The sequence below is a fragment of the Bos javanicus genome, chromosome 13 (assembly GCF_032452875.1).
Source record: "Bos javanicus breed banteng chromosome 13, ARS-OSU_banteng_1.0, whole genome shotgun sequence".
Lineage (NCBI taxonomy): Eukaryota > Metazoa > Chordata > Mammalia > Artiodactyla > Bovidae > Bos > Bos javanicus.
In genome coordinates this window covers 37,816,735-37,938,049 of record NC_083880.1, presented here as the reverse complement: position 1 = coordinate 37,938,049, position 121,315 = coordinate 37,816,735, and the positions used below count along the sequence as shown (strand labels likewise).

At 48.1% G+C, this 121,315-nt stretch overlaps 1 protein-coding gene and 1 long non-coding RNA gene across 17 annotated transcripts; one reads left to right on the top strand and one right to left on the bottom strand.

Moving 5' to 3' along the window:
• Positions 1-19,836: 19,836 nt before the first annotated feature.
• LOC133259159 (sodium- and chloride-dependent glycine transporter 1-like) lies at positions 19,837-120,485 on the top strand. Of its 16 annotated transcripts, XM_061436303.1 has the most exons (20): positions 88,102-88,190; positions 89,242-89,347; positions 90,150-90,335; positions 94,859-94,973; positions 99,868-100,045; positions 100,444-100,590; positions 102,594-102,746; positions 106,117-106,261; positions 106,840-106,971; positions 107,344-107,614; positions 114,059-114,191; positions 114,387-114,521; positions 114,603-114,706; positions 115,110-115,347; positions 115,437-115,571; positions 115,691-115,790; positions 115,879-115,979; positions 118,931-119,101; positions 119,230-119,420; positions 120,018-120,485. In XM_061436303.1, the coding sequence occupies exons 6-20, from the start codon at positions 100,447-100,449 to the stop codon at positions 120,103-120,105; spliced, it is 2,241 nt and encodes a 746-aa protein (XP_061292287.1). In that variant the 5' UTR covers positions 88,102-88,190; positions 89,242-89,347; positions 90,150-90,335; positions 94,859-94,973; positions 99,868-100,045; positions 100,444-100,446; the 3' UTR covers positions 120,106-120,485. The 16 variants fall into 16 exon arrangements, with proteins under 16 accessions (XP_061292282.1, XP_061292288.1, XP_061292274.1 ...); XM_061436291.1 differs by lacking the exon at positions 99,868-100,045 and having other exon boundaries at positions 100,441-100,590; XM_061436292.1 differs by lacking the exon at positions 99,868-100,045 and having other exon boundaries at positions 88,132-88,220; positions 100,441-100,590.
• On the bottom strand, positions 85,891-87,817 carry LOC133259163 (uncharacterized). Its single transcript, XR_009740297.1, has 2 exons — positions 86,862-87,817; positions 85,891-86,138 (listed from the first exon to the last, which is right to left on the bottom strand). It is a non-coding gene; the product is annotated as an uncharacterized LOC133259163 (long non-coding RNA).
• Positions 120,486-121,315: the final 830 nt, after the last annotated feature.

Sequence of the window (121,315 nt, the reverse complement as noted above, 5' to 3'; positions counted from 1 at the left end):
ATCAGAGAGGAGAGGCGCTACCAGGTGGGTTGGCACTGTGGGCTGCTGGCGCTCAGCCCCCATACCTGGGGGCTCTAGGAGACGGGGCGGAACTCGGTCTTCAGTTACACTGCCCGAGGGTGTGGGAGCTGGGTGTTGACCCACCAACCCCTGTTGGCCAGAAGGGAGGGCCCAGGACAGCCCTCAACCGAGAATCACAGGTGCAGGTGGGCTTTTGGACGCCAGGCGTGGAGACGCATGGAAGCAATAGGGGTCACGGGCAAGAAGCAGGGTGCCAGGGCCGCCTGCATAGCACACGTGCCTTGTGTCCTGGCTGAGTCACTTAAGAGTTTCTCACTCAGAGATTGCACTCCTGGGTTGGGCTGCAAAAGCAGAATCAAATGTCACCACACAGTTCCTTGTTCAGCAGTTAATTAATGAACTCGCCTAACATTTACTGAGGGGCTTTCCTGATGGCTCAAGCGGTAAAGAATCTGCCTGCAATTCAGGAGACATAGGGGAGGCGGGTTTGATCCTGGGGTTGGGAAGATCACATGGAGATGCAATGGTAACCCACTCCAGTATTCTTGCCTGGGAAGTTCCATGGACAGAGGAGGCTGGAGGGCTACGTCCATGGGGTTGCAAAGAGTCAGACATGACTGAGCGACTGAGCACAGATGCACATTTACTGAACATACTCTGTGTGTGTGCCAGGCAGAGTGCAGTGCTGATAAGGGAGAGTTTACAAGTTTATTAATGATCTCAATTATCATAATATAATGTCCCATAATACACATATGTGTATTCTCCTGTGCATAAATGTGCACTCGGGTATCTGCAGTGTCACATCCTAGGAAACAGAAATTACTTGAAACCAGAATCTTTACAAACATTTTTATGTTGCTTATAGGCATCTCTTTTTTTCTGCTAATAGTCCAAAGGTATTTTTTTGCTTAGCCAAATAAGAAATTACTCCTTCTCCATGTAGATGCTCCAAAATACATTGTAGACAGTGAATAAATGTGCTGAAATGGATTATTGCATCTCCAATCTGGCAAGACAACCACACATCATTACAGAAGATTAATAGTGTCATAAATTACACCCTCTCCCTCAGCACCTTCAAGACAGGACTAAGTGCAGGAGGGACCACCAACTTGGGGGGGATCCTGCTGAGCCTTGTCTGGTCAAGGCCCCTCCTAGAAAGCTCCTACCCCATGCTCAGGCCCCCCATCCCACACTGCCGAGATGCCGCCATCCGCCAGCCACCCGGAAGGATGGGAGAACTGGAATGTTGAAATAGCTCCTACCCAGGCCTGTCTCAGCCTCTGAACTTCCAGCACCAGCTTGTGCTGGCTTTGGCTTCCTGTGTGAGTATTCAGAAAGGTATAAATCTCTGCTGAAGGTGGGGGCTGACCCCCGGGAGCAGATGGCAGGGGAAAGTGTGCAGAAGGCACAGGTGGCTCTAGAAAGTATAGACATAAGGTGGCAATTGTGTTCAAAAAGGGGCGGGCCAGGGGACACTGCTTTTATTCAGATTAAGTATTTCCAGGATGGCCTGGGTGAGAATGAGGAAGTATATGGAGTGGCCAAAGCCCTCCACAAGGCTCCCTTTGGTGCCACCTTGGAGAGAAAAATTTCCAGAATCCTGGGTTCTGGTCCTAGAGAGACATGCTGGCAGAGCAGGGGTTAATGCCTCCTGGTCTGCCCTCCTATGAGGCCAGAATGATCCACTCCAGACTGAGGCAGGCAGCTTGGGGGAAAACTGCCTATCACCCAATGAATCAGCCATCACGTTGAATCCAGCACCTTCAAAGCCTGAGATCAAGGCCAAGGCTGGGGCTGCAGAGAGTAGTGAGGAGGGAGGGGGAAGCAGGTTGCTAAGAGAGAAGCCTAGTTCACTCTGCCTGAGTAACAGGAAGGGTGATACTGATGACTGGGGTGGGTTCATGTGCTTGGCACTCTCTGGAATGAGAAGCTAAGGGGAGGGCTTGGCCTGTCCTTCTGCATACCCATGGGGATGAGGGGTCACTGCTTCGCAAGGCCAAGCCCCCAGGTCTCAGGCTGCACTTCCAGGGTGCACAGACAGTCCCCTCTTCTGCTCTCCCCACCTCTGCCCTCCTCCACCCCTGACCTCCCCCACCCTTCCCAGTGAGGTCAGGTTGGTGCTGAGTCACTTACAGGGCTCTGCCCTGCTCAGTGCACCCAACTCCAATCTCTGTCAGAGCCGGTGGCCCCTTCCCAGCCAAATGGAAATCAATTCTTCTGGAAGCTAGGTACCCTCTCTCAGGTACAAAGGGCTAGCCTATCCCACTTGCCTGAAGCAGGAGCCAGTTCTGTGGTACCATTATGCTCTGATGCTCCCCTGAGATCCAGGCTGAGGACAGTCTCCAGATGAGAACACTTCCAAATTCATGTTTAACTTTCTTCCTCTTGTCCTGTCTCATTTCCCTCACTCATCAACTCCCAAGAGCACTCCTTAAATAAATATAATAAACAAATAAATAATCTCTTAATTAAGATTGATTCATTAATCTTAACTAAATTAATATCGATGAATTTAAATTAAGATGTAAAATAAATCTCTTAAATAAGAATCTTAAGTAAGAACCTCTAGAGCTTCCCTGGTGGTCCAGTGGCTAAGAATCCATCTTGCAAAGCAAGGAACACCTCTTCAGTCCCTGGTCCAGTAAGATTCCAAATGCCTCAGGGCCACAACTATTGAGCCTATTCTCTGAAGCCTGCAAGCTGAGCCAATTACTGAGCCCACGCGCAGCAACAACTGATGCCCACGCACCCTAGAGCCCGTTCTCCACGACAAGAGAAGCCACTGCAATGATAAGCCTGCACACCGCAACTAGGGAGCAGCCCCCACTCTCTGCGAATACAGAAAGCCCACGCATAGCAGCAAAGGCCCAGCACAGCAACACATAGTAATAAAAATATAAATATTAAAAAAAATCTCCATTGCAGACTCTGTTCTAGGGACCCCACCCTATGAGAGCCTCTTGTTATTCATAATTAGCATCAGTCTCAATTTATTGCCCAAAAATTCAGCTTTACCCAGTACCTGAGTGAGTGAGTGAGTGAAAGTCACTCAGTTGGGTCCGACTCTTTGCGACCCCATGGACTGTATAGTCCATGGAATTCTCTAGGCCAGAATACTGGACTGGGTAGCCTTTCCCTTCTCCAGGGAATCTTCCCAACCCAGGGGTCCAGCCCAGGTCTCCCACATTGCAAGCAGATTCTTTAACAGCTGAACCACGAGGGAAGCTCAAGAATACTGGAAGGGGTAGTCTATTCCTTCTCCAGCGGATCTTCCCCACCCAGAAATCGAACTGGGGTCTCCTGCATTGCAGGTGGATTCTTTACCAACTGAGCTATCAGGGAAGCCCACACAGTACCTAGTACCTTGTAATGCATCCCTTTCTTTTAAACTGAGTATTAGATTCTGTAGTTTGCACAAAGCACTTTGACCAATACAGTGATTCACACCAAAAATAGTTGCAGCGATAAACGCTCAAGGGACTGAGAGTCTGGCATCCTTAGGGGTGAGATTGGTCATCCTCTCTGGTTGAGTTTGAATGCAATGAAGATCCTATTAGTAGTAAAGGATGATATGGTGAGGACTATTCATTTCTTGATTTCATTTTTTAAAATAATATAATGAGAACCCATGAGTTTGGTACTCATCCCAAGAGCTAAACCACTATCAGTAACTTAGGTCTACCACGCACTCCTCTTCCATCCAATACTCATGCCTCCCCTAGGAGGTCACAATTATCTGAGGGTTTTATCACATATGTTGATGCCTAAATAAGCTATTGGTTTTTTTATTTGCTTTTGATCTTAGTGAAAAGAGTGGTCTTTTGACACTTGCTTTTCCACTCAAAATTATAATTATGAAGATTAGCCATGTTGTGGCACAAAAAGGAATATCATTTTCCTTTTTACTGCTGTGTGGTATTCCATGTGTGACTACACCACAAACTATCCATTCTGCGGTCGATGGGTGTATGAATTGTTCTTTTCCTTCTCTCTTACAGTCAGTGTTACTGGCAACTAGTTTGTTCTCTGTATCTGCGAGTCTGCTTCTTTTCTGTTATGTTCACTAGTTCGTTGTATTTTTTTAGATCCCACCTGTAAGTGCTATCATACAATATTTGCCCTTCTCTGTCTGACTTATTTCACTTGCATAATGCCTTCCAAGTCCATCTATGTTGCTGCAAAAGGCAAAATTTCATACTTTTTTATGGCTGAGATGTGGTATACGCCACATCCATAAAGTTGTATTTTCTGTACCCATTCATGTGTTGATACTTACGTTGCTTCCACATCTTTGCAATTATAAATAATGCTGCTATGAACATTGGGATGTATGTATCTTTTTTAATTAGTGTTGTTTTTTTGGGGGGATATATACCAAGGAGAGGAATTCCTGGTTCATGTGGAAGTTCCACTTTTAGTTGTTTGAGAAATCTTCATACTGTGTTCCACAGTGACTGTACCAATTTACATTCTCATCAACAGTGTACAAGGATTCTCTCTTCTCCATATCTTCGCCAACATTTTTTATTTATGTTCTTTTTTGATGATAGACATTCTGACAGATTTGAGATGCACCAACAATGTAAGGTTATCCTGGCTTTTCCTCATCCTTGACTTTAAGATGTATGGTTTTGGGACTTCCCTGGCAGTCCAGTGGTTAAGACTCTGCATTCCCAATGCAGGGGGCCTCGGGTTCAACCCCTGACTGGGGAATGAAAATCCTGCATGCTGCAGAGCAAAAGAAAACCCTAGTTGAGTCAATAAAACTTAATTTTTCATAAAAGTATGTATGATTTTTAAAAGACTGAAAAATAAGTTTATCATTTTTAAATTTGAGGGGTATATGTGTATAGAAAGTAAAAGATATCTGATTGCTTGTATATCTGATCTTTTAAAAAATTTATTAGAGAGTAGTTGATTACAATGTTATATTAGTTTTTATCTTAATAAAATAAAAATAATACCTCTAAATTCTGTCTTATATTAGTTAAAATACATTCAATTAAAATTTTGAACTAAAATATCTTCTATTATTTCTTTTGAGGGGGAAAAAAGGACTGATAATACCAAGAATTGAAAAACATATGAAGTTTTTGTGACAGTGTGTATTGGCTGTGGTGTACTGGTAACTATTTAACAACTGGCTCACTAGGAAAGAAAGTGTGATTTGTAGAAGTTGCCAATTTCTGTGGGATAAATACTTTTACCATGGCTGACTCTCACAATTTGTTGGTAGGAGTGTAAATTGCTACAACCATTTTATAAAACCATTTGATGATATCTGCAAAAGTTGAATGTATGCAAATGCTGGGGAACAGCAATCCAAACCCTAGGTATGTGTACCAAAATATTTATATTTTCTGGTCATCGAAAACTGAAAAACTAGAATGAATAAATAGTTGCGTATTCATGCAATGGAATACTATACAGCAATAGAAACGAATAAGCTGCTTTTACACGTAACAACATGAATGAATCTCACACACACAGAAGCATATATACTGTATAAATCTAACTATAAAAAGTTCAAAACCAAGCAAATCTACTGTGGGGGATCAGCAGTCAGGGTAATGGTTGCTTTGGGAAGGACAGAGAAGGTAGTGATCAGGAGTATCTTTCCTGGATGGTTCGTGTATGGACTGAATGTTTGTGTTCTCCCAAATTTATGTTCAGTTCAGTTCAGTGTTTATGTGTTAAAATTTCTGTGTTGAAACCCTAACCCCTAATATGATAATATTGTTACCGAGTCTAAGCTCATACTGCTCACCATATGACAAGTATCCCAAAGAACCATCTTACCCGAGTTAGAATTCAGGCTTCTTTTATACTGAAAGGGTAGGGGATGTGGCTGGTTGTTGTAAACTTCTTGGTGCTGACCAGACCCCAGAGGGAATGTGATATCCTTTGGTCTTGTCCACTCTAGGTCTCGTCACCATATTCCTATAAATCTCCAAAAGAGAAAAATTATCTCTATATGAATGTAAGTTGTGATATCTTCAATAGTCCAGCCTGGGAGTCAGAGCCCTGGAAAGGAGCTATGGTGTGTGTTTCAGGCTGTAGGCAGCATTCCTTTCCAGGGTGCAGAGCCAGCAGAAGTAAGCACAGGAAACAGAGCACACAGGTTCGAGCTACAGCAAGAGCTCCAATATGGAGTCAGGTTTGTTCTCTGTTACATTGTGAGGTGGGACTTGGGGGAGGTACGTGCATGGGTTTAGATGAGATCATGAGGTGAGGCCCCCATAATGGGATTAGTGTTTTATGAGAAGAAACCAAAAACTTTCTCTCTCCATCGTTCTCTCCCTCTCTCTCTCCCTTCGTCCCTCCCCACCACGTGTATGCACAGCAAAAAGGTAACTTTCTGCAAGCCAGGAAGCCAGGAAGAAGGCTCTCACCAAGAACTGAATCTGCCAGCACCTTGATCTTGGATGTCCCAGCCTCCAGAGATGTTAGAAATAAATGCCTGAAGTTTGAACCTCTCTGTGTATGGTATTTTGTTATGACCTGAAGAGACTAAAACAGTTATGTTTGCACAGATGTGTTCAAGTTATAATGGTGCATTAATGAGCAATTTCAATTAAATTTTATTAAACTAATCGATTATTTGCACACACAAAACCAAAAACATCTTAACATCATTATCAGAATAACTCAGCTTTTTCAATGTCTCTTAATTCATCTTACTGTGTTCATAAATGAAACAAATTTTACCTTGGCCAGTTAAACACATAAAGACAGTTTTGCCAAGAGCAATTTAGGCTCATAGTAGAACAATTCATTTACAAACTTAAGAGAAGCCATTCAAGCAAACAAAATATTTTCTAAATCCCCAGATACTAATTTTTAACCAAAGAGCTCTAAATCCAATTGGATCAAAGACAGTTTCTGGCTGGAAACAGTGTGGTACCCTCTCAGAAGGAGAAAAAGTTAAACACATATTTAAAGCCAAAAATATTCACCATTAAGATGAAATCTCTAACTCATCTCCTCTTACATGCCCTTCCCCCCAAACCCTTCTATATTCTCATCCTGACAAAAAATGTACTTTTGTTTACTGTGGGCATACTATCTCTTGGTCCTTCTCTTCTTTTGCTTTGTTTTGTTTTTTTTAAATAATGGCAAAGCACTTTTTATTTCTTGTTCTGGGTGAATCAGGGGAATCAGCAGAATTAGACTATTTCTCAGTTTAACTAACATCTGGAATCACCCAGGCAGTCATCCAGGTCTGCTTGGAAAGTTACTGTCTGTGCCTTATTTAAATCACCTTAGTCCATGTCAAGCGAGGGGAGAAGTTCCTATCTCCACAGTCTTGGGTTTTCTCACATTTTAAATAAAATCTTTGGGTTATTGCCATCAACTACTCGCACAGCTTTCTTCTCTAACCATTTCCTGATTTCTGCATGGTGAAGTTAGGCAAAGCTGCATAGCTCCCAACACACACACACACACACACACACGGTGTTTCTTATGGGCTTGCTTCCCAAACACTCTGAAGAGGGAACCCCTTGGTTAAAACAAAAACAAAAACCAACTTGCCTCATCGTCTGATATTGTGTACATTCACAAAGTGTCCACTAGAGAGCACTATAATCCCACCTCTGATGCCAAATTCCCCAAGGGAACCTTCCTCGTCCTATTCAACCCACTCACATGCTTTCATCTGCTTATTCCTTATACTGAGCACCTAAGAAGCATTAGGTGATATGAATAAGGATGTAAGTAGCACACCTGTCTATCTATGCCCCTTGTCTCGCACCCTTGGCCCTAGGGCAGGATAAATCTCACAATGCAGGCATTCTTTCCCTCAAGATGTGTGCAACTGACAGCAGATGTATTATTAGTGAATTATTGATTTGTCTGTGCTGTATCCCTATCAATGCTTCAGGGAAAGTTGAGTCCCGTCGTGGGTCATCATCCAAACAAAGAATTTGTCAACCATGGCAGTCCTAGCTCAGGACAAGGACAAGTCTAGATTCTATCTAGGCTTACTTCTGCTTATCACCAAGGTCCCTTCCTCCATCCTACCCCACCCTTCACCCCAGGACCAGCTCTTATTGTTTTTTCTCACCAAGAAAATCACAACCATTCTCTCATTAGCTCACTCAAGAAACCAGATGACTAATGGTTAATGCAATTGCTTTATCTTAGAAAAAGAAAAATGAGCAACTCTTTGTAATGAAAATGCTTCTGTGAATGCATTTTATGAACATATACAATGTTGCTTCTTTTTGCACATTTAAAATAAAACCTGATATATCTAAATATAAATATTCAAGATGGTGGCTGTGAAGGAAGGCTGCATCTTTTTAAACCAGACTGCCTTGATCCCATCTTGGATTTGCAAGTTACTGAACCTCTGGGCATCAGTTTTCTTAGCTATCAAAAGAGGAAAGTAAGAGTTCTACTCAAGAGAGTTGTCATGAAAAATTTGTCATTGTTGTTCTTTAGTTGCTAAGTTGTAGCTGACTGTTTGAGACTCTGGACTATAGTCCTCCAGGCTCCTCTGTCCATGGGATTTCCCAGGCAAGAGTACTGGAGTGGGTTGCCATTTCCTTCTCCAGGTGATTTTGCTAACCCAAGGATCGAACCTTGGTCTCCTGAATTGTAGGCAGATACTTTACTGCTGAGGCACCAGGGAAGTCTTCATGGAGAATAGAAGAGTTAGTCTATTTACGAGGTATTCTGCAAAACGTGGGTGGTCAAGTGACCCAGGCTTAGCCAATCAGAGCCATTTCTTAGGGATTTATAGATATTTGTCTCTTTTCCTCAGAAATAACTACATCTGCATGATATGAAAAGACCGGCTGAGAGCTGGGACCTGGGACCCTTGGCTGCAATGCTCACATCTGGACAAACATTCCTGGAGCAACAAAAATACAAAGAAACCATAAGGCATGAGAAATAAGTGTGCACATGCAGTTAGGGCAAATTATGGACAAGATATTAAAAAGGCCAGAAACCCAACTGCCACTTCTAAAGAGCTGGGAACAAAAGTGGGGGTCAGGAACAAAAGCAGGGTATTCCACATGCCACCTGCACTCAACACCAACTCGGGGTGGGCAAACCACCCAAGCCACCCCTCTGGCCCAACCCCTGGACAGAGCCCTAAGTTCACCCCATATACGGAACCACCTTGCCCTCCCCGCTCAGGGAGCCAGCAAGCGAAACTTGTTTTCGTGTCCCCTTGCTGCAGTAGAAGCCCCAGTAAAGTCCTTGTGTAAATTTCTTGTCTGGCCTCTTATTTTTTATTGAGTAAGGAAGGCCAGTACTTTGGCTAACTGATGTGAAGGGCCAACTCATTGGATAAGATCCTGAAGAGGGCAGGAGATTGAGGGCAGGAGGAGGGGACATCGGAGGATGAGATGGTTGGATGGCGTCACCAACTCAATGGATGTGATTTGGATATGAGCAAACTGCGGAGATAGTGAAGGATACGTGAGCAGAAGCCTGGTGTGCTGCAATCCATGGGGTTGAAGAGTCAGACACGACTTAGGGACTGACCCACAAGGAAGGCCAAGAACCTTGGTTGGTAGCTATAAGACAGGAGCGCTTTTGGCCATGTTGTTTCCTGATGGAAGAAGGCTGTCTGAAGTAGAAACTGTAACAAGAAAGGGAGAGAACGTTTGAGTCATTGAATTTAAACCTACCCTTGTTCTCTCCAGGCCTGAGTCAAAAAAACGATACCTATTCTGTGCCAGGCCCAATTCCAAACACTTGACAAGAGTCAGCTCAGCAATCCCAGCACTCCAGAAGGGTACTGCCTGCGTACTCCACGTTAGACATAAGAAGATTCACCCAGAGTCGCAGAAGGCACGATCTAGGATTTCAGCCTGGCAGTCAGGTTTCAGAGTCGGCCCCACATTTAGGTCCTTGTGTGGGACCAGCCTGTGACGTGGCCTGTGGAGCAACATCCTGGCTCTGCACGCTACGCGCTAATAGCACAGCTTCCCCTCAGATGAGACGACTGAACGCGTCTCCACACACAGCCGAATGTCCCTGGAGGGGAGGGACAAACTGCCCTAGTCAAGAACCACTGCTGTCGCTCCGGCCGCCCAAGAACACATTTTGAATTGCTCTGAGTCACCAGATCCTGTGTTAGCCACAAACTCAGAGTCACCCAATCTGTGTGCCAAGTACGAACAGCCCAACGTCCCTCAAACCTGGGCCAGCCGCAATGCGTTGCCACCGAGACCCTGTGCCGTCTAAGACCTCACATCACCTACCAGTCTGTGTCTCCAAAGACTTGCTGTCACCCACGGCCCTGTCACTGAGGTCTGTGTAGCCCATTTCCTAGTGGTGTCTGTGCCCCTCTGTCAACCCACCAGGGTTTCAGGGAGTCGGGGCCACAGAGCTCTTCACAAAGACAAGGCACGAAATACACGTGGAGTCGGGGAGACCAAAGCACAGAGGCACCACACAAGGCAAGGTGGGCAGAGGAGTCCCAGAAGCAGAGAGATTCAGAGAGAGGGCAGGAGAGAAGCCTGACCCCCATGGGGCCACAGCTGGTTAGGCTACATGGGTCACTGGAGACCTATCAAGGCCCTCCCATGCTCACCTCTGGATTAGCCTTTGGGATGGAGAGGCTCGAGTTCCGAGGTAAGGAGCTTAGACCCAGCGTGACAGCTCATCGGCTGCACAAGGCCTCTGTCTAGGTCACTGAGCCCTGAGCAGCCCCCACCTCGCACAGTCACTCCTCTACTCCTCCCATCAGGCACTCAGTTGACAAGGTCCTGTCCGTAATACGGCTCAGCCCACAGGGGCAGAGGCAAGGGGTCAGCCCCTCCCTGCCTCCCTTCCCACTCTGCCACCAGAATGCCCGATGTTCACCAGCATCCAGAGTGCTGGGGTGGGGCGGGCCTGGACAGAGAGCCTGAATTTCCCCTTGGAGTGTGTTGGCAAGGACCTGGCTGAGACCACAGAAACTTCTTTCCCTGAGTTGAGAGGCACGGAGGGAGTGGATGGTCCCTGCTGGTCTGGATCTCCCAGTCCTCAGGGCCCCTGAACATGACCATGATGAGAGGAACAGGCCTATGTTTAGAAGCAATATAAGTCTTTAAAGCAGCCCCACCACACTCCCATCCTGTCTGGCCTGGTTGCTATGCTGATGGCCAGTTGCTCCAGAGGTGGCTGCTGGTCCTTGAAGTGGGAGTGGTGGGGGCTATGGATCCTGAGCTGAAGAGGGCTGGGGTGAGAGGTCAGCACTGTCTGGGAACATTCCTGGCTGTGGCTGGGGGCCGACAGCCCAAGGTTCCTCTTCATACTTGCTGCTCTCAGCTCACACTCCATCTCTACCCACTCCCCTCACCCTCCAGCCCCCACTTCTGCTGCTGCTGCCTAAAAGGTGCCATCCTGGAGTCTGAACCCACCCAGATCTCAACTCCAGGAGTGAGGTTCTGGTGTGATGGTGGATCACAGGGCCCAGGTATACAGGATGCAGTGAGGAGCTCAAGCATGTTGCCCCATGTAAGGGCTCAGAGTGGCCATTGCAGAGAATGTGGGGGTGAGGTGGGAGTGAAGGCTCGGCATAAAGCTTCTGGAAACAGTCCAGGCAAGACATCATCAGCAGGGCTCAGACATGCTCTCAGCATGGGGGGGTCTCACGGGCCAGGACCCAAACATCCTCAGGGCTCGGGTGCTCATGTCTGTGCTCATGTCTCCCTTCAGTGGTAATTTATTACTAAGAACAATTGTTGAAGTACCAAAATTCAGCTGGGCAACTTTATGAATGTATGAATTAAAAGGGCTTTCAAGTCATTTCCATTCCTAGAGGGTTCTCCTAAGCTTTCTGAGGTTGAGTTTTCTTACCTCTAAAAGGAGAATCATAGTTTCTAGCCTGTAGAATCATTGTGAGGATTAAATGAGAAAAGAAATATAAAGTTAACACAGTCCTTAACAAATAATCGCTTTTTTTAAAGGGTGTTTAGAAACAGGAGAGACGGGATGAGAAGGAGCGTCAGTAATTACAGACAGCCCAGCCAGAAAACTGGCCAATGTCAGCACTCCTGGAGGCAGGAGCTACTGAGGGATCAATTTTTCTTCTCATGAAGGAAGACCAGGCTGTACAGGGAGAAGGTGACAAGGTGAACATTCCACAAGGGAGAGACAATGCCAGCAGGCACACCGTGAAAATGCTGAAAATCTGTGACTTCTTTGCTTTGTGATGGAAGCAGTAAAAGAAGCTTATTCTCTTATACATTAATAATGACAAGAAAAAATAAAGTCTCCATTTTTAAAAAAATGAGACATAAATAATATATAACACTGTGTACATTTAAGGGGACCACATATTAATTTGATCCATCTATATATTGCAATGTGATAGCCATTGTAGCATTAACTAATGCCTCTATTGTTTTACATAATCATTATTATAGGGACAAATTAGATCTAGTTTCTTAGCAAGTTTTTACACAGTTTTGTCCTTTTTAAAGTAAAACTCGAATTCAGTGGTTCTCAAACTTTTTCATCTTAGGAACCTTTACACTTAAAAGTAATTGAGGACCTTCACTCAATTTGAGGACCACCTTAAAAGTGCATGGCTCAGATGGTAAAGAATCTGCCTGCAATGGAAGAAACCCAGGTTCAGTCCCTGGGTCTGAAAGATCCCCTGGAGGAGGGGCATGGGAACCCACTTCAGTATTCTTGCCTACAGAATCCCAAGGACTAGAAACCTGGAGGGCTACAGTCCACTGGGTCGCAAAGAGCTGGACACAACTAAGTGATTAATTAACACTTTCTTTCACTGTACAGCACAGGGAAATCTGCTTAATGTTATGTGGCAGCCTGGACTGGAGGGGAGTTTGGGGGAGAATGGATATATGTATATCTATGGTTGAGTCCCTTTCCTGTCCACCTGAAAACTATCACAACATTGTTAATTGGCTATACTTCAATATAAAATAAAACATTTTTTAAATATTGAGGACACCAACGTTTTTGAGTTTTATCTGTTGATATTCATATTGATTCATACTGATTCTCATACCTGCTTTTGTATTCAATCGGTTGCAATAAATAGTTTTGGTTGCAAGATGTGAACGAAACTCAGTCTCACAACATATGTAGTTGGAAAAGAGAGAAGTTAATAGTCTTTCTGGGCCTCCAGGTGGCTTAGCAGTAAAGAATCCACCTGCCAATGTAGAAGACACTGGTTCGATCCCTGGGTGGGGAAGATTCCCTGGAGAAGGAAATGGCAACCCACTTCAGTATTCCTGCCTGGAGAATCCCATGGACAGAGGAGCCTAGAGGGCTACAGTTGAAAAAAGTTCACAAAAGAGTGGGACACGACTGAGCCACTAAAGAACAACAACTATAGTCTTTTAGCTTGCTGTGGCTATTCCCCTTTGGTACTACACCAAAACTCAACAGGTGTCATTTCTTAAATGTTAGTGATGTTTAAGTGTGGAATCTGAAACTATATCAGTGAACCGATTATACTCTATTAAAATCCATTGGTCTGTCTTGCTTTTGAATGGTTCTTTTATCCATGCATGTTTCTGGAACTTGTACCCTGGTCATTCGGAAAATATTGGTTCACTGAGTTAGTTATCAGATCTTCCAAATGTTGACACATCTCACATAGACAATAACCAACAACCAACCAACCAACAAAACAAAAATCCAAACAAACAAAAAAGCCTGTACATTCATTAATGTCATTACCAATCTCATGAAACTTGGGACGCTTTCAAACTCATGGTAGCAGATGGAAGTTTTCCAAACTCTAATTTTCACTTGAAAGCTCTAATTGTATCAGTGGCCACAACACCAATAGTTTTTTTCCCTTGAAGTGACAGGCTCACTTCATTCACTTGAGAAAATCATGCCAAAAACTCAAGTCCGAGTAACTATTTTGTCATGTGCTCTTTTAAGTGAAAGAAGCCAGTCGGTGAGAAAAGTGACCCTCGGCGCACAACTCAGTCGTTTTGAGTGCTTTCCTTGGAGATAACTGTCATACTTCTATATGCACACTTCCCCTTTGTCACATGAAATGTTGAAAAGATGTACTCAAGATTTAATAAAATTTATAATTTTGTTGCTTTATCAACAGCAAAATCAGCCTTTTCTTCTTTTTTGGTGCTGAGCTGGCACAGTGACAGACAAAAAGAGAGAGACTGAGACTGCTGGTGCAGTTGCGAGCCACGCCTTGGTTCCTATTTGGGTGCCAGCAGTTCTACCCGCTGCTGCTCTGTGTCATCAGTGCAAATATCAACCAAGTGAAAATGGCAAAGAACAATTCAGTAGTATTATGAACATCATTTTTGCCTTGTAGATCCCCTGGAAGGGTCTTGGAGACCCCCAGGGATCTGTGAACATACCTGGAGATCGAATAAGAGCTGACACTTGAATTCAAATGAAAGAATTAGAATAGCTCTATTTATATTTTCTTTTTTAAATGATTTTTTAATGGAGTCATCACTCAAAGGTTCATAAAATGCTCTCACAAATATCCTATGGAAAAACTGAAAGCCAATTCCATTGCCAGCACTATTTGCCTTACTTCCTCCAAAAAAAGTGGGGGTGAGGGGAGGATTAAGACCTGGGAGGCCCAAGGGAGTGTATCAGGCACGTGGAGCCACCCATCAAGCGTGTCGTGGTGAGCACACACAGTCCTGGGACCACAAAGGCAAGGGGTGCTGGGAACCCAGGGCCCTCCGTCACTTCCCCACAATCTCGCTAGCTAGCCACACACCCCTCCACAACAGTCACACACACACACACAGAGCTGCGCTTTGCCATGGCTAGTTTCACACAACACAAATGACCAGTCTAACTATGGTTATACTCACACAGTACAATCATACAGTCACGCAAAACGTCTCCATAGTCAAACACCCAACCTCACTGTGCTCAAAACCAAGTCACATGATTTTGTACTCACAGCTGAAGAATTTCAGTGAGCGCACACCCAAGCATCCCTGCATTCCAATTATCAGTACGGCACATAAAACTTTGACTGGGTCACCACATGACCATGTGTGTATATGGTTCACAGGGTGAGAGCATAGGTTTTGGAGACTGGCCAACCTGTGTTTAGGCTCAGGTTCTACCACTTGTTAGTTCTTTCCCCTTGGGCAAATTATTTACCCTGCCTGAGCCCTAGTTCTAGAACATGGGGATAGTTCCTTCTTGGAAACATGATGTGAGGAAGGCATAAAGACAGCACTTTGTCTGGACAGATGTGCCCTAAGGATAGGCTGTAACTGCCATGGATGGATTTTGTCACCAGTGGGTACTAGGGCTCCAAGAAATCAGTGCGGGGCACTGGAAGAAACTCTTCCAGGAAGTCCAGGATTCCTGGGGAGTCTGGAGTCAAGTGCAGACGGGGATGGGGTGGGGATGGGGCTGCACAGATTCTGGAAACCCCTGCAAGGCTCAGGCCAACTGGGAGCTGCTCCTGGGCCAGGTGGGCCCCTTATAGGATCCTGGCCTTCCCTAGGAAGGAGGATGAGCACTTACTAGGTACCAGGCCCTTTTCCCTGCCTACTTCACCCTGTTTAATCCCCATAGCAGTACTGTGATCGGTAGCCAGTACTGAGAGTCTTCTGTTGAGGAATACTGAGGAAAGCGAGGTTCCTGTTTACCTGGCTATCAAGTGGAAGTCCTGGGATAAGAATGCAGGCAGCCATGGCTGTCTTGGGGACCCCTCCCACCTCCTTTCTGGGGCTCTGCCAGGGCTCCCTGACCATGGCTGGCTGCCTTGGAGCTCAGCCAGCCACAGCTGACCCTTTCCCCTCTTCCAGCCTGCTCCCAGCCTGCTCTCTGAGCTAGCCCAGGGGTAAGAGGCTATAAGGCATGTGGGGGAGACTGGTAAGGCAGGGCCCTCCAGTAAACCTTATCCAGTGTCGCCATCTTCAGCTGCTGGGAGTTGTGGGGTGCTGCCAGCTGATGGAGACCCACCCACTCAGGCCGCCAGATACCACCCGCTTGGTATCACTCCCCATCATGTCACAGCTCCCTGTGATGTCCATTGGTAGGCACATCATGGCTTTGTTCTTTCTTCCAGTCTGAAAGGGTTACTCAGACGGGACCCGGGGAAGCAGAGTCAGACAGGAGCCTTATCCAGTCTCCAGGTCGGCAAGCTGGGTGGGCTGGATGGGAGGAGGGGGTGGTGTCTCAGGATTCTCCCCAGGGTGGATGGCCATTTTTGGTGTTGGCTGCTTCACTTATAGCCACTTCTCCCAATCCAAGGAGGCTCTGGGTTCAGCATGGGCAGGGGCAGTGGGAGGAATCCCTCATCCCTCATCCCTCAACAGGATGGCTCTGGGTGTCAGCCTCTAGCCCAGGACTAGCCTCCTGCTCCTCACAGGGAGGCCCGATCCGGTGGAATAGGGGCCTTACCTCCACCCGTTAAGAAAGCAGTGAGGCAGAGACGGCCTGATGGAGAGACATAGTCAGATCCGCTCTGTTAGACACGTCAACTTGCTGTCTGTGCTCACAGACTGACATCCACAGCCAAGCCCTTGACTACACGTGGGCCTCAGAAACATGCTGTCTCACCCCAGCACATGACATAGGGTCAGGTTCCAATACAGGAAAGCAGGAGTTCCTCTCCTCTCAGGGCTGAGTTCCTAGAAATCAGCACAGCGCCCAGCACAGAGCAGATGTACATTCATACGTGTGAGGTAGTGGACATTCACTCACACAGGTCATGTGACCGGGGGTGGGGAGGGACTGGAGGAAAGGGCATCAGTCTTCATCCCACCTCAGGACAGGATGAGAGCAACAGGGAAGCATTGCTGCTGCTTCCAGCACCACCCCTGGCCCAGCTTCTGTGATGGCCACTCCTCAGGCAGTGCCAGTCACTGAAGGGAACTGGGTCAACAGGGCTGCCACTCCCCCCACTCCAGATTCCTTCCCAGTGAATTGGCACTCAGAGCAGTGGATGTTAGGAACCCCAGAGATCTAGACATGAGGGGCTCTGGGCATTTAGGGCCTCTGGGTGCTGGGAACTCTAGGTTTCGGGTTCACTGTGGTGTTCAGAGCTCTGGCACCCTTGGCGTTGGGAATCCTGGATTTTGAGAGCGCTAAGGTATTTAGAAATCTGAACACTGAATGCTCTGGACATCAAGGCTGTACCCCAGACAGGCCAAAGTCATTGTTTCCAATCTCTCCTTCTAATTTTACCTGCAGCTGCTGAGATCCAGGCTGGGCCCTCGCTCTGATTCCTGTAATTGGCTCATGCTGCCCCCTGGACCAGGGCCAGAGTAAGCACAGCAGGATGGCCTGAAGGGCACACGGAGCCCCAGAGGCAGCTCTTGTTTCTGGAACCAACCTAGATCCCTCCCTTGCATTGGGACAGGATAGGGAAGGTGCTAGGCACTGACCACTAGGCATTCAAGGGAGGAAGATTCTGAGAGCAGAGCCCAGGTGGGTTTCTGAAGCTCCTGAGGCTGGGGCTTCAAGCCTGGTCAGGCCAGGCTGTAACTCAAAGCAATGTCCACCCTTCCCCTACTTCTTTGCCGGGTCTCCCAGCATCCCTCCACCAAGTGCCCAGTGCCACCAGCTCCTACAGTTCCTCCAGAAGTGGCCCACATCTGGCCTGATCCCTCATCCCACTAGACACACGCCTAAGCACACTCTGTGCCGCCCGACAGAGGCCTTGCTTCTTCGGGCTGATGATGACAAGTGAAACCAGTCAGCACCAGGGGGATCTGACGTGGACCCAGCCCTCCCAGGAAATAGCACTGCACTGGGAAGCTCCTGAGACACACCTTAGACCACAGTGGGTGGGGCCTGGCCGCTGCCTGTCCTCTTGCTGCCCTGCCCAGGAAGAAGCCAGCCAGCTAGATGTCTGACCCCATCGGTCCTCCCCTCTGTCCTCTGGCCTGATCCCCCACTTCTCCCCAGGGTGGCTCAGGCTGGCCATGCCCTTCCCATCCTGTGGGCCAGCAGTCGAGGGTGGGGAGCTCACGGTGGGGGTGAATCCATCTCGGCTCTGACCTGAGCTAGGCCCAATCCTGCCTCCCTTGGGGGCTTATTCTGGTTGGAGGAAAACAGCTGCTTTGGTCTCTGATTCGCGGAGACAGGCGATTTTTCAAAACAGAATCTTTCTCCTAAGCTTTTCCTCAGGATTCACCTCATTGTGCATCTGCTTGAAGCCCTTTCTAGATCAAAATGGGTAAAATGCACAGATCTATAAGTCTCTGTATGTATGCAAATGTACTTTGTGTGATGCCATCAGTCTAGCAAAACCCATGTGGGCAAAATCTCCAACTTTTCCAAACCCCCAGGGAATATATATTTCTCCCACCCCATGGGTTAAAAGTGTGAGACTGTCTCCCTGTCCCGGGATTCATCCCAAATACACCTTCTCCCTGACTCAGGACTGAGTCCTGAGCACTCCTCCCCTCGCTTCATCCAATCTCAGCCCACTCCCCACCCCCCACTTCACGTGGAGTCCTTAGAGTGGGGTGGCCATGTTGGTTCCAGAAGCTTCACTGACACTCAGTGCTCTCTTCTCAGGGGCCCGCAGCCCCAGTCTACTCCTTCAAGGGGAATGAAGGCCATTGTCCCACCCTCCTATGCTTCCTTGTCCCCACTCCACTCCATGGAGGATCTTTCAGCAGCCTCCATCCTGTCTTCCCTGTGTGGTGGCCCTTTATGACAAGCCCCAGTGGGAGGGAGGGAGGGAGAAACCAGAAAGAGAATTTATGTCCCAGCAGGAGAGGCAGAGGGAGAGAGACTTGGGTCACAGGGGCCCAGTCCCCAGAGTTGGGCACACATGCACACTGAGACCCAGAGCTGTTTCAGTGCGCAGTCACTCGCCTCCAAACACAGATTCATCTACACAAATCCACAAGGGCAGGGGCCATGGGAACCACAGATTGCTCAGGAAGAGGACACACACAAGACACCTGCAGTTCCTTCATAGAATACAAATCACAAACCTGCAAGGCTGGGGACAAAGGAAAAACAAAAATAATCTTGCTGATGAGAAGAATGTCTCTGAATCTTCCAGGTTCTGACCAAGCCTCTAAGGTGAACAGGTTGTAAATTCTGAGTGGTTGGGCCCTGGAGAAGCCTGGTGGAATGGACTGGCGCTCCTTGGCAGGAAGTGTCTGTGCCTGATACCTGCTATCTTGCTCAGAGCCTCTGTAAATTAGAAAAGTGGAATCTCACTTGTCAACTGATCTTGTTCGATTTTGGCATGTGTGAGTCAGCTTCTTGGAGGCTGACTATCCCCAGGGAACAAAGAAAACTGGTTTCCTGGGCAGACAACAGTGAGGACAGACTCAGGGTGCAGAGAAGAGACTGGTCCCTTCCTGAGCACATGCTGGGGCGACAACAGTCCCCTGATGGCCAGTACTAACTGGCCCTTCTCCTTGAAAGCTGGCGGCCTCAAGACAAGCAAATGTGGGAGCCCCTTCCCATCAACTGCCAACCTCTGCTGCTCAGAGGCAGCCCAGAGCAAGGTGTTTTATTTTGTAGGACAGGAAACTGAGGCTCAGCAAAGCTCCCTTTGGCAAAGTCTTCTTTAGCTAGGATTGGAACCTCCGCATGTCTCCCCAGGGTGAGAACAGAGGGCCCAGGTTGGTGTCTGCAGCCCTTGTAATACAACAACCCCCGTGTGTGCTAAGTCATTTCAGTAGTGTCCGACTCTTTGTGACCCTATGGACTGTAGCCCACCAGGCTCCTCTGTCCATGGGATTCTCTAGGCAAGAATACTAGAGCAGATTGCCATGCCCTCTTCCAGGGGATCTTTCCAACCCAAGGATAGAACCTGAGGTAGTGTAGGTGTGACCAAACCAGTGAGAGGGTAGGTGGAGAAAGGACCCCCAAGCCCTCCAGTTCCAAGGAGTAGGGCCCAGGCCTTACCCAGCTGTGCCCACAGTCCCCAGGGACACTGATCCAAAGGGGATGGAATTTGCTCAGACTTCTCTCTAGGGTGAAGGCAGGTGCAGAAGGCCGGGGCCTGGCAGGCTAACTCCAGCCCCAGTCCTCCAAGTGTCCCAGGCCTTTCTGGCTTCATTCCAGCCTAGCCCAAGGGGAGGACATCTACTTCCTCCAAGGGCCCCAGCTGGAGGGCAGCGAGGATGGGGCAGAGCAGGGGGCTCCTTTGAGGAGCCCACTCCCAGGGGTTCATGGGACTCAGTCCTTGGAAAGCTTGGAGCAACTTGTAAATTTATTCCCTGGGAGGAGGAGCCTGAGAAGTCGGCCGGGGGTGGGGATGAGAATGGGGTGGAGGGGTGGCAGGGGTGGGCAGGACGGCCAGGGGAGCTGCTGGGAGAGAGGAGGGACTTGGCTAGGTTTCCCAAGCCTTCTTCACTCTCCAAACTTTCACCAAACTCTTGGCCCCCGCCTCCCCGAAACCAAAACACAACAAGCTCAGGAGGAGCAAGGAGCAGCACCGCCGCGCGGGAAGACTCGCGGTGGCACAGAGCCTCAAGAGGCTGATGTAACTTTAAGAAAGTCACCTGGGCGCACCGCGGTGCGGAGCCAGAATGCCTGGGCCGGGCCTGCAGCACGGGAAGGGGGCTATCGGCAGGGGGCGCTACGGCCCGAGCCTCTCACTATCCAGCCGTTGGTCTGGGTGTTTGGTGGCTCCACCCGGCTGAATCTCAGGAAGAGCGAGAGAGCGAGCGAGCGTGTGTGATATTGGATGCATAAGGGCATCTGTGGATGAGTGTAGGTACACGCGTGGGGATGTCTGTCTCGCCAGAAAGGTTGGGTAAATGCGTAGGTCTGGGTGTCACCGCTGTCAACAATGAGCTGCAACGGGCGGAATGGCGGCGGAGGGGGGCGGGGGGCCGCTCCTGGAGGAGGGGAGCAGCGTGCCGTTGACAGTTTGGCCCCCAGCGGCGGGCACGTGTTAGTACTGGTAGCGCCGGAACCAGAGCGTCTGTTCGAGGCGCCAGTTGGGTCTGCGCGTTGGGGCCCTGCAGACGCCCTGAACCTCTAGCCGGCCTGCCTCCCTATCTGCCCGCCACTCGCCGGTCGGGTCGGGTTCCTGCGCGCCCAAAGGTCCTGGGAAGCCGTGCCAGGGAGTCTCGGTGCCCTTGGACCCTTGTCTGCGGCTCCGGCTTTGGGAAGGGGCTACGGCCGCGGTGTTCTCGGGCGGTTGCTCTCCCGGAAAGAATCCGCGTCCTCCCCACCCCAACCGTCATTCCAGGTGCGCTTAGGGCGGGTCCGGGCGGCAGCAGGTGAGGGTAGGGGCCTAGCAGCCCGGGGCGCCCACCCCCAGCCGGTGCCCCGCACCCCGCAGACAACGGCACGCGGGGCTGACCGCAAGTCTGGAGCCGGGCGGGAGGAGGCTCTCCCAGAGGGCCGGGAGGGGCCGGAGCCGGCCCAGGGGCGGGGCAAGGGGGCGGGGACCTGGGCGCCCCGGTATTTTCCAAGACAGGGGCCGGGGGCGGGGTAACCGTCCCCACAGTAGCTGAGAGGCCCACTCTTGGCGGTTGATGTAACGGCCGCTCCCGACACCTCGCATCCGGATTAAGGCGAAGGCGCCAGCTTCGAGGAATCGGGGCTCTCCAGGCGGTGCTACAGCTTCGAAAGCAACCCGGCCTTTTCTTGCTGTTCAGGGGCCTCTTTTCACCAGACCGGCAGCTTCTTAAAGGAGCCGCGCCCCCTTTAGGGCCAGTTCTCCGCAGGCCACGCCCCCTCGCTGGCCACTGTTAAAGGAGCCGCGCCCTTGTCTCTCTGATAGCTCTCATAAGGCTTAGGTCTGTTTCTTTGCTGAAATAAGCTTGATGCTGCAGCTGCAAGAAGATAAAGGTTGGGGGGCCGAAGAGTGGAGAAGGAGAGAAGGGCCTGAGAGGTTAAAGAACCCCGAAGAGAGAGAGTGTCAGAAGACTGAAGGGTAGGGGGTGAGGGGGACTGGTTCTGCTGCTACTGCTGCTGCTAAGTCGCTTCATTCGTGTCCGACTATGTGCGACCCCATAGACAGCAGCCCACCAGGCTCCCCCGTCGCTGGGATTCTCCAGGCAAGAACACTGGAGTGGGTTGCCATTTCCTTCTCCAGTGGTTCTAGGAAGGGACTAATGGGCGACACTGAGTATGCCCAAGTGTTTCCAAGCAACTCAAGAAAACGCCCCCTTAACTCCGCCTACACTGTGACTAAGGCTCAGTGCCCAGCTCTGAGGATGCAGAAGAATCACACTCTGCCCTGGGATCTCTCCAGCTGGTGGGGAAGGAAGATTTGGACACAAGTAAGCATGCTACACGGAGAAGGCAATGGCACCCCACTCCAGTACTCTTGCCTGGAAAATCCCATGGACGGAGGAGCCTGGTAGGATGCAGTCCATGGGGTCGCTAAGAGTCGGATACGACTGAACGACTTTACTTTCACTTTTCACTTTCATGCATTGGAGAAGGAAATGGCAACCCATTCCAGTGTTCTTGCCTGGAGAATCCCAGGGACGGGGGAGCCTGGTGGGCTGCCGTCTTTGGAGTCGCACAGAGTTGGACACGACTGAAGCGACATAGCAGCAGCAGCAGCAGCAGCAAGCATGCTACAATGGCTGCGTGTGAGGAACGTATTGATCAGATGTACACTGCGTGCATTGGGTGTAACCGGAGACACAGTGGGAAGGCTGACTGCAAATGCAAGAGAAAGGAAGGCTTCTTGGTGGTAATGGCTTTGGAACAGGTTTTGAAGATGGGTGGGGTATATACAGAAGGAAATGGGGACAAGGGTGCTCAAGGAAGAGGGAATTGCCTAAGCCACGGAATGAAGGCAAGAACCCTCTGGGGATGCTGGATAGTCCCACATGGCCCACAGGTAACCATAAGTGGCTGTAGGTAGCTGATTTTGGCTCTAGGCAGAACTAAGGGCCCCTTCCCCACTCCCACAGCCCCTCCCCACCCTCCAAGCAGTGAATGGGAAATTATGCTTCCTTTTCTTTCTCCTAAACTGTGAGGTTCTTGAAGGCAAGGAGAAAACCTTGTCACCTTTCCATCCCGAGTAAGGACTTCAAGGCTTGGCCCAGATGGATCCTTAAAATTGATAGAGCTGACAGTCCTGTTTGGAGGAGAAGAAGACTGAGCAATGGGACAGTAAAGATGGACCAGGTCCTATGACTATCCTCTCACTATCCTTCCTTGGGTGGCTTACAGGCAAATTGAACCCAGCTCACCCAACTTAGCTCATCCCCTCCCTACTCCAAACCTGCAGCATCCCCAGCATTTCTGTCTCTGGTCTCTGGGATGAGCACTGGCTTCTTCCTATTATACCTTTAGAAACCAGAGGCCCCTCCTTATCCCTCACCCCCAAGTCCAATGCATCACCAAGTCCTACCAAAGTTACCTTCTATATTTTTCTCAAATCTGTGTACCTCTTGCCACCCTGTCATGGCCTTCCTGAGCCAAGCACCCTCATTCCTGGCCTGGCCTGGCCTAGTCCTAATCCATTTCCTTTCTTCCCCTCTTCCCTCCCTCCAGTCCTTTCTCCATACTAATCTAGGTTGGCGTTTTCAAAATGCACACACCACCAATTGCTCCTCCTCTCAGTTATAACTCTGGTTTCAAGACTTCAGTGCCTGTCATTGCCCTCAGGATAAAGATCAAAACAAGGCCCCCAAAACCCTAACCCTGCTTTTACATCCACCTTCATCTTTGGCCATTTTCTCCCTCACTCTCTGAGCCTCAGGCTCCTGGTCTTTTTCTGTATTATTTCATTTGCTTGAATCTCTCTTACTTTTCTGTTGCTCACTGTTGCCTAATCATCCCCCTCTGACTCTTTTTTTTTTTTCCCCCCTCTGACTCTTAAACATCACTTCCTCAGGAAAGTCCTCTGTAACTCTCAGACAAGGCCAGGCCCCACTGGTGTAGACTCTGGTTAAAGAAGATCTTTCACTTTCCCACCCTTTATCGTAGGCTCTAATTGTATGTATTTGAGTCACCTGTTTCACTGGTTCCTGTTTCAACCGAGCTTGTAAGCTGCAGGAGGCCAGAGACTAAAGAGTTCATGGCGCCCAGCACAGGTCTGGCCCAGAGCAAGCCTGAAATAAATATTTGTGGAATACATGAATTGAACTGTGGCTAGCCCTAACCGCCTGCTGAACAATGTAGGCCATATCCTGTTGGCTGAGGAAGACTATTGGAGGGAATCAGGGTTTTAGACTTTGGGACAATGAATGGATTGGAGGGGAGGAGAAAGTGGAGTCTCTGTAGAGTCGAAACTTAAGCAGAAACCTCAGAAGGTACAAAGGAAGTATAATTAGCCCCATCTTCCAGATTGAGATAGCAAGGGTCAGATAGGTTCAGTAATTTGCTTGAAGTCACATACCTAGTGAGTTGGCAGAGTCAGTTCCTTGTCCCAGGACCCAGAGTCCAAGGTCTTCATCACAAGCTAACCTGACTCTGACCCTCATGGCACAGACAGCTTGTCAACAGTGGTCTATATGTGGGTGAGTGGTAGGCCTGGTGCCTGGGTAATGTGAATGCCCAACCCCTATTAGAGGACCTGACTTATCATAGGCCTTCAGGTGGTACTTTTTGAATGGATGGATGGGGCCAGTTAACAGAAACAGCAGAGGCAGGAGAAGTAGCAAAGCTTTGCACCCAACTCATTGTCCTGGGAGCAGCTGCCAAGCAGTCTTTTTTCCACCGAGAAAGAGAAGCACCTTGAACACAAGGGCCATATTTGCATATTCAGGGATATCACCCTGTAGCCCAAGTTCCAGGACAGAGTGTCCTCAGTTTACTCATCTGACCAGAAGGCATGATGTCCAAGCCATGAGGTGGCTGTGCTTCATTACTATCATCATTGTCATTATTTGTTAGCCACAGAGTGACAGCTTTGAAAACAACATGTCTAGAGTTTATAGCTTGGAGGGAGGGATGTGGGGAGTGAGAAGAAGGGTATGATCACATTCCCTTTTCTCCTGACTGCCCCCAGAAGACCAAAGCCATGAGCAGGGACATCTCTAGAGAGGCAGGAAACCTGGTCTGGGTGGCTAAGCAAAGGGAAACGGCCACAAGTCACAGCCTTGCCTGGCCCTGAGGAGGTTATGCAGGACACCTGGTGGCCAGGGGAAAGGCCAAGGGAACCTAGGGGGGGTTTGATTTAGGTCATACCTGAATGGTCTAGTGGTTTTCCCAGTTTCTTCTATTTGAGTCTGAATTTGGCGATAAGAAGTTTATGATCTGAGCCACAGTCAGCTTCCAGTCTTATTTTTGCTGACTGTATAGAGTTTCTTCATCTTTGGCTGCAAAGAATATAATCAATTTGATTTTAGTGCTGGCCATCTGGTGATGTCCATGTGTAGAGTCTTCTCTTGTGTTGTTGGAAGAGGGTGTTTGCTATGACCAGTGCGTTCTCTTGGCAAAACTCTATTAGCTTTTGCCCTGCTTCATTCTGTACTCCAAGGCCAAATTTGCCTGTTACTCCAGGTGTTTCTTGACTTCCTACTTTTGCATTCCAGTCCCCTATAATGAAAACGACATCTTTTTTTGGTGTTAGCTCTGAAAGGTCTTGTAGGTCTTCATGGAACCATTCAACTTCAGCTTCTTCAGCATTCCTGGTCAGGGCGTAGACTTGGATCACCGTGATATTGAATGGTTTGCTTTGGAAATGAACAGAGATCATTCTGTCGTTTCTGAGATTGCATCCAAGTACTGCATTTCAGACTCTTTTGATCACTATCATGGCTAATCCATTTCTTCTAAGGGATTCCTGTCCACAGTAGGAGATATAATGGTCATCTGAGTTAATTCACGCATTCCAGTCCATTTTAGTTTACTGATTCCTAGAATATCAACGTTCACTCTTGCCATCTCCTGTTTGACCACTTCCAATTTGCCTTGATTCATGGACTTAACATTCCAGGTTCCTATGCAATATTGCTCTTTACAGCATCGAACCTTGCTTCTGTCACCAGTTACATTCACAACTGGGTGTTGTTTTTGCTTTGGCCCCATCCCTTCATTCTGTCTAGAGTTATTTCTCCACTGATCTCCAGTAGCATATTGGGCACCTATCGACCTGGGGAGTTCATCTTTCAGTGTCCTATCTTGTTGGCTTTTCATACTGTTCATAGAGTTCTCAAGGCAAGAATACTGAAGTGGTTTGCCATTCCCTTCTCCAGTGGACCACATTCTGGTTTGTGGCATTGTATAGGAGACAGGGATTGAGACCATCCCCAAGAAAAAGAAATGCAAAAAAGCAAAATGGCTCTGAAAAGAAGAGAAGAAAAACAGCAAAGGAGAAAAGGAAAGATATACCCTTTTGACTACAGAGTTCCAAAGAATAGCAAGGAGACATAAGGAAGCCTTCCTCAGCAATCAATGCGAAGAAATAGAGGATAACAATAGAATGGAAAAGATTAGCAATTTCTTCAAGAAAATTAGAGGTAGATATACCTAGGGAACATTTCATGCAAAGATGGGCTCAATAAAGGACAGAAATGGTATGGACCAAACAGAAGCAGGAGATATTAAGAAGAGGTGGCAAGAATACACAGAAGAACTGTACAAAAAGATCTTCATGACCCAGATAATCACAATGATGTGATCACTCACCTAGAGCCAAACATCCTAGAATGTGAAGTCAAGTGGGGCCTAGGAAGCATCACTACGAACAAAGCTAGTGGAGGTGATGGAATTCCAGTTGAGCTCTTTTAAATTCTAAAAAATGATGCTGTGATAGTGCTGCACTCAATATGGCAGCAAATTTGGAAAACTCAGCAGTGGCCACAGGACTGGAAAAGGTCAGTTTTCATTCCAATCCCAAAGAAAGGCAATGCCAAAGAATGCTCAAACTACCGCACAATTGCACTCATCTCACATGATAGTAAAGTAATGCTCAAAATTCTCCAAGCAAGGCTTCAGCAATATGTGAACCGCGAACATCCAGATGTTCAAGCTGGATTTAAAAAAGCAGAGGAATCAGAGATCAAATTGCCAACATCTGCTGGATTCATGGAAAAAACAAGAGTTCCAGAAAAACATCTATTTCTACTTTATTGACTATGCCAAAGCCTTTGATTGTGTGAATCACAATAAACTGTGGAAAATTCTGAAAGAGATGGGAATCCCAGACCACCTGACCTGCCTCTTGAGAAACCTATATGCAGGTCAGGAAGCAACAGTTAGAATTGGACATGGAACAACAGACTGATTCCAAATAGGAAAAGGAGTCTGTCAAGGCTGTATGTTGTCACCCTGTGTATTTAAATTATATGCAGAGTACATCATGAGAAATGCTGGGCTTGATGAAGCACAAGCTGGAATCAAGGTTGCCAGGAGAAATATCAATAACCTCAGATATGCAGATGACACCACCGTTATGGCAGAAAGCGAAGGGAACTGAAGAGCCTCTTGATGAAAGTGAAAGTGGAGAGTGAAAAAGTTGGCTTAAAACTCAACATTCAGAAATCTAAGTTCATGGCATCTGGTCCCAACACTTCATGGCAAATAGTTGAGGAACAGTGGCAACAGTGACAGACTTTATTTTGGGGGCTCCAAAATCACTGTCGATGGTGACTGCAGCCATGAAATTAAAAGACGCTTGTTTGCTTCTTGAAGAAAAGTTATGACCAACCTAGACAGCATATTAAAAAGCAGAGACATTATTTTGTCAACAAAGGTCCATATAGTCAAGGCTATGGTTTTTCCAGTGGTCATGTATGGATGTGAGAGTATGACTATAAAGAAAGCTGAGCGCTGAAGAATTGATGGTTTTGAACAGTGGTGTTGGAGAAGACTCTTAAGAGTCCCTTGGACTGCAAGGAGATCCAACCAGTCCACCCTAAAGGAAATCAGTCCTGAATATTCATTGGAAGAATTGATGCTGAAGCTGGAACTTCAATAGTTTGGCCACCTGATGCGAAGGGCTGACTCATCTGAAAAGACTCTTATGCTGGAAAAGATTGAGGGCAGGCTGAGCAGGGCACAGAGGGGTCAATTAAGCACATGCAATCCCTCAGGGAACTGCCCAACCACAGTTGACAGACATAAGCAAATATGTCTGGAGTAAGTTTATAAGAACACTGGTAGCACAAAACACAAAAGAGGAAGCAATTTGTTCATTCTGGAGTGGAGTGGGGGCCGTGTCAGGAAAAGCAACAGAGGAGAAGTGACACTGAAGCAGGGTCCCAAAGGGTTTGTAGAATTTCACCTGGGGAGCAGGAGGGAAGGTGTTCGGTCGGGGCCCACCTGAGCAAGGGCATGGAGGCGTGACCCGCATGCTGTGTTTGCTGTGCCCAGAGCTTCTGGTCCAAGTTAGTGGAACGCCATATGCCTGGAGCCCAGGCTGAGCAGCATCAGGATAGGGAAGGCCCATCCTGGCCACCTGGCTGGGGTGAGGTGGGGAAGCATGTGCTGATCCAAGCTGACTCCCCTTCAGGGGAAAGGTTGAGGCCATTCACACAGACGATGAACGAATTGGACCCTGTCCCAGTTCTGTGTTCATTTAAAAAATAAAATAAAATTCGGCATCTGGAGAATAAAAAATAAACCTTTGCCCATTGGGACAGGAAGCCTGGAGACCAAGGGTTTCAGGGGAAGGGTTGGGAGAAGAGTGAGGTAGGAACTGGATTGAGGGTCATCCAGAAAGGAACAGGACGGGAGGGAAGAGTGGCAGGTGGTCTGGGCCCTGCACTACCTGTTCTGGAGAGTCACACTCGTCCTGCCCTGCCTTCGCTGGGCCAAATCCTCACCTCATTCTCTGCTCTCTTTATAGCTCTGGAGGCCTGTACTCTGAAAGGTGCTAGAAACAAAGCCTGTGAGTGTGATCCGGACTCCAGAGCCCCTAACCCACCACCACCATGGTAGGAAAAGGTGCCAAAGGGATGCTGGTGAGTACAGGGACCAGATTGCCGTGAGGGGGTGGGGGTCATGAGCACTGTCCGTCCCTTCTGGGGCCTGCTGTCAGCTGCTGGCCCCTACAGGAGGGCCGAGGAGGCTCCATGGGGCCCAAGTCTGGCACTGCCAGGACTCCTGAGTGCTAGGGCTATCACAGACCCAGGCAGGCAGCCCCTCACCCAGCAGGTTAGATACTACTGTGGTTTGGAGCCCACAGCAGACAGATTCTGCTAAAGGGCCCGAAGGTCCTGCTGGGATGCAGGAAGCACACTCCCCACCCTCATCACAAGATATCCTGGAGATCAGGCTGCAGTCGATCCTGCCGGGAGGGCTGTCCTGCGGCTGACACCCTGACATCCTCATCCTGTGCTCTGCCTGCTGTGGGGAGCATTCAGTAGGGGCTGATCAAGGAGTCCTCAGAGACTGATTTTTCTCTTCTTCCATTCGAAAAATAGCATAGAACATTTCATGTTGATTCCTCTAGTGATGTCTTACAGGAAACATCCCTCTCCCCTTTCCCCAGGTCACGGCTCTTCACTGCCCACTGCCTCAGAGCACAGGAGAGGTGGTGCGAAGCAGAGGGCAAGAGTAGGGCCAGCTCATGGATGGATGGCTCATGGATGGACGGAGCAGGCCAGCTCTGAAATCAGAAGGCAGGAAAATACCCCAAGGGCGGCTGTTGTATTCCTTCTCTGGGGATATTGCCTCAAGAAGCAGTGAGACTGGGCAGCTGCCCGGGAGGAAGCCAGTGGCTAAGCATGGCCCTTCCCTTGGCTCCTCCCTTCCCCACAGGGATTCTCCTGTTGCTGTTCTGATTCACTGAAAGACTGACCCAGGGTCTCTTGCAGAGCCCTCCCCAAACAAGCCCTGACCCACCAGGGATTTCTGGGACTCTTTTGTCCTCGGTCCAGACATGCTGTTGGGGAGGGAGCCAAACAGTTGTGCTCCAGGCTGAGGACCCTGTCTCCTGCCTGGTCCTGAACTTCCAGCATCCAGCTCTCAGTTCCGCTCTGGTCTGGCCAACTCCTGATTGGAACAAGTCTGAATGAATTAGGCTTTTCAAAGTATTCCTGAGCCAGCCTGAGCTCTTGAGTGCTCAGATGTGGGCAGACATGGAGGTCTCCAGACCCACATACTTGCTAGCGGGGAGTAGATGCCATGATAGGATCAAGACTGGCTTCCTTCTTGCCAGAAGTGTTGGAATTGCCATGGGCCTGTAGCAGAAAGTGGAGTGCAGCTCTGCCCCTCCCTCCATGGAGATTCTGAGCCCCGTGAAACTTAAGAAACCCTCAGAAGACTCACTGGGTGGTCTGCTTTCTGTGGAGTGACCTTGAAAGGACTTGGACGGGCAAGCAGGGGTGATGTGGGACCCACGTGGGCAGCACAGAGAGCCTGAATCCCAAGGTCCCAGAACCCCTGCTGGGGCTGAGCTTCCCAGACCCCAGGCTCTGCGGGCTAGCGCATATGTGGAAGGGAATGCTGCCTTGGGACACCTGTTCCCAGACCAGGATGTACCTAAAGATAGCCAGAGCATAGTTTCCTTCGTGCCCTTTGGCCTTTGACATGTGCCCACTGCTGCTGCGTCTGTGGCTCCATAGCAGGTCCCCTGGGCACCCCCGGTGGTTGCTCGAGATTCTATTCTTTCTCAGTTCTGCTTATGACCCTGGGCTACACTATTCTCAGGACTCAGTTAGAACCAGTGCTGCCTCCATGTAGCCCTTGTCTCTGAGGAGCACCATCCCTCTTTGCTAACCTGGGCAGCTGTATCTGGACTTCACTAGCTGCCCGTGGTCCCCTAAGGGCAGATCATGAAGGATGCTCCTTCTCTTAGAGGCCACGGTGGGGCAGAATAGAGGGAGCTGAGGGCCATGCATGTAAACCAGGGGCACTTGGACCCTCCAGGTGTGTGACTTCTGTCACCATGTGTGTCCTGGTATCGGGAGCAGGGAGCTGGCCCTGGCCACGAGGTCCTCACTTCCATCGCCCTGTGCCCCAGGCTTGTGTGTGAAGACATGGGCCCCTGGGGCTCCTCAGTGTCTACCATGTGTCATCCTTGGAGCCTCTGTTGGGCTCCCCATGCAGCAGGTGCCCCGTGGAGGGCAAGCCACTTCCCAGCCTGTGCCTAGGCCCACTGCCGGCCACACATGTTCCTCCCCCCGACTCCCAGCCCAGATGGTCTCTGCCAGGCCAGCTCAGCTGCCTCCCTCATGCCTCAGCAGCTCCTAGGACAGGGCCATGCAGCAACCCAGCTGGCCAGGGTGCTTCCAAGCCTGGGAGCAGCTGGGGTGCTTGGCGGCACCAGAGGTGGTGCGGGGGGTTGTTCCTTTCATGGAGACCTAGTGCCTCTATTTATAGACATGTAGGGCCAGGTTTCCTGGGGCTCAGAGGACAGGGAGCTGGTAGAGAGGAGCCAGGACAGCAGAGCCCCACTGGGTCAGCTTTAATCCCACAGTCTCACACGAAGTCCAACTCAGTTCCCTTCCCTGCAGGCATGGAGGAGCTCCTGGTCTTGACTGACACTTCTACAGCCACGTGTGGTAGGGGTCAGCCCATGAGGGCTGCAGAGGCCCAGGAAATACGTGCCAATCCTGGGATCTTGGTTCTAGCTGGGTTTTAGAGGACGAGGAACAGACTACCAGACAGATACAAAAAGAAGTGCTTTGCAGGAAGAGGAAGAAGTACACGAAGATATGAGTGGAAGGAAGGACTTCATCCAGGGGCCAGTTGTCCCTCAGGCTGGGATAGCCAGGCTGCGAGGACTGGGTTAGAGAGGGCTAGGGACTGAGGGAGATAAATGAGCAGCAGTGTGTTCATCAGTGAATGGCAGCAACTTATGTCTCACACATCCTTATGAAGGGGGTGGTGTCCCCATTTTGCAGATGAGGATACTAAAGCTCAAAAAGGATGATTGACTTTCCCAGACTCACACATAGGAAAAGGCAAACCCCATGCATAATCCCAGGCTCCAGATCTCCTCCTTTTAGTACCATCGTGTATTGCCTTTGTGAGAAAGCACAAAATTGTCTAGGAGAAATGGCGATTTTGTCCTGAAGGCCTGGGGTGAAGCAGCATGGGAGAGTGAGGTTGACTTCATCTGCCAGCAGCTGTCACCGGGACCTCAGCGTCACCAAGGACCAGCTGAACATGTCCCACACTGACCAGGCTGCTGGACACCTGCGGTGAGGCCCCCTAGTGTGTACAGTGGGGGTGGAGACAGGGAGGGTGGGACTGCGGATGGACCCTGATATACCACCCCTCACCTGGAGGAGGGAGTCCCCATCTGTTCTCCTTAAGTGGAACAGGGCGTAGAATGTAATACAAATGACAAGGACAGAACCATAAGGAAGACAATGACTTCAGCCCAGCTTGGGTATTTCTGTTGTTTGTAGGTGATTGGCTTGGACTGATCTAAATTAGCCTGGGCAGAGTCTGAGGTCCACCCCAAGGGCGGGAACACTGGTCAGGAGGCCAAAGACTCAGGGACAGGGACAGGTAGGGGACCCACCCAGACCTCAGCTTAGGGCAAAGTGTGGTGGCATCAGAGGCCATGTGAAGCCCAGTAGGCATCTGGGGACCTGACCTGAGACCCCCCCCAAAGTGCTACTGGGCCCCCCAGCAACCCCCACATCACCCAAACCTCCCAGCTGCCATCTTGGCATCTAAAGGACCTGTAAACACTAGGGAAATGAGCAGAAATGACCGTGCTAGCAGTGGTGGCCAAGGTGATAGGTGCCACCCCTGGCCAGGGCATGGTGGGGGCAGGCGGTGACACCTCTCCACTGTTTCCCCAGTCTCTGTATTGGGAGCACAGGGTGGGGATGGGGCACTCCCCCCAACAGCTGTGCTCACATCTGGGAGTCCTGCAGATGGCTGGAGTCATTACTGCCCACCATGGGAATCTGGGCCTTGTCTGGCCTTGTACAGCGGCTGGAACTCAAGCCTATCTTCAGGGGAGGGTGGAATGGTGGGGGCTTAGGGCCCTGTTTGGTGGTCCAAGAGGGCGGGACCCCAGTCTCTGCTTGGCTTTGTTGAGTTTTTCAAACGCTGCAGGAGAGGTAGGCATTGGGGAGGGATGGGCAGGCAGAGTGCATCAGAAGGGAGCCCTGGAGCGCCATCCATCCATCCACCCTCTTCTGATTCACCTGGCTGCCCCTGCTCCCCCCACCCCTCACCTGGAGGAGGGTGTCCCTATCTGTTGTCCTTAAGTGGAACAGGGCGTAGAATGTAACAAATGACAAGGACAGAACCATAAGGAAGCCAATGACTTTGGCCCAGCTTGGATATTTCTGTTGTTTGTAGGTGATTGGCTCAGACTGATCTGAAATAGCCTGGGCAGAGGCTGGGGTCCACCCCAAGGGCGGGAACACTGGTCAGGAGGCCAAAGACTCAGGGACAGGGACAGGTAGGGGACCCACCCAGACCTCAGCTTAGGGCAAAGTGTGGTGGCATCAGAGGCCATGTGAAGCCCAGCAGGCATCTGGGGACCTGACCTGAGATGCCCCAAAGTGCTACTGGGCCCTCCAGCAACCCCCACATCACCCAAACCTCCCAGCTGCCATCTTGCCATCTAAAGGAGCTGTGAACACTAGGGAAATGAGCAGAAATGACCGTGCTAGCAGTGGTGGCCAAGGTGACAGGTGCCACCCCTGGCCAGGGCATGGTGGGGGCAGGCGGTGACACCTCTCCACTGTCTCCCCAGTCTCTGTGTTGGGACCACAGGGTTGGGGTGGGGCACTCCCCCCAGCAGCTGTGCTCACATCTGGGAGTCCTGCAGATGGCTGGATTCATTACTGCCCACCATGGGAATCTGGGCCTTGTCCGGGTCCAGTGGCTGGAACTCAAGCCCATCTTCAGGGGAGGGTGGAATGGTGGGGGCTTAGGGCCCTGCTTGGTGTCCAAGAGGGCGGGACCCCAGTCTCTGCTTGGCTTTGTTGAGTTTTTCAAATGCTGCAGGAGAGGTAGGCATGGGGGAGGGATGGGCAGGCAGAGTGCATCAGAAGGGAGCCCTGGAGCACCATCCATCCATCCACCCTCTTCTGATTCACCTGGCTGCCCCTGCTCCCCCCACCCCTCACCTGGAGGAGGGTGTCCCCATCTGTTGTCCTTAAGTGGAACAGGGCGTAGAATGTAATACAAATGACAAGGACAGAACCATAAGGAAGCCAATGATCTTGGCTTAACTTGGATACTGGGATTGGCTGTACCTGATTGTCTGGTACTGAGTCACTGAGAAGTTGACAATCAACTGCAAAGAGTGGGGGTTGGGAGTGGGCATGAGTCCTGCCCAGCCCCACCTAAGCCTTAGGCCTCCTATCAGCACTGCTCCCCTCCCTCTCCAGTTTCTCAGACTAGAAAGAGGCATTTCAGGGAGGGCAGGGGTGACATCAACGTTTGGGTAGCAGAAGAAGCTGATGGGACCAGGGGTCCAAGGTATGATGGGCACTGCAGAAGGGGAGGGGTCTGGCTTCTGGAGAATCCTGAAGCAGGCAAGAAATTGTTCAACTGCCGTGGCCCTTGGAAGTCAGTTATACTAAAAGATTTGCAGTGGCCCCCCACTGCCTGCTGAATTAAGGCCAAATCCATGGCCTTTAAGGCTTCAATGGCATTTCCCATCTACTAAGCCTTTTTTGGATGTTTCCTCCCGACCTGGGAGCTCCTGGGATTGCATCAGCTCTAGGTCTCCAGCGCCCAGCATTGTGCCTGGCACAATCTCATGTGCTGATCTGAACTGACTTATGCAGGGAGGTGGGAGCAATGAGGGAAAGGAAAGGGAGAAATCCTTCCAGTCTATGGCTGCAGAGACAGCAGTGGACAGCCAGGGGAGGCTCCAAAGCCTAGAAACCGTGTCAGGCAGGGGGTGCTCTCAGGAACCGCTTTGGAAAGAGCCAAGGAGTACCAGAGATAAAGCCTAGGGTTGCAGCAACAAAAATACTACAGGAAGCAGAAAGATGGGCAGGTGGCTCATGGGCCACCTGGAGGGTCTGAGGTGCTGCTTGCCAGGAGGCCTCAGCATACAGCTCTCAAGCCTTCAGCTGCATCCTGGAGCTCAGGCCCCGCCAGCCTTTTTAGGGACTAAATTCTAGAAGTCAAGACCTGCATCCATCTGAGGGACGCTGCACTTAGAGGAGCTTATAACAAGTTTCCTGAATGGAACTAGAGCCTGATCTAATGTGTGGACAAATTCTTTACTTGAGCTGACAGAAGGATGGAGTTTGTAAAAAAATATATATATATATCTTTTCAGCACTATGAAGTAAAGCCTTCAAAACGAAGCTAACAGCCCAGAAGTATGCATCCACAGAGCCTGGCATCCTCACCCAAAGGTGATTCCAGCCTGGCTTTTTGAGCACAGAGAGAGGATGCTGCGAGCTTTGCCTCAGTTTCCTGGAGATCCAGGCTGCCTCCTGCCTCCTGCCCTGCCTGGGCGGTGCCCTGGGTCTCCCCACAGGGCGGCAGCTTGCTGGGAGCCCTGGAGGATGAGCTCTCCTAGGGCAGGTCCTCGGCCAAAGCCACAACCCTTGAGGGCACAGTGCTTGGGGGTGGCGTCTGCCCTCCGCCGCCTCCCACCGCTTACAGAATAGTTACATTCCTGTTTCAAAGCTGGGCCAGTGGCTAGACCTGGTGCCTGTGCCAGGCTTGGGAAGATCCCACACCCCATGTGATGGAAGCCTCAGCCCTCAGGGGCCTTTTTTCCCCCCAGAAACATTAGCCAATGTGGAAATCTGGTGCTGACCTCTCTGTGGCACAGAGGAACTGGCACAACTCCAGACGCTGCCCTGATCATCAGGCTGACCCCTCTGTCACCAAGAGATGGCCCTGCCTCTTCTCTGTGGAGGGACCATAATGCTGCTGGTGAAAAGACAAGGAAGGGAAAAGCCCATGAAAATAGAACAAAGGAAGGTCCGAGGACTAGAGTGAGGACCTCAGGTGGAACAAGTGGCACTCCTGGCTTGCCCAATTTACATAGGGCAGGCCCAGGGGGAGGAAAAAACATAAGAGGAGCCAAAGAGCCAGGGCTCTGTCTTCTCTTCATGTCTCTGGGTCCACATGCTCTCACGCCTCGAGGATGTATTTTCCTGCTCTTTTCTAAATAAAACTGAGCTGTAACACAGAGCTGTAACACTGATATAAGAGGTATAGCACGGTCTGTTCAAGACCCAAGAGCTAAAACACGATGTGTCCGAGAGCTGTGACGCGCTGAGGACTTTAATGTCCGTCACTTCAAATTTTTGTTGAGACAGAACCGAGATTACACTCGCCTGACCAAATGTACAAAGAGATCATAAAATATTCTACAACCTGCATTTTCAGCTAAGACTCTGAGAAAACTCTCAAATTCCAGACTGTGTTTAAGTGTGAGGGTGAAAGATCATCCCAAACTAGCAGAACAGGTTCAGAAAACCATAAAGTTAAGAAGAATGGAGGGTTCAGAAAGGTCTTGGCTTTGGCAAAACTTAGAAACCATTCACAAATATTTTCCTACAGAAGAGGCTCTCAGGACTTCCCTGGTGGTCCAGTGGTTAAGAATGTGCCTGCCAATGCAGGGTTCACAGGTTGGATCCCTGGTCCAGAAAGATCCCATATGCCACAGAACAAGTAAGCCTGAGCGCCACAACTACTGAGCCCACTCTCCTAAAGCCCGTGTTCCAGCAGGAGAAGTCATTGCAATGAGGAGCCCACTCACCACAACTAGAGAAACACTGTGTGCTGCGACAAAGAACCACCACAACCAAAAATACATTTAAAAATTTTAGAGGTACTAATTTATGGAAGAAAAAAAAAGAGGCTCTCATCTGAGTAGGAATGCAGTGGCTAAGTCTGAGATCAAGCATTGGAGGAAGTAAAGAAAAGGGGAAGACTTTTAAGAGCACTGTTTACAAGTGTCAGGGATTGTCTTGGAAGTCAAGGGCAGTATTCCTTGAGTGACTGATATTAAGGGAAAAGAGAAGATTGGTGGTAGAACTTCTTGAAACAGGACAGGATCCAAGAATCATATTTTTTAAGGATGTCAATTACAGTTCCAATGGAGAGAGCTCTTGAGTTGAGAAACTGGGAACACAACTCCAATATCTCTCCAGAAAAGACCAATCCATTCAAATATGAAAACCAAAACATGAGTAAAATACAGTATCCACAGAAGATACTAAAACACCAAAACAGAAATGGAAGATTGTAACTTCTCAAGAGAGAAAATTCAATAGAAAATTGCAGTTGAAGATCAAGGAAAAGTTAACATTGAAACACAAATTAAAAAGAAAACAAAACTTAAGAAAGTAATTGCAGCTTTTACCAATTACAGGAACACCACAGGGCAGACAGAGGAATTCAAAGAAGTTATGTCCAGACAATAGGCTATGAGTAATAATAGAGGGGAGGGAGGCGAGGAGACAATGATAAGGGAAACTATAGGGGCTTCCCTGGTGCTAACAATGTTTCAAAGGTCTTTATAATAATCCATTAAACTGTGCACTTACATTCACTTTTCTGTTTGAGTGCTATTTATCACAATAAAAAGGTTTTAACATAATACTGTGAGAAATGCGGATTTTCAGCATAAGTGAAATTATAAAAATCAGAAAAAAATAATGCTAGATTGAAATAGGAAATATTTTATACAAGCACAAATCCCTCATGCTCAGATTTTTGCCTTCAATTCCATTCCTTACTAAAAGGAAGAGTTGGGAGAATTTCCTGACTTCAAGTCTGGGACAAGGAATGAATAAGTGAACCTGGTGCTCTTATTGTGCCAGAAAATAAGGGAACTTCCCAAGATAATTAGGACTGTGTCAAATCGACGCCGAGAAGGCAATGGCAACCCACTCCAGCACTCTTGCCTGGACAATCCATGGGTGGAGGAGCCTGGTAAGCTGCAGTCCATGGGCTTGCTGAGAGTTGGATATGACTGAGTGACTTCACTTTCACTTTTCACTTTCATGCACTGGAGAAGGAAATGGCAACCCACTCCAGTGTTCTTGCCTGGAGAATCCCAGGGACGGGGGAGCCTGGTGGGCTGCTGTCTCTGGGGTCACAGAGTCGGACATGACTGAAGCTAAAACTTAGCAGCAGCAGCAGCAAATGGACGCAGCTGAAGTGACACCAGGGAAGATATTAGAGTAGGAAGCACCAGGAATTCACGTCCCTGACTGCAGAATTTGCCTGATGTAATTGCTTTGGAACAAAGGAGTCTGCTAAATGCTTGTGACTTCAAGGGAAGTTGGGAAAGGTATACTGCAGTTAATTACAGTTTCAGCTCTTAGGCAGTTAGTGGCTGTCCCCAAACAGCCTGGGCCCCATACCAGGAGGCTGTGCACACATTTCTGGAGCAGCCTGCCTCAGCTTGTGGGAGTCCGAGTGGGCAATGAAAACCTTGTGCTCCAAATCATGGGTAATCTGTGTTATAATTGCTGCTTCTGATCATGTGCAGACAGAAGTGGGAAGCCATTGTTGCAACTCCCACTGCAATCGTCACAAACCTCTCCTCCTCCAAATGACAAACTACAGGGTATTTCAAAGGACTGGCACCTGTTTCTCTCTCTCTCTGGCCATGTCGCATGGCTTGCAGGATCTTAGTTCCCAGACCAGAGATGGAAACTGTGCCCCCTGCAGTGGAGGCACAGAGTCTTAACCAGTGGACCGCCAGGGAAGTCCCTGGCATCTGTTTCTTTCTCCCTTCATTTTTCCCTTTTTCACCTTTTGGAAACCATACATTTAAGAACTAGTATACTCAAAAGCTTCTCAGGTGGCTCAGTGGGTAAAGAATCTGCCTGCAATGCAGGAGACACAGGAGACAATGGTTCAATCCCTGGGTTAGGAAAATACCCTAGAGGAGGAAATGGCAACCCGATCCAGTATTCTTGCCTGGAGAATCCCATGAATGGAGAAGCCTGGTCTGCTACAGCCCTTGGGGTCACAAAAAATCAGACATGACTGAAGTGACTGCCATGCACGCACACACGTGCATGCACACACACACACACACATACTCAAAAGCAACCACATATATAGAAAATTTAGAAAGTCACCATACATACTTAAGAAAAGATCCAGACTCATAAAACATCTGGGAAACCTTAAGCTTACCTGTGCATCAGGTAACTATATCAGATAAGTATCAGGTTGATGCTGTCACAGAGACAACATACACCAGTTTAAATAAACTATAAACAAAATCAGTAAACCCCGAGGAAGAGGAAGAATTTGATTTCCAGAATTCCTACATCATAAGATTCAAATGTCCTGCTTCAACAACAAAAATATCATGAGTCATAAAAGGGCAGGAATGTTATGACCCATTCAAAGGGGAAAAAATAAATGTCTAAGAAAGACCAGATGGTGAACTTCCTACACAAAGAATTTAAAACAACTGTCTGTCTTAAAGATGCTCAAAGAGCTAAAAGAAGATGTGAACAAAGTCAAAAAACTGATGTACGAACAAAATGGTAATTTTAATAGAGAGAAAACCTAAAAATAAACTAAAAAATTTTGGAGTTTAAAATATAACTAAAATAAAACTGACTAAAGGGATTCAAAAGCAGATTTGAGTAGGCAGAAGAATCAGCTACTTTGAAGATAGGACAATTGAAATTGTCAAGTTGAGGAACAGGAAGAAAAAAAAAGATTGAAGAAAACTGAAATGAACGCCTAAATGACCTGTGGGACAACATCAAGCAGATCAATATATGCATTGTGGGAATTCTAGTAGAGAGAGAGAGAGAGGAGCAGAGAGACTGCTTGAAAAAATAATGGGTGAAAACATCTCAAATGTGATGAAAAACATGCACATAGCCCTCCAAAGAGCTCAGTGAACTTCAAGTAGGATACAATCAATCAAGGAACTCCACACTGAGACACATTATAATCAAACTGTCTATAGACAAAGAGAATGTTGAGAGCAGTAAGAAAGTAACTCATCACATATAAGGGATCCCAGATGAGATTATTAACAGATTTCTCATTAGAAACCTTGGATGCCAAAAGGCAGTGGGTTGATATAATCAAAAATGCTGAAAGAAACTGTCTAACCACAAATCTCATAACTGGCAAAACAGTCTTTCAAATATGAAGGAGGTATTAAGTCATTCCCAGATAAATGCTGGAAGAGTTTATTACCATTAGAGCATCTTTTGTTCTAATGAGGTGACTCTTGGTGACCTTCTGGATAGGGACTGGTCACCGGAAAGACCAAGCCATCATTAGAAGCTTGGACTTTTGGGCCCTATCCCTCATTCTCCAGAGACAAGAGAGGGCCTAGAAAATGAATTAATATTTGATGATGTCTACATGATCAAGTCTCCATAAAAACCCCCAAAGTACTAGAGAGCTTCTGGGTTGTTGAACATATGGAGGTGCTAGGAGGGTGGTGTACCTAAGAGAGGGAATGGAAGCTCTGTGCCCCTTTCCCATACCTCACCCTGTATGCAGCTCTTTACCTGGCTGTTCAGTTGTATTCTTTAAGGTATCATTTTGTAATAAACTAGCAATAGTAAATAAACTTTTCCTGGGATCTGTGAGCTGCTCTAGAAAATGATCAGATCTCAGGAGGAGGTCATAGAAACTGGTCCCAATTTACAGACAGTTGGGCAGATACCAAGGTAACAACCTGGACTTGTGATTGGTGTCTGAATCAGGGGGTAAAGACTTCCCTGCTTGTCCTGTGGCTAAGATTCAATGTTCCCAATGCAGAGGGCCTGGGCACCACCCCTGGTGAGGAAACTAGATGCCACATGCTGCAACTAAGAGTTCCCATGCCACAACTCAAGGTCCCACATGCTGTAACTACAGGATCTTGTATGCCTCAACTAAAAATCCTGCATGCCACAACTAAGACCCAGCACAGCCAAAGAAATAAAAATAATGGTGCTTCTCTGGTGGCTCAGTGGTACAAAAATCCACTTGCCAATGCAGGAGACATTGGATCGATGTCTGGGCTGAGAAGATCCCACATGCCGTGGAGTAACTAAGCCTGTGCACCACAACTACTGAGCCTGTGTTGTAGAGTCCAGGAGCTGTGACTGCTGAGCCCATGTGTCACAACTACTGATGCCCAAGCTCCATAGAGCCTGTGCTCCACAACAAGAGAGCCCACTGCAACGAGAAGCCCTCAAACTGCATCTAGAGAAAAACCCACACAGCAACAAAGACCCAGCACAGCCAAAAATAAATAACATAAATAAAATTATTTTTTAAATTAAAAATAAATATCAAAGAAAAGAGGAAATAAAGGGTAGGGGACAGTCTGTGGGATTAAGCCCTTAACCTGTAGGACTGGGCACTAATTCCAGGCAGTTAGTTTCTTGTTGCAGAAAACCCACATATCTGATGTCATAAGTGTTGTATGAGAGAGAATGAAGGAAAACAGTTTTCTTAGGTATCAATGCATAAAAAATGCAACTATTTTGTATTTTTGGACTCAATACATAAAGATGTAACTTTGTGACATTAATAACTGAATTGGAATGGGGACAGGACTGGATAGAGCTTTTAATCACATTAAAGTGGTAAAAATTCAAATTAGTATGATAAAGTTTTGGGATGTCAAATTTAATCCCTACAGTGAACACAAAGAAAATAGTTATATGATATAAAAAAAAGGAAATGAGAAGGGAATTAAAGTTTCACCACAAAAAATTCAACCAAACACAAAAGATATAATACAGGAAACAAGGGGCAAGAAAGCTAAATGCATACTGAAAACAAAGAGCAAAATGACAGAAGTCCCCACTTATCATTAATTACTTTAAATATAAACAGTTTAAACTCTCCAATCAAGACAGAGTTTGGAAGAATGGATTCAAATAAACATGGTAGAATTATATGTTGTTTACAAGAGACTACTTTATTTTTTAATTTTTTAACTTTACAATATTGTATTGGTTTTGCCATATATCAACATGAATCCGCCCCAGGTATACACGTGTTCCCCATCCTGAACCCTCCTCCCTCCTCCCTCCTCCCTCCCGGTATCATCCCTCTGGGTCGTCCCAGTGCACCAGCCCCAAGCATCCAGTATCGTGCATCAAACCTGGACTGGAGACTCGTTTCATACATGATATTATACATGTTTCAATGCCATTCTCCCAAATCTCCCCACCCTCTCCCTCTCCTACAGAGTCCAAAAGACTGTTCTATACATCAGTGAAGAGACTACTTTAGATCCAGAGACTAAAAATAGGCTGAAAGTGACAAGATGGAAAAAGATATTCCATAGAAATAGTAAACAAAAGAGTTGGCATGGCTGCCGAGGTCCAGCCCCAGCTGATCCAGGGAATTCGAAGGGGAGACGGCTTCAGCGAGTTCACTGGATACAATAGCTTTATTTAAATATGAATTAGAGATATAAAGAGTAATAGAATGAGGATAGCTCAGTAGGAAAATTCAGCAGAGAAAAGAGGCTGAGTAGCTTGGTTTATGCGGAAAATCAATATAACCTGTGACATCAGGTTAGCTCTGACCATGGAGGCCGCAGACGCCCTCTCGAATAGCGGAAGGTGCCCCACCTTAGGCACCTTCTCGAGTGGGTCTTAGAAGCCCAGGCAAATAAATGGTCGCAGAGGACCTCCATGCTCCAGATGGAGACTCAGCCAGAAATTGAGAAAAAGAATGACGTGGAGAGACCAAGCTTCAGTGAGCAAGGCCTGTAGCTTTATTTTCAACAGGGGCTTTTATACCATAAGTTGTACATAGAGGATAATAGGGGGTGTGAAATGATGCAAAGTCAGCAGTCTTTGATCCTTATTGAAACCAGGGTTACTTTTCTGCAAATTTATCGTATACAAATGGTTTAGGTGATTTATATCATCTTCTGGCCAGAAGGCCTATTAACATTTTATGACTCTGACAAAGGTTTGTCAATCCATAAGACTTATTTTCTCTAAGGGTAATTATTTTAAGGTTTGGCACCATCCTCTGAAGGTGTTAGATAAAGTTGCATTCCTATAGGGCAGAAGTGCGGTGGGTTTACAACAAAGGAAAGAATTTATTACCTTAAGGGTCTCAAGTTGCTAACACCAAGGCCACTACTTATTTTTTCTACATACCAACTATATTAATTAATACACATTCAAGAATACAATACAGGGGATGTGGAAACTTGGCAGCAAGCATTGGCTCATCAATGAAATCTTTTACTAGTTTTATTCTGACAGTTTCTAATTCTCTGAGAGGCTCTAAGCTATTTGAATATCTTAAGCTTCCCATGCCTCTCGAGGCTGGGAGACTGTAAACAATCATATGCATAGCTGTAGGAGTCCGGGTAAACTTGTCAGGCGAGTTAGAGAGCTATCTGAGGGGTTTAGATTTAAACACTCCTAATGCCCAGGAACTTTATTAACTGGAGCTGTAAGTTAACTCTTTATCAGAGAGAGTGAGATGGTGATGGGGGACAGCCCCCAGTAAAGTCAGAGGTGAGAGCACAAAGCAGTAAAGTAGGCAGACTCTGGTTTTTGGGGGTAGATGCTTGAGAATATCCAGGGGGACTCCTGAGGCTCGATCCCGCCTTTGCGTATGCCGAGCCTCCTTCCTCATGACCTTTGCCGTGAGCGGAGCTCTTCACGCTGGCTCCTGGCACATGGCTATACTCAGTTCAGTTCAGTTCAGTCGCTCAGTTGTGTCCGACTCTTTGCAACCCCATGAATTGCAGCATGCCAGGCCTCCCTGTCCATTACCAACTCCCGGAGTTCACTCAAACTCACACCCATTGAGTCAGTGATGCCATCCAGCCATCTCATCCTCTGTCGTCCCCTTCTCCTCCTGCCCCCAATCCCTCCCAGCATCAGAGTCTTTTCCAATGAGTCAACTCTTCCCATGAGGTGGCCAAAGTACTGGAGTTTCAGCTTTAGCATCATTCCTTCCAAAGAACGCCCAGGACCGATCTCCTTTAGAATGGGCTGGTTGGATCTCCTTGCAGTCCAAGGGACTCTCAAGAGTCTTCTCCAACACCACAGTTCAAAAGCATCAATTCTTCGGTGCTCAGCTATCTTCACAGTCCAACTTTCACATCCATACATGACCACTGGGAAAAACCATAGCCTTGACTAGTGGCTAGAAAATATAATAGACTTTAAATCAAAAAAGATTGCAAGAGACAAAGGATAATATATATCAGTATATTAATAAAGGTTCAACACAGCAAAAAGATACATAATTATAAAGATTTACACCCAATAATAGGTCAAAGTATCTGAAACCAAAACGGACAGAATTGAAGGGACAAATAAACTGTTCTAAGTAACAGTTGGAGATGTCAGTATCTCACTCTAAATAACAAATATAGAACAACCAGACAGAAGATGAGTAGGGAAACAAGTTGAACAACACATAAATCAACTAGATATAACAAACATATACAGAACACTCTACTCAACAAGATACGTGTTCTTCTTAAATGCACATAGTGCATTCTTCTTCAGAATAGAGCATATGTCAGGTCACAAATTAAGGCTCAAGAGGTTTTAAAAGACAGAAATCAATAATGGCAAGAATGCTGGAAAATATCCAAATTTATGGAATTAAACAACATACTCTTAAACAACCAATAGGTCAAAAAAGAAATCACAAGGGAAATTAGAAAATACTTGGACAAACGAAAATGAAAACAACACTAAAAACCTTACAAGGTTCAGCAAAGGCAATGCTAAGAGGGAATTTATAACCGTGAATGCTTATAATTTAAAAAGATCTCAAACCAACAACCTAGTTTTCTGCCTTAAGGAACTAGAAAAAGAATAAAATCAACCCAAAGTTAGCAGGAAAGAAATATTAGAGAAATATCACTGAAACCAAAAGTTGGCTTTTGGGAAAGCTTAACAAAATTCCCAAACCTTTAGCTAGACTGATCAAGAAAAAGAGAAGACTCAGATGACTGGTAGCAGAAATGAAAGTGAAGACATTACTACCAATTATATAGAAATGAAAAGAATTGTAAGAATAGAATACTAGGAACAGTTGCATGCCAACAAACTGGATAACCTAAATGAAATGGATAAAATCATAGAAAAACAATACATAGCAACATAGAATTATGAAAAAATAGAAAATCTGAATACACCCACAACTAGTAAATCAGTAACCAAAAACTTCCAGGACAAAGAAAGATCCTGAACCTGATGGTTTCATGCTGAATCCTACATTAAACATTAAAAAAAAAAAAAGTCAATGCTTCTCAAATTCTAACAAAAAATTGAAAAGGGGACTTCCCTGGTAGTCCACTGGCTAAGAATCCACCATACAATGCAGGGGACCCAGGTTCAGTCCCTGGCTGGGGAATTATCTATACTTTGCAGGGCAACTAAGCCTACGTGCTGCAACTACTGAGCCCACGCTCCACAACTAGAGATCCTGCATGATGCGATGAAGATCCCAAGTGCCACAACCAAGACCCAATGCAGCTAAATAATTTTTTAAAAAAAACTGAAAAAAGGGGACTACTTCTTAATCTATTCTATGAGCTAAGCACTGCCCTGATACCAAAGCTATACAAAGATATCACAAGTAAAGAAAAGTATAAACCAACATTTTTATGAAAATAGGTACAAAAATCCTGAAAAAAAAGCAAAACCTAGCAAAACAAATCCACCTGCATATTAAGCAGATTATACAAAATGACCAAGTGGAATTTATCCAGGAATGCAAGGCTGATTCGACATACAAAAAGCAATCAATAATATACTACATAAGTTAAATAAAGGTGAAAAAACCACATCATCTCAGCTGATGCAGAAAGAGCATTTGAAAAATCCAATACCCTTTCATGATTAAGAAAAAGAAAAAACAAAAACTAAAGGAAACTAGGGATAGAAAAAAAAATCAACATGAAAAACCCACTGCTAACATCACAGTAAATGGTCAAAGACTGAATGCTTTTCCTCTTAAGATCAGAAAAAAGACAAGGTTGCCTGCATCCATCACTTCTATTCACATAGCAATGGAAGTTCCAGCCAAAGCAATTAGGCAAGAAAAATAAATACAAGGCATCCAAACGGGAAAAGAAGTAAAACTATCTCTGTTCCCAGATGGTACAATATTACATGTAGAAAATCCTCAAGATTACAGACATACAGACCTGTTAGAACCAATAAATAAATTAAGCAAACTACCAGGATACAAATTCAGCACACAAAAATTCGCTGTTTCTATAGACTGCAATGAATAACCTAAAAATGAAAGTAGGAAAACAATTTACAATAGCATCAAAAATAATTACTTAGGGACTTCCTTGGTGCTCTAGTGGTTAAGAAGAATCTGTCTGCCAATGCAGGGAACACAGATTTGATCCCTGGTCCAGGAAGGGATGTGCCACAAGGCAACTAAGCCCAGAAGCCACAACTATTGAAGCCTGAGTGCCCTGGCCCTCTGCAACAAGAGAAGTCACTGAAATGAGAAGCCCACACACTGTAACTAGAGAAAGACCCAGTGCAGCCAGGAATAAATAAAAATTTAAAAATAATTACTTAGAAATAACCAGAGTTTAACTTAATCACTGAAAACAACAAAATACTGCTGAAGGAAATTAAAGACATAGAGAAAAAGGGAAGAAACAATATAGCCAAAGCAATATACAGGTTTAATGCAATCCCTGTCAAAATCTACTTTTTGCAAAAATAGAAAAATCCATCCTGAAATTTATATGGAGTCCTAAATATCCAAAAACAATCTTGAAGAGGAAGAACCAAATTGGAAAGTTCACATTTCCTGATTCAAAACTTACTATAAAGCTACAGAATCAAAACAGTATATTTGGCATTAAGGATAGACCAACAGAAAGGAAGAAAGCCAAGAAATAAATCCTTACATATATGGTCAAATGATTGTCAAAAGATGACAAGAGCATTCAGTAAGGGAAAGGACAATCTTTTCAATAAACTGGTACTGGTATAATTGGATATCCACATGGAAAAAAGTGAAGTTGGACCCTTACCTAACACCATATACACGGATTTCCCTGGTGGTGGATGCAGTGGATAAGAATCCACCTGCCAAGGCAGGGAACTTGAGTTTGATCTCTAGTCTGGGAAGAGTCCACATGCCTCAGAGCAACTAAGCCTGTGCACCGCCACTACTGAGCCCGCAGTTGAGCCCACAAGCCACAACTACTGAAGCTTGTATGCTCCAGGGTCCCCAAGCCACAACTAACGAGCCCCTGTGCTGCAACTACTGAAGTCAGTAGGCCTAGCACCTGTGCTCCACTACCAGAGAAGTGATCACAGCTGGAGAGTAGCCTCTGCTCTCTGCAACTAGAGAAAGCCCACATGCAGCAATGAAGACCCTGTACAGCCAAAAATAAATGCATAAATAATATAAATAAATAAATACAGCAGTGTGGACATGTTGATTGCCGGGAGCCAGCACAGGAGATCCCACCCGTGACAAGGTCATGCGGAGGAGACCTGACAGGCAAGGCGGATCAGGACTCGAGGGATTCCCTGGACCTGGTCAAGCATCTACCCCGAAACCAAGTCTGTCTGTCTACTGTTTACTATATTATGCCTTTCACCAACTCTTCTGACATTAACGGGGCTATCCCCGACCACCTTTCTCTGAAGGAGATCAACTTAGGGCTCTAGTTAGTAAGTCTCCTGGACATCAAAGGAGTATTTCAATTCTAACCCCTCTGTTGGCATTCTAGCTTGCTTGGCAGGTTTATCCATATTCTTGCAACTAACGCACATGATTCTTCACAACTTCCCAACCATGAAAGACACAGGAAGCCTAAGCATTCTAAAAGTCCTAATGGGCACAGAGCCCTTCGAGGGGTGAAAAATTATTAGAATGGTACTGGTGAAGCGTTTCATTGTTGAGCCAATGCTTGCTGCCAAGTTTCCATATCCCTTATCCATTGTGTGCCTGGGAGTGCATTAGTTAATAAAGTTGGAATGCAGGAAAAACAAGTAGTAGCCTTGGCATTAACAACATAAGACCTTTGGGTTAATAAGTTCTTTCTTTGTTGTAACCCACTGCACCTTTGCTCCATAAGAATGTAACTTTATTTAGTACTTTCTGAGGGTGACACAGATTGGAAAAATAAAGAAAAAACACTCTAAGGGAAAACAAGTTCTCTGGTTGACCAACCTTTATCAGAAAAGGGTCATAAAATGTCAACAGGCCTCCAGGCCAGAAGATAACGTACATAACATAAGACCCTTGTAAATGGAAAGGTATGCAGAAAACATCCTGGTTTTGATAAAGGTCAAAACTGATGGAATGTTGAGCTGACTCTGCATGACTCTGTATCTTTCACTTCTGGAAATGTGTAACTCAGGGTATAAAAGCTCCTTTTGAAAATAAAGCTGCAGACCCCGCTTCACCTAAGCTTGGTCTCCCCATGTCATCTTTCGCCGATGCCGTTCATCCTGAGGGTAACCCTGGACTCTGCTGACGCTGGACTCCGGCAGTTGATCTCAGGCAAGGGTTTACAAAATTTAAAAAAACATACACACACACAAAATTAACTCAAAATGGATAAAAAAATGGTGAAACTATAAAACTCTTGGGAAAAAAACAGAAAAGTTTTATGATATTACATTGGCAAAAATTGCTAAGAGATGATACTGCGGGCACAGGTAACAAAAGAAAATATAGACAAAATTGACTTCATCAAAGTTTAAAACTTTTCTGTATCAAAAGACACTATCAAAAGAGCCTAAAGGCAACCCATTCAAATGCAAGGACTGGAATAGATATTTGTACACACATATTTAAGCAGCATTATTTACAATAGCCAAAATGTGGAAGCAAGCCAAGTATCCATCAACAGATAAAACAAAATATGATATATGCATACAGTAGAATATCATTCAGTCTTAAAATGGAAGGAAATTCTGACACAGGCTTCAACATTAAGACATTAAGCCAAGTGAAATAAGCCAGTCAAAAACACAATGTATGATTCTATTCATGAGATACTTAAGGAAGTCAAACTCAAGGAGACAGAAAGTAGTAATGTAAATGTGTCTAATCCCACTGAACTATATAAACATCACTACGTATAATGATATTTTTATGGTATACAGATTTTACCATAAGTTTTAAAATGTTTAAAAAGGGGCACAGAAGGGGTTCCCACTGGCCAAATTTGGAACAATTTGAGAATCAAAAAGAACAATTGTTGATTTTAATAGATTAAATCTATGAAAATTCATGAACCAAAAGTGACAATGGGTCAGATATTATCCCAGCTCTGAATGTTGCAAACTGAAGTGAAAAATTAAGCATTTATTCTATCTGATAGGAAACTATTATTTCAAATTCACCAAATGATTCCAGTTGTTTAAGAAAAATCCTACTTTACAGAAGAGTACAAACTATACATACAGAAGGAATGGTGGAAAAGGAAAATCAATTTACAACCTTTAAGGGACTTTTGATTAAGGAAAAATTAGTATTTGTTTAAATGAAAGTGAATGATTAGTGGGGAGGTAGACATTTGGATGGATCCCAAGTAAAATTACAAATTACTTTCTGACAATAAAGCTGAAATATAAGTTCAAATAGATCAATGAGGCTTTTCTCTCCCCTAATTCAAGGGCCATACCTAATGTCATCAAAGGTGGGAGCCAGATGTATCTTCGGATAGTACATTTGAGACATCCTTACCCCAAATCAGGAATCCAATTAGCTTTAAGATCTTTAGAGAGAATACAGTATATAATAATTTAGGTCAAGCTAAATCATAATGATGAAAGTGAGAGAGGAGAGTGAAAAAGTTTGGCTTAAAACTCAACATTCAGAAAACTAAGATCATGGCAACCGGTCTCATCACTTCATGGCAAATAGATGAGGAAACAGGGGAAACAGTGACAAACTTTATTTTGGGGGGCTGTAGATGGTAACTGCAGCCATGAAATTAAAAGACACTTGTTCCTTGGAAGTAAACTTATGACCAACCTAGACAGCATATTAAAAAGCAGAGGAATTACTTTGCCAACAAAGGTCCATCTAGTCAAGGCTATGGTTTTTCCAGTAGTCATGGATGGATGTGAGAGTTGGACTATAAACAAAGCTGAGCGCCAAAGAATTGAGGCTTTTGAACTGTGGTGTTGGAGAAGACTCTTGAGAGTCTCTTGGACTGCAAGGAGATTCAACCAGTCCATCCTAAAGGAAGTCAGTCTCGACTGCTCAACATGCTGAAGCTGAAACTCCAATATTTTGGCCACCTGATGCGAAGAGCTGATTCATTTGAAAAGACCCTGATGCTGGGAAAGATTGAAGGTGTGAGGAGAAGGGGACGACAGAGGATGAGGTGGTTAGATGGCATCACTGACTCCATGGACATGATTTTGAGTAAACTCCAGGAGTTGGTGATGGACAGGTTGGCCTGGTGTGCTGCAGCCCATGGGGTTGCAAAGAGTTGGACATGACTAAGTGACTGAACTGAACTGAACTGAACTGAAATCATACCACAAGAAAGCAATCTGATAAGTCCACAAGGAGGAACAGTCTACAAGGCAAAAGTTAATATGATGAAAAATGAAAGATCAATCAGGAGAAAAGAAAACTCTAATTTGAAAGAGACTTAAATTGGATTTTGGTTTGAATACAGTAACTGGAAAGGGCACTTTAAGAGCAACTAGATAATTTGAATAAGAATTACATCTAAGTAAAAAACAAGGTGCTCCTCTATAGCACAGGGAACTATACACAATATCCTGTGATAAACCATAATGGAAAAGAATATGAAAAAGAATATATATGTGTGTATAATTGAATCACTTTGCTGTACAGCAGAAATTAACATGATATTGTAAATCAACTGTACTTCAAAACAATTTTTAAAAAATTTTGTGAGGCGCTAAAATGGCGGAGGAATAGGATGGGGAGACCACTTTCTCCCCCACAAATTCATCAAAAGAACATTTAAACGCCAAGTAAATTCCACAAAACAACTTCTGAATGCCGGCAGAGGACATCAGGCACCCAGAAAAGCAGCCCATTGTCTTCAAAAGGAGGTAGGAAAAAATATAAAAGACAAAATAAAAGAGACAAAGAGGGAGGGATGGAGCTCCATCCCGGGAAGGGAGTCTTAAAAAGAGAGAAGTTTCCAAACAGCATGAAACACTCTTACTGCCGAGTCTGTGCTAAGCCTTGGAAGCACAGAGGGCAACATAACAGGGAGGAAAAATAAATAATTAAAACCCACAGATTACGAGCCCAACAGTAACTCCCCCAGCGGAGAAGCAGTGCAGACGCCTGCACCCACCACTAGCAAGCGGGGGGCTGGGCAGGGAGGCATGGGCTACATTGCTTAGAGTAAGGATCTGGCCTGAATGCCCCGAGCACTATCTGAGCGAACTAACTTGGGCTAGCAAACCAGACTGTGGGATAACTACCACGCAAAAACCCAGCCCTAACCTAAGACACCGCCAGGCCCATGCACAGAACAAAGGACTGAACAGAGATAGCAGGCTGCAGACCATCCCTCTCTGGTGACAGGCAGCCAGAGGGGGAAGGGGGCAATCGCAGGCCCAGAGAGACATTGTCTACAAAACTGTAGGCAGGCTTCTTTGATAATTAAGACTTCTTGGGGTTCTGGACGGTCGGTCAACATCCGCCTGAGAAGGTGCGCCGGTTGTACACCCAGAAAACTGAGCGGCGGGGAGGCGATAAGTTGCAGCGGCCACGCTCACCAAACATCTCATCACCAGAGCTGCTCAGATCTGGGAAGGGCACAAAATGCAGGCCCAACCAAGTCTGCGCCTCTGAGGACTATTCAAGTGCGTGAACCTGAGCGGCTTAGACCTGGGAGGTGCATGCAGCCCAGGGCTGGCCTCGGATGGTTCCTGGCGGAGCAACCTAGAGCCTGAGCAGTGTGGGCAGGGAGGGTACACGCGCTATGAGCGGAGAAACTAAAACAGGGGGAACCGCCTTGGAAGTGACAGGTGCAAGAGATTAAAACCCTGTCGTTAGTACCGACTACATAGGAAGGGGCCTATAGATCTTGAGAAATATAAGCTGGACCAAGGAACTAGCCGAAAATGAACTGACCCCACAATACCCACAACAACACCAGAGAAAGTCCTAGATATATTTTTATTATTTTTACGATCATTCTTTCTTTCTTTTTAAAAAAAATTTTTTAAGTCCTCTATTACTCCTTTAATCTTCACTTTTATAACCTACTATTACTTTGCAAAAAAAAAGACCCTATTTTTTTAAAAGCAAACTTCATATATATATTTTTTATAATTTTTGTGACTTTGTTTTTTTTTCCTCTTTCTTTTTTATTTTTTCTTTTTCTTCTTTTCTTTAACATTGTACTTTTGAAATTCCAAACTCTACTCTAGATTTTTAATTTTTGCTTTTTGGTATTTGTTATCAATTTTGTACCTATATTTTCTTCATAATTTTTGTGACTTTGTTTTTTTTTCTTTTCTCTTTCTTTTTCTTCTTCTTTTCTTTAACATTGTATTTTTGAAATTCCAAACTCCACTCTAGATTTTTAATTTTTGCTTTTTGGTATTTGTTATCAATTTTATACTTTTAAGAACCCAATCTTCAGTACCCACTTTTACTTGGGAGTGAGATTACTGGCTTGACTGCTCTCTCCCCCTTTAGACTCTCCTTTTTCTCCACCAGGTCTCCTGTGTCTCCTCCCTAACCCTTCTCTGCTCTACCCAACTCTGTGAATTTCTGTGTGTTCCAGACAGTGGAGAACACTTAGGGAACTGATTACTGGCTGGATCTGTCTCTCTCCTTTTCATTCCCCTCTTCTATCCTCCTGGTCACCTCTGTCTCCTTCCTCCCTCTTCTCTTCTCTGTATAACTCTGTGAACATCTCTGAGTGGTCTAGTTGTGGAGTGCACATAAGGAAATGATTACTGGCTAGCCTGCTCTCTCCTCTATCGATTCCACCTCATCTCATCCAGGTCACTTCTAACTCCCTCCTCCCTCTTCTCTTCTCCATGTAACTCTGTGAATCTCTTCGGGTGTCCCTTACTGTGGAGAAACTTTTCATCTTTAACCTAGATGTTTTATCAATGGTGCTGTATAGAAGGAGAAGTTTTGAGACTACTGTAAAAATAAGACTGAAAACCGGAAGCAGGAGGCTTAAGTCCAAACCCTGACTCCAGGGAACTCCTGACTCCAGGGAACATTAGTTGACAGGAGCTCATCAAATGCCTCCATACCTACACTGAAACCAAGCACCACACAAGGGCCAACAAGTTCCAGAGCAAGACATACCACGCAAATTCTCCAGCAACACAGGAACACAGCCCTGAGCTCCAATATACAGGCTGCCCAAAGTTACTACAAAACCATAGACATCTCATAACTCATTACTGGACACTTCATTGCACCCCAGAGAGAAGGAATCCAGGTCCACCCACCAGAACACTGACACAAGCTTCCCTAACCAAGAAACCTTGACAAGCCACCTGTACAAACCCACCCACAGCGAGGAAACTCCACAATAAAAAGAACTCCACAAACTGCCAGAATACAGAAAGGACACCCCAAACTCAGCAATATAAACAAAATGAAGAGACAAAGGAATACCCAGCAGGTAAAGAAACAGGTAAATGCCCACCAAACCAAACAAAAGAGGAAGAGATAGGGAATCTACCTGATAAAGAATTCTGAATAACGATAGTGAAATTGATCCAAAATCTTAAAATCAAAATGGAATCACAGATAAACAGCCTGGAGATAAGGATTGAGAAGATGTAAGAAAGGTTTAACAAGGACCTAGAAGAAATAAAAAAGAGTCAATATATAATGAATAATGCAATAAATGAGATCAAAAACACTCTGGAGGCAACAAATAGTAGAATAACAGAGGCAGAAGATAGGATTAGTGAATTAGAAGATAGAATGGTAGAAATAAATGAATCAGAGGTGAAAAAAGAAAAATGAATTAAAAGAAATGAGGACAATCTCAGAGACCTCCAGGACAGTATTAAATGCTACAACATTCGAATCATAGGAGTCCCAGAAGAAGAAGACAAAAAGAAAGACCATGAGAAAATAGTTGAGGAGATAATAGTTGAAAACGTCCCTAAAATGGGGAAGGAAATAATCACCCAAGTCCAAGAAGCCCAGAGAGTCCCAAACAGGATAAACCCAAGGCGAAACACCCCAAGACATATATTAATCAAATTAACAAAGATCAAACACAAAGAACAAATATTAAAAGCAGCAAGGGAAAAACAACAAATAACACACAAGGGAATTCCCATAAGGATAACAGCTGATCTTTCAATAGAAACTCTTCAAGCCAGGAGGGAATGGCAAAACATACTTAAAGTGATGAAAGAAAATAACCTACAGACCAGATTACTGTACCCAGCAAGGATCTCATTCAAATATGAAGGAGAAATCAAAAGCTTTACAGACAAGCAAAAGCTGAGAGAATTCAGCACCACCAAACCAGCTCTCCAACAAATACTAAAGGATATTCTCTAGACAGGAAACACAGAAAGGGTGTATAAACTTGAACCCAAAACAATAAAGTAAATGGCAATGGGATCATACTTATCAATAATTACCTTAAATGTAAATGGGTTGAATGCCCCAACCAAAAGACAAAGACTGGCTGAATGGATACAAAAACAAGACCCCTATATATATTGTCTACAAGAGACCCACCTCAAAACAGGGGACACATACAGACTGAAAGTGAAGGGCTGGAAAAAGATTTTCCATGCAAATAGAGACCAAAATAAAGCAGGAGTAGCAATACTCATATCAGATAAAGTAGACTTTAAAACAAAGGCTGTGAAAAGAGACAAAGAAGGACACTACATAATGATCAAAGGATCAATCCAAGAAGAAGATATAACAATTATAAATATATATGCACTCAACATAGGAGCACCAAAATATGTAAGACAAATGCTATCAAGTATGAAAGGGGAAATTAACGATAACACAATAATAGTGGGAGACTTTAATACCCCACTCACACCTATAGATAGATCAACTAAACAGAAAGATAACAAGTAAACACAAATTTTAAATGATACAATAAATCAGTCAGACCTAATTGATATCTATAGGACATTTCACCCCAAAACAATGAATTTCACCTTTTTCTCAAGCACACATGGAACCTTCTCCAGGATAGATCACATTCTGGGCCATAAATCTAGCCTTGATAAATTCAAAAAAATTGAAATCATTCCAAGCATCTTTTCTGACCACAATGCAGTAAGATTAGATCTCAATTACAGGAGAAAAACTTAAAAATTCCAACATATGGAGGCTGAATAACACGCTACTGAATAACCAACAAATCAGAGAAGAAATCAAAAAAGAAATCAAAATATGCATAGAAACGATTAGATCTCAATTACAGGAGAAAAACTTAAATCAAAAAAGAAATCAAAAATTTAAATCAAATTTAATCAAATTTAATTTAATCAAATTTAAATTATGGTCTCTTTTGTTTCTTTTGCATTTATTTCTGCCCTGATTTTTGTGATTTCTTTCCTTCTACTAATCCTGGGGTTCTTCATTTCTTCCTTTTCTAGTTGCTTTAGGTGTAGAGTTGGGTTATTTATTTGATCTCGCTCCTGTTTCTTGAGGTAGGCTTGTATTGCTATGAGCCTTCCCCTTAGCACTGCTTTCACTGAATCCCATAGGTTTTGGGTTGTTGTGTTTTCATTTTCATTCGTTTCTGTGCATATTTTGATTTCTTCTGTGATCTGTTGGTTATTCAGAAGTGTTTTGTTTAGCCTTCATGTGTTTGTATTTTTAATAGTTCCCCCCACCTCCCCCAGTAGGTGACATCTAATCTTACCACATTGTGATCAGAAAAGATGCTTGAGATGATTTCAATTTTTTTGAATTTACCAAGGCTAGATTTCTGGCCCAGGATGTGATCTATCCTGGAGAAGGTTCTGTGTGCACTTGAGAAAAAGGTGAAGTTCATTGTTTTAGGGTGAAATGTCCTATAGATATCAAGTAGATCTAACTGATCCTTTGTATCATTTAAAGTTTGTGTTTCCTTGCTAATTTTCTGTTTGGTTTATCTATCCATAGGTGTGAGTGTGGTATTAAAGTCTCCCACTATTATTGCGTTACTGTTAATTTCCCCTTTCATATTTGTTAGCATTTGCCTTACATATTGCAGTTCTCCTATGTTGGGTACATATATATTTATAATTGTTATATCTTCTTCTTTGATTGATCCTTTGATCATTATGTAATGTCCTTCTTTGTCTCTTTTCACAGCCTTTATTTCAAAGTCTATTTTATCTGATATGAATATTGCTCCTCCTGCTTTCTTTTGGTCTCCATTTGCGTGAAATATCTTTTTCCAGCCCTTCACTTTCAGTCTGTATGTATCCCTAGGTTTGAGGTGGGTCTCTCGTAGACAGCATATATAGGGGTCTTGTTTTTGTATCCATTCAGCCAGTCTTTGTCTTTAGATTGGGGGATTCAACCCATTTACATTTAAGGTAACTATTGATAAGTATGATCCCGTTGCCATTTACTTTGTTGTTTTGGGTTCGAGTTTATAAACCTTTTCTGTGTTTGCTGTCTAGAGAAGATCCTTTAGCATTTGTTGAAGAGCTGGTTTGGTGGTGATGAATACTCTTAGCTTTTGCTTGTCTGTAAAGCTTTTGATTTCTCCTTAATATTTGAATGAGATCCTTGCTGGGTACAATCCAGTGATCTGGATTGTAGGTTATTTTCTTTCATCACTTTAAGTATGTCCTGACATTCCCTTGTGGCTTGAAGAGTTTCTATGGAAAGATCAGCTGTTATCCTTATGGGGATGCCCTTGTGGGTTATTTGTTGTTTTTCCCTTGCTGCTTTTAATATTTGTTGTTTGTGTTTGACCTTCATTAATTTGATTAATATGTGTCTTGGGGTGTTTTTCCTTGGGTTTATCCTGTTTGGCATTCTCTGGGTTTCTTGGACTTGGGTGGCTATTTCCTTCCCCACTTTCAGGAAGTTTTCAACTTTTATCTTCTCAAGTATTTTCTCATGGCCTTTCTTTATGTCTTCTTGTTCTGGAACTCCCATGATTCAAATGTTGGGGTGTTTAACATTGTCCCAGAGGTCTCTGAGGTTGTCCTCATTTCTTTTAATTCTTTTTTCTTTTTCCCTCTCTGATTCATTTATTTCCACCATTCTATCTTCCACCTCACTTAAACTCTTCTGCCTCAGTTATTCTACTGTTGGTTCCCTCCAGAGTGCTTTTGATCTCAGTTATTGCATTATTCATTATTCATTGACTCTTTTTTTATTTCTTCTAGATCCTTGTTAAACTTTTCTTGCATCCTCTCAAATCCTTGTCTCCAGACTATTTATCTGTAACTTCATTTTGTTTTCAAAATATTGGATTACTTTTACTATCATTATTCTGAATTCTTTCTCAGTAGACTCCCTATCTCCTCCTTTTTTGTTTGGTTTGGTGGGCTTTTATCATGTTCCTTTTATAAAGGTGGAATATTTCTCTGCCTTTTCATCTTGTTTAGGTTGCTGTGTTTGGGGTGGCCTTTCCGTATGCTAGAAGTTTTTGGTTCCTCTTTATTGTGGAGGTTTCTCCCTGTGGGTGGGGTTGGACGAGTGGCTTGTCAAGGGTTCCTGGTTAGGGAAGCTTGTGTCGGTGTTCTGGTGGGTGGAGCTGGATATCTTCTCTCTGGAATGCAATGAAGTGTCCAGTAGTGAGTTTTAAGGTGTCTATGGGTTTGGCGTGACTTTTGGCCACCTGTATTTTTGTGCTCAGGGTATGTTCCTGCATTGTTGGAGAATTAGCATGGTATGTCTTGCTCTGGAACTTGTAGGCTCTTGGGTGGAGCTTGGTTTCAGTGTAGGTATGAAGGCTTTTGGATGAGCTTTTGTCAATTAATGGTCCCTGGAGTCAGGAGTTTTCTGGTGTTCTCAAGTTTTGGATTTAGGCCTCCTGCCTCTGGCGTTCAGTTTATTCTTATAGTAGCCTCAAGACTTCTCTATCCATACAGAACCAATGATAAAACATCTAGGTTAATGGTGAAAAGATTCTCCACAGTGAGGGACACCCAGAGAGGCTCACAGAGTTACATGAAAAAGAGAAGAGGGAGGAGGGAGATAGAGGTGACCAGGAGGAGAAGACGGGGAATCAAAAGGGGAGAGAGCAGTCTATCCAGTAATGAATTCCCTATTTGTTCTCCACAGTCTGGAACACTCAAAGAGGTTCACAGAGTTCCACAGAGAAGAGGAGAGGGGCGAAGGAGATAGAGGTGACCAGGTGGCAAGGAGGGGGAGTCAAAAGAAGAGAGACCAATCTAGCCTGTGATCAGTTCCCTAAGTTTTCTTCACAACCCGGAACACCCAAAGAGATTCACAGAGTTAAGTAGAGAAGAGCAGGGGGAGGGAGGAGATAGAGGTGACCTGGGGGAGAAAAAGGAGAGTCAAAAGGGGAGAGAGCAATCAAGCCAGTAATCACACTCCTAAGTAAAAATGGGTACTGAAGATTGGATTCTTAAAGGTACAGAATTGATAACAAATACCAAAAAGCAAAGATTAAAAATCTAAAGTAGAGGTTAGACTCTCTAAAATACAATATTAAAAAAAATCACAAAAGTTATATTAAAAATATGAAATTTGCTTTAAAAATAGGGTCTTTTCTTTTTTCAAGGTAATAGTAAGTTTTAAAAATGAAAGTTAAAGGAGTAATAAAGAACTTAAAAATAAAAAAAATAAAGTGATAATAGTAAAATATATCTAGGAATTTCTCTGGAGCTGTTGAGGGCAGTGTGTGGTCAGTTCAGTTTCAGATAGTTCCTTGTTCCACCTTATACTTCTTTTCAAGGTCTATAGGTCCTTTCCAATGTAGCCAGTAGTAACTACAGGGTTTTAATCTGTTGCATCTGCCACTTCCATTCCCTCTTATTCGTTTATTTTGACTTCCTCTGTTTGCAAGTCTCTTCAGTATCTAACTTCTGCCCTGACACAGGGAGCAAAGGTGGTCATTTATTTAGGCTCACTTGTTCAATTGTGCTGCAGGGAGGGAAGAACACTGCAAAGAAATATCACTGGCGTGTGTGGGGAGTTCTCGAAGTGTCTGGGCCACACTGGTTTTGCCCCCGCTCACGGGGTGTGTGCTTTCCCAGTCTACACTGCTCAGGCTCCAGGTTGCTCTGCCGGGGAACTGTCTAAGGAGGGCCCTGGGTTGCATGCACTTCCTAGGTCTACGCCACTTGGTTCAGGTTCTCGGGTACCCCTACAGAGACACAGACTCAGCTGGGCCTGTGTTTTGTGCCCTTCCCAGGTCCGAGCAGCTCAGGCGACCAAGTGGTTGGAGAGTGCACTCTTCCCAGCTGGATGGTGCATCTTATCACCTCCTCCGTCCCAGCCGCTGGGTTTCCTGGGTGCATAGCGGGAGTGCCATCTCAGGTGTGCTGTGTGTCAATTCTGGGGCGCTGATCTCCTGCTACGAACTTCCTGACAGATGTCAACCGTCCAGGATCCCAGGAAGACTTGGTTAGCAACTGGGAGCCTACTTGCGGTTTGGTAGGGAATGCCGTCTCTGGGGCCGAGTTTGCCCCTTACCTTCCCGCTCTGGCTGTCACCCGCCTGCCTCCCTGCCTCCAGCGGGGGTGGGCCGGTCCACAGCTGGCTAACTCTCCTCTGGTATTTGCTCAGTCCTTTGTTCTGTGAGCGGGCCTGGCAGTGCCTTCAGTTCAGTCACTCAGTCGTGTCCGACTCTTTGCAACCCCATCAACTGCAGCACGCCAGGCCTCCCTGTCCATCACCAACTCCCGGAGTTCACTCAGACTCATGTCCATCGAGTCAGCGATGCCATCCAGCCATCTCATCCTTTGTCATCCCCTTCTCCTCCTGCCCCCAATCCCTCCCAGCATCAGAGTCTTTTCCAATAAGTCAACTCTTCCCATGAGGTGGCCAAAGTACTGGAATTTCAGCTTTAGTGTCATTCCTTCCAAAGAAATCCCAGGGCTGATCTCCTTCAGAATGGACTGGTTGGATCTCCTTGCAGTCCAAAGGACTCTCAAGAGTCTTCTCCAACACCACAGTTCAAAAGCATCAATTCTTTGGCGCTCAGCTTTCTTCACAGTCCAACTCTCACATCCATACATGACCATTGGAAAAACCATAGCCTTGACTAGATGGACCTTTGTTGGCAAAGTAATCTCTGCTTTTCAATATGCTATCTAGGTTGGTCATAACTTTCCTTCCAAGGAGTAAGCGTCTTTTAATTTCATGGCTGCAGTCACTATCTGCAGTGATTTTGGAGCCCAGAAAAATAAAGTCTGACACTGTTTCCATTGTTTCCCCATCTATTTCCCATAAAGTGATAGGACCAGATGCCATGATCTTTGCTTTCTGAATGCTGAGCTTTAAGCCAATTTTTTCACTCTCCTCTTTCACCTTCATCAAGAGGCTTTTTAGTTCCTCTTCACTTTCTGCCATAAGGGTGGTGTCATCTGCATATCTGAGGTTATTGATATTTCTCCCAGCAATCTTGATTCCAGCTTGTGCTTCTTCCAGTCCAGCGTTTCTCATGATGTACTCTGCATATAAGTTAAATAAGCAGGGTGACAATATACAGCCTTTATGTACTCCTTTTCCTATTTGGAACCAGTCTGTTGTTCCACATCCAGTTCTAACTGTTGCTTCCTGACCTGCACACAAATTTCTCAAGAGGCAGGTCAGGTGGTCTGGTATTCCCATCTCTTTCAGAATTTTCCACAGTTTATTGTGATCCACACAGTCAAAGGCTTTGGCATAGTTAAAAAAGCAGAAATAGATGTTTTACTGGAACTCTCTAGCTTTTTCGATGATCCAGTGAATGTTGGCAATTTGATCTCTGGTTCCTCTGCCTTTTCTAAAACCAGCTTGAACATCAGGAAGTTCACGGTTCACATATTGCTAAAGCCTGGCTTGGAAAATTTTGAGCATTACTTTACTAGGGTGTGAGATGAGTGTAATTGTGCAGTAGTTTGAGCATTCTTTGGCATTGCCTTTCTTTTGGATTGGAATAAAAACTGACCTTTTCCAGTCCTGTGGCCACTGCTGAGTTTTCCAAACTTGCTGGCATATTGAGTGCAGCACTTTCACAGCATCATCTTTCAGGATTTGAAAGAGCTCAGCTGGAATTCCATCACCTCCACTAGCTTTGTTTGTAGTGATGCTTTCTAAGGCCCACTTGACTTCACATTCCAGGATGTCTGGCTCTAGGTCAGTGATCACACCATCGTGATTATCTGGGTCATGAAGCTCTTTTTTGTACAGTTCTTCTGTGTATTCTTGCCATCTCTTCTTAATATCTTCTGCTTCTGTTAGGTCCATACCATTTCTGTCCTTTATCGAGCCCATCTTTGTATGAAATGTTCCCTTGGTATCTCTAATTTTCTTGAAGAGATCTCTAGTCTTTCCCATTCTATTGTTTTCCTCTATTTCTTTGCATTGATCGCTGAGGAAGGCTTTCTTATCTGCTTGCTATTCTTTGGAACTTTGCATTCAGATGCTTATATCTTTCCTTTTCTCCTTTGCTTTTTGCTTTTCTTCTTTTCACAGCTATTTGTAAGGCCTCCTCAAACAGCCATTTTGCTTTTTTGCATTTCTTTTCCATGGGGATGGTCTTGATCCCTGTCTCCTGTACAATGTCATGAACCTCTGTCATGTGCCTCATAGTTCATCAGGCACTCTATCTATCAGATCTAGTCCCTTAAATCTATTTCTCACTTCCACTGTATAATCATAAGGGATTTGATTTAGGTCATACGTGAATGGTCTAGTGGTTTTTCCCTACTCTCTTCAGTTTAAGTCTGAATTTGGCAATAAGGAGTTCATGATCTGAGCCACAGTCAGTTCCTGGTCTTGTTTTTGCTGACTGTATAGAGCTTCTCCATCTTTGGCTACAAAGAACATAATCAATCTGATTTCAGTGTTGACCATCTGGTGATGTCCATGTGTAGAGTCTTCTCTTGTCCATGTGTAGAGTCTTCTCTTGCAGTGCCTTAGGTTAGAGCTTTTCCTGGGGAAGTTCTCTTTGTCTCTCTCTTTCCTCTTTTTTTCCGTTCTCTGGGTATCCCACAGTTTGGGTTGCTATCTCACGTTAGTGCCCTCGGATTGCCCTCAGGGCATTCAGGCCTGGTCCCTACCCTAAGCAATGCAGCCCGTGCCTCCCTGTTCAGCCCTGGCTTGCTGGGCTACTTGTCTGCTGGGAGTGAGGTTAGGCGCGTAATCTGTGGGTTTTATTAATTTCTTTTTTCCTCCCGGTTATGTTGCTCTCTGAGATTCCAAAACTCCCCACAGACCCACCTGTGAGAGGGTTTCCTGATGTTTGGAAACTTCTCCTCTTTTAAGACTCCCTCCCCAAGACAGGTCTCCATCCCTAACTCTTTTGTCTCTCTTTTTATCTTTTATATTTTGTCCTACTGCCTTTCAAAGACAATGGGCTGCCTTTTGGGGTGCCTGGTGCCTACCGTCAGCGTTCAGAAGTTGTTTTGTGGTATTTGCTCAGCGTTCAAATGATCTTTCGATGAATTTGTGGGGGAGAAAGTGGTCTCCCCATCCTATATCTCTGCCATCTTTGACCGCACCCCTCTCCCCCTCCATCCCCCCCCCCGCACATTGTTACATTTTCATCCTTATCTCTCTTAGGGTTTCTGTGGTGGCTTAGTTCACCTGCAATGCAGGAGACCCAGGTTTGATCCCTGGTTCAGGAACATCCCCTGGAGAAGGAAATGTCAACCCACTCCAGTATTCTTGCCTGGGAAATCCCATGGACAGAGGAGCCTGGGGGGCTACAGTCCATGAGGTTGCAAGAGTCAGACACGACTTAGCAACTGGCCCACCACCACCACTTCTTTCATCATTCAGATTATCACATCCATTTATACATACTGAGGCTCAGAGAAAAGGAGTCCATCAAATCATAGGAAGGTCATTAAAAAGCCATATGCTACTTAATATCTCCAGAACGTGTTTCTCTGCAAGGAGTATCCTTCCTGCTCGTCATTAGAGCCTCTGCAATCTGACTAACTCCTACCTGTCTTGCACCTCCTATAAGGTAGGCTTCGCTGATACTTAGGCTGGCTTAAGCGCCTTCTCTGTGCTCCCATTGCCTTGGATTATCCACATCTTAGCACAAATAACTAATTGCTTTTTTGTTGATGATGCAGTTATTATTTATTTGCTTAAGAGTCTTTCTTTTCACCTTCCCCCCTCTCACTGTGAGGCCCACATATACATACTCCATTCTGTTTGCTCTCTCTCCTCTGTTCTACTCAGAGTGTGGTCCATGGATGACACCAGTTTGCAAACTTAACCAGTCTGCAGTGAGATAGATACAGAAATCGAGAGAAACATTTATGAACTTTTATTGTAATTTGGCAAGTAATTTCTGTTGATTGAATCTAGTAATGAAAAACTGGGACTTGTTTATGTCCTTTTTTCACTTTACTTTTCTAGTAATTGATTTTCATTGTATTCTATAAAAGAATCCATCCTTTAAAAAAATTATTCACTTATTTATTTGGCTGTTTCAGGTCTTAGTTGAGGCACACGGGATTTTTGTTGCGTCATCACAGGGATCTTTCATTGTGGCTCACGGACTCTCTAGTTGTGCCACGTGGGCTCAGTAGTTGAGGTCTGTGGGTTAGTCACTCCGAGACAAGTGGCATCTTAGTTCTCCAGGGATCAAACCTGAGTCTCCTACCTTGCAAGGTGGATTCCTGCCGGGAGCCAGCATGGGAGTTCCCACCCATGACAAAGGTCATGCGGAGAGGCCTGCTATGCAAAGGCAAGTCAGGGCTCAAGGAGCCCCCCTGGACCTGCCCGAGCATCTACCTCCAAACCAAAATCTGTCTGTTTTACTATTTCACGACTTTCACCAACTCTTCTGACATTAAGGGGGGGCTATCCCCGACCACCTTTCTCTGTAAGAAAATCAACTTAAAACTCTAGTTAATAAGTCTCCTGGGCACACTCCTAGGTGTGTTTCAATTCAAACCCCTCTGATGACTTTCTAGCTTGCCTGACAGGTTTGTTCAGATTCACAGCCTCCCAACCATGAGAGGCACGGGAAGCTTAAGAAATTCTAACAATTCAGAGCTTCTCAGAGAGTTAAAATTGTTAAAATAGAACTAGTAGAGGATTTCTTTGTTGAGCTAATGCTTGCTGCCAAGTTTCCATATCCCTTACCTACTGTGTCCCTGGGAGTGTACTGAGCAATATAGTTGGTGTATAGAAATGTAAGTAGTAGCTTTAATGTTTGTAACCTTGGACCCTTGAGTTAATTCTTTTCTTGTTATAGCCCACCACACTTTTGCCCTATAGGAATGCAACTTTATCTAATGCTTCTGGAGGGTGGCGCCTGACTTTAGAATAATCACCTTTAGAGAAAAATAAGTTTTCTGAAGAAAGGGTCATAAAATGTTAACAGGCCTCCTGGCCAGAAGATGATGTAAATCACCTAAAGCTTTTGCATATGGTAAGTTTGCAGAAAGAAAGCCTGGCTTCAATAAGGATCAAGGACTGCTGACCGTGCATGACTATCCCCCCGCCATTATCCTCTATGCACAACTTAAGGTATAAAAACTACTTTGGAAAATAAAGTGCGGGCCATGCTCACCGAAGCTTGGTCTCCCCATATCGTTCTTTCTCTTTCCTTTTCCTTTTCAGGCTGATCTCCCTGGAGCGCAGGGGCTCTCTGCGTTCACTTTCCTGCCTGGGCTTCTAAGACCCACTCGAGAAGGTACCTAAGGTGGGGCACCTTCCGCGATTCGAGAGGGCGCCTGTGGCCTACGTGAACAGAGCAAGTCCTGTGCTGGGGCTTTATTGGCTTTCTGCATAAATAAAGGAATATCAGCCTCTTTTCTCTCCTCTATTTTCTTAACTACAAAATTCTTTCCCTGTCTCTTTCTCCTTTTATCTATTCTTTTCACCAATGCCATCCTCCCGAGGGAATCCCTGGATCCAACCGGGGCTGGACCCCGGTAGATTCCTAACCACAGGACCAGCAGGGAAGTCCCCAAAGACTCCATTCTTGACTGGTTGGAAAAAGAAAAAAGAAAAGAAATGGTCCTTCATTAGGATAGTTTCAGAAGCACTGGCTTTTGTTTCCCAGAAGCCAGGATAGGTTCCAGTATAAAAAGACACCGAATCAATGCAAAAGTGAATAAAAAGTGAATTCAGTTGTCAAATGTGTCTATCCTAAGGTAATGAAATAGACAGAACTTAGTACTGTGTTAGATTAATCCTGGGGAAGAGAAATGAGCCCAGTGTTTACCTTGAGTTCTGGGAGCTTGCTTATGCCATTCCCTAATACAGAGGGAACGTTGGAAGGGGAACAGATTCAGGGCATATTAACGGATGATGAGTTCATTTTTGAACAGGTTGACATTGAGGTTACCTACGAGATCACCAGGCTTCCCTTGTAGCTCAGCTGGTAAAGAATCTGCCTGTAATGCAGGAGACCCGCTTTGATTCCTGGGTCAGGAAGATCCCCTGGAGAAAGGATAGACTTCCCATTCCAGTATTCATGGGCTTCCCTGGTGGCTCAGACAGTAAAGAATCCACCAGCAATGCTGGAGAACCTGAGTTCAATCACTGGGTTGGGAAGATCCCCTGGCGGAGGGCATGGCAGCTAACTTCAGTATTCTTGTCTGGAGAATCTCCATGGACAGAGGAGTCTGGTGGGCTACAGTCCATGAGGTCAAAACTGAGCAACTAAGCACAGCACAGCACCGTACATGAGATAGCCAAATAGGGATATTCAGGAGACAGATAGATATATGGGTCAGATCCTTGGGAAGCAAAGTCTAGGCTGGAGGTGTAGATATCAGAGTTGAAACCATTAGGAGGTATGAGACCACCTGGGAAGGCTAGATATCATACATTCCTGCTGCCTCAACAGCCCCACAGTCTGTGAGCCCCTGCCCAGGAGAAAAGGTGCACAGCTCGAGGAGACTGGTCCCTGCCACAAGTTCCCCTTCTTGTCCTATCCTGACTGTGACCTAGTAACATCAAGCACCAGTGAAATCCCTTCATTCCTTTTGTTATGTACATCACCCTGATCCTTAGGGAGGAACTTGCCCACCATCTTCAGTCTCTCGAAGCACCTGGCATGCTTGGTTGAGCTGGCTCCCTTAGTGATCCTCCCACATAGCCCCCTGTATGGCATGCCTATCTCTCTTCTACAGCCTGTGAGTATGGTAAATCTCTTTGACTTTCATATGCCTTGATGTGGTGTTATTCCATATGTATACTTATCATTAAAAAAAATTAAGCACATAGTTATTTCTTAAACATACTTACAAATCCCATTCTGCTCACTTTTATTTTTTCAAACTTTAAACTTTTTATTTTGTATTGGGGTGTAGCTAGTAGAATACAATCGGTGTTGGAGAAGACTCTTGCGAGACCTTTGGACTGCAAGGAGATCCAACCAGTCCATCCTAAAGGAAATCAGTCCTGAATATTCATTAGAAGGACTGATGCTGAAGCTGAATCTCCAGTACTTTGACCACCTGATGTGAAGAGCTGACTCATTAGAAAAGACCCCGATGCTGGGGAAAATTGTAGGCATGAGGAGAAGGGGATGACAGAGGATGAGATGGTTAGATGGCATCACTGACTCAATGGACATGAGTTTGAGCAAGCTCTGGGAAATGGTAAAGGACAGGGAAGCCTAGCATGCTGCAGCCATGGAGTCACAAAGAGTTGAACATGACTGAGCAACTGAACAACAGCAGCCAATTAACAATGTCGTGGTAGTTTCAGGTGAACAGCGAAGGGACTCAGCCATACATATAATCCCATTCTGCTCTTAATCTGTACAGCATTCTAACAGATACTGCTGAAGCTTATGGTGGGGTGAGGCAGATGACCAGAAAAGGCAAGCCTGGGGAACAGGAAAGCACTGGGCAGAGTAGAAAACATTAGAGAGCTAGAGAAGTCAGTAGTGAACTTGAAAGGTTGTCTGGGAGAGAAGATGAGGCTAGAACAGAAAATTAGAGCCAGAGTTTGAAGGTTATAGGCTGGCGCTTCATCATAAATTACAGATAGATGCTGCAGATAGATGCTCTCTCTCTGTTTCCTGACAACGTAAAGAAGATAAGGAGAAAGCCACTAGGATTGCACCAGTTTATAATAGTAAAGGACATTTGGAAGCAGCCTAAACATGTACCAACAGGAGAATGCATACCTTGGTTACAGTCAAAGAATGGAATTCTATCTTCAGTCAGAATGAATAAAAAAGAATGCCATGTATCATTATAAACCTCAAACATGTACTCTGACAAATGTAATGTATTATCCTGGGTTGGATCCTAGAACAGGAAAAGGACATTAATGGAAAAATTGGTGAGGAAATTCCCTAGCAGTTCAGTGGGTAGAAGTCCAAGCTGCCACTGCAGTGAGCACAGGTTCAATCCCTGGTTGGGGAACTAAGATACCCAAAGCCACAGGGCAGCACCAAAACAGAAACGATATACTACTATTTAGTTTACATAATTGATACTGTATCAATTATGTCAATAAAACTAGAAAAAAACTTGGAAGATGAGTACATTGGTGATCACTGTTACTCTATTCACCGCCCCCCCCCAACCCCGAGGAAGGAGAAAAGATCATAAGGACTTTCTGAATTGTCGCATTATATAGCTATAGAGCAGATCTTCATTTCTCAGTAATATAAAGAAATGAGATTTACAAAATTAGACGGGAAGGAAATATTCAAATAAGTTTGCTAAAGTACAGGCTTGTGGACTGAATGTTTGTGTTCCCCAAAATTCATATGTTGAAATGTAATTGTAATAGGAAGTGGAGCTTTGGGGAAATAATTAGGTAAGGAGGCTGAAGCCCTCATGAATGGGACTAGTTCCCTTATGAAAGGGACCCCAAAGAGCTCTGTCACTCTCTTCCTGGCATGTAAGGATATAACGAGAAGACAGCAGTCTGCAGCATAGGAGAGGGCCCTCAGTAGAACTTGACCATGCTGGCACCATGATCTTGGACTTCCAGCCTTCAGAACTGTGAAAAATAAATTCCTATTGTTTATAATAGACCAAGTCTATGGTACTTTGTTATAGCAAAACAATGTACTGCACTACATTTGGAGTTATCTTCTCTACTGGCCAAATATCATTTATACATTTACTAGGCAAAAATCTACAAGTCAATGTGTAACTTCAGTGAATCTAGGCTGTAATTAGTAGTAATAGCAAGTCAAAGGTACATCCCCTAGAGAATTAACTAATAAATCCTATTGGACTATAGTATAACATTGAAATGACTCAAAAGAGTTATGTTATCATTATGGCAGAATAAGAGCTTTCTACCATCTTCCTCCCAAAGAGAAACAATTTAGGCAATTTGAGATTGAACAAAGATGATAAGAGGACCAGTTTTGCTTTACTTTCCCCAGAGAGGCACAGCTCAGTGCTAAGAGGGACCATTTTGGCCCATGATTCCTCCCATGGGGTAAAGGAGCTTATGAGTGAGTGCCCAGCATCCTCAGTTGTGCAAGCCACTGCCAAAGACTCCCACTTCTTTGTTGCTCCATCCCAAAACCTGAGGTGTGCTGCACAACAGCAAGGTAGGGAGCAGCAGATAGAGCCCTCAGAGGGCATCCAAGGGACACAGATCCTAGTAACTGTGTCACAAACTCCATCAGGAGGTCTGCGCACGGGCCACTGGAGATGCTTCACCTTCAAATCCCCCCAAATGTCCCACAGCACCCCCAGGACTCCACCTGCCTCACCCGTGCACACCCCCACCTCATGACTGGCTCCCTATCAGTGCTCTCAGCAGCGGTGAGGATGAGCTTTTGCAGTCAGTTAGCAAGCACACCAACTTCTGCTTCATTGAGTATGCTAAAGCCTTTAACTGTGGGATCACAACAAACTGTGGAAAATTCTTCAAGAGATGGGAATACCAGACCACCTTACCTGCCTCCTGTGAAACCTGTATGCAGGTCAAGAAGCAACAGTTAGAACCAGACATGGAACAATGAACTGGTTCCAAATTGGGAAAGGAGTATGTCAAGGCTGTATATTGTCATCTTGCTTACTTAACTTCTATGTAGAGTACATCATGCAAAATGCAGGGCTGGATGAAACACAAGCTGGAATCAAGATTGCTGGGAGAAATATCAATAACCTCAGATATGCAGATGACACTACCCTTATGACAGAAAGTGAAGAGGAACTATCCTAAAGGAAATCAGTCCTGAATGTTTGGTGGAAGGACTGATGCTGAAGCTGAAACTCCAGTACTTTGGCCACCTGATGTGAAGAACAACCTCATTGGAAAAGACCCTGATGCTGGGAAAGATTGAAGGCAGGAGGAGAAGAGGACAACAGAGGATGAGATGGTTGGGTGGCATTGCTGACTTGATGGACATGAGTTTGAGCAAGCTCTGGGAGTTGGTGATGGACAGGGAAGCCTGGTGTGCTGCAGTCCATGGGGTCTCAAAGAGTCTGACAGGACTGAACAACTGAACAACAACAAAGCAAGCACACAGCAAAGCAAGTCCAACTCTGTAGGCCTAGGAGAAAGCACAAACTGAGGCATTCAGTACCATTACTGAGAAAGTATGCAAGCTTAAGGATTCTACCACAAGTGGGGACAAGTATGGAGCGTGTACCCTTAGAAAAAGTCTGAGAAAGCCTCAGAATGCCTGGCAGGGGTGACAGAAAATATTTCTACCCCAAAGCCAGTCAGTAAAGAATGAAAGCGGTGATTGCCACTTCAAGTGGGAAGATAGCAATGCAAGGCTTCAAGTTATGCAAACAATCAAGGAAACATGATACCACACACACACAAAAACCCACAAAATAATTTTTCAGTAACCAACCTCAGAGAAATGAATATCTGCAATTTGCCCAATAAGAAATTCAAAATAGCTGTTTTAAGGAAACTTGGTGAGCTATAAGTAAATATCAAAGAAGACAGTTCAGTGAAACCAGGAAACCAATACATGAACAAAATAATTCAGTAGAATCATTGAATATTGAAATATTGAAAAATAGTTCAATAGAGAGATAGGAACTTAAGGAAAAAACTCCAAACAGATTCTGGAGGTAAATAATACATTAAATGAAATGAAAAATGCAATAAACAGAACATAAACAGCAGACAGGATACAGCCAAAGAAAGAACCTGTAAAGTAGAGGACAGGATCTTTGAAATTATCCAGTTAGAGGAGAACAAAGAGCATTCTTGAACATTCTTACTGAACAAAAAAAAGAGTGAAGAAAGCCTACATGAATTATATGACACTGTTATGCAAAAAATACAGTAAGACTCATACACATGAACCTTCAAGTTGAGAACTTTTGAAGATGCACATGTGCATTCTATCAACATCAGGCTTGAGTGAAATTGCAACTTGCCCTCTATCTCCTATTGCTGACAGTCCTTTAGCTCTACCATCTCCTACCTCTTCTGCTCCAGTCAGTAACTTGCCTGTTCACTCAATGCCAGCCCCTGTATGCCAGCTGTTGTACTGTACTCCTGTACTTTTCAAGGTACTATACTGGAAGATTTAAAATAGTTTCTTTATTTTTGTGTTTATTTTTATATATTACTTGTCTGAAGAGTATTATAAATCTATTAAAGTGCAGTCACTGCTGCTGCTGCTAAGTTGCATCAGTCGTGTCCAACTCTGTGCGACCCCATAGATGGAAGCCCACCAGGCTCCCCCATCCCTGGGATTCTCTAGGGAAGAACACTGGAGTGGGTTGCCATTTCCTTCTCCAATGCATGAAAGTGAAAAGTGAAAGTGAAGTCGCTCAGTCGTGTTTGACTCTGAGCGACCCCATGGACTGCATCCTACCAGGCTCCTCCGTCCATGGGATTTCCCAGGCAAGAGTACTGGAGTGGGGTGCCATTGCCTTCTCCATTAAAGTGCAGCACTATATGTCAATTGTGTTAGCCGGATACCTAGGCTAACTTTGTTGGACTTATAAACAAATTGAACTTATGAACATGCTCTCAGAAAGGAACTCATCCATATGTAGGGGACTTACTATATTTGCATTATGAGAGCCCCAGAAAAAGAAGAGAATGAGAAAAGTCTGAAAGCTTATTTAAAGAAATAGGAGCTGAAAAATTCTCAAATCTGGAAGGAGATATGGACATCTAGGTACATGAAGCTCATAGGTCCCTATACAGATTCAACTCAGAGAAGACCTCACTGAAGCACATTATAATAAAACTCAAAAAACAAAAACAGAGAATTTTGAAAGCAGAAAAAAAAATTATTTAATTCATCTCATGCAAGTGAACCCCCCTTAAGGCTATCAGTGAAGTTTTCAGCAGAGAAAATAAGAGCATAGAGTGATATGTACAAAGTACTAAAAGAAAAAAAAAAAAAACAAACTTTCCACCTAAGAACAATAATAATAAAAATTGCTCAGCTAAGTATACTTCCGTGGGCAAACTTGTCCTTTAGAAATGAAAGAGAGATAAAGACTTTCCCAGACAAACAAAAGCTAGTTCATACCACTATACCTACTTGTTCTAAGAACTGGGAGTTCTTCAAGCTGGAATGAAAGGACAGTAATTAGTAATATGAAAACATTGAAAAGTATAAAGCTCACATGGATCACTACTGTGATATGGTAAAGTGTTATCCATTTAACTCTAGTATAAAGGTTAAAGGACAAAAGTGCTAAATATAATAATTTTAACAAATATACAATATAAAAATGTAAACTGTGACAGTAAAATCATAAATTGGGGGAGCAATCAAAGAGTAGAGGTTTTGTATGTGATCAGTTATCAGCTTAAATAAAACTGCTATATTAATAACTATATGTTGTTTTATGTAAGCCTCATGGTAACCACAAAATAAAAACCCATAATAGATAAAAAGAAAGGAATCAAGGCATACCACTATGGAAGATCATCAAACCGCAAACAAGACAACAGGAAAAAAAGAAAGGACAAACAGAACTATAAAACAGCCAGAAAACAATTAACAAGATGGCAATAGTCAGTCTTTATCTATCAATAATTACTTTGAATGTAAGTGTATTCAATTCTCCAAGCAAAAGACAGAGTGGCTGGATGGATAAAAAACAAGATCCAACGATAAGCTGCCTAAAAGAGACTCACTTCAGCTTTCCAGACTCACGTAGGCTGAAGGTAAAAAGATGAAAAAATACATCCCATGCAAATGGAAACCAAAAAGAGAGCAGGTGAGCTATCCTGTATCAGAAAAATAGACTAAGCAAAAAATGTTATGAGACGAAGAGGTCATTATATAATGATAAAATGATCAATTAAGCAAGAGGGTAAAACGATTGTAAATAAATGCACCCAATATGAGCACCTAAATATATGAGGCAAATATTAACAGGTATTTAATTTAATAAAGGTAATAATATGCAACAATACAATAATTCAGTTCAGTTCAGTTGCTCAGTCATGTTCGACTCTTTGCAATCCCATTACTGCAGCACGCCAGGCCTCCCTGTCCATCACCAACTCCCGGAGTCTACACAAACTCATGTCCATTGATTCGGTGATGCCATCCAACCATCTCATCCTCTGTCGTCCCCTTCTCCTCCTGCCCCCAATCCCTCCCAGCATCAGGGTCTTTTCAAATGAGTCAGTCCTTCGCATCAGGTGGCCAAAATACTGGAGTTTCAGCTTCAACATCAGTCCTTCCAATGAACACCTAGGACTGATCTCCTTTTGGATGGACTGGTTGGATCTTCTTGCAGTCCAAGGGACTCTCAAGAGTCTTCTCCAACACCACAGTTCAAAAGCATCAATTCTTCAGTGCTCAGTTTTCTTTAGAGTCCAACTCTCACATCCATCTATGACTACTGGAAAAACCATAGCCTTGACTAGATGGACCTTTGTTGGCAAAATAATGTCTCTGCTTTTTAATATGCTGTCTAGGTTGGTCATACTTTCCTTCCAAGGAGTAAGTGTCTTTTAATTTCATGGCTGCAATCACCATCTGCAGTGATATTGGAGCCCAGAAAAATAAAGTCTGAAACTGTTTCCACTGTTTCCCCATCTATTTGCCATGAAGTCATGGCACCAGATGCCATGATCTTAGTTTTCTGAATGTTGAGCTTTAAGTCAATTTTTTCACACTCCTCTTTCACTTTCATCAAGAGGCTCTTTAGCTCTTCTTCACTTTCTGCCATAAGGGTGGTGTCATCTGCATATCTGAGGTTATTGATATTTCTCCCAGCAATCTTGATTGCAGCTTGTGCTTCATCCAACCCAGTGTTGCTCATGATGTACCCTGCATATAAGTTAAACAAGCAGGGTGACAATATACAGCCTTGACGTACTCCTTTTCCTATTTGGAACCAGTCTGTTGTTCCGTGTCCAGTTCTAAATGTTGCTTCCTGACGTGCATACAGATTTCTCAAGAGGCAGGTCAGGTGGTCTGGGATTCCCATCTCTTTCAGAATTTTCTGAAATTTTCTGATCTGCACAGTCAAAGGCTTTGGCCTAGTCAATAAAGCAGAAATAGATATTTTTCTGGAACTCTCTTGCTTTTTCCATGATCCAGCAGATGTTGGCAATTTGTTCTCTGGTTCCTCTGCCTTTTCTAAAACAAGCTTGAACATCTGGAAGTTCACAGTTTATGTATTGCTGAAGCCTGGCTTGGAGAATTATATATAACTTTTGTGTATACATTATTTTTGAGTATCAAAAATCCAGGGATAAAAATACAACTCTGCTCTTAAACTATTCCTTCTGTTCATGAAGAAACTTTATATCTTGAAGTGGTTGGATCAATTCCCCTGGGACACCCACAATGCCTGTGTTCCTCCTCTAGGAAGACTTTTGAAGTCTGAGGATGTAAGAAAAAGAAAAAAAAGTTGCTCTGGTTGCTGCTGGAATAGGACCAATAAAACTCTCCTAATGCACTCTGTGCCCAGGGTACTTTCCAATACTTCCCTACTCTTTCTACAATAGCCATCACCACTAAAAGGTTTTAATGTTTCATTAAAAATGGATTCATTCCTGTGACCCAGAGCCAATGTAAATTGTAATAAATGTTTATGATATTTCCTTGAATTCAATACATCTCTGAATCTTAATCTTCTGCTATCCAGTTGTTCAATTGCCTGGAGGGCTGAGAGGAGCTACTCCACGTTTAAGGTCAGGAAGGGCAGCCGTGAGGAGATACCCCTTGTCCAAGGTAAGAGAAACCCAAGTAAGATGGTAGGTGTTGCAAGAGGGCATCAGAGGGCAGACACACTGAAACCATAATCACAGAAAACTAGCCAATCTGATCACATGGACCACACCCTAACTCAATGAAACTAAGCCATGCCATGTGGGGCCACCCAAGACCGACGGGTCATGGTGGAGAGGTCTGACAGAATGTGCTCCACTGGAGAAGGAAGGGCAAACCACTTCAGTATTCTGCCTTAAGAACCCCATGAACAATATGAAAAGGCAAAATGATAGGATACTGAAAAAGGAACTCCCCAGGTCGGTAGGTGCCCAATATGCTACTGGAGATTAGTGCAGAAATAACTCCAGAAAGAATGAAGGGATGGAGCCAAAGCAAAAATAGTACCCAGTTGTGGATGTGACTGGTGATAGAAGCAAAGTCTGATGCTAGAAAGAGCAATATTGCAAAGGAACCTGGAATGTTAGGTCCATGAATCAAGGCAAATTGGAAGTGGTCAAACAGGAGATGGCAAGAGTGAACATTGACATTCTAGGAATCAGTGAATTAAAATGGACTGGAAAGGGTGAATTTAACTCAGATGACCATTATATCTACTACTGTGGGCAGGAATCCCTTAGAAGAAATGGAGTAACCATCATGGTCAACAAAAGAGTCCGAAATGCAGTATTTGGATGCAATCTCAAAAACGACAGAATGATCTCTGTTCATTTTCAAGGCAAACTATTCAATATCACGGTGATCCAAGCCTATGCTCTGACCAGGAATGCTGAAAGAAGCTGAAGTTGAACGGTTCTATGAAGACCTACAAGACCTTTTGGAACTAACACCCAAAAAAGATGTCCTTTTCATTATAGGGGACTGGAATGCAAAAGTAGGAAGTCAAGAAACACCTGGAGTAACAGGCAAATTTGTCCTTGGAGTACAGAATGAAGCAGGGCAAAGGCTAGAAGAATTTTGCCAAGAGAACACACTGGTCATAGAAAACACCCTCTTTCAACAACACAAGAGAAGACTACAAATGGACGTCCCAGATTGTCAATACCGAAATCAGATTGATTATATTCTTTGCAGCCAAAGATGGAGATGCTCTATACAGTCAGCAAAAACAAGACCAGGAGCTGACTGTGGCTCAGATCATGAACTTCTTATTGCCAAATTCAGACTTAAACTGAAGAGAGTAGGGAAAACCACTAGACCATTCAGGTATGACCTAAATCAAATCCCTTATGATTATACTGTGGAAGTGAGAAATAGATTTAAGGGACTAGATCTGATAGATAGAGTGCCTGATGAACTATGGATGGAGGTTCATGACATTGTACAGGAGACAGGGATCAAGACCATCCCCATGGAAAAGAAATGCATAAAAGCAAAATTGCTGTTTGAGGAGGCCTTACAAATAGCTGTGAAAAGAAGAGAAGTGAAAAGCAAAGGAGAAAAGGAAAGATATAAACATCTGAATGCAGAGTTCCAAAGAATAGCAAGAAGAGATAAGAAAGACTTCTTCAGCGATCAATGCAAAGAAATAGAGGAAAACAACAGAATGGAAAAGACTAGAGATCTCTTCAAGAAAATTAGAGATACCAAGGGAACATTTCATGCAAAGATGGCCTTGATAAAGGACAGAAATAGTATGGACCTAACAGAAGTAGAAGATATTAAGAAGAGGTGGCAAGAATACAGAAGAACTGTACAAAAAAGAGCTTCATGACCAAGATAATCACGATGGTGTGATCATTCACCTAGAGCCAGGCATCCTGGAATGTGAAGTCAAGTGGGCCTTAGGAAGCAACACTATGAACAAAGCTAGTGAAGGTGATGGAATTCCAGTTGAGCTCTTTCAAATCCTGAAAGATGATGCTGTGAAAGTGCTGCACTCAATAGGCCAGCAAATTTGGAAAATTCAGCAGCGGCCACAGGACTAGAAAAGGTCAGTTTTCATTCCAATCCAAAAGAAAGGCAATGCCAAAGAATGCTCAAACTACTGCACAATTGCACTCATCTCACATGCTAGTATGGAGAAGGCAATGGCACCCCACTCCAGTATTCTTGCCCGGAAAATCCCATGGATGGAGGAGGCTGGTGGGCTGTAGTCCATGGGGTCCCACAGATTCAGACTGAAGTGACTTAGCATATGCTAGTAAAGTAATGCTCAAAATTCTCCAAGCCAGGCTTCAGCAATACATAAACTGTGAACATCCAGATGTTCAAGCTGGTTTTAGAAAAGGCAGAGGAACCAGAGATCAAATTGCCAACATCCGTTGGATCATCGAAAAAGCAAGAGAGTTCCAGAAAAACATCTATTTCTGCTTTTTTAACTATGCAAAAGCCCTTGACTGTGTGCATCGCAATAAACTGTAGAAAATTCTGAAAGAGATGGGAATCCCAGACCACCTGACCTGCCTCTTGAGAAACCTATATGCAGGTCAGGAAGCAACAGTTAGAACTGGATGTGGAACAACAGACTGGTTCCAAATAGGAAAAGGAGTACGTCAAGGCTATATATTGTCACTCTGCTTATTTAACTTATATGCAGAGTACATCATGAGAAATGCTGGGCTGGAAGAAGCACAAGCTGGAATCAAGATTGCTGGGAGAAATATCAATAACCTCAGATATGCAGATGACACCACCCTTATGGCAGAAAGTGAAGAGGAACTAAAGAACCTCTTGATGAAAGTGAAAGAGGAAAGTGAAAAAGTTGGCTTAAAGCTCAACATTCAGAAAACTAAGATCATGGCATCTGATCCCACCACTTCATGGGAAATAGATGGGGAAATAGTGGAAAAAGTGTCAGACTTTATTTTTCTGGGCTCCAAAATCACTGCAGATGGTGACTGCAGCCATGTAATTAAAAGACGCTTACTCCTTGGAAGGAAAGTTATGATCAACCTATATACCATATTAAGAAGCAGAGACATTACTTTGCCAACAAAGGTCTCTCTAGTCAAGGTTGTTGTTTTTCCAGTAGTCATGTATGGATGTGATAGTTGGAATGTGAAGAAAGCTGAGCACCGAAGAATTGATGCTTTTGAACTGTGGTGTTGAGGAAGACTCTTGAGAGTCCCTTGGACTGCAAGGAGATCCAACCAGTCCGTCCTAAAGGAGACCAGTCCTGGGTATTCCTTGGAAGGACTGATGCTGAGGCTGAAACTCCAATACTTTAGCCACCTCATGCGAAGAGTTGACTCATTGGAAAAGACCCTGATGCTGGGAGGGATTGGGGGCAGGAGGAGAAGGGGATGACAGAAGATGAGATGGCTGAATGGCATCACGAACTCGATGCACACGAATTTGGGTGCACTCCGGGAGTTGGTGATGGACAGGGAGGCTAGGCGTGCTGCATGCTTGCAAAGAGTCGGACATGGCTGAGCAAGTGAACTGAACTGAACTGAACTGCAGCACCTAAGAAGCATTAGGTGATATGAATAAGGATGTAAGTAGCACACCTGTCTATCTATGCCCCTTGTCTCGCACCCTTGGCCCTAGGACAAGATAAATCTCACAATGCAGGCATTCTTTCCCTCAGGATGTGTGCAACTGACAGCAGATGTATTATTAGTGAATTATTGATTTGTCTGTGCTGTATCCCTATCAATGCTTCAGGGAAAGTCCCTGAGTCCCATCCTGGGTCATCATCCAAACAAAGAATTTGTCAACCATGGCAGTCCTAGCTCAGGACAAGGACAAGTCTAGATGCTCTCTAGGCTTAGTTCTGCTCATCACCAAGGTCCCTTCCTCCGTCCTACCCCACCCTTCACCCCAGGACCAGCTCTTATTGTTTTCTCTCACCAAGAAAATCACAACCATTCTCTCATTAGCCCACTCAAGAAACCAGATGACTAATGGTTAATACAATTGCTTTATCTTAGAAAAAGAAAAATGAGCAGCTCTTTGTAATGAAAATGCTTCTGTGAATGCATCTTATGAACATATACAATGTTGCTTCTTTTTGCACATTTAAAAATAAAACCTGATATATCTAAATATAAACATTCAAGATGGTGGCAGTGAAGGAAGGGTGCATCTTTTTAAACCAGACTGCTTTGATTCCATCTTGGGTTTGCAAGTTACTGAACCTCTGGGCGTCAGTTTCCTTAGTTGTTAAAAGAGGAAAGTAAGAGTTCTACTCAAGAGAGTTGTCATGAAAAATTTGTTGTTGTTCTTTAGTTGCTAAGTTGTGTCTGACTGTTTGAGACCCTGTGGACTATAGTCCTCCAGGCTCCTCTGTCCATGGGATTTCCCAGGCAAGAGTACTGGAGTGGGTTGCCATTTCCTTCTCCAGGTGATTTTGCTAATCCAAGGATTGAACCTTGGTCTCCTGAATTGTAGGCAGATACTTTACTGCTGAGGCACCAGGGAAGTCTTCATGGAGAATAGAAGAGTTAGTCTATTTACGAGGTATTCTGCAAAACGTGGGTGGTCAAGTGACCCAGGCTTAGCCAATCAGAGCCATTTCTTAGGGATTTATAGATATTTGTCTCTTTTCCTCAGAAATAACTACATCTGCATGATATGAAAAGACCGGCTGAGAGCTGGGACCTGGGACCCTTGGCTGCAATGCTCACATCTGGACAAACATTCCTGGAGCAACAAAAATACCAAGAAACCATAAGGCATGAGAAATAAGTGTGCACATGCAGTTAGGGCAAATTATGGACAAGATATTAAAAAGGCCAGAAACCCAACTGCCACTTCTAAAGAGCTGGGAACAAAAGTGGGGGTCAGGAACAAAAGCAGGGTATTCCACATGCCACCTGCACTCAACACCAACTCGGGGTGGGCAAACCACCCAAGCCACCCCTCTGGCCCAACCCCTGGACAGAGCCCTAAGTTCACCCCATATACGGAACCACCTTGCCCTCCCCGCTCAGGGAGCCAGCAAGCGAAACTTATTTGTTTTCGTGTCCCCTTGCTGCAGTAGAAGCCCCAGTAAAGTCCTTGTGTAAATTTCTTGTCTGGCCTCTTATTTTTTATTGAGTAAGGAAGGCCAGTACTTTGGCTAACTGATGTGAAGGGCCGACTCATTGGATAAGATCCTGAAGAGGGCAAGAGATTGAGGGCAGGAGGAGGGGACATCGGAGGATGAGATGGTTGGATGGCGTCGCCAACTCAGTGGATGTGAGTTGGATGTGAGCACACTGCGGAGATAGTGAAGGATACGTGTGCAGAAGCCTGGTGTGCTGCAATCCATGGGGTTGAAGAGTCAGACACGACTTAGGGACTGACCCACAAGGAAGGCCAAGAACCCTGGTTGGTAACTATAAGACAGGAGTGATTTTGGCCATGTTGTTTCCTGATGGAAGAAGGCTGTCTGAAGTAGAAACTGTAACAAGAAAGGGAGAGAACGTTTGAGTCATTGAATTTAAACCTACCCTTGTTCTCTCCAGGCCTGAGTCAAAAAAACGATACCTATTCTGTGCCAGGCCCAATTCCAAACACTTGACAAGAGTCAGCTCAGCAATCCCAGCACTCCAGAAGGGTACTGCCTGCGTACTCCACGTTAGACATAAGAAGATTCACCCAGAGTCGCAGAAGGCACGATCTAGGATTTCAGCCTGGCAGTCAGGTTTCAGAGTCGGCCCCACATTTAGGTCCTTGTGTGGGACCGGCCTGTGACGTGGCCTGTGGAGCAACATCTTGGCTCTGCACGCTACGCGCTAATAGCACAGCTTCCCCTCAGATGAGACGACCGAACGCATCTCCACACACAGCCGAACGTCCCTGGAGGGGAGGGACAAACTGCCCTAGTCAAGAACCACTGCTGTCGCTCCGGCCGCCCAAGAACACATTTTGAATTGCTCTGAGTCACCAGATCCTGTGTTAGCCACAAACTCAGAGTCACCCAATCTGTGTGCCAAGTACGAACAGCCCAACGTCCCTCAAACCTGGGCCAGCCGCAATGCGTTGCCACCGAGACCCTGTGCCGTCTAAGACCTCACATCACCTACCAGTCTGTGTCTCCAAAGACTTGCTGTCACCCACGGCCCTGTCACTGAGGTCTGTGTAGCCCATTTCCTAGTGGTGTCTATGCCCCTCTGTCAACCCACCAGGGTTTCAGGGAGTCGGGGCCACAGAGCTCTTCACAAAGACAAGGCACGAAATACACGTGGAGTCGGGGAGACCAAAGCACAGAGGCACCACACAAGGCAAGGTGGGCAGAGGAGTCCCAGAAGCAGAGAGATTCACAGAGAGGGCCAGAGAGAAGCCTGACCCCCACGGGGCCACAGCTGGTTAGGCTACATGGGTCACTGGAGACCTATCAAGGTCCTCCCGTGCTCACCTCTGGATTAGCCTTAGGGGTGGAGAGGCTCGAGTTCCGAGGTAAGGAGCTTAGACCCAGCGTGACAGCTCATCGGCTGCACAAGGCCTCTGTCTAGGTCACTGAGCCCTGAGCAGCCCCCACCTCACACAGTCACTCCTCTACTTCTCCCATCAGGTACTCAGTTGACAAGGTCCTGTCCGTAATACGGCTCAGCCCACAGCGGCAGAGGCAAGGGGTCAGCCCCTCCCTGCCTCCCTTCCCACTCTCCCACCAGAATGCCCGATGTTCACCAGCATCCAGAGTGCTGGGGTGGGGCGGGCCTGGACAGAGAGCCTGAATTTCCCCTTGGACTGTGTTGGCAAGGACCTGGCTGAGACCACAGAAACCTCTTTCCCTGAGTTGAGAGGCACGGAGGGAGTGGATGGTCCCTGCTGGTCTGGATCTCCCAGTCCTCAGGGCCCCTGAACATGACCATGATGAGAGGAACAGGCCTATGTTTAGAAGCAATATAAGTCTTTAATGCAGCCCCACCACACTCCCATCCTGTCTGGCCTGGTTGCTATGGTGATGGCCAGTTGCTCCAGAGGCGGCTGCTGGTCCTTGAAGTGGGAGTGGTGGGGCTATGGATCCTGAGCTGAAGAGGGCTGGGGTGAGAGGTCAGCACTGTCTGGGAACATTCCTGGCTGTGGCTGGGGGCCGACAGCCCAAGGTTCCTCTCCATGCTTGCTTCTCTCGGCTCACACTCCATCTCTACCCACTCCCCTCACCCTCCAGCCCCCACTTCTGCTGCTGCTGCCTAAAAGGTGCCATCCTGGAGTCTGAACCCACCCAGATCTCAACTCCAGGAGTGAGGTTCTGGTATGATGGTGGATCACAGGGCCCAGGTATATAGGATGCAGTGAGGAGCTCAAGCATGTTGCCCCATGTAAGGGCTCAGAGAGGCCATTGCAGAGAATGTGGGGGTGAGGTGGGGGTGAAGGCTCGGCATAAAGCTTCTGGAAACAGTCCAGGCAAGACATCATCAGCAGGGCTCAGACATGCTCTCAGCATGGGGGGGTCTCACCGGCCAGGACCCAAACATCCTCAGTGCTCGGGTGTGGATCTGTGCTCATGTCTCCCTTCAGTGGTAATTTATTACTAAGAACAATTGTTGAAGTACCAAAATTCAGCTGGGAAACTTTTTGAATGTGTGAATTAAAAGGGTTTTCAAGTCATTTCCATTCCTAGAGGGTTCTCCTAAGCTTTCTGAGGTTGAGTTTTCATACCTCTAAAAGGAGAATCATTGTTTCTAGCCTGTAGAATCATTGTGAGGATTAAATGAGAAAAGAAATATAAAGTTAACACAGTCCTTAACAAATAATCGCTTTTTTAAAAGGGTGTTTAGAAACAGGAGAGACGGGATGAGAAGGAGCGTCAGTAATTACAGACAGCCCAGCCAGAAAACTGGCCAATGTCAGCGCTCCTGGAGGCAGGAGCTACTGAGGGATCAATTTTTCTTCTCATGAAGGAAGACCAGGCTGTACAGGGAGAAGGTGACAAGGTGAACATTCCACAAGGGAGAGACAATGCCAGCAGGCACACCGTGAAAATACTGAAAATCTGTGACTTCTTTGCTTTGTGATGGAAGCAGTAAAAGAAGCTTATTCTCTTATACATTAATAATGACAAGAAAAAATAAAATCCCCTTTAAAAAAAAGATATAATTAACATATAACACTGTGTACATTTAAGGGGACTACATATTAATTTGATACATCTATATATTGCAATGTGATAGCCATTGTAGCATTAACTATTGCCTCTATTGTTTTACATAACCATTATTATAGGGACAAATTAGATCTAGTTTCTTAGCAAGTTTTTAAAGACAGTTTTGTCTTTTTTAAAGTAAAACTCTAATTCAATGGTTCTCAAACTTTTTCATCTTAGGAACCTTTACACTTAAAAGTAATGGAGGACCTTCACTGTATAGCACCTTAAAGGTGCGTGGCTCAGATGGTAAAGAATCTGCCTGCAATGGAAGAAACCCAGGTTCAGTCCCTGGGTCTGGAAGATCCCCTGGAGGAGGGGCATGGGAACCCACTTCAGTATTCTTGCCTGGAGAATCCCATGGACAGAGGAGCCTAGAGGGCTACAGTTGAAAAAAATTCACAAAAGAGGCAGACATGACTGAGCCACTAAAGAACAAGAACTATATATAGTCTTTTAGCTTGCTGTGGCTATTCCTCGTTGGTACTACACCAAAACTCGACAGGTGTCATTTCTTAAACGTTAGTGACAGTGTGGAATCTGAAACTATATCAGTGAACCAATTATACTCTATTAAAATCCATTGGTCTGTCTTGCTTTTAAATGGTTCTTTTATCCATGCATGTTTCTGGAACTCGTACCCTGGTCATTCGGAAAATATTGGTTCACTGAGTTAGTTATCAGATCTTCCAAATGTTGACACATCGCACATAGACAATAACCAACAACCAACCAACCAAAAAAACAAAAATCCAAACAAACAAAAAAGCCTGTACATTCATTAATGTCATTACCAATCTCATGAAACTTGGGACGCTTTCAAACTCATGGTAGCAGATGGAAGTTTTCCAAACTCGAGATTTAATAAAATTTATAATTTTGTTGCTTTATCAATGGCAAAATCGGCCTTTTCTTCTTTTTTGGTGCTGAGCTGGCACAGTGACAGACAAAAAGAGAGAGACTGAGACTGCTGGTGCAGTTGCGAGCCACGCCTTGGTTCCTATTTGGGTACCAGCAGTTCTATCCGCTGCTGCTCTGTGTCATCAGTGCAAATATCAACCAAGTGAAAATGGCAAAGAACAATTCAGTAGTATTATGAACATCATTTTTGCTTTGTAGATCCCCTGGAAGGGTCTTGGAGACCCCCAGGGATCTGTGAACATACCTGGAGATTGAATAAGAACTGACACTTGAATTCAAATGAAAGAATTAGAATAGCTCTATTTATTTTTTCTTTTTTAAATGATTTTTTAATGGAGTCATCAAAGGTTCATAAAACGCTCTCACAAATATCCTATGGAAAAACTGAAAGCCAATTCCATTGGCAGCACTATTTGTCTTACTTCCTCCAAAGAAAGTGGGGGTGAGGGGAGGATTAAGACCTGGGAGGCCCAAGGGAGTGTATCAGGCACGTGGAGCCACCCATCAAGCGTGTCGTGGTGAGCACACACAGTCCTGGGACCACAAAGGCAAGGGGTGCTGGGAACCCAGGGCCCTCCGTCACTTCCCCACACCCCTCCACAACAGTCACACACACACACACACACACACACACACACAGAGCTGCGCTTTGCCATGGCTAATTTCACACAACACAAATGACCAGTCTAACAAAAATGACCAGTCTAACTATGGTTATACTCACACAATACAATCATACAGTCACGCAAAACGTCTCCATAGTCAAACACCCAACCTCACTGTGCTCAAAACCAAGTCACGCGATTTTGATTTCACAGTTGAAGAATTTCAGTAAGCGCACACCCAAGCATCGCTGCATTCCAATTATCAGTACAGCACATAAAACTTTGACTAGGTCACCACATGACTGTGTGTGTATATGGTTTGCAGGGTGAGAGCATAGGTTTTGGAGACTGGCCAACCTGTGTTCAGGCTCAGGTTCTACCACTTATTAGTTCTTTCCCCTTGGGCAAATTATTTACCTTGCCTAAGCCTCAGTTCTAGATGGGGATAGTTCCTACTTGGAAACATGATGTGAGGAAGGCATAAAGACAGCACTTTTGTCTGGACAGATGTGCCCTAAGGATAGGCTGTAACTGCCATGGATGGATTTTGTCACCAGAGGGCACCAGGGCTCCAAGAAGTCAGTGCAGGGCACTGGAAGAAACTCTGCCAGGAATCCCAGGATTCCTGGGGAGTCTGGAGTCAAATGCAGACTGGGATGGGGTGGGGATGGGGCTGCACAGATTCTGGAAAACCCCGCAAGGCTCAGACCAGTCGGGAGCTGCTCCTGGGCCAGGTAGGGCCCTGGGAGGATCCTGGCCTTCCCTAGGAAGGAGGATGAGCACTTACTAGGTACCAGGCCCTTTTCCCTGCCTACTTCACCCTGTTTAATCCCCACAACAGCACTGGGATTGGTGGCCAGTACTGATAGTTTTCTGTTGAGGAATACCAAGGAAAGGGAGGTTCCGGTTTACCTGGCTATCAAGTGGAAGTCTTGGGATAAGAATGCAGGCAGCCATGGCTGTCTTGGGGACCCCTCCCACCCCTTTTCTGGGGCTCTGCCAGGGCTCCCTGACCCTGGCTGGCTGCCTTGGAGATCTTGAGGCTGGGGCTTCAAGCCTGGTCAGGCCAGGCTGTAACTCAAAGCAATGTCCACCCTTCCCCTACTTCTTTGCCGGGTCTCCCAGCACCCCTCCACCAAGTGCCCAGTGCCACCAGGTCCTACAGTTCCTCCAGAAGTGGCCCACGTCTGGCCTGATCCCTTATCCTACCAAACACACGCCTAAGCACACTCTGTGCCGCCCGACAGAGGCCTTCCTTCTTCGGGCTGATGATGACAAGTGAAACCAGTCAGCACCAGGGGGATCTGACGTGGACCCAGCCCTCCCAGGAAATAGCACTGCACTGGGAGGCTCCTGAGACACGCCTTAGACCACAGTGGGTGGGGCCCGGCCGCTGCCTGTCCTCTTGCTGCCCTGCCCAGGAAGAAGCCAGCCAGCGAGATGTCTGACCCCATCGGTCCTCCCCTCTGTCCTCTGGCCTGATCCCCCACTTCTCCCCACGATGGCTCAGGCTGGCCACGCCCTTCCCATCCTGTGGGCCAGCGGTCTAGGGTGGGGAGCTCACGGTAGGGGTGAATCCATCTCAGCTCTGACCTGAGCTAGGCCCAATCCTGCCTCCCTTGGGGCCTTATTCTGGTTGGAAGAAAAAAGCCGCTTTGGTCTCTGATTCATGGAGACAGACGATTTTTCAAAACAGAATCTTTCTCCTAAGCTTTTTCTCAGGATTCACCTCATTGTGCATCTGCTTGGAGCCCTTTGTAGATCAAAATGGGTAAAATGCACAGATCTATAAGTCTCTGTATATATGCAAATGTACTTTGTGTGATGTCATCAGTCTAGTAAAACCCATGTGGGCAAAATCTCCAACTTTCCCAAATCCCCAGGGAAAATCTATTTCCCCCACCCCATGGGCTAAAGTGTGAGACTGTCTCCCTGTCCCGGGATTCATCCCAAATATACCTTCTCCCTGACTCAGGACTGAGTCCTGAGCACTCCTCCCCTTGCTTCATCCAATCTCAGCCCACTCCCCACCCCCCACTTCACGTGGAGTCCTTAGAGTGGGGTGGCCATGTTGGTTCCAGAAGCTTCACTGACACTCAGTGCTCTCTTCTCAGGGGCCCCCAGCCCCAGTCTACTCCTTCAAGGGGAATGAAGGCCATTGTCCCACCCTCCTATGCTTCCTTGTCCCCACTCCACTCCATGGAGGATCTTTCAGCAGCCTCCATCCTGTCTTCCCTGTGTGGTGGCCCTTTATGACAAGCCCCAGCGGGCAGGAAGGAGGGAGAAACCAGAAAGAGAATTTATGTCCCAGCAGGAGAGGCAGAGGGAGAGAGACTTGGATCACAGGGGCCCAGTCCCTGTGATCTGTGCCCTGCGTGAGTTGGGCACACATGCACACTGAGACCCAGAGCTGCTTCAGTGCACAGTCACTCCCCTCCAAACACAGATTCATCTACACAAATCCACAAGGGCAGGGGCCATGGGAACCACAGATTGCTCAGGAAGAGGACACACACAAGACACCTGCAGTTCCTTCATAGAATACAAATCACAAACCTGCAAGGCTGGGGACAAAGGAAAAACAAAAATAATCTTGCTGATGAGAAGAACGTCTCCAAATCTTCCTGGTTCTGACCAAGCCTCTAAGGTGAATAGGTTGTAAGTTCTGAGTGGTTGGGCCCTGGAGAAGCCTGGTGGAATGGACTGGCACTCCTTGGCAGGAAGTGTCTGTGCCTGATACCTGCTATCTTGCTCAGAGCCTCTGTAAATTAGTAAAGCGGAATCTCACTTGTCAACTGATCTTGTTCAACTTTGGCATGTGTGAGTCAGCTTCTTGGAGGCTGACTATCCCCAGGGAACAAAGAAAACTGGTTTCCTGGGCAGACAACAGTGAGGACAGACTCAGGGTGCAGAGAAGAGACTGGTCCCTTCCTGAGCAGATGCTGGGGCGACAACAGTCCCCTGACGGCCAGTACTAACTGGCCCTTCTCCTTGAAAGCTGGTGGCCTCAAGACAAGCAAATGTGGGAGCCCCTTCCCACCAACTGCCAACCTCTGCTGCTCAGAGGTAGCCCGGAGCAAGGTGTTTTATTTTGTAGGACAGGAAACTGAGGCTCAGCAAAGCTCCCTTTGGCAAAGTCTTCTTCAGCTAGGATTGGAACCTCTGCATGTCTCCCCAGGGTGAGAACAGAGGGCCCAGGTTGGTGTCTGCAGCCCTTGTAATACAACAACCCCTGTGTGTGCTAAGTCATTTCAGTAGTGTCTGACTCTTTGTGACCCTATGGACTGTAGCCCACCAGGCTCCTCTGTCCATGGGATTCTCTAGGCAAGAATACTAGAGCAGATTGCCATGCCCTCTTCCAGGGGATCTTCCCAACCCAAGGATAGAACCTGAGGTAGTGTAGGTGTGACCAAACCAGTGAGAGGGTCGGTGGAGAAAGGACCCCCAAGCCCTCCAGTTCCAAGGAGTAGGGCCCAGGCCTTACCCAGCTGTGTCCACAGTCCCCAGGGGCACTGATCCAAAGGGGATGGAATTTGCTCAGACTTCTCTCTAGGGTGAAGGCAGGTGCAGAAGGCCGGGGCCTGGCAGGCTAACTCCAGTCCCAGTCTCCCAAGTGCCCCAGGCCTTTCTGGCTTCATTCCAGCCTAGCCCAAGGGGAGGACATCTACTTCCTCCAAGGGCCCCAGCTGGAGGGCAGTGAGGATGAGGCCGGGCAGGAGGTTCCTTTGTGAAGCCCACTCCCAGGGGTTCATGGGGCTCAATCCTTGGAAAGCTTGGAGCAACTTGTAAATTTATTCCCTGGGAGGAGGAGCCTGAGAAGTCGGCCGGGGGTGGGGATGAGAATGGGGTGGAGGGGTGGCAGGGGTGGGCAGGGCGGCCAGGGGAGCTGCTGGGAGAGGGGAGGGACTTGGCTAGGTCTCCCAGGCCTTCTCCACTCTCCAAACTTTCACCAAACTCTTGGCCCCCGCCTCCCCGAAACCAAAACACAACAAGGACAGGGCGGACAAGCAGCACCGTGGGGCGGGCAGACTCGCGGAGGCACAGAGCCTCAAGAGGCTGATGCAACTTTCCCTTTAAGAAAGTCACCTGGGCGCACCGCGGTGCGGACCCTGCCCGCCTGGGCCAGGGCCTGCATCAAAGGAAGGGGGCTAAGGGAAGGGCGGGCTGCGGCCGAGCCTCTCTCTATCCGGCCTTCGGTCTGGGTGTTTGGTGGCTCCACGGGGCTGAGCCTCAGGAAAAGCGAGAGAGAGAGCGATCGAGTATGTGTGTGTGATCGTGGATGCATGCGGGCATCTGTGGATCAGGGTGGGTACACGCGTGGGGATATCTGTCTAGCCAGAAAGGCTGGGTAGTTGCCTGTGTCTGGGTGTCACCGCTGTCACCAAGGAGCTGCAGCGGGCGGAATGGCGGCGGCAAGATGGGGGTGGGGGTGGGGGTTGCGGGGGGCTGCTCCTGGAGGAGGGGAGCTGCGTGCCGTTGACGGTTTGGCCCCCAGCGGCGGGCACGTGGCAGTAACTGTAGCGCCGGAACCAGAGCATCCGTTCCGTTCGAGGTTCCAGTTGGGTCTGCGCGCTGGGGCCCTGCAGACGCCCGGAACCACCAGCCGGCCTGCCGCCCTATCTGCCCGCCACTCGCCGGTCGGGTGCTGGTTCCTGCGCGCCCAAAGGTCCTGGGAAGCCGTGCCAGGGAGTCTCGGTGCCCTCGGACCCTTGTCTGTGGCTCCGGCTTTGGGAAGGGGCTACGGCCGCGGTGTTCTCCGGCTGTTGCTCTCCCGGAAGAATCCGCGCCCTCCCCACCCCAACCGTCATTCCAGGTGCGCTTAGGGCGGCCCGGGCAGCAGCAGGTGAGGGTAGGGGCCTAGCAGCCCGGGGCGCCCACCCCCAGCCGGTGCCTCGCACCCCGCAGACAAAGGCCGGTGGGAGCTGACCGCAAGGCTGGGGCGGGGCGGGAGGGAGGCTTTCCCTCACAGCCCAGAGGGGCCCCGAGCCGGCCCAGGGGCGGGGACCTGGGCGCCCAGGTATTTTCGAGGGCAGGGGTCGGGGGCAGGGTCAAGGTCCCCACACCAGCTGAGAGGCCCACACGTGGCGGTTGATAGAACGGCTGCTCCGGACACCTCGCACCCGGTTAAGGCCGGCTGCTCCGGACATCTCGCACCCGGTTAAGGCAAAGGCGCCGGCTTCGAGGAATCGAGGCTCTCCAGGCCATGCTACAGCTTTGAAAGCGACCTAGCCTTTTCCTGCGGTTCAGAGGCCTCTTCTCACCGAACCAGCCGCTTCTTAAAGGAGCCGCGCCCCTTTTCGGGCCAGTTCTCCGCAGGCCACGCCCCCTCTCTGGCCAGTTAAAAGGGCCAAGTCCCCATCTCCCTGACACCTCTCATAAGGCCTAGGTCTGTTTCTTTGCTGAAACAAGCTTGATGCTGCAGCTGCAAGAAGATAAATGTTGGGGGGCCGAAGAGTGGAGGAGAGAAGGGCCTGAGAGGTTAAAGAACCCCAAAGTGAGGGAGTGTCAGAAGATTGGAGGGTAGTGGGTGAGGGGGACTGGTTCCAGGAAGGTACTAATGGGCTACACTGAGCATGCCCAAATGTTTCCAAGCAACTCAAGAAAATGCCCCCTTAACTCGGCCTACACTGTGACTGAGGCTCAGTGCCCAGCTCTGAGGATAGTCCCACATGGCCCACAGGTAGCCATAAGTGGCTGTAGTTAGCTGATTTTGGCTCTAGGCAGAATTAAGGACCCTTTCCCACTTGCCCCTCCCCTCCCTCCATCGCAGTGAATGGGAAATTATGCTTTCTCTTCTATCTTTCTCCTAAACTATGAGGTTCTTGAAGTCAGGGATAAAAACCTTGTCATCTTTCCATCCCCAGTAAAGACTTCAAGGCTTGGCCCAGATGGATCCTTAAAATTGATAGAGCTGACAGTCCTGTTTGGAGGAGAGGAAGACTGAGCAATGAGACAGTAAAGATGGACCAGGTCCTATGACTATCCTCTCACTATCCTCCCTTGGGTGGCTCACAGGCGACTTGAACCCAGCTCACCCAACCTAGCTCATCCCCTCCCTACTCCAAACCTGCAGCATCCCCAGCGTTTCTGTCTCTGGTCTCTGGGATGAGCACTGGCTTCTTCCTATTATACCATTAGAAACCAGAGGCCCCTCCTTATCCCTCACCCCCAAGTCCAATGCATCACCAAGTCCTACCAAAGTTACCTTCTATATTTTTCTCAAATCTGTGCATCTCTCCCCACCCTGTCATCACCTTCCTGAGCTAAGCCCCCTCATTCCTCTCCTGGCCTAGTCCTAATCCATTTCCTTTCTTCCCCTCTTCCCTCCCTCCAGTCCTTTCTCCATACTAATCTAGGTTGGCGTTTTCAAAATGCACACACCACCAATTGCTCCTCCTCTCAGTTACAACTCTGGTTTCAAGACTTCAGTGCCTGTCATTGCCCTCAGGATAAAGATCAAAACAAGGCCCCCAAAACCCTGACCCTGCTTTTGCATCCACCTTCATCTTTGGCCACTTTCTCCCTCACTCTCTGTATTATTTCATTTGCTTGAATCTCTCTTCCTCTTCTGTTGCTCACTGTTGCCTATTCATCCCCCTCTCACTCTTAAACATCACTTCATCAGGGAAGTCCTCTGTAACTCTCAGACAAGGGCAGGCCCCACTGGTGTAGACTCTGGTTAAAGAGGATCTTTCACTTTCCCACCCTTTATCGTAGGCTCTAATTATATGTATTTGAGTCACCTGTTTCACTGGTTTCTGTTTCCACCCAGCCTGTAAGCTGCAGGAGGCCAGAGACTGAAGAGTTCATGGCTTCCAACACACATCTGGCCTAGAGCAAGCCTGAAATAAATATTTTTGGAATAAATGAATTGAACTGCCTGCTGAACGATTTAGGACATATCCTGTTGGCTGTGGAAGACTATTGGAGGGAATCAGGGTTTCAGGACTTTGGGAAGGTGAATGGATTGGAGGGGAGGAGAAAGTGGAGGCCCTGTAGAGTCGAAACTTAAGCAGAAACTTCAGAAGGTACAAAGGAAGTATAATTAGCCCCATCTTCCAGATTGAGATAGCAAGGGTCAGATAGGTTCAGTGATTTGCTTGAAGTCACATACCTAGTGAGTTGGCAGAGTCAGTTCCTCGTCCCAGGTCCCAGAGTCGAAGGTCTTCATCACAAGCTAACCTGACTCTGACCCTCATGGCACAGACAGCTTGTCAACAGTGGTCCATATGTGGGTGAGGGGCAGGCCTGGTGCCTGGGTAATATGGATGCCCCACTGCTATCAGAAGGCCTGACTTATCATAGGCCTTCAGGTAGTACCTTTTGAATGGATGGATGGGGCCAGTTAACAGAAACAGCAGAGGCAGGAGAAGTAGCAAAGCTTTGCACCCAACTCATTGTCCTGGGAGCAGCTGCCAAGCAGTCTTTTTTCCACCGAGAAAGAGAAGCACCTTGAACACAAGGGCCATATTGCATTACTCAGGGGTATCGCCCTGTAGCCCAAGTTCCAGGACAGAGTGTCCTCAGTTTACTCATCTGACCAGAAGGCATGATGTCCAAGCCATGAGGTGGCTGTGCTTCATTACTATCATCATTGTCATTATTTGTTAGCCACAGAGTGACAGCTTTGAAAACAACATGTCTAGAGTTTATAGCTTGGTGGGAAGGATGTGGCGAGTGAGAACAAGGGTATGATCACATTCCCTCTTCTCCTGACTGCCCCCAGAAGACCAAAGCCATGAGCAGGGATGTATCTAGAGAGTCAGGAAACCTGGTCTGGGTGACTAAGCGAAGGGAAACGGCCACAAGTCACAGCCTTGCCTGGCCCTGAGGAGGTTATGCAGGACACCTGGTGGCCAGGGGAAAGGCCAAGGGAACCTAGTGGGGGTTTGATTTAGGTCATACCTGAATGGTCTAGTGGTTTTCCCCACTTTCTTCAATTTGAGTCTGAATTTGGCAATAAGGAATTCATGATCTGAGCCACAGTCAGCTCCCAGTCTTATTTTTGTTGACTGTATAGAGCGTCTCCATCTTTGGCTGCAAAGAATATAATCAATCTGATTTCAATGTTGGCCATCTGGTGATGTCCATGTGTAGAGTCTTCTCCTGTGTTGTTGGAAGAGGGTGTTTGCTATAACCAGTGCGTTCTCTTGGCAAAACTCTATTAGCCTTTGCCCTGCTTCATTCTGTATTCCAAGGCCAAATTTGCTGTTACTCCAGGTGTTTCTTGACTTCCTACTTTTGCATTCCAGTCCCCTATAATGAAAGGACATCTTTTTTGGGTGTTATTTCTAAAAGGTCTTGTAAGTCTTCATAGAACCGTTCAACTTCAGCTTCTTTCAGCATTCCTTGTCGGGGCATAGACTTGGATTACCGTGATATTGAATGGTTTGCCTTGGAAATGAACAGAGATCATTGTCATTTTTGAGTCTGAAAGTACTGCATTTCAGACTCTTTTGTTGACCATGATGGCTACTCCATTTCTTCTAAGGGATTCCTGCCCACAGTAGGAGATATAATGGTCATTTGAGTTAAATTCACCCATTCCAGTCCATTTTAGTTGGCTGATCCCTAGAATGTTGACGTTCACTCTTGCCATCTCCCGTTTGACCACTTCCAGTTTGCCTTGATTCATGGACCTAATATTCCAGGTTCCTATGCAATATTGCTCTTTACAGCATCAAACCTTGCTTCTATCACCTGTCACATCCAAAGATGGGTATTGTTTTTGCTTTGGCTCCATCCCTTCATTCTTTTTGGAGTTATTTCTCCACTGATCTCCAGTAGCATATTGGACACCTACTGACCTGGGAAGTTCATCTTTCATTGTCCTATCTTATTGGCTTTACATACTGCTCATAGGGTTCTCAAGGCAAGAATACTGAAGTGATTTGCCATTCCCTTCTCCAGTGGACCACATTCTGGTTTGTGACATTGTACAGGCGACAGGGATTGAGGCCATCCCCAAGAAAAAGAAATGAAAATATGCAAAATGGCTGTCTGAGAAGGCCTTACAAATAGCTGTGAAAAGAAGAGAAGCGAAAAGGAGAAAAGGAAAGATATACCCATTTGTCTGCAGAATTCCAAAGAATAGCAAGGAGAGATAAGAAAGCCTTCCTCAGCGATCAAGGCAAAGAAATAGAGGAAAGCAATAGAATGGGAAATATTAGAGATCTCTTCAAGAAAATTAGAGATAGAGATACCTAGGGAACACTTCATGCAAAGATGGGCTCAATAAAGGACAGAAATGGTATGGACCTAACAGAAACAGAAAATATTAAGAAGAGGTGGCAAGAATACACAGAAGAACTGTACAAAAAGATCTTCACAACTCAGTGGTCACTCACCTAGAGCCAGACATCCTGGAATGTGAAGTCAAGTGGGCCTTAAGAAGCATCAATATGAACAAAGCTAGTGGAGGTGATGAAATTCCAGTTGAGCTCTTTCAAACCCTAAAACATGAGGCTGTGATAGTGCTGCACTTTAGTAAGGCAGCAAACTTGGAAAACTCAGCAGTGGCCACAGGACTGGAAAAGGTCAGTTTTCATTCCAATCCCAAAGAAAGGCAATGCCAAAAGTGCTCAGACTACCACACAATTGCACTCATCTCAAACACTGGTAAAGTAATGCTCAAAATTCTCCAAGCCAGGCTTCAGCAGTATGTGAACTGTGAATGTCCAGATGTTCAAGCTGGTTTTAGAAAAGGCAGAGGAACCAGAGATCAAATTGCCAACATCTGCTGGATCATCAAAAAAGCAAGAGAGTTCCAGAAAAACATCTATTTCTGCTTAAGCCTTTGACTGTGTGGGTCACAATAAACTGTGGAAAATTCTGAAAGAGATGAGAATCCCAGACCACCTGACCTGCGTCTTGAGAAACCTACATGCAGGTCAGGAAGCAACAGTTAGAATTGGACATGAAACAACAGACTGGTTCCAAATAGAAAAAGCAGTACATCAAGACTGTATATTATCACACTAATTATTTATATGCAGAGTACATCATGAGAAACGCTGGGCTGGATGAAGCACAAGCTGGAATCAAGATTGCCGGGAGAAATATCAATAACTCAGATATGCAGATGACACCACCCTTATGGCAGAAAGCGAAGAGGAACTAAAGAGCCTTTTGATGAAAAGGAGGAGAGTGAAAAAGTTGGCTTAAAGCTCAACATTCAGAAAACTAAGATCATGGCATCTGGTCCCAACTCCTCATGGCAAATAGATGAGGAACAGTGGCAACAGTGACAGACTTTATTTTGGGGGCTCCAAAATCACTGCAGATGGTGACTGCAGCCATGAAATTAAAAGATGCTTACTCCTTGGAAGAAAAGTTATGACCAACCTAGATAGCATATTGAAAAGCAGAGACATTAGTTTGACAACAAAGGTCCATCTAGTCAAGGCTATGGTTTTTCCAGTAGTCATGTACAGATGTGAGAGCTGGATTATAAAGAAAGCTGAGCGCTGAAGAATTGATGGTTTTGAACAGTGGTGTTGAAGAAGACTCTTGAGAGTCCCTTGGACTGCAAGGAGATCCAACCAGTCCATTCTAAAGGAAATCAGTCCTGAATATTCATTGGAAGGACTGATGCTGAAGCTGGAACTTCAATAGTTTGGCCACCTGATGCGAAGGGCTGACTCATCTGAAAAGACTCTTATGCTGGAAAAGATTGAGGGCAGGCTGAGCAGGGCACAGAGGGGTCAATTAAGCACATGCAATCCCTCAGGGAACTGCCCAACCACAGTTGACAGACATAAGCAAATATGTCTGGAGTAAGTTTATAAGAACACTGGTAGCACAAAACACAAAAGAGGAAGCAATTTGTTCATTCTGGAGTGGAGTGGGGGCCATGTCAGGAAAAGCAACAGAGGAGAAGTGACACTGAGGCAGGGTCCCAAAGGGTTTGTAGAATTTCACCTGGGGAGCAGGAGGGAAGGTGTTCGGTCGGGGCCCACCTGAGCAAGGGCATGGAGGCGTGACCCACATGCTGTTTGCTGTGCCCAGAGCTTCTGGTCCAAGTTAGTGGAACGCCATATGCCTGGAGCCCAGGCTGAGCAGCATCAGGATAGGGAAGGTCCATCCTGGCCACCTGGCTGGGGCGAGGTGGGGGAGCATGTGCTGATCCAAGCTGACTCCCCTTCAGGGGAAAGGTTGAGGCCATTCACACAGACGATGAATGAATTGGACCCTGTCCCAGTTCTGTGTTCATTTAAAAAAAAAAAAAAATTCGGCATCTGGAGAATCAAAAATAAACCTTTGCCCATTGGGACAGGAAGCCTGGAGACCAAGGATTTCAGGGGAAGGGTTGGGAGAAGAGTGAGGTAGGAACTGGATTGAGGGTCATCCAGAAAGGAACAGGATGGGAGGGAAGAGTGGCAGGTGGTCTGGGCCCTGCACTACCTGTTCTGGAGAGCCACACTCGTCCTGCCCTGCCTTCTCCAGGCCAAATTCTCACCTCATTCTCTGCTCTCTTTATAGCTCTGGAGGCCTGTACTCTGAAAGGTGCTAGAAACAAAGCGTGTGAGTGTGATCTGCACTCCAGAGCTCCTAACCCACCACCACCATGGTAGATAAAGGTGCCAAAGGGATGCTGGTGAGTACAGGGACCAGATTGCCGTGAGGGGGTGGGGGTCATGAGCACCGTCCGTCCCTTCTGGGGCCTGCTGTCAGCTACTGGCCCCGACAGGAGGGCCGAGGAGGCTCCATGGGGCCCAAGTCTGGCACTGCCAGGACTCCTGAGTGCTAGGGCTATCACAGGCCCAGGCAGGCAGCCCCTCACCCAGGAGGTTAGATACTGCCACGGTTTGGAGCCCACAGCAGACAGATTCTGCTAAAGGGCCCGAAGGTCCTGCTGGGAGGCAGGAAGCACACTCCCCACCCTCATCACAAGATACCCTGGAGATCAGGCTGCAGTCGATCCTGCTGGGAGGGCTGTCCTGGGGCTGACGCCCTGACATCCTCATCCTGTGCTCTGCCTGCTGTGGGGAGCATTCAGTAGGGGTTGATCAAGGAGTCCTCAGAGACTGATTTTTCTCTTCTTCCATTCGAAAAATAGCATAGAACATTTCATGTTGATTCCTCTTATGAGGTCCTTCAGGAAACATCCCTCTCCCCTTTCCCCAAGACATGGCTCTTCACTGCCCACTGCCTCAGAGCACAGGAGAGGTGGTGCGAAGCAGAGGGCAACAGTAGGGCCAGCACATGGATGGATGGCTCATGGATGGACGGAGCAGGCCTGCTCTGAAATCAGAAGGCAGGAAAATACCCCAAGGGCGGCTGTTGTATTCCTTCTCTGGGGATATTGCCTCAAGAAGCAGTGAGACTGGGCAGCTGCCCGGGAGGAAGCCAGTGGCTAAGCATGGCCCTTCCCTTGGCTCATCCCTTCCCCACAGGGATTCTCCTGTTGCTGTTCTGATTCATTGAAAGACTGACCCAGGGTCTCTTGCAGAGCCCTCCCCAAACAAGCCCTGTCCCACCAGGGATTTCTGGGACTCTTTTGTCCTCGGTCCAGAGAAATGCTGTTGGGGAGGGAGCCAAACAGTTGTTCTCCAGGCTGAGGACCCTGTCTCCTGCCTGGTCCTGAACTTCCAGCATCCAGCTCTCAGGCCTGCTCTGGTCTGGCCAACTCCTGATTGGAACAAGTCTGAATGAATTAGGCTTCTCAAAGTATTCCTGAGCCAGCCTGAGCTCTTGAGTGCTCAGATGTGGGCAGACATGGAGGTCTCCAGACCCACATACTTGCTAGGGGGGAGTAGATAGGATAGGATAGGATCAAGACTGGCTTCCTTCTTGCCAGAAGTGTTGGAATTGCCATGGGCCTGTAGCAGAAAGTGGAGTGCAGCTCTGCTCCTCCCTCCATGGAGATTCTGAGTCCCGTGAAACCTAAGAAACCCTCTGAGGACTCGCTGGCTACTCTGCTTTCTGTGGAGTGACCCTGAAAGGACTAGGGTGGGCAGGCAGGGGTGATGTTGGACCCACGTGAGCAGCACAGAGAGCCTGAATCCCAAGGTCCAAGAACCCCTGCCGGGGCTGAGCTTCCCAGACCCCAGGCTATGCCGGCTAGCCCGTCTATGGAAGGGAATGCTGCCTTGGGACGCCTGTTTCCAGACCAGGATGTGCCTAAAGATAGCCAGAGCGTAGTTTCCTTCGTTCCCTTTGACATCTGCCCACTGCTGCTGCATCTGAGGCTCCATAGCAGGTCCCCTGGGTACCCCCAGTGGTTGCTTGAGATTCTGTTCTTTCTCAGTTCTGCTTATGACCCTGGGCTACACTATTCTCAGGACTCAGTTGGAACCCGTGCTGACTCCATGTAGCCCTTGTCTCTGAGGAGCACCATCCCTCTTTGCTAACCTGGGCAGCTGTATCTGGACTTCACTAGCTGCCCGTGGTCCCCTAAGGGCAGATCATGAAGGATGCTCCTTCTCTAGAGGCCACGGTGGGGCAGAACAGAGGGAGCTGAGGGCCATGCGTGTAAACCAGGGGCACTTGGACCCTCCAGGTGTGTGACTTCTGTCACTATGTGTGTCCTGGTATCGGGAGCAGGCAGCTGGCCCTGGCCACGAGGTCCTCACTTCCATCCCCCTATGCCCCAGGCTTGGCTGTGAAGACATGGGCCCCTGGGGCTTCTCAGTGTCTACCATGTGTCATCCTTGGAGCCTCTGCTGGTCTTCCCATGCAGCAGGTGCCCCGTGGAGGGCAAGCCACTTCCCAGCCCGTGCCCAGGCCCACTGCCTGCCACACATGTTCCTCCCCCCAACTCCCAGCCCAGATGGTCTCTGCCGGGCCAGCTCAGCTGCCTCCCTCATGCCTCAGCAGCTCCTAGGACAGGGCCATGCAGGAACCCAGCTGGCCAGGGTGCTTCTGAGCCTGGGAGCAGCTGGGATGCTTGGCGGCACCAGGGGTGGTGTGGGGGGTTGTTCCTTTCATGGAGACCTAGTGCCTCTATTTATACACATGTAGGGCCAGGTTTCCTGGGGCTCAGAGGACAGGGAGCTGGTAGAGAAGAGCCCGGGACAGCAGAGCCCCACTGGGTCAGCTTTAATCCCATGGTCTCACAGGAAGTCCACCTCAGTCCCCTCCCCTGTGCCTGTTCCCCACTCATATAGCATCTTGGGCAGATAGGCCTTGGTGAGTCTTACTGGTCTCTCCCCACATCTCTGCTGCATTGGGTGCCTCTGCTACTGGGAAGCCTCATGATGAGCAGAGTCACCCAGGCTAGGGCTCCCGGTGCTGGAGCATCTAAATCGTCCTAGAAGGCTTTGAAAGCACCACAGGCCGCCTGGGGCTGTTCCACCCTGACGTGTTCTGTTATGCTTTGACAAAAGTGTTTAGATGCTTCTTGTCTGTAGCAGCCATCACAGGGCCTGGTGCACAGTGGATGCTCACCCAGCCTGGGTCCTGGCTTGTGGCAAGTGCTCAACCAGTGTGATGTGGCACACATTGGGCACTCCCCTGGCACAGTGCCAGGTGCACAGTGCATGCTCACCGTGCTCAGCGCTGACCATATCCTGGGTCCTCACCTGGCCCAGAATTTGGCATACATGGGACACTCGTCTAGTGCAGGACCCAGCAAACCACCAGGGCTCCCTGGCATGGGGCTGGCACACAGTAGGTGCTCTCCCAGCACTGGCCTTGGCACACACTAGGTGCCGTCCTAGTGCGGTTTGACACACAGTAGGTCTTCTCCTATCTCAGGCACCAACACACAGTGGGCACTCTCCTTACATGACAAGGACTAGCACAGAGGAGGTGCTGTCCTAGCCAGGGCAGCCTGCACAATGACTGGGGATCCTAGATTCACAACTGCTGCCTCCCCAGTGAAATGGACAATATCTAGATCCAGAGGAAAAAGCCCAACCTCCTCAGGCTTCCTCTCTGGACCTAGGACCTGCCCTCCATTCCACTTGGCCTCCCTCCCCACCCTGGCCCCCTGGAGCCCACCGACTCAGCTCTGTGGCCTCCCCTCCCCTCACACAGCTTCCCAGCAGCCCCAGCACCCCAGCACGTTCCAGTCCTGCCTCAGCAGGACCTTCCCTCAGAGTCACAGGTCGCAAACAAAGCCCCTCGGCTCCTTGGCCCTCTGGAGGAATGCCCACTTTTATTAAGAAAAGTCAGAGGCGGGCTTGGGGGAGCCGGCCTCCCTGAGTAGGGCTAGAGCAGCTGGATCCCACTAATGAGGCCTCATTACGGCCAGGACCCAGCTGGGCTGCTGCCGCCTGCTGTCCCCATGGCCAGAGCCAGAGAAAGCTGTCCAGCCAGGGCTGCCTGTTCTGGGCACCTGGCCCAGGCCAGGGCAGCCAAAGCGCAGAGCCCACCCTGGGTGGAAGTGAGCGTTTGGGCATCATGGGTGACTGGGCCTTCCCGGAGCCGGTGGCCCAGCCAGGGGCTTGGCCCTCAGTCTGGACTCTCAGGAAGTCAGCGGAAGTCAGCAGAGTGTGTCTGGGGACTCGGCTGCATGAGGCTGGCCTGGAAGCAGCTCAGTTGCTAGCGTCTGAGGCCATTCTCTTGGGAGACTTGCTTGAGCCAAGATCACTTCCCATCTTCTCTCCCAAAATGGGCATAGTATCATACCCACCTCGAGGAATAAATGAGTTAATATATATTAATATGAAGTGTTTAGGACAGCATCTGGCTCACAGTAAGCACTTCATATATATTATCTATTACTATTATTTATAATGCTTACTAGCTTCAAAGATGGGTAGATATGATCCCTATTATAGAGATAAAGAAACTAAGACCAGACAAGTAAAGTAACTTGCCTAAGGAGATACATAGAGGGAGATTCACCAGAGCTGGGGTTTGAACCCAGGCCTGTCTGACTCTAAAGACTTTGCCCTTTAAAAATAATGATGTTGGGACTTCCCTGGTAGTCCAGTGGCTAGGAACCCACCTGGCAGTGCAGGGGACATGGGTTCGAGGCTGCTGGTCAGAGAACTCAGATCCCACATGCCGCAGAGCACCTAAGCTGTCGCACCACAACTACTGAGCCCGGGCACCACAACCAAAGAGCCCGTGCACTGCACTTAGACCCAAATGGCCCAATAAATATTTTTAAGAAAATAACAAAAAAGGTTAAAATGGTATCATCCTGCCATGTTCCCATTGGCGTCAGCACACTTACCAAACTCACAGGGAAGCTGTCCTTTACATCAGAATTCATGCTTGATCTTAGGTTATTAAGATCCTACTTTGTACCTTGCCCACCCATCAGTTTCCAAAAACTGGAAGCTGTGTCTTCCCAGCACCAGAACGCTCGTGCCCACCTTCCTGGTCACTGGTTTGTGGTGTCCCAGCACCCACTGGAGACTGACCAGTGAGTGTGGCCTCAGAGAAGAGGGATTGAGGGTCTGAGTGACGTTCTACCCAGACCACTCAGCACACTCTTCCAGAGGGACCTCCTCAGGTTCTAGGTGACGCAGTGCTAATCCTCAAGAGTCCGTGTTCTGCAGCTGCCCTCTTGGCTAATGCTGTCTTTCTTCAGACAGGTGACAGCACAGTTCACCAGGCTACAACTCTTTTGCGGCCACAACTCAGTCAGTCACATTCTTCTATGAGGACACACTCTACCATCTTGGCCAGCTGGAGATCCCCAAGTCCTGGGGGATTGCTCCAGTGCCCATCACCCCTCAGGCCACAGCACTCTACGAAGTCTGAGATGCTCTGGTAGTGCCCTGTGGCTACGTCCCCTTCTCCCTGCCCCTTCACCATCTCTAGTGCCCAGAGGTACCCAACCTCGTTACCAGGAGCCCCACCAAGTGCCAGGCCTGTATGCTCAGAAGCATCTGGGCCCCAGACCCCACTCTAGAATGGGAATGAGCCACCCTCTCTCTCTCTCTCCTGTGCCTGCTCTGCCTCACCCTGTGGTTGTGAGTGTGTGTGTGTGTTTTGTTCCAATAACTTGCTGGGAAAAGGGAGAAACACAACAAGCCCCACGCCTCACTCTAGCTGTGGAGCATCCACGCTGGGCTGCATGGGGACTGGCCGAAGTGGGAGGGCCAGGGGAAGGGGTAAGCAGAGCTTCAGGAGTAGATGAAGTAAAAGTAATTGATGCTGCCCAGCAGGCAATGGAAGAGGCAGGGGATGCATCAGTGTCACCCGGAGCTGGCAGAGGTGTGAATGAGTGGAGGAGACACACACACTCCACTCCAAGTGTTCACCCCAAGATGGCGGCGGCTCAGGGACCTGTGGACCCCTCCTCCCCAGAACAGGTCGGTCATTTTCCAGGAGGTTGAGCCCCCTCTCTGGTGCCAGGCAGACTGGGAGGCAGGACTGGAGGTGGGGAGAGGGGCTGAGTGGTCTGTGCCACGGAGGGGCAGGCACAGCCAGCCAGAGAGACAAACACCAGCAAAAGTGATGCAGAAAGTTGCAACTGTGCAAAGGAGCAGGAAGAGTTAGCTGTGTGGCGGGGCCACGGGAGAGGAGAATGGGGGTGTGAGGGCTCCCCCAACCCAAGGACCTGCTGAGAATCTGCTCTGTGTATCAAAGCTGCATTGTCCTAGCTCCCGGGGAGATGGGCCAGAGGTGCCCAGGAATTGTACTAATCAATTCGGCCCCATTGTCTGTGCCATGGCAGTTACTCCTATGGGGAGAGTGGGTGAGGGGGCAGGGGGACTTGGTACAGGGGCTGCATGGTGAGGATGGGGGAATGGGGCAGGCAAGCAACTCAGCTGGGAGGCGACAGACCCTGCGGAATGTTTGCCAGTGTTCAGGACTAGGGCCCGGGTGGGGTGGGCACCACTGGTGTGCCCTCATCCCTGGAAGCTGGGGGTGGGCAGGGATGGCAGGCACAGTGTGGCTGACGGCAGTGAGGGAGAGGGGACTGGGACGGTCACCTTCTTTCTCTGCAGCTCATTCTGACTTGACCTCCAGAAGGCAAGAGAAGGCATGTCCTCTAGGGAGAACTGGGTTGGGTTTGGGAGTAGCATTATGCAGGGCTGCCCTCCACCCTCAGGACTGCCAGGGTCAGCAACCAAAGCCACTTCCAAAATGCCAGCCCGCTGCCAGCCGACGGGGCAGAGGCTGCTCACGGCTTCCACAGTGCAGGGCAGGACTGCTGGGCTCCAGGGCAGAGACAGAGCCCATCCAAAGGTCCCGTCACTACTCCCAGGGTCTGGAGTGGAGCCCGGCATGCCTAGGCTGCATCTCCTGTCTGCCGTCCACAATTTTGGCAAGTCAATACTGGCAGAGCCCTCTGCTAGTCAGGGCTCTGGGATGAAACAGTACTGGGCACGTCCTTGCCACTCTCACCTCCCATATGAGGCCCTGATCTCCTGAGAGGTGCCGTGAGGTTTTCCTTGAGGCTGGAGACACTAATAGCCCCTGTATACTGCTCGAGTCTGGGATAGATTTTCCCATGGTCCTGCTCCTCCAGCCCAGCCCTTGACTCTTTCACGGGTCTGGATCAGGAAGCCAGTTGAAGGATGGAAGGCTCTGTCATTGCAGGGCAGGTGCTACCTCAGGAAGACAAGTTGGGGAACCAAGAACCAAAGGGCGTTAGGTCACAGGGTTTCCCGGGGCAGCCACGCTTTACTGTCATGGCTGTTCTGCCTGAATTCCCGCTCTGGAGCTCAGAGAAGGCTGCCAGGGATCTGGATTTGGCTCAAGGTCAGTCTAGGATATAGGGTCTTGCCCGTTCTCCTCTGCAAAGTTTGTCTAGGATAGGACTTCATCCCTTGAGCAAACCCTGGGGCTTCAGAGTCCTGGGCAAGAAGCCTGCCGGCTCCCAGCAGGGCCTGCCCCGCCTGGCCTGCTCCAGGAGTCCTCAGTGTCCACCACGAGCAGAAGAGAGAGCTCTCAATTCACAGTAATATCCAGTGGACACTGCTCTTGGAGGGCGGGAGTTGGCAGCCTGGGCACAGCTATCACCCAGAGCAGAAATCTGGGCTGCCTCTGAGTCTGGACATGGAACAGGGAGGGGCACCTCTGTGGTGTGGGGTTGGGGGAGCTCTGGTTTCTGCTGTTGGAGCTGAACTGCCTGAATTCTAGGAGCTCACCCAGAACAGTGAACAAACAGAGGGCAGAGGGCTAGGGAGAGGACTTACATAAGCAACTGCTCAGTGTGGCTCACCCTCCTGGGCAGGGATGGGGTGGGAGGTTGTGAACCCAAGACTGGTCGCAGATCCTTGTGCAGGCATGGACACTGCTGCCTCAATGACAGCTTCTTAGGACAGGGGCGCTGAGGGTCTTACATGTGTATGTCTTTGCATGGCAGATGTCATGGAGGATGATCAGCCAGCCCATCCACACAGGCGTGGAAGGCACGTCCCATAGCCTGCATCCTGCTGAGCCTGGGGAAGCTTGGGCACAGGGCGAGGCAATCCCCACCCGGGACATCACCCATGAGGCCTATGAGGACGAGTCAGAGGTGAGGGTAGGGGCTATCCAGGGAGCCCAAGGAAGAGGGACCAACCCGGAAGGGCACCAGACCACTCTGGTTTAACTCACCACCCAGGTGTGAGCGAGGGAGGGAGGTTGGGAGGGCAGCGAGGGGCAGCAGACAGTGGGAGATGGGTGATGGGCAGCAGGAGCCTGGAGCCTGGCCAGTCGGCAGGGCTGAGCTGGTTTGGCAGACAGGCCACCAGTCTGGGTCAAACCAATGAGCACAAAGAGATTCTTTTGTGGGCACCTCAGAGCCAACAGGGACTGTTACTATCAGTGACAGGCCTTCCACCCAGCAGGTAAAAAAGAATGGAGGGCTTAGAATGAGGAAAATTATGCAAGGAGAAAAAAACTTGTGCAGCATTAGAAAAGTCTCACTGGCCTTGGGCATTGCTGTCCAGGAAGGAAGTGTAGGGGAGTCCCCAGAGGAGGGCTGAAAGGGAACTAGAGCCCCCAGGAAGCCCCACAGAGGGACCCTTCCCTCCAGTGTTCTTGGAGGAAGGTGGGCTTCCTCTGTCCTTTGCTGAGCGCCACGCCCTCACCAGTCAGACTGCCTGCACATAGCTGCACTGGAGTGAAAAGTCAGAGGCCTAGCTGTGGACCAGGCCCCCACGGCAGCATTCCCTCTACAGCTCCTGAATGGGGCACTGAAGGGCTGGGATACAGGGCCAGGGGGTAGCGGCTGGCGCTGCTTCTGCTGGGAGCTCCTCCCACCACTTGTGTCATTGCACCTCCTTCTGCATAGTGGACCCCTCATGTTGTCTGTTACTTCCCGCCACAGTCCCAGCCCCAACTCCAGTTCCAGGCTCCAGTCCCCCAGGCTCGGGCCTCCAAGGGGCACAGCCAGCAGGGCTGAACTGTTGAGCGCAAGGCTCAGTAGTGTGCTGCTCATCAATGCCACCTGACTCTGAGGGCTCAGTCAGCCTGTGACTCGCTGCTGGCCACCCTCCCAAACCCCTCCACACCAAGGGAGGAGCAGAGACCTCAGAGGCCCACTTGGTCAGGCCTTGAATATCAAACCTTAGGACCTCGGTCTCTGCAAGAGGCCTTGCCCTGCTCCACCCGTGAGGCCACCTGGATCCTCAGTTGTCTCTCTTACAGCTATAACTGCTGCTTTGTGACCCCACCCATGTACTCTGCATTGTGCCCCTAAGTAAACAAGCCTCAGACAGAATAAAACTGTTATTGTAGGATCAACATACAGGAAGCCTGTTTGGCTGGGCTTTGTTTGGGAATGGATAAACTACTCCAGGCAGGCCTCATGCCCTCTGAAAAAGTGCCCCCTGGACCCCACACTATTATTGCTAGGCCTGTCCCCCAAAAAGCCCCTAGGAGGTGGTGACAGGCTTAGCCGGGATTCTGTAGGGACCTGTCACACCAGGACTAGGAGCTGCCCTCTCTCAGGGCCAAGGTGGCCTTCAAGCCTCTTCATCAGGGCAGCCTTCTGTGACCTCACCCTGCTCCTACCCCAACCCTAGTCATCCTTTCACGTTCTCGTTGTGGTCACGTTGAAGTTGCATGCAAAAATTATGTGTTTATCTCATTAATGGCTTACTTCCCCCTGGACTTCTGAGTGGGTCTGGGTGTGTTTTGTTCCCTTCTGAATTTCCTGAGCCTGAGGTAGGGCCTGGCACATAGTAGGTGTTTGTAAACCTCTGCGAATGAATGCATATAGGCTCTGCTGGTCGGCTCTGGGTGCTCTGTGAAGGGTTCCTGGTACTGGGCCCCAAACCTCCCAGGACCATGTGAGGCTCAGGGTCTCCTCTGGGCAGTGCTGGGTGGGAGGTGACACCTGTGGCAAGGACAAGGGTGTCTGTGCAGTAGTGCCAATGTGCTGTGCAAGCCTGGAGCGGCCCCCAGATGCGCCCTCTGAGAGCAAAGTGTGCGTGGCTAGGAGGGCCACCATCAGGTACTGGGGCCTCTGGGCCTGCCTTCCCAAATAGGCCTTCCTGGAAGGCGCAGGCCGGTGAGACCATTCCCCGACTCTGCGCCTGTCGGTCAGCGTCAGAGTCCAGCAGCATGTCAAGGCACCAGGCCCACTTGTTTATTTGCCTGCATGCCTTGAATCTGTCTCTTTCAAAGTGAGGGTCAGTGTCACTACCATGCTGTACCTCAGGTAGGTTGTGCAGCTATGTCTCTGATCCTGGGTGTCCTCAAGGACCCTGGCCATTTCTCTCAGGAGAACAGCCCACCTCTGGGAGACTGTCTGTGTCACTCAGGGAGTCTCTGGGCTTCTCTGTTGATGACTCTCTGGGTCCTCCCTTGCCTCTGAGATTCCTCTGACCCCGCAGGCTCTGGTTCAGGGTGGCTGAGTCAGTGGGAGGGGTGGAACGGACATGGCATGGGGGACCAGTCTGCTCACACTTATAAAGGGACTTAATGGGTTAATCCCAACTGTGGGGTTGGGGTCCTCAGTGGGGCTTCAGGCCACCCAGTCCAGCCCCACAGCTCCCCAGGCAAGCCCGCATCCTTCCTTTTGGGCAAACCCCTCATCAGCTCTTCCTGACCAGCCCCCTCTTCTGCAGCTCATGCTCTCTCAGCTCAGAGACCCTTTTCTAGAGTCACTTCCTCTAGTTCTCCTGAGGGAACTGGAAGTAGAACTCCCCAGAGTCTGTCCTCCAAGTCTGGCATGGTGCCTACAACTCTGGTCTCCTCTTCCAATTCATGGCCAGCAGCTCCCTGCTCTCAGCCCAGGTCAGCTTTCCCAGGGCTCCTCTGGCCCTCCTATCCTGAATCTCAGGATGCCTTCCTCAGGTCTGGCCTAGCTCAGTTGCTTTCCCCTTCTTGTACCCTACAGCCCTGACCACCAGGTGCCCCCTGGAAAAAGCCTTCAGCTGGGGGAGGGGCCCAGCATCCCCTCCCCCACAGCCACCTGCTATGGGCAGCGTGCTTAGCCTGGCGATATGGTGGCGGTGGGTTGCGGGGCTGTCTGGACACAGGCCCCTTTGTGCCCAATCCAGCTTGGCTGCTTGGTATGAGGCTCAGCTGCTCCCAGATCCTCACCCAGTGGGGACAGGGGAGGCTTTGGAGGGGCTGGGGCTGGGGGGCTCTCAACTCGAGCTCCCTCTCAGTGTCCCACCTCTCAGATGCTGGCAGCAGCTCCTCAGGTGGGCTGGTTCCCCCAGCACAGGGTGCTAGGGGGCTGGTGAGGGAGGCCCCGCTTGGCACCCTTTGGTAGCCAGTCTTCCCTCTGTGCTCCTCTGCCAGGCCTGCCTGCAGCTTCTGTCAGCAGAGGGGAAGCCCAGGGTGGGCTGGGGGCCTGGAGGGTCCATGGTGTCCCCACTAGGGGAGGTCTGAAGGGTCAGGCACCTCACGCTAATGCCTTGCCGATGGTGGCTTTTCTCTTGTCTGCACAGAATGGTTTTATGCCCGACGAGGACCACAGCCTCCAACGGGGCAACTGGGGCAACCAGATCGAGTTTGTACTGACGAGCGTGGGCTATGCCGTGGGCCTGGGCAATGTCTGGCGCTTCCCATACCTCTGCTATCGCAACGGGGGAGGTACCCAGTGGGCACAGGGCAGGGACCACCCACATGGACAGAGCCCAGCCACCATGGCCCAACCACACCCCCTTCCAGGACAGACCCCACTCCAGACAGGCCGGCCTCTGGCCCTAATCTCCTTTGCCCCCACCCTGGCTTAGGTAAACTTTACCCCCTGACCTTGGCAGCCTGATCCCTCGAGGGGAGAAAAGATAGAGAGGCAAGAAACCCAACTTCCCAAGTCTCAGTTTTATACCCCCCAGCATTTCAACAGCCACCCCCAAAATGATTCAGGGGATATTTGAGGACCCCATCAGCTAATGTATGTGAAATTGCTTGGTTAAGTCATCAATTCCCACCCAAACATGGCAGCTCTAGGACCTGGGTTCAGCTCAGAGCAGATTTCCTGGGAACCCCTGTCAAGTTCAAAAACAGGCCGTGAGCAGTGTGCTTCAGACTGAGGCTCCAGTCCAGGGCATGGCACACCCTCCTGGAAGCCCAGCCAATTGCAAAGGTTCTGCTGTCGGGTTCTGAGCAGGAAGAGGGTGGGATTTCCCCAGAGCTGGCCCTGAGCCAGCCCTCTCCCTGCCCACCAGGAGCCTTCCTGGTCCCCTACTTCGTCATGCTCATCTTCTGCGGGATCCCCATCTTCTTCATGGAACTCTCCTTCGGCCAGTTTGCAAGTCAGGGCTGCCTAGGGGTCTGGAGGATCAGCCCCATGTTCAAAGGTGAGGCCCGGATGGGTATACACACACACACACACACGGGCCTCGGGGGGCCGTGCTGACTCACCCATCTGTATAAAGACTGTCAACCTCTATGGAACCCGGGTGTTGACCCGAGGTCCACATCAGCGGCCAAGGCCAGGGACACATGCTGGGATCCATTGTTTACTTGGCCTCCACCCTCTCCTCCTACCACATGCATACACAAAAGCCCTTCGCCCACTCCCCCACTCAGCCCCCAGCTCGCTCCTGCCAAGGCTTTGACCTGCCCCTTCTGTGGCCTTCCGTGAAAGCCTGCCCCTCAGGCCCTTCAAAATTAGCTTTGCGTCCTTCAGCTAGGTGTGTGAGGCTGCTCCTGCCCTTCCCCTCCCCCAGGTGTGGGCTACGGCATGATGGTGGTGTCCACATACATCGGCATCTACTACAATGTGGTCGTCTGCATCGCCTTCTACTACTTCTTCTCGTCCCTGACGTCCGTGCTGCCCTGGACCTACTGTGATAACCCTTGGAACACGCCCAACTGTGTGAGCATATTGGAAAACCCCAACATCACCAAGAGCACGCAGCCTTCTGCCATGCTTGGCAACGTCTCTCAGGCACTCAACCAGACCCTCCAGAGGACAAGCCCCAGTGAGGAGTACTGGAGGTGAGGCCCCCATGGGAACTGGGCTTCTAGGGGTTATCCTGGGAGCCTATCTTCAGCCCTCCCTCTTCGCTAAAGGGCAGTAGTCTGCAGTCTAGGGAGGGTGCCAGGAATAGAGCAGGGCAGGCGTTTGGGAAGAAATGTAAGGAGCTCGCAGCCCACTTCAGGAGAAGCTGACACAGAGGCTTTGTGAGTTTGTGAGCATCCTTACACAGCAGCACTGAGGCTCCAGCAGTCAGGTCAAACAAGGAGGGTCGCGGCAAAGAGGGGTGGCTTCCTGGTACGCAGAAGAGCACGGGCAGAGGCCCTTAGTTGCAGATAAGCCTGAGGGAAACCGTTGTGACGAGGGGTAACAGGTGTGTCGGGAACTCACCAGCCATGTGGTAGCCTACAGGGAGTAAGTGACCTCTTGGAGGGCTTACAAGAAAGAAGCATAGACCTAACCCTGCAGAACCAAAGAAGAGCTGTGGAAGTTTCCTGAGCCCAGAGCTGTCATTATCAAGCTGTGTTTGGGAAGGGCAGCCTGGCACCCCTGAGCTCTGTGCTGACAGAGAACGGAGTCCCAGGGCTGGCTTGAAGGGAAGCTGTTGCTGGGGGTGTTTGGAACATCTTGTCCCAGCTGGGTGGGTGTGAGGGCCCAGCAGGACATCCTGGAGGAAATTCCCCATGTCCTGTTGAGGAGCTCGAGGGAAGAGGGCTCTGTGGGCTGGTGGGCAGGCCTCGTTCATTCATTCCACAAACATTTATGGCGTCCACTCTGCTGGGCCCTGTGTGCCCATGGGGTATGAATGGCCCTGAGACCATGTCACGAGGAGGTCACAGTCCAGAAGGGAGATGGGTAGTTAAAGCTATTTGGGGAAGGGGCCTCAGTGCAGGTATATGCAGGGATGTGGTGAGGGCAAGAGCAGGTGATCAAGAACACTTCCCATGGACTTCCCTCGAGGTCCAGTGTCTAAGACTCCGAGCTTCCAGTGCCTCCACTGCAGGGGGCACAGGTTCAATCCCTCCTCAGGGAACTAAGATCCCACATGCCAAGCATGACAGGGTCAAAAAACAAATCATAAAAAAACCCAAGACTTCCCAGAGGAGGGAGAAAGGAAGTATAGAAGGACTGGGAGACATGGGCAGATGAGCTGCAGCCAGGAGGTGGCAGACTGGAGCTGGGGCTGGGAGCAGGTAGGACAGAGTATTGGGACAGAGGAGGCCAGGACATCAAAAGACACAGGGCTTCCACTGCCGGTCAGAGGCTTCAAGGCCTTCTCCACGCTGTGATGGAGAGTCAGGGCTGAGCAGCGGAGGTCCCAGTGACACTTGAAGTCCTAGCACGTCCATGTCCTCTAAACCAAGGGCCAGCACTCAGAGCCTGAGGGCCCAGTGTCCCTGGGCTGCTGCTGCTGCATACGTGCTCAGTTGTGTCTGACTCTTGGCAACCCCATGGGCTGTAGCCTGCCAGGTGCCTCTGTCCATGGAATTTTCCAGGCAAGAATACTGGCATGGGTTGCCATTTCCTACTCCAGGGCATCTCCCTGACCCAGGGATTGAACCAGTGTTTCCTGCACCTCCTGCATTGGTAGCCACCTGGGAAGGCCATGTGCTGCGCTACAGATGTTCAAAGATGGTTAAGATATGTTTGCCGTCCTCAAGACTCATGGTGGAGACCATAGAGCCGTTGCCTCCCAGTGAGGTTTGGGCAAAAATACCTCTGGGCAGATTCAGTTATTCAGTCATTGGATGGGTCATTTCCTGAGCACCAAGTAGGCACCGAAGACTGTACTCAGAGCGGGGACAGATCGGGGACTAAGAGACTCCACCCACTTAGTTATTCTGCTACATTTGGGGCATGGTGTGGACTGGGCAACTTGATCTAGAGAGAACCTTCTGGAAGGTTCCAGAAGCATAAAACCCGGAGAGGCTCCAGAAATTATCACCCCAGGGGCTGTCTTCCAGGGTGGGGCTACTGCTTGGCAAAGATCAGGAGATTTTATCCAGTGCAATTAGAGGGGAATTTCCCTCCAAGAAAACTAGCCACGGGTCAGGAGGTCCACAGGATGGCCCGCTAAACTCCACTCCTTGTCTGGGGCTGGAGCCAGGCCTCCCTAAGGAGCCGCAGTCCCAGGCAGGACTCCTTCCCTTCAGGATGGCTCTCTGCTGCCCCCTCCTGGAGAGCCTAGGGAAGTGACCTTTGAGAGGGCTGCCCAAGCTGGCTTCAGCGAGATGAGGTGAGCAAGCACCCCCATTTCTGGGCACCTACTATGTGCTTATTGTTGTTTAGTTGCTCAGTCGTGTCCAACTCTTTTGCAACTCCATGGGCTGTAGCTCTCCAGGCTCGTCTGTCCATGGGATTCTCTAGGCAAGAACACTAGGGTGGGTTGCCATTTCCTTCTCCAGGGGATCCTCCCAACCCAGAGATCAAACCCGTCTCCTGCATTGGCAGGTGGGTTCTTTACCCCTGAGCCACCAGGGAACTATGTGCTAGGCATATTATATGATATCACCCCCATTTTCAGATTCAGAGACTGATTCCCCGATGTTAAGGAACTAGGCCGCAATGCTGTGTCAGGATATACATGTATCAGGATATACATGTGTCAGGATATGCATGCCCTGCTGTGCCTGGGGCCTAATGTGAATTAGGCCGATGATACTCTGCAGGCATTCTGGGTCCACAGTCTCCAGCGACCCTTTGGAAAGCTGCACAATCTCATTTGAGCCCCAGAGCAACCCTATTAGATAGTGTGTGCCGGTTTTATAAAATATTCCCATTTTACAAGTGAACAAAGCAAATCAAGAGAAAGATGGACTCCTCTAAAGGAAGAGTTCCCAGGGCAGATTTCTGAGCCCATGTCTGCCTTTCGCCCACCCTTTGGCCTCCAGCCTTCTCTGCCTTCACCACGTCTTTACAGCATTACCTTACAGTCCTCTGAGAGCTGATCTGATGCCTGCCAGGCAGGCCCTAAGCTCAGGACCATGCCCTCATCTCCCCAGAAGACACCTGACACTCAATGGGACTTGGATCCCAGCACCCCTCTCTCAGTGTCTTCATGCCAGCTCCGGAGCCACACAGACCTCACTCAAATCCTGGCTGTGCTACATACCAGCTTGGCCTTGTGAGGTCACCAAACCTCTTTAAGTCTCAACTGTTCATCCATTAAGTGGGAGTGGATACAACATCATTCTTGTTATTATAAAGATGTAGCAGAAATCACTAAGAACAGTGACGGGTGCTCAGTAAGCACAGTGATAGCCACTGCTAGAGATGCAGTGAAAATAGATGAGTGTCCTGTTCTCAAGGCATTTACCATCTGGTTGGGGAAATTAAAAAATAATGCAGAATAAGTCAAGAGATGTTATGTGAAAGCCAACTTGTAAATATGTGTGGTTCCAAAAGTTTTTCAGTTAGTTGTTTGGTCTCAAAAGCACATGGTCCAAAACCAAAACCAAACGTTAAATATGGTGCCATAAAGAGAAAGAGTTCAGAAGATGAGCTTTCCAAACTCTTTAAACCCTTGTATTGTATGCTAAACTCTTGCAATAAGAAAATAATACAAAAAAAGAGAAAATAATACAAAGTACTACCAGTGTAACATATGTAACTAGACAAAGTTTTTAGAAGAGTCTTTTGAGCAAGGAATGGGTTTTTTACTTTGAATGCTGGTGCTTGACCCGGTGGCTGTTCTGGAAGGCAGAGCCTCCCAACATGACGTGCCCCAAATCGTGTGCCAGTCCGGTCAGGCTTGGGCGGCCCAGAATCTCCAGCCCCGATGCCTTCAGCTTTGAGTGACCTTGTCTATTTGCCCCATGGGCCCAAACTATTTTTTTCTGCATGTCCCAAAGGGAAAAAGATTGGAAAGCACAGCCAGCCACAAGGGTCCAGGAGGCACTCCTGGGAGGAGGGGGTGGATCTTATTCATCCCTTTATCTTTGGTTCCCCCATGGACTGAGAGCCTGGAAAGTTCCTGACCCTGATGGCGGTCAAGTGAACCAACACAGAGGCAGGAGTTTGGCAGAAGAGGGATGTGTTGGTCAGCGCCCTCTGCAGTTCACAATATGAAGGGCAGCCTAGGAGAATATTGGAGGCAGAGGACGCCTACTCAGGTGCTTGCAAGTCTGACAGTCTGGTGGGCTGAGCAAACAAACAAATCCCGGACCTGGCAACATTGTCCCATGAGGGACCAGGGTGACCACCCATCACAAGGTATTAAACATGTTTTCATGAGGTTTGAGAACTGAGTTGGAAAAAAAAATAAAAAGAGCTAAGATTAGAGGACAGCCTATGAGCTATGCTGAGAAGTCTTCAGTGAAAGAGGGGAAAGAAAGGAGCCCGTATTTTTCTAAATTTATCTACAGATTATCCTAGGTTGAAGTTATGATGCCCATTTTAAAGATGAGGAAACTGAGGCTCAATAGTTTGTCTCTTGCTCATCAGTTTTAGCCTGGACAACTCCAACAGCCAAGCCAGTCCCCCTCCAGATACTCCCCTTTATACTTCCCAGTCAATTTTCCATGATGTTAATTCATTCATCCATTCAGCAAATGCTTATTGGGCATGGCTCTGTGCTAGGCACTTTGCAAACCACTGGAGGGATACGCGAATGAGCAAAACAGACAAAAACCCTTGCCTTCATAGAAGGCAGATAACAAACTGAATAGTAAAATGTACAGTGCAATAGAAAGAGACATACACTGGAGGAAAATACAGCCAAGAACGGGGTAAGGTGTGCCAGGCTGGGGCTGGGGTTGCAGTTTTAATCTGGGTATCCAGAATAGGCCCCTTTGCAAAGAGGACACCCAAGTAAAGATTTGAAGGAAGCAAGGAGGGAGGCAACCATGTCGACAAGCCCAGCTGTGTAATTTGTGGGGCCCAGGGCAAAATGAAAAGATGGGGCCTCTTGTTCAAATGTGTTCAGAATTTCAAGATGGCAATGGCAGGACATTAAACCAAGCACAAGGCCCTTCTAAGCACGGGGCCCTGTGTGCTTGCACAGATCTCACACCCATGTGGACATGGGTCTGGGGAAAGAGTACACCAGACAGGGAAGAGCATGTGTAAAGGCCCTGAGGTGGGAGTGGGCCTGGCACATTTAAGGAACAACAAGGAACCCGATGCAGCTGGAGAAGTGAGTAAGGGGGGAAGGAGCAGGAGAGGAGATTTGAGAGACGGCAGTTAGGAGATAGTGGATCATGAAGGGCTTTGGGCCACTGTATGGACTTTGGTTTTTCCATGGCCAGAGATGGGAGCTGCTACAAGGTTTTGAGCCGAGGAGAGGCCTTGAAAGACCTCTTCTAAAAACCCTCCAGAAGCTTCTCATTGATCTCAGAATAAAATTCAAAGTTCTGCATCTTGACTTCACAACTTCTCTTGATCTTGTTCCTTCCTATCTTTATCCTTCTCTGTTCTTCTCCCCTTCTCCTCCAGCCTTCCTGAGTTACTGACATGCCCAGGCAGTTCCTGACCCTGTCCTGCTGCGTCATGACCTGACCCTGACCCGTGCCCTCAGCCTGGCATGTGCTTTCATTTCTCTTCACCCGCTTTTTCTCCATCCTTCAAACTTTGGTTCAAGCCTCCCCTCTTCCAGGAATACTTCCAGCGTGTTCCTCCCCATGGGGTTAAGACGCTACTGGCAGTGCCCACAATACCTGATTTAGGTCAATATGCCCAGCAAGGGCTTGGCACGTCAACATCCAGTAGATTGAAGAAACACAGCTGGCATGGCATAGGGCTCCAGAGAGAGTCATGCATACTCAGGAGAGGAATTTAGGTTCAAGTCTAGGCTTGTGTGCTCCAGTGTGTGTGCTAAGTCACTTTAGTCATGTCCAACTCTTTGTGACCCCATGGACTATATCCCTGCATGCTCCTCTGTCCATGGGATTCTCCAGGCAAGAATAGTGAAATGGGTTGCCATTTCCTCCTCTAGGGGATCTTCCCCACCCAGAGATCAAACCCATATCTCTTATGTCTCCTGCATTGACAGGTGGGTTCTTTACCACTAGCGCCAGCTGGGAATCCTCTGTCTTTTCTCAGTACTCCACTGCCTCCCTCTGTTCATCAGAGTTGGAGGACTAGTGTTTGTGAAAAGATCACAGAAGGCTTCCTGGAGGAGGTGACACCAGATAGGGTACGTCCAGTCTGGAGGAGAGGGGCTTCCTAAAGGAAAGGCCTGTGCCAGGTCTGAGCAGGGACAGGGAGACCTCCACACCCTAGGGGCTGAGGAAGGTAGCCCAGGCCTGGGGTGTGGCCTGCAGGCACCCTCAAGGATCCTGGGAGAGGCAACAGGCAGAGAGGCCTGGGCAGGCTGGGGCTGGGGCCTCACCAAGGCTCCCATCTCAGACAAGCCGGCTGCTGGGCCTCCGTGAGAAAGGAGGGAGCTGCCAGGCTGGGCCCTGGGCCTTGGGAATGTGTTGCTGGATGGTGCGGCTGGCCCTCAGTGCCAGAGTATCCCCTTCTAGTTTCTGCGTGCTGAACCTGTCGGATGACGTTGGAAACTTCGGGGAGGTGCAGGTGCACCTCCTCAGCTGCCTCCTTGTCTCCTGGGTGGTCGTCTTTTTCTGCCTCATGCAAGGGATCAGGTCTTCAGGGAAAGTAAGTCCCCTCCCTCCAGGATCTGTGCCCACGGAAATATCCTGCCTCCCTGCCTGGGTGTTGTGTGTGTGTGTGTGGGGGGTGTGATGAAGGCATGTAGGAGGGACCAGAGGACCCGTGGTGGTTGAGGGGGCAGGTTGAGGGGTGGAGTGGGAAGAGCCCAGAGGAGTCCAGTGGGGCCCCTCTCACCCCCAGGTGGTGTACTTTACGGCCACATTCCCCTACGTGGTGCTGACCATCCTGTTCTTCCGTGGTGTGACCCTGGAAGGAGCCTCCACGGGCATCAAGTACTACCTGACTCCACAGTGGGACAAGATCCTGGAGGCCAAGGTGGGCTGTGGGTGGAAGGTGACCTGGAGGGATGGGGAGGGGCAGAGAGGCACCAGCCTCTGACCACAGCTCCTCCTGCAGGTATGGGGGGATGCCGCCTCCCAGATCTTCTACTCGCTGGGCTGCGCATGGGGCGGTCTCATCACCATGGCTTCCTACAACAGGTTCCATAACAACTGTTACCGGTGAGAGTCTCTCCACCAGCGCTGGGGCTGCCCCCTGTTCCTGCCCTCTCTGCAGCCTGACTCTGCTTCCCCCAGACCCACCAGATCCAGTGCAGCCTTCTGGCCTGCCAGCACCCTTCCTTCCATTCACAGCCTGGAGATGCTGGCAATGCCGGGTCTGGTTCCAGTCACTGCAGAACACAGAACATTTAGGCAGAAGAGAGAAGGGGTGATGATAGTGATGCCCCAGGGGTCTGTAAGGACTCAAGAGCCTCACACCCACTTATACAGGTCCAGAACAGACCAGAGAGGAGATTGGGGGTACTTTTGTTCCTAGAACTTTCCCTGTCTCCAAGTCTGCTGGCCCAAATTGGGCAGGAGGAACTGAGCTGTGTGTCCTGACCACGTGTTTCCCTCCCATTAGAGACAGTGTGGTCATCAGCGTCACTAACTGTGTCACCAGTGTCTATGCCGGCTTCGTCATCTTCTCCGTCCTGGGCTCCATGGCGAATCACCTGGGTGAGGACGTGTCCCAAGTGGCAGAACACGGCCCAGGCCTGGCCTTCGTGGCATACCCAGAGGCCCTCACACTGCTGCCCATTGCCCCACTCTGGTCCCTGCTCTTCTTCTTCATGCTCATCTTGATGGGGTTAGGCACTCAGGTACGAGGCATGGGACTCGGGCCTGAGGCTCAGGGTGGGAGGAGGCAGGGCCAAGAATAGGCCCTTGCTCTGATGGCCGTGTCCTGCAGTTTTGCCTCCTAGAGACGCTGGTCACAGCCATTGTGGATGAGGTAGGGAACCAGTGGATCCTACAGCAAAAGATTTATGTGACCTTTGGCGTGGCTGTGGCTGGCTTCCTTCTGGGTATCCCCCTCACCAGCCAGGTAAGAACCAAGGCAAAGGCTGGGCTGAAGTTGCCAGGGTATGGGGTGGGGGGAAGACAGCAGAGAGAAGGGGCCCGTAGCCTCAGCCACCCCCAACTCAGCTGCCCACTGGCCCATAGGCAGGCATCTACTGGCTGCTGCTGATGGACAACTATGCGGCCAGCTACTCCTTGGTCATCATCTCCTGTATCATGTGTGTGTCCATTATGTACATTTACGGTAAGTACCCAAGCTTCCACGGCCTCCTGTGTCCCAGCCCCTGGCCTGCTCACGCTGTTCTGTGGGCTGCTGACCTCCCTCTGTCCAGGGCACCAGAACTACTCCGAGGACATCCAGATGATGCTGGGGTTCCCACCACCCTGCTTTTTCCAGATCTGCTGGCGCTTCATCTCACCAACTATCATCTTTGTAAGTTCCTTGCTGGTCCCGCCCCTGCTGCCCTGGTGGCGAGCATCCTCCTCTTGGGAACCAGCCAAGGAAGAGCACGAGCCCAACCATTAGGCCAGAGCTCCCCCTGGGGCTCCACACCCACAGTTCAGGTCACTGGAAGTCTGAGTGAAGCTGTACAGAGTCAGACAGGTGTGGAGACTCAGAACCACCCAAGCCCTGGCCTTGGGTTAGGAATGGAGCACAGGGCCCTGTATTTGATGGAAGACAGTGCCCAGCTTCAGAAGGGGAAAATAGGCTGGCAGCAGCTGAGAGCCGGCCCTCCCTCCCTGGTATAAACCTGGCATCCCCCCAGAGGAGCCTTGGAAATCATAACTGACCTTGGTGTTGGCCTCTGACAGCTTCACTGAGCTCGTGTCTCTAGTCCCTCATAGCCAAGGTGCTTGGAGTGCTCAGGGTATGTGGTGTGAATGCATGTTCCAGAAGCAGGCTGTGCAAGTCAGGTATCAGCTCAGGATCCGGGACACCCTCCTAAGCCACCTTGGAATAGGCTGGCTTGGGAAGGGGAGTTCTGGGTTTTCACCAGTATTCAACACCTGCAAGACAGACCCCCCAGCAGGGAGTAGAAGTGGTGGAGGGAAAGCCCACCATGACCAGGAACAATATACTAAGTCTCGTGATACAACTCTCCATGGTTTCATTATTATCCCCACTTTACAGATGAGGAAACTGAGGCCCTGGGATGTTAAGTAATTGATCCAAGGTTATATAGCTTCTAAGGGTCAGAGCCCTCATGTAAAGCAGGTGGTCTGATCTGGAGCGTGTGTGCTGGGCCCATGCTGCACTAGAAACAAGTTTAGGAGGAGGAGTGGTCTGCGGACTAAAAACCTTCTGATTTTGTTCCTTTATGATCAGGGTGAGAAGTCGGGAGTGGGGGTGGGGGGTTGCGGGGAGGGATTTGCTAGTGTAATGGTCCCTCCACAGAGAAGAGGCAGGGCTGTCTCTGAGTGATAGAGGGGTCAGCCCGATGGTCAGGGCAGTGTCTGGAGTCGTGCCCCCGAGCCGTGCCAGTTTCTCTGTGCCCCAGAGAGGTCAGCACCGGATTTCCACATTGGCTCATGTTTCTGGAAAAAAATAAAAAAGGCCCCTGAGGGCTGAGGCCTCCATCACATGGAATGTGGGATCTTCCCAAGCCTGGCACAGGCACCAGCTCTGGCTACTGGCTCAGCTTTGAAACAGGAGGAGAGGAAGTGTCCTGTAAGTGGTGGGAGGGAGGGAAGGGCAGACACCACAGCCAAACGCTGTGCCCTCGGGGGTTATGGCTTTGGCCCAGGACCTGCTCTGGGGGAGCTCATCCTCCAGGGCTCCCAGGAAGCTGCTGCCCTGTGGGGAGACCCAGGGCACCACCCAGGCAGGGCAGGAGGAAGGAGGCAGCCTGGGTCCGGTGTCTCCAGGAAACTGAGGCAAAGCCCGCAGCATCTTCTCTGTGCTCAGAAAGCCAGGCTGGAATCCCCTCGGGTGAGGAGGCCAGGCTCTGTGGACCGTGTGCTTCTGGGCTGTTAGCTTTCTTTTGGAGGCTTTACTTCTTCATAGTGCTGAAAAGATTTTTTTTTTTTTATAAACTCATCCTTCTATCAGTTCAAATAAGGAATTTGTCCACACATTAGATCAGGCTCTAGTTCCATTCAGGAAACTTGTTATAAGCTCCTCTAAGTGCAGCATCCCCTGGATGCAGGTCCTGACTTCTAGAATTTAGTCACTAAAAAGGCTGGAGGGGCCTGAGCTCGAGGATGTGGCTGAAGGCTTGGTAGGTGTATGCTGAGGCCTCCTGCCAAGCAGCACCCATTGTTCCAGGCCCTCCAAGTGGCCCATGAAACACCTGCCCATCTTTCTGCTTCCTGTAGTATTTTTGTTGCTGCAACCCTAGGCTTTATCTCTGGTGTCCCTCGGCTCTTTCCAAAGCGGTTCCTGAGAGCACCCCCTGCCTGACACGGTTTCTAGGCTTCGGAGCCTCCCCTGGCTGTCCGCTGCTGTCTCTGCAGCCATAGACTGGCAGGACTTCTCCCTTTCCTTTCCCCCATTGCTCCCACCTCCCTGCATAAGTCAGTTCAGATCAGCACATGAGATTGTGCCAGGCGCTGTGCTGGGCACTGGAGACCTAGAGCTGATGCAATCCAGGAGCTCCCAGGTCTGGAGGAAACATTAAAAAAATGCTTCAATTCAGTTCAGTGGCTCAGTCGTGTCCGATTCTTTGTGACCCCATGAACTGCAGCACGCCAGGCCTCCCTGTCCATCATTAACTCCTGGAGTTTACCCAAACTCATGTCCATTGGGTCGGAAATGCCATCCTACCATCTCATCCTCTGTCATCCCCTTCTCCTCCTGCCCTCAATCTTTCCCAGCATAAGGGTCTTTTCAAATGAGTCAGCTCTTCGCATCAGGTGGCCAAAGTATTGGAGTTTCAGCTTCAATATCAGTCCTTCTGATAAACACCCAGGACCGATCTCCTTTAGGATGGACTGGATGGATCTCCTTGCAGTCCAAGGGACTCTCAAGAGTCTTCTCCAACACCACAGTTCAAAAAATCCTTAGTAGATGGAAAATGCCATTGAAGCCTTAAAAGCCACCGATTCGTCCTTACTTCAGCAAGGCAGTGGGTGGCCGCTGCAAGTCTTTGAGTAGAACTGACTTCCAAGGGCCAAGGCAGCTGAACAGTTTCTTGCCTGCTTCAGGATTATCCAGAAGCCAGACCCCTCCCCTTCCACAGTGTCCACCTGCCCATCATACCCTGGACCCCTGGTGCCATCAGCTTATTCCGCTAAGCAAATGTTGATGTCACCCCTGCCCTCCCTGAAATGCCTCTTTCTAGTCTGGGAAACTGGAGAGGGAGGGGAGCAGTGCTGATAGGAGGCCTAAGGCCTGGGTAGGGCTGGGCAGGACTCACGCCCACTCCCAACCCCCACTCTTTGCAGTTGATTCTCATCTTCCTGGTGATCCAGTACCAGCCAATCACCTACAACCAGTACCGTTATCCAAGCTGGGCCGAGGCCATTGGCTTCCTTATGGCTCTGTCCTCTGTTATTTGCATTCCATTCTACGCCCTGTTCCACTTCCGGAGAACAGATGGGGACACCCTCCTCCAGGTGAGGGGTGGGGGGAGCAGGGGCAGCCAGGTGAATCAGAAGAGGGTGGATGGATGGATGGCGCTCCAGGGCTCCCTTCTGATGCACTCTGCCCGCCCGTCCCTCCTTCATGCCTACCTCTCCTGCAGCGTTTGAAAAACTCAACAAAGCCAAGCAGAGACTGGGGTCCTGCCCTCCTGAAGCACCGAACAGGGCGCTACGCCCCCACCATTCCACCCTCCCCTGAAGATGGACTTGAGTTCCAGCCGCTGCACCTGGACAAGGCCCAGATTCCCATGGTGGGCAGTAATGACTCCAGCCGTCTGCAGGACTCCCAGATGTGAGCACAGCTCCTGGGGGGAATACCCCATCCCCACCCTGTGCTCCCAACACAGAGACTCGGGAGACAGTGGAGAGGTGTCACTGCCTGCCCCCACCACGCCCTGCTCAGGGGTGGCACCTGTCACCTTGGCCACCACTGCTAGCACGGTCATTTCTGCTCATTTCCCTAGTGTTTACAGGTCCTTTAGATGCCAAGATGGCAGCTGGGGGTTTTGGGTGATGTGGGGGTTTCTGGGGGGCCCAGTAGCACTTTGGAGGGGTCTCAGGTCAGGTCCCCAGACACCTGCTGGGCTTCACATGGCCTCTGATGCCCCCACACTTTGCCCTGAGCTGAGGTTCTGGGTGGGTCCCCTACCTGTCCCTGTCCCTGAATCTTCGGCCTCCTGACCAGTGTTCCCGCCCTTGGGGTGGACCCCAGCCTCTGCTAATTCAGATCTTCCTACCCCAGGCTAATTCAGATCTTCCTACCTGGAGGCAGGGAGGTGGAGGGAGGGGGCTGTGTAGTGTTACCGGTCAGGCTGTGTGGCCTGGCCCTTTTGTCTTATCTATGGTTGCTACCCCCTTGCCTTGGCCTCGGGCCCAATCTGTCTTCCAGGAACACCTGCATGTCACTCGGCAACTCTGAGGTCCCTGCACCTCCTTCCAGCACTGGCTGTCAGGGCCTGCCCAGCAGAGGCCCATGACCTAACAACCTGCCCAAAGAATTCGTTTCTGGGGGTGATGCTCAGCAGGAGGTTTGAGCCCAGAGCCCCGGGGAATGGACCCTAAATGACATCCCACTGCCCTACCACCACTAGGCTGAAGCCCAGTCTTCCTGAACTGGGCTACTCTTGTTCAACGTGCCAAATTGAGCCCGTGTGCCCGAACCACTCTCTGGAGCCAAAACTCCTTCCCCCAAGCCCTGCAGGGTCTGTGTGTCTGTCCTCCGTGCAGTGACAGCCCTGGAAAAGCTGCCTCTAATCCTCTGTAGCAATAACAGTGCGCCTCCCACCCCCAACCATCTGCGTACCACTAGGATTTTAAAGTCCATAGGTTTTAATGAAATTTCTATTCCTGTTTCTGAGCTGCTGCTGTGCTTTGTCTGGGTCCTCCAGGGGGACAAGAGTCAGGGCTGGGACAAGACCTCCTTCTGCCAGGCCTTTGGGGGGATGCCTGGGAGGAGAAAGGCCAGAGGCTGTGACAGTCAGGACCGGACACTGAGGCCCTGGTAAGAAGGTAGGGTGGTGGCCAGACAGACAGACAGACAGCAGTGGAATCCTGGGGAGGGCTCATCCTAGACTAGATCTGAAGTGGGCTGGACCCTGGCAGCTGAAAGCAGTAGTAGACAGGACGAGTTCCAATGGAAGCTGAAGCCTCCTTCCTGAGCAGCCCTTCATGTTGGGGCCTGGGGTGCTACACTGGACATCAGAGTAGAAGCTGGCCTTTTCCCAGGGAGGCACTGAATCTTCCGTCCCCAGTGGCAGGTGGTAGCCAGGCTGCGAAGTTTGGGGCAGCGCTCCAGACGGGGAGCGGGCAGGAAGCACTGGAGAAGCCTGGCCCAAACTCTAGTAGCCCCATGGAGGCAAGGCAGGAGTCCAGTGCCCTGGCTGGAGGACTCCAAGGGCTGTGGCCTGAATGGGAGGGAGTAGCTGCAAGGGGGCCATGGCCTGCCCCTCAGCCTGCCTCATTCAGCTGTCTGTCTGCTCTGGGTTACCTGTGGCTGGGGGAGACATAGGAAGGCCTCAGGGGTGCCTGCAGCTCCTGTTGCATGGCTGCCTTCTGTTGCTTTAGCTCTGGAGGAGAGGTTCTGCCTGAGACACAGCACCCGGTCTTCCAGGCTGTGTTACAAGAGCAAGGTGGGACGGGGTGGGAGCAGAGTGCTGTGTGTTCTGGGGCCTGCTAGGGTCCTCACCT

What these genes read in the sequence shown, in the direction of transcription:
- LOC133259159 (XM_061436290.1), top strand. Translation starts at nt 28,734, where the DNA reads ATGGTAGGAAAAGGTGCCAAAGGGATGCTG. An exon ending in CCTATGAGGACGAGTCAGAG is followed by an intron (nt 102,747 to 106,116) that starts GTGAGGGTAGGG and finishes TTGTCTGCACAG; the next exon opens with AATGGTTTTATGCCCGACGA. An exon ending in GTCCATTATGTACATTTACG is followed by an intron (nt 115,791 to 115,878) that starts GTAAGTACCCAA and finishes CCCTCTGTCCAG; the next exon opens with GGCACCAGAACTACTCCGAG.